Below are 123,673 nucleotides of genomic sequence, written 5' to 3' on the forward strand. Positions count from 1 at the left end.
CACGTGCACCGTGGCATGCCGAGCCACCGGTGAACACTGATGCCTCTTAGACTCTGTCCTACCTACACCTAAGTCTGGGCGCTTAACAGGCTAGGCTGCACAACTCATGCGTACCAAGGATAGGGTTTCCAATGAGTCATTCACCAGAGACATTCATACATGCATACTACACTCACTTCTCATAGTCTGGTAATGCAGTCTATACTAGCGCATGGCCAAGCGGCCATGCAAACCTTTTATAGCCGCGTCCTTCCGTGACCTTCCTGACCTTTCAGATGGTCCAATCCGAGCTGGAGAAGGACCTGAGCACGTGACCTCTGATCTTCAATGAGAGATCGTCCCACGGGCATGCTCAGTGGACCGAAAGGAGGACTTAGTCCCTGGAGTGGCTCGGTGCTGGCCAGCATGCGTTGCTATAGCTGGACCAGAGGTGGCAACAGCAACCAAACCCACAGAGCTGGTCTGAGCAGAGCGCCGGGATCGACGAGTCTGCTGAGCAGGCTCCTCTGCGGCCGAAGGGGAAGGGGAGACCGCCGAATGCAAGGCTCAGGATTCCTGCTGTGCAGCGGCAGGAACCCGACGCCTAACAAGATGTGGATGTGAAAAGTCATCAGACATTCTGGACAAGATGGAGACAAAAATAAAGCACAACTCTAATTAGATAAGAGTGCACCTAAAAGGTACCTGGATGTAAATGTTTACTTGTTGATACTAACTTTGTATCATCAGTTCTGTGGTGTCTGATGTCTGATAATGACTGATAAAAGGGACACACTAGGAGTTGTAGGTTCATGTGATACAAATGTATATGGGCTGACTTGACATTGCAATTGATTGCTGTACTAAACTAAGTGATGTAGTCATGTACTGATGGTGGTTCTGGTGATGTATTTGTGTACTGATGTAGTTATTTACTGATGGTAGTACTCCTGATGTATTTATGTACTGATTATGTTCTGGTGATGCTTAAATGTACTGATGATGGTTCTGGTGATGTATTCTTGTACTGATGGTGATTCTAGTGACTTTTTAATTTACTGATGTTGTTCTGGTGCTGTATTTATGTACTATTTATGGCTCTGGTGTTGTATTTATGTACTGATGATGATTTTGGTTTTGTATTCATGTACTGATGATCGTTCTGGTGATGAATACATCATCATAACACTAATCACTACATGAATACATCACCAGAGCTATCAGTAGTACATGAATACAGCACCAGAACCACCTTCAGTACAGGAATACAACACTAGAATTAACATCAGTATATGAATAGCCACAAAAACCACTATCCGTTCAAGAATGTAGCCACAAGAACCATTATCCATGTTGTTGCAAACAGTATTTGTTGCATGACGGATGCAAAAACCGTCATATGTATCCCTTTATCTATAATGGGGTCTATTTAGTTTCTATTAGGGCATCCACCACATGCTGGGCACCTTAACTGAAACCAAACAGACCCTATTATAGTTAAGCTATGTTAGTTTCCATGACTATCCTTGTGTCTGACATTTAAAATATTGGACGTCAGGGATAAATATCGCTATTTGTCCCTGGTATTGTGTAAATGGTAAACAAACAATTAATGAATCTGTATCTAACTTTGGACTAACACTCCTTGTTGAGCCTCACCCCTAAAGTACACCACTTATTTACTTTTGCTGGTATTATTTTCACAAAAAAAGGTAACACTTCTAATGGAAGTGGTCATCAGAGCTTGTTAGCTGACCCAATGGAGAGATGTGGGGGTGCATTAGGGCTCCTATTACCTTAGTTACTGACCCATTCCTTTTCTTGGGGGAAGAGGGTTCATCGGTAGGGAGGGAAGTGTCATTGGGTTCAGCTGCTTAGGGCACCATATACTGTACCTTATCCCGGCGTTGATAGTACCAATAAAAACGTCTGCTTGGCAGTAAAAAAAACAAGCAAGGAGTTTCAGAAAGAAGAAATCATCAGGAGAATGGCTCTAAACTCACTTCTATAAACCCGCCAGGAACAGGACTTCTTCAGGGGCAGCACTGACGTTACTTACCACAATTTCTTTCATTGCCGCCCTTCCATGATGTCTGAAATCAATAAAGTTGATAGAAGCTGTGGGTGAGGTGACTGCACCGTCGATATGCTACTTCTGTCACTACCAGCCTACAGCTGGACGGGATCGGTGGATCGGTGAGAAAAGCAGGGTGAGTGACAGCAGTACCACCCCCTCATGATGCTCACCAAAGCCACATTAACATGTTCAGTATTTTACATCAATATTTGTAAGACAAGATCAGAAGTGGAACAATCAGAGGAGAAGTATAATAGAAACACATTCAGTTTCCACCACTTCTGGTTTTGACCAGGGGCTGCCACTGGTGTGTTCATCTGCGGGACCATAGTGCACTGCTCGCTAGCTCCACATACAGAGTACATCCAGACACTGGCCGTAATCCTTCACTGCATGCGCCGCAGTACAAGAAGAAATAAAAGGGCCGGAAGAACAAGCTGCTGGCTCAAGTACTGTTGTACCCAGTAATGTGCATGGGGCGGAGAAAAGGTCGTCATAAAACCCTGCTTTATGTGGTTATAACTGGAATACTCTTTACAATCCCAGTTATTCTGAGATTGTTTTTTCATGACACATTGTACTTCTTGCTAGTGGTAAATTTAGGTTGTTGCATTTATTTATGAAAATTAGCAATTTTCAAAGTCTGAAGTATCATGCACTTATAAGTCATAAGACACCAAAAAGTTAATAAATTACATTTCCCATCATATTTCTATCATAAATCAGCATCATTTTTTGAAACACCCCTATATTTTGTTTGGGCATTATAAGAGTTAAAAGTTTAGTAGCAATATTATTTTTTTTCAAAAAATTTTATAAAATCTATTTTTTATGGACCTACTAAGTTTTTAAGTGACTTTGAGGGGCCTATATCAAAAAACTCCCCAAAACTGCATCTCTAGAAAAATTCAAAAAAGTAAAGTTTGGTAACTCTTTGGGGCTTCACAAGAGATAATTCAAAGTGGAGTGAAAAATGTAAAATTACATTCTTTCAACTAAAATGTTGCTTCAGCTTCAAAATTTTCATTCTCACAATTGGTAATGAGAGAGACTACATCAAACAACAATGTAAGCAATTGTTACTGAATGTACTGATACCCTATATGTGGTCGAAATCAACTGTTTTAGGGGGTATGGCACAGAAGGTAAGGAGAGCTATTTGACTTTTAGAGCTCAAATTTGGCTGCAATTAATTCTGGACACCATGTCACACTTGCAAAGGTGCCAAAATAGCATAAACAACCCACAAGGGACACCATTTTAGAAACTGCACTCCTCAAGGAATTCTGTCACTACTCTGTATTTAAGTATCCCAGAGCCAGGGGTTCCTTTCCTGTCCCTAATGCTAGGGGCGCCCTCGGTATCACTGTTCCCCGGATTACTTCTACTGGTGAAGACGCCGGGGCCACGTACCTTGCTGAGCTCCTGAATCCGCCCTCAGTCTGTTCCCTTCGCCCAACCAGGGAAGAGGGGAGTAGTAGTATATGGCTATACCCCAAACAGACAAACAAGGTAATACGAACAGGGATAAAGAAAAATATCAATCATACAAAAATGCACTCACAAAAAAACAGAGGAAGACACCGAGGAGTGAAGGATGGGGGAAAAAAACAAAGTAGGAGAAGGAGAGGATTTGGACACAACCTAAACCTAACAGTCTTAGATAAATCCTCCAAATGCCTTCTCAAACACCACACCACCTACTTTTGAACCATGCAGCAATGAATCTAACTCTGGTAGTGCCAGAGTCCAGTTTATATAGGAGAGGGGAGTGGCCAACAATGAACAGCTGAAAGCCTTAAAGCAGGTAAGCTTCCAGGAGCTGTCAACTGAGTAGATTAACCCCTGCACTGCTAGAAGAAACCTGCACCATTTAAAATTAAAGTTAAATGCTTCTAGTCAGGGCAGGAGTAGGAGAAATCAGACGGCGCAGTCTTCTGGGCGGTCTTCTGGCTCCTGTCTATGAAGGGAACCCCGTGACAAATTCATTTAGGGGTGTACTGACATTTTTGGACTCACAGGTGCTTTACAAAAGTTTGTAAAATTGGGACATGAAAATTACCTTTTTTTTCACACAAAAGTTTGCTTAACTAACTTTTCTTACTTTTCACAGGGGTAACAGTAGAAAATGAACCCACATACAGTATGTAGTTGGCAACTACTGATTGGGCCCATGGTATAACACAGAAGAGAAGGAATGTTACTGAACTTTTGGAGTATAATTTTGGCTGGAATGGATTGTGGACACCAAGTCACACTTTCAGTACCCCCAATGTGCCAAAACAGCATAAAATCCCCACAAGTGTCCCTATTTTGGAAACTATACCCCTCAGGGTATACCGTATAATGACATTTTTAGACCAATGTGTTCTTCTCAAAAGTTTAACATTGGGACACAAAATTGAAAAATTATATTTCTCCAGTAAAATGTTGCTTTAGCACCAATTTTTCAGTTTTCACAAGGAGTAATAGGAGAAAATTGAACCCACAATATGTAAAGAAAATTCTCCCTAACATGACAATAGCACATTTGTATTTGTACACCCGGCAGGGTTCAGAAGACAAGGAAAGCTATTTGACTTTTGCAGTGCAAATAAATCTGGGATAGTTTGCAAGTGTCACTCTCAGAGTCTTCAAGGAGTCAGAATAGCAGAAAACCCCCCAAGCTCACTCAATTTCAGAAACTACACTGCTCAAGAAATTCATGTGGTGGTCTCCCAACCTTTCTTAACTTGAAAGCAATACTGTATTGAGCGTTGAGAGAAGCCTGAGAGTAGTGACATTTAAATCCTTTCCCCAGTAGTTACTCTCCCATAGATTCACACTGAGACTCAGTATACCTACATCCAGGGGTTCCCACCTTACGCCATTTTGGTATTCTCGCATCAGACACTGCCTTCACACTATTGCATTCAGCTTCAAACTGTAACGGTCCCTGCCGCGACTTCTCACCAGTGTGGCCCCGCCTCCCGGCGCGCTCCTGCTTCTCGGCGCGTCCCCGCGCCTGACCTCCGGGTTCCCCGGCGCCGTCCCTGCGCGCCTGCGCACTACCCTGCTGCTGACACGCTGGCCCCCTAGGAACTATGATGCGGTGGCTCCGCCCCCAACATGGCGGCGCCCACCGACTATTTCTGCTCAGCAACAGGCCAGGTAAGACGCCTGACTATCATTGGCGGAGACGCTGCTCTACCTGTCAGCCCCCGCTTTGACTCAGGCCCTGTCCGTTTGCGCTTCCTCGCTGTACCTTCTGCTGTGCTCTATAGTCCGTCCTCGCTCCTGTGTCTCCCTCTGTCCTACCTCTCCTTCCTACCGTTCTGTGCCTCCTATTCCCTGTGCACACCTGTAGCCCTCCTCAGTCTTCCATTGTTGCCTTACCTGTACCCTGCTCTCTCTCTTGCAGCCTCCAGTCTCCGCCAGCCTCTGTGCCCCGGTTCTGTGTCCTGCCCTCGCTCCGTGGTCCCCGTGTTTCGTCTGTGCCCTAGCAGCTCTGATTCCGCTGTGCCTCATTTCCAGTGTCTTGCCCCAGTCGTCCCTTTGGCTCCGGCTGTCGCGGTTCCATCCTCGGTGGGCCTGCCCTTAACGCTCCCTGTATAGAGGGTGGCTACTCCAGGCCCGCTCACCCTCGGGGGCTCTGGGGCCGTGACCCAGAGGGTCCACTCCGGGTTGTCGTCACTTTTCCTCCCCGTGACAGCATACCGTAACATCATAGTCAGGCCATGGATCCCGCTGGAGCCGTGGCTGCGCAAAAAGAGTTAGTTTTTCTCCGGGAGAATCAAACGCGCACAATGTCCTTTATGAAAACTATGGACTCGCGTCTCTCCACTCTCCAATCCTCTGACCCGGGTAACGCCGCCCAGCTGGCTGGCTTGCAACAGGAGTTGGCTTAGCAGCGTGACACTCAGACGCATATCCTCAGTTACATGGCTTTCCTTGCAGTCGGCTTCTTCTGCTCCTCCCCAGCCACGGTTTCTCACCCTCCTCCGCGGTTGGCCAAACCACCCCGGTATAACAGGGACGCCAAATTATGCCGGGGTTTTTTAAGCCAATGCCGCCTCCATTTTGAACTTCGGCCTCAGCAGTACCCCACGGACCGAGCTAAGGTGGCCTTCATCATTTCCCATCTGGAAGGGGACGCCTTGGCTTGGGTGAATCCCCTCTGGGAGCGTGATGACCCTGTGGTCACCCAGTTATCCGTTTTTATAGACACCTTTCGTCAGGTGTTTGACGAACCGGGTCGTCTAGCCTCTACCACTGAGGCTCTGTTTAATCTTTGCCAAGTTTCTCAAACCGTGGGCCAGTACGCCATCCAGTTCTGGACCTTGTCCTCTGATTTGGGCTGGAACAACGAAGCATTGGTGGGCGCTTTTTGGCAGGGTCTTTCGGGCTGTATAAAAGATGAGCTTGCTGGTCGGCACACTCCCACAGCCCTAGAAGATCTCATTTCTCTAGCCACCCGGATTGATCTCCGGTTTCAGGAACGGGCTCGTGAGAGAAGGCTTTCTCAACCGTTGCCTTCAGCTCGCAGACCACCCAGTCCCCGACCCAGGAACTTCGCTCCCGCCTCTGCGCCTGAACCAATGCAGGTGGACCGCCTTAAGCTCTCCGACCAGCGTCGTAGGAAGAGGAGCCTCCAGGGTCTTTGCTTTTATTGTGGCAGCAGTTCCCATTTGCTTCAAACTTGACCCGAGCGTTCGGAAAACTTCTCCGCCTAGGCCAGGTAAGAGAGGCCTTCCTAGGTGCATGTGATACCTCTCAACCCCTCACTTTGTATGTCCTCTTGCATGTTGGCGGGAGGCGGGCTTCTCTGGTTGCCTATGTAGACTCGGGCGCCGCTGGAAATTTTATTAGGCTTTAGGAGGTCAACAAATTTTCTGTCCCTGTGAAGACCCTGGAAAATCCCCAGTTTCTCACATCTGTAGATGGTCAACCCCTGCAAGAGACCGTTACGCTTGTTACCCAGGAAGTAGAACTGCAAGTTGGGGCCCTGCACAAAGAGAAAATTACGTTTTATGTCTTAGCAGGTATCTCTCACCCTATCCCACTCGGTCTTCCTTGGCTGCGGCTCCACGAGCCCACCTTAGATTGGCATAACGGTAACGTCTTGCGCTGGGGGGAGTCCTGTCGGGCTTGGTGTTTGCTGTCGGTGCGTCCTGTAGGTATAACCCGTCCTCCCTCTGTTCCCTCTGGACTTCCTTTTGCATACAGTGCTTTTTCGGATGTTTTTGACAAGAAAGAAGCTGAGACTCTTCTTCCGCACCGTCCCTACGACTGCCCCATTGAGCTCGTTCCGGGTACCACTCCTCCTTGTGGAAGGATTTATCCTCTCTCCTGTCACGATCCAGGTTGGATATGACAGAGAAAATGCACAAGTAACCTTTTTTTTCTGTGAGCTGTTTACTCAGGGTTGGTTTTGCCCCCGGTGGCCATTAAGGGTTATTACACAGTGGTGTCTTTTTCTTAGTTTTACCCCCGGTGGCCATTAGTGTCATTGCACTTTTGTAGTTTCAGTTTAGTTTGCCCCCCGGTGGTGGTTAGTGTCATTGCACATGATAATTAAGCAGGTGTGGTTCCTCTGGCTTACTATAAAGGTGTGTCATGTGCTCTCACTGATTGTGGGTGATAGTCCTCAGTTACAAGCAAGCTTGGGTGAAGGATGGAGCTGAAGGAGAGTCCCGGGCAGCTCAGTGAGAGTCCTGGAGTGGCAGCTATGGTGTCTGCGAGGAGGGCTGGCATGGCTTGGTGGAGTTGCAGCTATGGTGTCAGCAAGGAGTTCTTGCATGGCTTGGTGGAGTTGCAGCTATGGTGTAGAGCTGCACTCATGATGCTGGACTCGGTTGCTGGAAAGCTGGACTCAAAATGCTGGACTCTTTTGCTGGAAAGCTGGACTCATATGTTGGACTCTGTTTCTGGACAGCTGCACGCATGTGGTGGACTCTGTTTGCTCCAAGGCTGCACTATATGATGTTGGATCCAGTCGGAGGAAAAGATGCACGCAGGTGGTGGGCTCTGTTGCTGGGAGCGTAAGCAACAGAGCAAAGCTAAGTGGTGCTTCCCTGTTTTGTCTCTTTTCCTTATGTGTGTTTTAGTGCAGTGGTGGGATTAGTTTCCGCACCGGCCATTACACTAGAAAGGGGTAGGTGGAGGGCGAGCTAGGGTTTAAAGGTATCCTGAGTGGCGCCCAGTTCGGAACCGGCCTAGGGAACGTTAGGAGTGTAGAGACACTGACTCAGGGGAGTGCAGAAGGTCTCCACTTCCCCGTTTCCTATCGCAGGGCCACCATTGTTATTGTTACCCAGGTTTTCCCTTCTATTGTTTAAATTCGCTTTACTGGAGGCAGGGTTTCCAGACATACGTGTATTTCCGAAATTCGCCTGTTGGAGGCGGCGTATCCAGCTGCACATTTTATTATTTAAATTCGCCCAACTGGAGGCGGTGTATCCAGGGTCACGCGTGTCATCTAAATCCGCCCTGCAGGAGGCGCTGTGTCCAGCCACGCGTGACCGTGGCATCTCCCCGGCAGAGACCCAAGCCATGTCAGAGTACATTCAGGACAATCTGGCCAGAGGCTTCATTCGGAAATCTTCATCCCCTGCAGGAGCAGGCTTCTTTTTTGTGAAGAAGGATGGGTCTCTTCGCCCATGCATCGACTATCGTGGCCTTAATCGCATCACGGTGAAGAACAAACACCCACTGCCACTCATCTCTGAGCTCTTTGATCGCCTGAGTGGAGCACGAGTATTTACTAAGCTCGACCTACGAGGAGCCTACAATCTTGTTCGCATACGTTCCGGGGATGAGTGGAAGACTGCGTTCAACACACCAGACGGCCACTACGAGTATTTATTTATGCCTTTTGGTCTCTGCAACGCACCTGCAGTCTTCCAGGAGCTCGTTAATGACATCTTTCGAGATCTCCTCTACTCGTGTGTAGTGGTCTACTTAGACAACATCTTAGTCTTCTCCCCCAACCTGTCCACGCATCGTCGAGATGTCTGACAAGTCCTCCAACGCCTCAGAGAGAACCAGCTTTTTTCCAAGTTGGAGAAGTGCATCTTTGAGCAAGCTTTGTTGCCTTTTCTTGGGTATATTGTCTCGAGCTTGGGGTTGGAGATGGATCCTGAGAAAGTCTCGGCTGTCCTCAATTGGCCACACCCCCTTGGAGTAAAAGCAATCCAGTGTTTCTAGGGATTTTCCAATTATTATAGGCAATTTATTCCCCACTTTTCTTCTCTGACTAAGCCTATTTCTGCCCTCGTCCGGAAAGGAGCCAACCCCAATCTTTGGCTTCCCGATGTGGAGGTCGCCTTTGAGGCTCTGAAACAGGAATTTGTGAAGTCTCCTGTGCTCCATCGCCCGGATACCAATAGACCATTCATTCTCGAGGTGGACGCATCTTCAGTTGGAGCAGGAGTGGTGCTTCTGCAAAAATCCTCTTCTGGCCTTTTACTCACCTGCGTTTTTTTTCCTAAGGCCTTCTCCGCTCCTGAACGAAATTATTCCATTGGAGACAGAGAGCTGCTGGCCATAAAAATGGCTCTCGAAGAGTGGCGCCATCTTCTCGAGGGAGCCGTCCATCCGTTCACCATATTCACGGATCATAAGAATTTGACCTACATTCGATCCGCTCAAAGACACAACCCACGGTAAGCCAGGTGGTCCTTGTTTTTCAGGTGTTTTGATTTTGAACTTCACTTTCGACCCGGGGATAAGAACGTCAAGGCTGACGCCCTATCACGGTCATTTTTGTCAGTGGATAAGGAAGATGGACCGGCATATCTCATCGACCCTGCCAAAATCCTTACCGTGGCCCCACTGAGCGTGGTCTCCCCACTGGCCGGTAAAACCCTGGTTCGAAGTAGAGATAGACGGAAGGTCCTATGCTGGAGCCATTCATCTAAGTTTTCTGGACATGCAGGAGTTAAAAAAACTCTCTCTCTCGTCTCCCACCATTATTGGTGGCTTTCGCTTCGCAAAGACGTCCAGGATGTCATCACCTCCTGTCCCTCTTGTGCCAGAAACAAAGTCCCTTGTCACCCCCCCTTCGGGACTCCTACATCCGTTACCTGTGCCTGCGAATCCATGGACCCATATTGCTATGGACTTCATCACCAATCTGCCTCCTTCCTGCAGGTGTACTGTTATATTGGTGGTCATTGATCGGTTTTCCAAAATGGCCCATTTCATTCCTTTGCCTAGCCTGCCTACTGCTCCCGAGTTGGTGAAGATTTTTCTGCTCCACGTCTTCTGACTCCATGGCTTCCCTCAGCATATTGTCTCAGATCGAGGAGTCCAGTTTACCTCCTGTTTTTGGCGAGCTTTCTGTGGATTGTTGAAGATATCTCTGGATTTTTCCTCAGCCTATCATCCCCAGTCAAATGGTCAAGTAGAGCGAGTCAACCAGGCTTTAACATCTTACCTCCGGCAGTTCTCCAATGCTCACCAAGATGACTGGGCCTCTCTTCTTCCTGAGGCAGAATTCGCCTACAACAATCATTCAAGTGAAGCTTCCTCTAAATCTCCCTTTTTTTGTTGGTTTTGGACAACATCCCGGCATCCCCCTTCCTGTTTCTCCCGCCTCGGGTGTACCGGCAGCGGACTCCGTGTCTGTGGATTTCTCTCAGATTTGGGGGAGATCAAAGAAGCCTTTGAAAAAGCCAGTCTCAAGATGAAGAGGTATGCCGACAAAAAACGGTTGGATGCCCCCCCATATCTCCCAGGAGATAAGGTTTGGCTATCCTCACAGTATATCAGGTTAAAGATTCCCTCCTATAAGTTGGGCCCACGTTACATTGGTCCCTTTGAGATCTTGAGTCGTGTCAACGACGTGGACTAGAAGTTGAAACTGTCAACTTCGCTGAGAATCCCCAATACCTTTAACGTATCACTCCTCAAACCTGCGGTATTTAACCACTTTCACTCAGTTTCTTCTCAAATTCCCCAACCAAGTAGTTCTGATAATATCTTTGAGGTGCAGGATATACTAGCTAAGAAGACAGTTAGAGGGAGAACTTTGTTTTTGGTCGATTGGAAAGGTTTAGGTCCTGAGGAGAGATCTTGGGAACCCTGAGAAAATATTAATGCTCCTCTTTTTATGAGACGATTTTTCACCAGCATTAGGAAGAGGGGAAGTAAAGGGGGGTACTGTCACAGTCCCTGCCGCGACTTGTCACCAGTGTGGCCCTGCCTCCCGGCGCGCTCCTGATTCTCGGCGCGTCCCCGCGCCTGACCTCCGGGTTCCCCGGCGCCGTCCCTGCGCGCCTGCGCACTACCCTGCTGCTGACACGCCGGCCCCTAGGAAATATGACGCGGTGGCTCCGCCCCCAACATGGCGGCACCTGCCAGCTATTTCTGCTCAGCGTCAGGCCAGGTAAGGCGCCTGACTATCATTTGCGGTGACGGTGCTCTACCTGTTAGCCCCCGCTTTGACTCAGGCCCTGTCCCTGTTTGCGCTTCCTCGCTGTACCTTCTGCTGTGCTCTATAGTCCGTCCTGGCTCCTGTGTCTCCCTCTGTCCTATCTCTCCTTCCTACCGTTCTGTGCCTACTATTCCCTGTGCACACCTGTAGCCCTCCTCAGTCTTCCATTGTTGCCTTACCTGTACCCTACTCTCTCTCTTGCACCTTCCAGTCTCCGCCAGCCTCTGTGCCCCGGTTCTGTGTCCTGCCCTTGCTCCGTGGTCCCCGTGTTTCGTCTGTGCCCTAGCAGCTCTGATTCCGCTGTGCCTCGTTTCCAGTGTCTTGCCCCAGTCGTCCCTTTGTCTCCGGCTGTCGCGGTTCCATCCTCCGTGGGCCTGCCCCTAACGCTCCCTGTATAGGGGGTGGCTACACCAGGCCCGCTCGCCCTCAGGGGCTCTGGGGCCGTGAACCAGAGGGTCAACTCCAGGTTGTCATCACTTTTCCTCCCCGTGATAGCATACCGTAACACAAGCAACTGTCATGCTTCGAGATTTGATCCGGTTTGTCTGTGGGCCGTTCTATCAGCGGAGCAGGTTCTGTCACTGTCCCGCTGCTACTGACTTTTGCCTTTGTCCATTCTTTTCAGAAAGCAGGTATTTTTCATTTTTTTATCTATCCTGTCCTATCACCCTGCAGGTGCTACTATTTAAACTTACCCCCTACTGGTCATCTCTGTTGGTGATAGTCTTTAGTGGATTCTGCTGGGAGTTCTCTAGTTCTGCTTCTGAGTATCTAGGCCAGTCAGATAAGTGTACTACTGGAGTTTCTTTCTTACCCTGTACTCTCCCTCGATTCTTTAGGAGGTATATGATACACTCGATGGCCTTTTAGGGAGCCAGGTCCGTTTTCTTCTCTAGTTTTACATTCAAAGTTTATCCAGGTCGTACTGAAGCCACTAGCGCTTGCATTACTGGATACTATAGTCTGTAAAGGAACTGAGTGAGGTTTGTGCAGTTTTTTCTTAGTTAGATTCTTTATCACCATGTTTACTACCACCAGGGCTGCAACCAGGAATTTCTGGGCCTTATATTGGCAAAATTTTCGGACACCCTTGACCCTCTACCCAGGCTCCATCCCAGCTCTGCTTCCACCCCTCGAATCTTCCACAGTCCCACTGCCCACTCTTGGAAAAACTCCACTTCTGCATCAAGTCCTTACAATCACACATTAACAGTTCACATCAAACACCAGATCAAATACAATGGGTAAGGAAAGTATTCAGACCCCTTTAAATTTTTCACTCTTTGTTTCATTGCAGCCATTTGGTAAATTCAAAAAAGTTCATTTTTCTCCCATTAATGTACACTCTGCACCCCATCTTGACTGAAAAAAACAGAAATGTAGACATTTTTGCAAGTTTTGGTGAGTTTTTGATGTTGCAGATTTTTGCAGCATTTCTGCACCTATTAGCTAAATTAAATTACCTGTGATTTTATCACGTTTATGTTGCTGCGGTTTTTGCTTCTTGTTGGTATATCATGCCTTTAAATAAAGCTGCTTTGTTTTTGATACTGTCTGTTATTTGGCTTTGACAGAACTTTATTTATTGCAGATCACATCAAAACAGGAAACTCACAAAAAAGACCTATGCATTTTTTCCACATCTAATTAGTCTATGGGGAAAATCACATAGACTTGCATTAGTTTGACGAAAAAAAAAATATATATTTTTCTGTCACAAAAACAAAATTAACTGGATTTAAAATTTTTTTGTGCTTTCAGATTTTTTTCCATCAGGCAGGGATTTTTTTGTGACACACACTTCAAGTTTTATGGACATATTAAAAAATAAGATTTCTGTATTCAACATTATATGAAATACAGCTAACCTAGAATTTTTTTGATGATGATTTCCGTGAAAATTTTGCTTCCAGAATGTCTCTCTTCATGGTCTAGCAAAAGTAAGCCAGCACACTGGGGCTCCACTTGCCTTGGTACCTCCATTCCATAGTAGAAATCTGCTGATGAAAAAGCTCTCCATGCTGGTCACTGACAGCACCAAGCTTAAAGATAAAAATAAAGAGCAAAATTCATGAACTTCAGCACTATTTTGGAGAATTTGAAATAACAGGAAGATGACAAGACCCGAAAAAAAAACAGTTTTTACCAATATCAATAATATCACTACATAAGATTGAATAATAATACTGCACAAAGAGTGACAGCAGACCTTAACTTCAATCCTGGAGAACCTCTTTCACCATAACCACTGTACTAGGACTGACATCACCACCATACAGTGACCTTAAAATGGTAATATCAGTTCTGCACTAGTGTTCAACAGACCATATATATGTGTTGTAGAGATCTGTACTCACTCGGCTGCGGTTGAGGGAGGCAAAGGAAGTGGTATTGCTGAAATATCCAAGCAAGTTTATTAAAACTGCATAAACTGCTCTGCATAGAAAAACAAACAAACAGCCTTTTCCGGCACAATGTGAAAAACAAACAGGAAGAAAGCAGTCCATATAGTACTGCGGGTCGGCCCGCTCAGGTCAATGTCTTTAGCAACACACACTGGAGGTCTCCACACCTCCAGCCACAGACACGGAATGAGAGACTCTGCCTCCATTTTATTTGTCAAACTACGCCCCTGGGGTTGGGATATGTGAGCAGTCATTCCCACCCATCTGTTATGACTGCTCATAAAACCCGGCCCTGGAATGGCCAAATAACTCTCTCAGCACTATATGTGATGGAGCATGCTTCCAAGCTCACATCAAAGCAGCTAATAGCTGCGATGACACATATTTCCCCTCAAGGATTCATCCAGCGGCCATCTTACATACTCTCCTCCTCTGCCCAGAGACCGGGGGGGGGGGCTTGGCACCTTTTGCCAATAAACAAATAAACAGAGGATCCTCGATAGAGTGTCAGCATCAACATGCAGTTTCCCTGGCCTATGCTCCACATGGAGGTTAAAATCCTGAAGTGCTAGGAACCACCTGGTCATCCAGGCATTGTTCCCTTTCTTTTCCCTTATCCACTTCAGATGGGCATGGTCTGACACTAGTCTGAACCTCCTGCCTAAGAGATAGTACCTTAGAGAGTTCAACGCCCACTTAACGGCTAAACATTCCTTTTCCATAGTTTTTCTCGCAGGATGACAACTTCCGGCTAAGATACATTATGGGGTGCACTTCCTGGGTTCTCTGTCAGGTTTACCTGATAGGGCTTCCATTTCCCCGGTTAGTGGATTTTGTAGTTGACCTTACCAACTTTCTCCACTACCTCATAGAGACCCTGCTACTTAGCCAGGAATTTGGTTTCCACCATGGGCACCAGCACCAGTACGCGATCCCCTGGGTTGAACTGTCTTACCCTGGCTGACCTATTGTACACTCTGGACTGGGCTTCCCGAGCTTTGAGGAGGTGCTCCTTCACAATGGGCATCACGTTGGCGATCCTCTCTTGCATCTGGGTGACATGCTCCACCATCCTTCTATAGGGAGTGGTTTCAGCTTCCCAGGATTCCTTTGCCACATCTAGGAGTTCTCGAGGGCGTCATCCAGTTCAAATGGGGAGATGCCGGTGGAAGCTTGGGGAACTTCCCTGATGGAGAACACCAGGTACGAAAGCAGACCATCCTAGTCTCGGCCGTCCTTCTCCACTGCTATTTTTTTAGCATCGCCTTCAAGGTTTTGTTAAACCTCTCCACCAGTCCATCAGTCTGGGGTTAGTGTACCGAGGTTCTGAGCAGGGAAATTTGCTGAATCTTGCACAGCTCCCTCATGACCTTCAACATGAAGGGCGTCCCTTGGTCCGTTAGTATCTCCTTCGGCAGCCCTGTTCGGGAGAATATTTGGATCAGCTCCTTGACAGATACACTTGGCAGAGGCATTTCTTAAAAAGGCATTTGTCGGACACTACTAATACTACTGCTTTAAATGTGTCAGCAGTGTCAAAACATTTCAAAAATTTGCGTAATGGGGATACTAGTAGCTTTAAGTTCAAAGGTATAGAAAGAGTCTTTAAATCTAAAATGGGAGGTGATTATAAAAGGAGAATTCTAAATAGAAGAGAATCCTTCTGGATTTTTAAGCTAAACACAAGGGTTCCAATGGGTACGAACTCTAGACAAGATTTAATACTTCAGTATAATTAGGGATATGTACTATTTCAGTGTCTTTTATAAGTTTTTTTAATGTTTAGATATTAATGTTTTTGTATATTTTTTGTTTTTTAATTCTCTACCATATGAGATTGTGTATATCATGCAGCTTCGGTCACTATAAGGTTAATTTCCTTCAGTGTTTGTTAACCTGATTTTTTCCACCTGATGCATTCATGAACAGGATATATAACCTCATTTTTTAATTTCTATGAATACCATGATTAAGGCTTGTTGCTGAAACGCGTCGGTTTCATATTGCTGGACTTTCTGTTTTTTTGTTACCCACTTTAGTGTTTTCATGTTTTTAATGAATTGAATAAATTACTGCTTTTATTCTACTATGCAAGTGGATTTTATCATCGCTGGACCACATCTCTTTCTTCTTTGCTGTTTGATTACACCCGAGACTGGGGTGGCTCCGTGCAGAGGACTTCCACTAACAAGGTGCACACAATACCGGTGAGCTGACTTTCCTGTCCCCCTCTTTCCCTTTTTCTTGTGAATTCAGTCTTTATTTGTCGGTGCTCCCAATACGGATTTATTCCAGATTCATGAACTGCACCCATGGAGAATTCAAATAGAAACTCTAATGATATTAATTGTGATACTGCACGATTAGATAGAATAATGTGGGTAACACATATAGTCCATCTAATGCAAATTTATTTGATATTATGAAGCAGCTTGAAAATAAGAAGTCTAAGGGTGTGTGCACACGCTGCGTATTGTGCTGTGGAATTTTCCGCGCGGATTTTGCAAAATCCGCAGGTCAAAAGATCTGCGGTTTATCTGCGGATAAGCCTGCGGTTTGACACATGGACAATGGAGTAGGTGTAAAACCGCTGCGAAGTGACATGCAGCGGTTTTGAAACTGCAGCAAATCCGCGCTGAAAATTCCGCACAGTGTGCACTGCAGTTTTTGTTTTCCATTGATTATAATGGTACTGTACACCGCAACAGAAACTGCTGCGGATCCGTAGGGCCAAAACCGCTGCGGATCCACAGCAGAATCCGCAGCATGTGCACACACCCTAAAGAGATCAAATTATGGTGGGACTCTACATCACTGAAATCGTACATTCCAAAAAGCATGATTCGTAGAGGTCTGAGGATCAGTAAAATGGCTACTTTTCTCTATACAGATACATTCTTAGATGAATGGAACCAGATTTTGTCACTTTGTTCATTGAAACTAATGGAATTAATTGTCAAATGTGAAGAGAGTGAACTATCTAAGAAGGAAGATATTAACACCATACAATTGTCTCTAAAGCCTGTTATGGATACTGAAGATTTTACTAAGGCTAATCAGAGGATGTTGAAAAATTTAAAATAAAATAAAATACCAAAAAGGTTAAATTTGATAGATATTCGTGACTATGAAAAGAATGAGGTTTATACATGGAAAGTGAATAGAAAATGAACCTCTATTCTGAAAAATTGAATTTTTGAAAGAAACAAAAATAAAGAGGATTGGAAAGTGAGCTTTTCAAATATGTCAAATGCTTCCTCAAATTCCTTTGTTTCTTCGTATGACCTTTCAGAAGATTCTGCTGGTCCATCATATAGAGACTCGTTCACACAATATAGAAAATCTGGTTCCACTCAAGCAGTATCAAAAAACGACGCAGGAGGATGGGTAGAAGACACAGGAGGAAGACGCTACCCTCAGAGAAACAGGAATCACTGTTCCTTGCCCTGTTTGGAATCTTTCTAGCTACATTTTGTCTTCTACTCAGATTTCATTATTGTCGAAAGGATTAGTCTTTTCACCTGTTAAAAAATTTGATATGTTTAAAACCTTGTTAGATATTAACAAATTTTCTCGTAATTTGACCCTTAAATGTCATTTTTTAAAAGATCATGATGACAATACTGATTTACCTTCTATGTCTACCATTTGAATACTAATAATATTCCTTCATTTGTTGAGACGCAACATATTATGTCACTCAGAGATTTGGAAAGTCATTCATTACAAGCTGATATTTCCTTCAATGATAAGTTTTTTTTAGAAGTAATCCTTTTTTCTATCCCATACAATCTTGGCCCGGTTACTTGTTAGGTTTCAAGAGCTTATTGAAAAAGAGTTGGGAATATTGGACAGTAATTCCTGTAGGGATAATCTGTCAGTATCTGAAAGAGTAGCTCTCACTGAAATATTGGATAACAGTGATTTGCTGATTAAATCAGTTCATAAAGGGGGAGTTGTTGTGGTTTTAAATGCTTCACTTTATTATCAAGAGAATCTTAAAATTCTAGAGGATGTCAAATATTATACCAAGTTAAAATTTGATCCTACGGCACAAGTCCAACTCCAACTTTCTAAATTATTACAAAATGGTGTTGCCACAGGTGCTATAGATACTAACCTATCTGAATATCTTTATATTTTAGGCCAATTATTGCTGGTATTGGAGGTCTAAGTGAAAAATTGGGAGAATGGGTAGACATGAATATACAACCTTTGGTTTCTAGTATTCCAGGATTTATTGGAGATACAAAGATGCTCAATTCGAATGGGATGCATCATATTATTGGCTCAGTTGTGATGTTATCAGCTTATATTCTTCTATTCCTCATGATGTTGCTTTTTCTAGTTTCAAATATTTTTTTGACTAAATATAGTAATTATCAAAAACAGATTCAGGAATTTTTATTATTAGCTGTTGTCTTTTTATTATCTCACAATTATTTTTCATTTGCTGCTCATTCATTTTTTCCTCCAGACCAAGGGAGTCAGCATGGTAGGGAAATTCTCTCTCTCTCTCTCTGGCAAATTTGGTTGTTGCAGTCTGGGAGGAATTTTTTTCCGAAAAATTTTTTTTTCATGATAAAATACATTTTTATGGACGTTCTAGTGACGATATAATAATAATATGGAAGGGCAATGAATCAGAAGCTAATACCTTTGTATTGTACATCAATGAAAATAATTTCAACTTGAAATTTACGTATAATATTACTAAAACACATGCTAACTATCTAGATGTGACTATGAGAATGAAAAAATTTTGTTTATGCCATACAAAAAATCTACTGACAGCAACTCGATCTTAGATCGTGTCATCCTACCCATGTTATACGTAATATTCCTGTAGGAGAATTAACAAGAATGAAAAGAAATTGCTCCTCTGATGAGATTTATTTTTTGGAACAAACCAAGACTGTGAATAGATTAAAACTAAGGGGTTATACTAATTGACATTTAAATAGAGCTATATCAATCTAATATATAAAGCTCAAGTGTGTGTATGTATGTGTGTATGTCCGGGATTGGCATCCGCACCGTCGCAGCTGCAGCCACAAAATTTGGCACAGTCACACGTCTGGACCCCGAGAGCGTCCTAGGCTATGTTGTGAGGCGAAATTTTAACCCCGCGCGTTCCAATTCACCAATTTTTCCCCTATCTACATAATGGGGAAAAAGTGTGTGTATCAAGCCCCACCCCTCATTATGATGTTATAATGGTTGCCATGGCGACGTTGATGTCATCATAGGTTGCAAGCCCCGCCGCTCATTATGTCATAATGATTGACTATGGGATGGAGGATGTGTGATGGGTATATGGGCACTGGACCATGGGATGGAGGCTATGTATGACGGGTATATGGGCACGGGACTATGGGATGGAGGATGTGTGATGGTTATAAGTGCACGGGACTATGGGATGGAGGATATGTATGATGGGTATATGGGCACGGGACTATGGGATGGAGGATGTGTGATGGGTATATGGGCACGGGACTATGGGATGGAGGATATGTATGATGGGTATATGGGCTTGGGACTATGAGATGAAGGATTTGTGATGGTTATATGGGCACTCAACTATGGGATGGCGAATATGTATGATGGCTATATGGGCCTGGGACTATGGGATGGAAGATGTGTGATGGGTATATGGGCATGGAACTATGGGATGGAGGATGTGTGATGGGTATATGGGCACTCGACTATGGGAGGATATGTATGATGGGTATATAGGCACGGGCCTATCGGATCGTGGATATGTATGATGGGTATATGGGCACGGGACTATGGGATGGAGGATAATTATAATTTGCTATAACTAACCACAGTTAGTTACTATGCCCGGGCAGCGCCGGGCTCTTCATCTAGTTGTTAATAAAATTGACAGATGTGATTTACTATCAGATCGACCTAAAAATGATGTTGATAATTCCTTTGTCACGTTTTCCACGGAATATAACCCTCAATATGCTGATATTGTTCGCATTATTCAGAAATATTTACCAATGCTCAATGAAGATAAAAAGTTATCAGAGATTATGAACAAATCTAATATTCGCTTTGTGGCCAAAAAGTCTAGTATTCTAGGAAATATTGCTTCACCCAGCTTTTTTCAGGGACCACCAAATTCTTTACAACCTACACGGCTCTCATATAAGGGTTTTTTATAAATGTGGACATTTGACATGTAAAGCCTGCGAACATGCTGACTATAATAAACGCACCTTTACTTCCTCTGTTACAAATATTAGTTTTTCCATTAACAGTTTCATTAATTGTAACACGACTGGGGTAATCTATCTGGTTGAGTGCATTCAATGTAATATACAATATGTAGGCTGCACTACAGGTCCCCTTAAAAAACGCATTAGAAGACATTTGTCGGACAATACTAGTACCACTGCTTTAAATGTGTCAGCAGTTTCCCTTTTTTCTTAGGCATTTCTTAAGGGTACCACCTCTGGGTACCGGATAGCATAATCCAGGACCACCAATATACTGTATATTGAAGTCCTCTTGCGGATTTCACCAAGCGTCCCACCAAGTCTACCGCTATATGCTCGAATGGCACCTCGATGATGGGCAATGGTACCAGAGGACTGCAGAAGTGGGCTACTGGGGAGGTCAGCTGGCACATGGGGCAGAAACGAAAATAATTTATAACTTCTCTGTAACACCCCAGCCAGTAGAATTTCTTCAGAATATGCTTCTGGGTATTATCTGGCCCCAGGTGACCACTCAACACATGGGAATGAGCCATGTCTAACACACTGCGTCTATAGGTTCCTGGTACCAATAACTGCTCTATCACCTCACCTCTTGGCTTGGTTACCCTATAAAGCAGATCACCAATCACAGCAAAATGTGCTTCTGAGGCACACCATTTAATACAGTAACATTTTCAAATGCCCCTCTTAAAGATAGGTCCCTGAGTTGGGTAGATCCAAAGTTTCCCCCAGACACATCCAGCTCAGGGACATTGGAATCAGTCAATGCTGCCTCATCCTCATCGCCAACAAGCACACAAAATTGAAACCTGTCATCTGCAGCCTGCGACGAGGTTTCTTTGGAAGCAACCTGGCTGTTGTCTGGAGAACCAGAGGTCCTCCCCTTTCCCCACAAGTCCCAAAATAATACAAAGTCCCGCCCTATTATTCGTGATGCCACCTGTGGTTTCTGGTCAGTTTGACCAGCGCTGCAGGGTTGCTTCTCTGGGACAGATGGTGTGGTGCAGCAATGATGTTGAAGCTCCCCACAGGTGGAGCTGTAGTCCCAGGGAAGAGTAAATGAGGTTGGCAAGTGGGGAAATGGTATAAAGAAGTAAATGTAGCAGAGCCGGGTGTAAGGCGCAAGAATAACTGGAGGACACAAGGGCATGTAGTTCCAAGGCTTTACTCACAGTCTGGTGCACACAGATGCCCGCCTCGGTGCCGTGTCCTCCAGGTCAGGGGCTCAGCCAACTCCCAGGCAAGGTAAAGTACACCTTTCCAGCGCTCCTCCAACATGTGCCTTCTCTGAACGTCTCCACACTAGCGCCTAATCTGAAGTACTTGTAGTTGCGTATTAAACTCAAGTTTCTCCTTCTTGATGTTACTTAAAACTCTACTTGTACGGCAAACAGCTGTAGCCTGCTTCGGGAACTCCTTGCTATCATGTCCCGGCTCACCCACGTTGCTGTTGTGCCCCCAAGTCTTAGATGGGGATAAAGTGGTTTCTGCTGCAGGAACATCTGTATCCATACAACCTCGGGGACCGAACCCCGGCCATGCGCTTCAAACTTGAGGAAGGGCTCTGCTTTGAACCTACTGTAGTCCTTAGTTCTCTTCTCCTTACGTTCCGTACTAAACTATCTTCCTTCTGAAGAATCAGGCTTTCTATGGCTCTTTCCTGTGCCAGCAGCTCCAGGTCACAGGAGTCTGCTGCAGCACTTCCTTCACTCCATCCCTCTCAGGGGATCTTCTCTCACCGACTGACCTTTTCCTAATATTCACCTGCTCTCTTGTGCAGTCTAAGCTCCACCCACCTTCCTGCACTCTTCGTGTTCCAAGCAGGGAGCCACAAAGGTTGTGTCATGATCCATGCTGGATTATGACAGATAAAAGCACTAGTAACCTTTTTTTTTTCCTTAAGCTGGTGGTTTCAGTTCTAGCTTTGCCCCCGGTGGCCGTTAGGGTCATTGCACTTGATGTTTTCTTTGCTTTGCCTTTTGCCCCCGGTGGTCACTGGGATTATAGCAGCTTTTGGCCCCTGATCATTTGACCATTCCCTTTTCCTATATAGGGTCACATGGTCCATGAGCAGGTGTTGGTGATATTGCTCATTTCCAACCAAGACTGGTGAAAGAAGGAACTACAGAGAGCAGCTCAGGGGAACTCTGGTGTAAAGTCTGGTGAAGGAAGGAATTACAGAGAGGTGTTCCTTGAAGCTTTGACAAAGCTTGGAGAAGTAGCAGCTATTCTGGAGGAAAGCTGCATTCTGGTGGTGGACTCTGTTGCTGGGAGCAATAGCAAAAGAGCAAAGCTACGTGGTGTTCCGTTTGTATTTTTCCCTGGTGTGTATTAGTACAGCGGTGGGGCCAATGCCTGCACCACCCAGCTCCCTAGCAAGGGATAGGTGTAGGGTGTGCTAGGGTGACAGGTTCCGGCTCGGCGACAGGTGAGGAGCCTGTATAGGGAACGTTAGGAGTGTGAGGAACACTGACTCAGGGGAGTGTAGGAGGTCTCCATGTCCCCGTTCCCTATCGCAGGGCCAACCGTTGTAATTGTTTCCCTTCCCCGTGTCTTGTTTTAATTACCGGCCTGCGGGTCGTGTCACACAGGACAGTTACACGTGCCGTGTCTTGTTGTCTTAGTTACCGACCTGCGGGTCGTGTCACACAGGACGGGTCCACGTGACATTATCACCAACCATAATATTTTTTTCTGCTGAGCCATGGACCCAAGGCAGAACTTTGCCCAAATGCTGCAAATCTTTACTGATGAGATTAGGGGGCTGCGCGGTGAGTTGGTGCAGCAGCTGCAGCTATTGGTGGGCTTTGGGGGTCTGGTTCAAGCACAGGCTCAGCCAGAACCCAAGATATCCCTCCCTGACAGGTTTTCTGGAGGGAGAGATCAATTCTTGGTATTTCAGCAAGCCTGTAAACTACACTTCAGGCTGCGCCCTCGTTCATCAGGGAGTGAAGAGCAACGGGTGGGAATCATTATGTCCCTTCTTAAGGGGGATCCCCAATCCTGGGCCTTCTCCCTGCCAGACGATTCACCATCATTAGAGTCCGTGGACGAGTTTTTTGCGGCTTTGGCGCTAGTGTATGGGATCCTGATGGCGTCGCTCTGGTGGAATCCCGACTCCGTAGGTGTAAACAGGGAGCCCGGGTTGCTGAGGAGTACTGCTCAGAGTTTAGGAGGTGGGCCACTGACACTCAGTGGAATGACCCTGCTCTTAGGAGTCAATTTGTGCAGTGTCTGTCTCCAAAGTTGCAGGATACTCTGGTGCAGTAAGCCACCCCCAGGTCGCTGGAGGCCGCCATGTCCCTTGCCATCCGGGTGGATAGACGCCTTAGGGAGAGACATACACAAAATGTGCCCCCTGTTGTCCTCGCTAGGGAGGAGGACCCACCAGTGCGGAAGGAGGAACCCAGACAGCCCGGTGTTGTTGGTACAAAAAAGGGGGGGTCTGCGGCTCGTCGTGGTGGGGGGGTATGCTTTTCCTGTGGGAAGCCGGGCCATTTCATGGGAGCCTGCCCAGTACGTGCCAAGTCTCCAGACGAACCCATGCGAGTAGGAGGAGCTAGTTTGTGTACGGAGCTGCCTACGGTTCAGGGAGTGGTATCGGCATGTTTTTACTGTAGGCAGACTGGTCATGTCCCGAAGGCTTGCCCAATGCGCGCCAAATTATCTATGCCATCTCAGAAGCCGCATTCCCCTGGTCACTTGGAGGGAGGCGACCAGGGAGTGTATATTTCCTCCATTTTGCCCTCCCAAGGTACTATGTCAGCAGAGGTGTTGGCTGGCGGGGTACCGGAGGTGATACCGGTGCTTGTGGACAGCGGACAAGGAGTCAGTCTGGTGGATGCTCGCTTTGTCCAGACTCATGGCCTGAGGTGTAGGACGCTAGCCCAACCTATAAGTGTCCAGGCCATAAACTCTGTTCCACTGAGCCAGGGGAGCTTGACCCAACTCGTAGAAAATATCCATCTACGTATAGGACATCATGAGGAGTCCTTGTCATGCTACGTCTTGGAGGGAATGCCAGTACCTATCGTTTTAGGCCTCCCTTGGCTGAAAAAACACAACCCGGTAATAGATTGGCGGGCGAGGGAAGTGGTCAGCTGGGGGCAGTCGTGTGAGGGCGGCTGCCTAGGGACTACTGTCTCTGCCGTCTCTCTTAACCGACCCCTTTCTCTCCAGTGAGAGCAGCAGATGTGCTGCAGGAGAGTAGGGGCAAGTCTCAACCCTCGCCATTAGCCAACCCGGGGAGGCGCAGACCTCGTGCTGGAAGGGGTTGGAGGGTAATGTACCCTGTGGTGAATTGCGGGGGTGTGAGTGTGGTGACACAGGGGGTCGCCTCTGTTGTCAATCCCAGAAAGAGTTCACCGATTTGTGACAAACGAATGTGTGGCAATAAACGTTCAGGTCCGGACCTGTGTGTGAACGAGCATGTATAGGTGGCCACCAAAAAACATCCAGTGGAAGTGTGTTGCGGAGTCTTACCAGCTCGAGTTACCCCCAAACATACACATACACAACTCGTTCCCCAGGTCGGCGCTTCGGATATGTGTGGTGCCTCCAGAACATACATTACCAATACCAGCGGTGCTCGTTTGTCATCAACCTGACGTGCAGGTAGTTGCAGAGGTGAACTCTGGATCTAGGCGTCCCCTCTGTAGGTGGTTCCCTGATGAGGAGCGGTCTTGAGGGTCCAGAGGCCCCTCATTAAGGGAGGGTACTGTCATGATCCATGCTGGATTATGACAGATAAAAGCACTAGTAACCTTTTTTTTTTCCTTAAGCTGGTGGTTTCAGTTCTAGCTTTGCCCCCGGTGGCCGTTAGGGTCATTGCACTTGATGTTTTCTTTGCTTTGCCTTTTGCCCCCGGTGGTCACTGGGATTATAGCAGCTTTTGGCCCCTGATCATTTGACCATTCCCTTTTCCTATATAGGGTCACATGGTCCATGAGCAGGTGTTGGTGATATTGCTCATTTCCAACCAAGACTGGTGAAAGAAGGAACTACAGAGAGCAGCTCAGGGGAACTCTGGTGTAAAGTCTGGTGAAGGAAGGAATTACAGAGAGGTGTTCCTTGAAGCTTTGACAAAGCTTGGAGAAGTAGCAGCTATTCTGGAGGAAAGCTGCATTCTGGTGGTGGACTCTGTTGCTGGGAGCAATAGCAACAGAGCAAAGCTACGTGGTGTTCCCTGTTTGTATTTTTCCCTGGTGTGTATTAGTACAGCGGTGGGGCCAATGCCTGCACCACCCAGCTCCCTAGCAAGGGATAGGTGTAGGGTGTGCTAGGGTGACAGGTTCCGGCTCGGCGACAGGTGAGGAGCCTGTATAGGGAACGTTAGGAGTGTGAGGAACACTGACTCAGGGGAGTGTAGGAGGTCTCTATGTCCCCGTTCCCTATCGCAGGGCCAACCGTTGTAATTGTATCCCTTCCCCGTGTCTTGTTGTTTGTTACCGGCCTGCGGGTCGTGTCACACAGGACAGTTACACGTGACGTGTCTTGTTGTCTTAGTTACCGACCTGCGGGTCGTGTCACAAAGGACGGGTCCACGTGACAGGTTGCTCTGCTACACTACTGGTGCGTGTGGGATGTGAGTGTTGGAGTGTGGTCAGGTGTCTCCACCTTACCTGGATAGTGGGTTACCACACCTCAGGAGGAGGAGCAGTACCTCTGTGGCGACTGAACCCTCAGAGGCGCCACATACCCCCCGTTAAACACAGCACGTCCGCAGGCTGCAAACAGAACAAGAAAACAGGGTGTTACAGAAACATGCAAAAATTTTAAAATGCATTTGAACAGGTAAACAATTTTAAACTAAACTTCCCAATATGGGAGGCACTGATTCTTAAACGTTGCAGAACAAGTTAACAGACTACCTATAATTTAACATTTTACCTAATTTAAAGTGCTATTGGCAATAACCGTTGCTAAGAAGTTCACTACCAGTTCAGGGCGTACTATCCCCGCTGCAACATATTTTCCTTTATCATTCACATTTTCACATTCTGCTGTTTCTTCTAGACCCATAGGTGACAACTGCTGACTCTGGTTCGTCACCTGAATTCAAAATTTTTATTCAAAACTTCACATTTTTATTAAGCATTACTTCTAAACTACTTTCTGCAAAACATCCATTTCTAATACTGCAGCTAAACATTGCTACCAACATTTTCAAAAGGCACATTATAAAATACTTCACAGTAAGACAACAGTAATTCTTGCAAGGGCTGGACACCGCTCCCAGCCGGGATTTCTTGCAGTGTCTCTGTAGCTGAAATAGAACTTGGGTCTGAGGTAGTCCTTGTTGAAAACTGTTCATGTAAAACCAAGAGAGAGCACGTTAAGAGGCGCAAACTATTTACAACAAAGTTTTTGGATCACTCCAAGTTCATGATCGCTCAGTTCAATAAGAGTGGTGCCAACTGGGCGAACTGGGAAAAACACAGAAAATGAGGGTGCCCATACCCTCCTGGGTAACAGTTCAGTTAGTTGCAATCATTTTTAATGCTTTTCTCCCCCTGGGGTGGTGGAAGCGGGCTTCTTTTTCTGCTTCCAGGGAAGACTGTCTGGGTGTCCACCTCCTGGCGGATTGACGAATTGCAGGTACTCTTCCTCCCAAGGAGTTAGATTGGTGGCTGCCCGTGCAGATGGGGTGGCAGCTGGTCTTTGAGCAGGAGCTGCCTGCGAGGGTAGCACAGCAGCTTCAGGTTGTATCTCTGCTGCCCTGGTTTTTGGCCTGACAGCTGGTGGAACTGCTGCCTGTGGCACAGCCGGTACCGGTATAGCAACTTGTACCAGGGGGTGCTTTACTTCCGTGGATGTGGCCTGCTTGGCCTTGGTGGGTACAAATACCATGGTGGGAACTGCCTCTGCCGGTGGAACATAAGCCTTGTCCTTTTTGTATGCCTCTATGAACTCCTCCGGGATGCGGTGCACATTCAGAGCATACCAGCCGCATAGCCCCTCGTGACGGGTGAAGGTGACGTAATCTCCCGGGTACAGATCACGAGCGGGGTGTCCCATCCGAAGGTGGGACTCCACATCCCTCCGGCTTACAAACAAATCAGAGATTCTCTGGGGGTCTGAGATGAAACCAAACTCCCTTTCCGAATTAAAGTTCAGGACCTGACCCCACTCGGCCGAGTCCCGGGGACCATAGTGCCTGGGGCGGGACTTTTGCTTCTTATCTATATCAGGGCCCAGCACTGCCAGTCTCTGTTGCTCCCGCTGCTCTGCTGCCAGCTGGCGGATAGTCCGCTGGTAGTAAGGCTCTTCCTCCTCCACCTCTTGGGGCTGGCCTCTGCCCACAGCGGACAGGGGCACCACTGTCAGGGGTTTGGGTGTTTCCCCCCAGGGACTAGTATATCTTGCTGTGACTCGCCCCCAGAGGCCGTGGGGTACTCGGTGCCTGGCCCGTTGATTACAATGGGAGATGTCACAGTGGCAGTGATCCGGTCCGTGGCCTCAGGCGGTCAATGTAAAAGGGGGTAGAGTGATGGGGATAAAGTTGTTGAGATGATTCGTGACGCCACCTGTGGTTTCTATTCAGTTTGACCAGCGCTGCAGGGTTGCTTCTCTGGGACAGATGGTGTGGTGCAGCAATGATGTTGAAGCTCCCCACAGGTGGAGCTGTAGTCCCAGGGCAGAGTAAATGAGGTTGGCAAGTGGGGAAATGGTATAAAGAAGTAGATGTAGCAGAGCCGGGTGTAAGGCGCAAGAATAAGTGGAGGACACAAGGGCATGTAGTTCCAAGGCTTTACTCACAGTCTGGTGCACAAAGATGCCCACTTCGGTGCCGTGTCCTCCAGGTCAGGGGCTCAGCCAACTCCCGGGCAAGGTAAAGTACACCTTTCCAGCACTCCTCCAACATGTGCCTTCTCTGAACGTCTCCACACTAGCGCCTAATCTGAAGTACTTGTAGTTGCGTATTAAACTCAAGTTACTCCTTTTTGATGTTGCTTAGAACTCTACTTGTACGGCAGACAGCTTTAGCCTGCTTCGGGGACTCCTTGCTATCATGTCCCGGCTCACCTACTTTGCTGTTGTGCCCCCAAGTCTTAGATCGGAATAAAGTGGTGACGACTTCTATTCCTCCGGTTTCTGCTGCAGGAACATCAGTATCCATACAACCTTGGGGACCGGACCCCGGCCATGCGCTTCAAACTTAAGGAAGGACTCTGCTCTGACCCTAGTCCTTAGTTCTCCTGACATTCCGTACTAAACTATCTTCCTTCTGAAGAATCAGGCTTTCTATGGCTCTTTCCTGTGCCAGCAGCTCCAGGTCACAGGAGTCTGCTGCAGCACTTCCTTCACTCCATCCCTCTCAGGGGATCTTCTCTCACGGACTGACCTTTTCCTAATATTCTCCTGCTCTCTTGTGCAGTCTAAGCTCCACCCACCGCCCAGCACTCTTCGTGTTACAAGCAGGGAGCCACAAAGGTTGTTCTGCTACACTACTGGTGTGCGTGTGGGATGTGAGTGTTGGAGTGTGGTCAGGTGTCTCCACCTCACCTGGATAGTGGGGTACCACACCTCAGGAGCAGGTGCAGTACCTCTGTGGCGACTGAACCCTCAGGGGCACCACAGCTGCTCATGGGGAGGCTATGGGGGTGACATGTTGCACATGGGAGGTTATTGGGTGTCATGCAGGACATGGGGAGGCTATGTGGGTGTCATGCTGCATATTGGGATTCTATGGGGGTGTCATGCAGCACATGGGGAGGCCATGTGTGCCTTATGCAGTAAATGGGGAGGCTATGGGGGCCTCATGCAGTGTATATATAAGGTTGGTTGTGTGGGGCTCATACAGTGTATATAGAGAGGCTGTGTGGGGCTCATGCAGTGTAAATAAGAAGGCTGTGTGGAGTCTCATTCAGTGTATATAGGAAGTCTGTATGGGACTCATGCTATATAGGGAGGCTGTGTGTGGCTCATGCTGTATATAGGGAGGCTGTCTGGGACTCATGCGGGATATGGGGGAGGCTGTGGGCTCATGCCGCATATGGGGGAGGCTGCGTGGGGCTCATGCTGCATATTGTGGATGGCTTTGTATGCTATGATTAGGGTTTTGAACTGGAGTCTCTGGGTAATAGGGAGCCAGTGAAGGGATTGACAGAGAGGAGAGGCTGGAGACTAGCGGGGGGGACAGGTGGATTAGTCGGACAGCAGAGTTTAGGATAGATTGGAGGGGTGCGAGAGTGTTAGAGAGGAGGCCACAAAGTAGAAGGTTGCAGTAGTTAAGGTGGGTGATAATGAAGGCATACACTAGAGTTTTTGTAGATTTTAGGTTGAGGAATGTACGGATCTGGGAAATATTTTTGAGTTGAAGTTGGCAGGAAGTGGAAAGGGCTCGGATATGTGGTTTGAAGGAGAGATCAGAGTCAAGGATTACCCCAAGGCAGCGAGCTTGTGGGACTGGGGAGAGTGAGCAGCCATATACTTTAATGGATAGGTCTGTTGGGGGAGTCGAGCGAGATGGGGGAAAGATGATGAATTCTGTTTTGTCCATGTTAAGTTTCAGAAATCTGGTAGAGAAGGATGAAATAGCGGACAGACATTCTGGAATTTTGGTTAGTAGTGTTAGGTGTCTGGTTTCTGCATCTACTCTGCAGGAATCCAGAGACTCACATTCTACGGTCTCCTGCTGCCCATCTACTGCAGAGAAGATTACTTTGCAGCAGACCGCTCCAGAGACTAAGTTCCTCTGTGCTCCTTCTGAGCATGCTCATGAGACGATCTCCCATTGGAGTTTGGGAGTCATGTGCTCAGGTCCTGCTCCAGATCTCATTGGTCCATCTCGGAGATCTGGATGCTTCCGGAAGGTCCCGGCTACTATAAAAAGTATAGACTATACTTGCTATGTGTGAATGGTGACGGATGCATGATTCTGGTGACTGACTCATTTGAAACCCCTTCCCTTTGATAATACGCATGTGGATAGGGAATTAGTTTAGCTGTCAGCGCCAGTCAGTGGCAAGCCTTAAGCCACTGTGCTCACCGCTACGCTAGCATCCGACATCGCGCTTGCTTTCTGGCTTTGTCGTCGAGTGGCAGTGTCCTACGCTGCGCTGCAGTTGCAGCCCTCCTTGGCGTCCGCAGAAGCGACGCCGCACACACGGTAGGTCTAGAGGGATGCAGCTCCTCTGTCTTGGGTCCTGCTCCTGTGACCAGATACCGCGTGTGCATCTACCTGAAGCCTGTGTCACTAACAGGTTCAGCGTTTTGTATGTTTTTGCTGCGGCATCTCTGTGTGTGAACAGAGGCCTCTCTGCGCACTCCAGGTGAAGTTGAACCCATGTGCATCATACTGCCATATTGCTTGTCTGCCACCACTTAGCAGCAGTTTTACCACCTACTGCACGGTGGATCCCGAGCGGCGAACGCACTTTATTATTATTTTTAATGCGTTCCGCCGTTCCTAACATTATACTAGCGCCAGGGTCTGGCTAGTGATGGCAGATCAGCAGCAACTCCTTCAGTGCATTTGCCAGCTAGAGGGCCGGTTGGCTACTCTTGAGAGTGTCATCGCAGTGGCGAAGTCTTCGGAGGCTGCTGTACAGGCGATCGCAGAGGCGGTTTCCCGTATGTCCACATCCTCCCACGCGCCGACAGTTACCCGCCTCCCGTTGTCCGATAAATTTTCTGGCAATGGCGCCTCCTGTAGGGGTTTCGACAGCCAGTGCTCTATCCAGCTGGAGTTACTGGCTGCGTGATTCCCTACGGAATGGGCCAAGGTAGGGTTTATTGTTTCCCTTCTGTCAGGCAAGGCGTTGGAGTGGGCTACGCCATTATGGGAGCGTGGTGACCCAGAGGTTCGGACCGCTGCTCACTTTCTAACAGCTATTAAGCAGGTCTTCCTAGGACCGCGGATCACACACGACACCTCTCTGCAGCTAATTGCTTTGACTCAGGGATCCCTCTCGGTTAGTCAGTATGCCGTTCGTTTCCGGACACTGGCTTCCGAGCTGCGGTGGTCTGACAAAGCCCTCATCCCTGTGTTCTGGAGAGGTTTGGCGGAGCATGTTAAGGATGCTCTCTCTACCAGAGAGGTCCCTGCAAGTTTGGAAGAGCTGATTGCTATTTCCACCCGCATTGATCTCCGTTTTTCGGAGCGCGGCCTGGAGCGTGCTCAATCCAAACGGAAGGTTACCTCGGTTCCCAACTTTTTTGAGCCTCTGGAACCACCCCAGCCAGAGACTTCACTCCTAGAGCCCATGGAGGTGTCTCGTGCCGTTCTCGAGGTGCGTCCGGCACAAAACTCCATCTGCAGTTGTCATTGTCAACACTCTGTCCCCCAGGATAACGGGGTCCCGCAATGGCCAAACTCTGTGCCGCCGGGCAAGACCTTTGTCCCCCCTCACCTTCGGCCGAAGGCTCTCGCATGGGCACATGCGTCCAGTGCAGGTGGTCACTGTGGCTACATACAAACCACAAAACTCCTGGCAGGGTCGTATTGTGGCCGCACAGGACTCGGGACATTAAAAAATAAATTCGGACATGCGCCTCATGTGCTCGGGATAGCCTCCTTAGACAGAGAGTGGAAACGTCCGCCGATACACCGCGGCGTTCCACTTCAACCTATGCTCCGGGCGGTTTTGACGCTCCCGTTGTTTCCCACGTGTCCCTTCTTAAACCTGGCGATCTCGCCGCCTCTGATACCTTCCACGTGTCCCGGTTTTCCGTGTCATCTACCGAGACATCAGACTTGCCTTCGGACGAGTCTGAGACCTATGCCTCTGATGGCCACAAAGTGGTGGATTGGAAGGCTCAGAGGGGAGGGGGCCCTAGGAGGGGGGGGGGGGGTAATGTTAGGCGTCTGGTTTCTGCATCTGCTCTGCAGGAATCCAGAGCCTCACATTCTACGGTCTCCTGCTTCCCATCTACTGCAGAGAAGATTACTTTGCAGCAGACCGCTCCAGAGACTAAGTTCCTCTGTGCTCCTTCTGAGCATGCTCATGAGACGATCTCCCATTGGAGTTCGGGAGTCATGTGCTCAGGTCCTGCTCCAGATCTCATTGGTCCATCTCGGAGATCTGGAAGCTTCCGGAAGGTCCCGGCTACTATAAAAAGCGTGCATGGCCGTTCCGCCATGCGCTAGTTTAGACTATACTTGCAATGCGTGAATGATGACGGATGCATGATTCTGGTGACTGACTCATTTGAAACCCCTTCCCTTTGATAATACGCATGTGGATAGGGCATTAGTTTAGCTGTCAGCGCCAGTCAGTGGCAAGCCTTAAGCCACTGTGCTCACCGCACCGCTACGCTAGCGTCCGACATCGTGCTTGCTTTCTGGCTTTGTTGTCGAGCGGCAGTGTCCTACGCCGCGCTGCAGTTGCAGCCCTCCTTGGCGTCTGCAGAAGCGACGCCGCACACACGGTAGGTCTAGAGGGATGCAGCTCCTCTGTCTTGGGTCCTGCTCCTGTGACCAGATACCGTGTGTGCATCTACCTGAAGCCTGTGTCACTAACAGGTTCAGCGTTATGTATGTTTTTGTTGCGGCACCTCTGTGTGTGAACAGAGGCCGCTCTGCGCACTCCGGGTGAAGTTGAACTCGTGTGCATCATACCGCCATATTGCTTGTCTGCCACCACTTAGCAGCAGTTATACCACCTACTGAACGGTGGACCTCAAGCGGCGAACGCACTTTATTATTTTTATTTAGTGCGTTCCGCCGTTCCTAACAAGTAGGAGGTGATATCTGGTCCAGAGAGGTAGATCTGTGTGTCACCAGCATAGAGGTAATATTGCAAGCCGTAAAATTCTATGATATCTCCCAGGCCGAATGTGTAAATGGAGAAGAGCAGGGGCCCTAGGGCTGAACCTTGCGGGACTCCGACAGATAGGGGGCAAGGTGAGAAGGTGATGTTTGAGTGGGAGACACTGAATGTCCGGTATGTTAGGTATGACGCTATCCAAGGTAGGGCCAAGTCAGTGATGCCAAGAGATGAGAGGATCTGTAAATAATAGGGAGTGGTCCACTGTATCAAAGGCAGAGGACAGGTCCAGGAGGAGGAGGACAGAGTAGTGTTGCTTGGCTTTGGCAGTCAGTAGGTCATTGGTGACTTTTGTTAGGGCAGTTTCAGTGGAGTGACGCAGTTGGAAGCCAGATCGTAAGAGGTCAAAGAGGGAACAGGAAGAGAGGTGAGAGGACAGTTTGAAATGGACATGTTGTTCCAGGAGTTTTGAGGCATAGGGGAGAAGTGATATAGGGTGATAGCTAGATACAGAGGATGGGTCAAGAGAGTGCTTTTTAAGGATGGGTGTTATTGAGGCATGTTTGAAGCATGAGGGGAAAACACCAGTTGTTAGTGACAGGTTGAAAAGATGGGTTAGGGTAGGGATGAAGACTGTGGTGAGGTTTGGGATGAAGTGGGATGGGATCGGGTAAAGTGCACAGGTGGTGAGATGTGATCTTGAGAGTAGGGCGGAAAGTTGGTCTTCTGTAATGGTCGAGAAGCTGGTTATGTAGGAGGAGGGATGAGTAGTTATTAGAAGGGACTATGGGGGTTGTCTGATGTTATCAATCTTCTATTTGAAGAATGAGGCAAAGTCTTCAGCTGAGATAAGTGGAGAGGGAGGAGGTGCTGGGGGACAGAGGAGAGAATTGAGGGTGTTGAATAGCTGTTTAGGGTTGTGAGACAGGGAGGATATGAGAAATAGGTTTGTTTTGCTGTGGCGAGTGTGGCCTTGAAAGTAGTGAGGGACTGTTTGAATGCGATGAAGTCCTCGTTGGAGTGTGATCTTTTCCATATCCATTCATCAACACAAGAAGCCCACCTCAGTTCTTTGGTCAGGCTGGTGTGCTAGGGTTGTCTGTTGATTTTGCGAGCTTTGGTATGTGTGAGAGGGGTGACCGATTCAAAAGCTGCAGGTATTGTGGTGTTCTAAAGCCAGTTGGAGGTTGGTGGGGGTTGGTTGGGGAGTAGATGCGCACAGAGTGCATCTCAAAGGAAGGGAGGGTAACAGAGGATGGAAGTGGGATGTGGGTGAAGTAGCAGTCATCTGACAGGAGAAAACCAACTCCTCCGCCATGCTTGCTGCTGGGGGCGGGGTGTGTGGTAAAGGTGGAATCCACCATACGAAAGTGCAGCTGGAGAGGCTGTGTCAGAAGGGGTGAGCCAGGTTTCGGTGATAGCAAGAAAGGAAAGTTTGTTAGAAATGAAAAGATCATGGATGTAGGAAAGTTTCTTGCAGAAAGAGCAAACATTTCACAGCCTGGGACACCTGACATCAGAGTTAAGGCAAATTGCCACCAAAGACCTCAACATATTATGATGCTACCCCACACAGTATAATGTCAACCACAGACATTCCACACAGTATGATTGTCCAACACAGCCACCCCACACAGTATAATGATCCCCCACAGCCCCAATACAGAATGATGATCCTCCCTCCACCCATCATGATATCATGATTTCCCCACACAAAGCACTATTTTAGCATGATGGTCCCCCACAACCCCCTATATTAGTATGTTGGCCCCATCCACAGCACCGTAGGCTACATTCCCATGATCAGGAAGTAGCAGCGCTTTGGACACAGTGTATTTTTGCTGCCTCCAAATTGCTGCATTCAGATTTGCTGCATCCAATATATATCTATAGTGAAAACTTTTGTTGTAAAGACTAGCTTCTCCACAACAGAAATTGACATGCTGCGGCTCATAAACGTGCACTGCGGATAAGTTTATACAGCGTCAAATAAAAGCAAAATGAGCATGGGATTTCTACAAATCTCATCCACTATTCTTGTACTGTACAATGCAGCGTTTTGAACGCAGAGCGAGTTCACTGCTTCCCAAACACTGCTTTTCCTGATCGTAGGCATATACCCTTATATAGTATGATAGTCCACCTCACAGACCCAAGTATGATGATCCACCTAGTATGATGGTCCACCTCACATACCCCATAGAGTATGATGATCCACCTCACAACCCCATATATAGTATGATGGTACCAGCAACATCCTCCTATATAATATGTTTCACCTTCCAACCCCCTATATAGTATGGTAGCATGGTCTGCCACCTCACAGCCCTTTATATGGTATATTAGTCCACCTCACAATCTCCTATATAGTATTATGGTCAACCCCACAGAATCTTATATAGTATGATGGTTCACATTACAGACCCCTATACAGTACGGTAGTCCACCCCACAGCCCCTTATATAGTATGATGGTACCCCTAACAGCCCTTTATATAGTATGATGATACCCCCAACAGCACCCTATATAGTATGATGGTCCACCCCACGGACCACTATGTAGTATTATGGTCCACCCAACAGCCCCTATATAGAATGATGGTACCCCTAACAGCCCCCTATATAGTATGATGATACCCCCAACAGCACCCTATCTAGTATGATGGTCCACCCCACCGACCACTATGTAGTATGATGGTCTACCCTACAGCTCCCTATATAGCATGATGGTCCACACCACAGATCTCTATACAGTGGGGTCCCCAACCTGTAGCTTGGGAGCCACATGTGGCTTGCAGTCCCAGGAATTGTGGCTCGCGACTGTTTGCCAGCTTGGTGCATTAGCTCCAGGTCCAGCAAACAGGTATGAAGAGTACATATCAAAATGGTTAGTTTTTGAATAGCTCTGCACAGAAGAGTAGATCTGGATGTACATATACTGGTCTTAGTGGTTTAGAAATGTCTAGGTATGGTAAGCTGGAGGATGATAGTACCCTTTAGAGCAGGGTTCCCCAACTCCAGTCCTCAAGGCCCACCAACACGTCATGTTTTCAGGATTTCCCTTGTATTGCACAGGTGATGCAATTATCACCTTGGCAATACTAAGGAAATCCTGAAAACATGACCTGTTGGTGGGCCTTGAGGACTGGTGTTGGGGAACCCTGCGTTAGAGGATGTTCTTGAAGCTGGATGCGACAGTGTGTTGGGAGTCCTTGATGGGAGAATACTGAACTGGGGCATTGTGGGAACCCCTGGATCTCGGTATACTGCTTTGGAGTGATTTCTGTGGAAAAGTTTCCGTTATCATTATACCTATAATAGGGGCTTTGGTTGACACTACTTTGAGGGGGACAGGAGCAGAATGTTGCTTGTAACCCCTCTCAGAGTTCAATGTGGCTCGCAACCCTCTCTCAGTGCTGAATGTGGCTCTCAAGGTCAAAAGGTTGGGGGCCACTGCTATATAGTATGATGGTCCACCCCCAGCACCCTATATAGTATGATGGTCCACCCCACGGCCCCCTATATATCATGATGTTCTACCCCACAGCATCTTATACAGTGTGATGGTCCACCTTATAGCACTCTATAAAATATGATAACCCACCCCAGGGCTCTCTATATAGAATCATAGAGTTGGAAGGGACCTCCTGGGCCATCTGGTCCAAACCCCTGCTCAAAGCAGGATTAGCTAAATCATCCCAGACAGATGTCTGTCCAGCCTCTGTCTGAAGACTTCTATAGAAGGAGAACTCACCACACCTCTCGTGGCAGCCTGTTCCACTCTGTCATGTATGATGGTACCCCTAACAGCCCCCTATATACTATGATGGTATCCTCCACAGCCCCCTGTATACAGCAGTATGATGGTACCCTAAACAGTCCCCTATATAGTATGATGGTCCAATCTAGGCCCCCCTATATAGTTTGATGGTCTACCCCACAGCTCCCTGTATAGCATGATGGTCCACACAACAGATCCCTATATAGTATGATGATCACCCCCCCCAGCACCTTATATAGTATGATGTTCTACCCCACAACATCTTATATAGTATGATGGTCCACCTTATAGCACCCTGCTGGTCTACCCCACGGCCCCCTATATAGCATGATGGTCTACCCAACAACTCCCTATATAGCATGATGGTCCATACTACAGACCCCTATATAGTATGATGGTCTACCCTACAGCATCTTATATAGTATGATGGTTCACCTTACAGCCTTTTATATAGTATGAGGGTCTACCCCACAAATCCCTACAGTGTGGTCTACTCCCCCAGCACCCTATATAGTATGACGGTCCCCCACAGCCCCCAATATAGCATGATAATCCACACCACAGTTCCCTGTAAAGTATAATGGTCCCCCACAGCCCCTAATATAGCAAGATAGTCCACTCCACATACCTCTATATAGTATGTTGGTCCCTCATAGCCCCCAAAATAAAAAAAAAACAACCTTATAATAATCTAACCCCTTTCTGACCTTGGACGCAATAGTACGTCCAAGGTCAGATCCCCTGCTTTGATGAGGGCTCCAGCGGTGAGCCTGCATCAAAGCCGGGACATGTCAGCTGTTTTGAACAGCTGACATGTGCCCGCAATAGGTACAGGTGGAATTGCGATCCACTCACGCCTATTATCTAGTTAAATGCCGTTGTCAAACGTTGACAGCGGCATTTAACAAGAACTTACGGCTGGAAATACGTACATCGCCGACCCCCGTCATGTGATTGGGGGGCCAGCAATGCGTTGGTATAACAACCAGAGGTCTCCTAGAGACCTCTATGGTTGTTGATGCTGGATTGCTATGAATGCCAATCGTTGGTCGGTGCTCATAGCAATGCCGTAATCAGCTACATATAGGCGATCAGCTCCTCTCCTATATGTAGCAGAGCCGATCAGGCTATGGCAGCTTGTAGCCTCCCATGGAGGCTATTGAAGCATGCCAAAATTTAAAAAAAATGTTTTAAAAAATATGAAGTAAAAAAAAATATAAAAGTTTAAATCACCCCCCTTTCGGCCCTTTCAAAATAAAACAATAAAAAAAAAAATCACACATACACATATTAGGTATCGCCGCGTTCAGAATCGCCCGATCTATCAATAAAAAAGGATTAACCCGATCGCTAAACGGCGTAGCAGGAAAAATAATCAAAACGCCAGAATTACAGTTTTTTGGTCGCTGTGACATTGCATTAAAATGCAATAGCGGGCGATCAAAAGATCGTATCTGCACATAAATGGTATTGTTGAAACCGTCAGCTCGGCACACAAAAAATAAGCCATCACCCAACCCCACATCACGAAAAATGGAGGCGCTACGGGTATTGGAAAATGGCGCCTTTTTTTTTTTAGCAAACTTTGGAATTTTTTTTCACCACTTAAGATAAAAAAGAAGCTAGACATGTTTGGTGTCTGTGAACTCGTAATGACCTGGAGAATCATAATGGCAGGTCAGTTTTAGCATTTAGTGAACCTAGCAAAAAAGCCAAACAAAAAAACAAGTGTGGGATTGCACTTTTTTTTCGCAATTTCACCGCATTTGGAATGCTTTTTTCCTGTTTTCTAGCACGACATGGTAAAACCAATGGTGTCGTTCAAAAGTACAACTTGTCCCACAAAAAATAAGCCCTCACACGGCCATATTGATGGAAAAATTAAGAAGTTATGGCTCTGTCAAGAAGGCATACAATGTAGAGTTGGACAGGCCCTTCAGGCTCAGCTGATCTGTCATAGACAGACAAAATTATATGTTTTTCAAATGTTGGTTGGGTAACTTAGTAAATTTAGTAGGAAGAATAATTAATAAGCCAATGTAAAAAAGAAGGCTAGAAACACGGCGCCATTAGCGCTACTATGACTCTGCGCATGCCTCAAGACTTACAGTTCCCGCCTTTAGCCGGACGCATGCGCACTATGAGTTGCGACTCGCACAGCGTTGCACACTAAACCACGCCCCCTCGTGTGACGTCACATCCGCTCTGTTCGTTACTAGGAATGTCAACTTCCTGGAGACCGACACAAACCCGGAAGTTATAGAAGGTAAATAACAAGAAGAGCAGAAGAGCTCGGGAACGATGAGTTGGTGAGCACTGACACGTCTGCAGCCTATTACTGTGCTTGTGTGTACGGCGTGTATGACCGTCAGGTGGGCAGGGAGTGCTGGGACTTGTAGTCCTACATCACATTGGACTCTTTATAAAAAATGAGATCGTGTTTCCAGACTATCACTAAATATAGCCAAAGCCTTGTCAGTACTCTGAGGATACAACAGGTCACCTTTTGGGGAAATATAGCTAACAACTGCCATGATCCCCTTTATAAGTCGCCTATGAGCAAGACGCCCTTTGTTTTCCTGAACGTTCAACTTTGAAGTGGTTGTAAGTCAACTGGGAGGAGCTTAGAAAAAGAGATGAAAGGTCGTTATAGTGAGTTCACTAACCGATTCTACGTTAACTCCTTCTGCAGTCTATATATATTTGACAGTGCGACACTGAGGTTATAGGAGGGAAATGGTGCAACATTTTTAATTAAACCCAATTGCAAAAATAATTTTTAGCCCCATATAAACCCGTGGAAGCGTCGGAGCAGACGCGAAACGGCCGCCGTCCATTGATTGCCCCCACCCCCTGCATGTCCTGTATACCGCAATAAAGGACTGTGTTTAGGAAATGGTGAGTGTCACTTTCTTATTTTTTTTCTTACCTGGATAAACAGTATTAAATTTGTCCCCAAAGGTGGACAGCCCCTTAAAATACTGATGACCTCATCAATAGCAGATCGCATGAAGTCTAAGTTTTAGGCACTTCTAATGATCAGAATGAATGATCGGCATCAGATATGCCGATACTCCATGGGGGTGAAATCTACTGTTTGGGCACACGGAAGGGAAGGAGCGCCATTTCACTTTTTAAATGTAAAATTTGACGTAATAATTAGCGGACGCCATGTCATGTTTGCAGAGCCCCTGATGTGCCTACACAGTGGAAACCCCCCACAAGTGACCCCATTTTGGAAACTAGACCCCTTTGGGACCTTATCTAGATGTGTATTGAGCACCTTGAACCCCCAGGTGCTTCCCAGAAGTTTGTAACGTTAAGCCGCGAAAATTTAAAAAAAAAAAAAATAATCAAATTTTTCCCGCAAAAATCTTTTTTAGCTCCAAATTTTGTATTTTCTCAAGGGTAAAAGGAGCTAATGGACCCCAAAATTTGTTTACGATACCCCATATGTCATCGAAAACTGCTTTTGAGGCACAGTGCGAAGCTTAGAAGGGAAGAAACGCCATATTATAGTGCAGGTTTTGATGCACGTGTTTGAGGGTACCATGTTACATTGGCAGAGCCCTTGAGGTGCCAGAACAGCAGACACCCCCCCCCCCCATAAGTGACCTCACTTTACAAACTAAACCTGTCAATTAATTCATATAGGGGTGCAGTGATTATATTGACACCACAGGTGTGTCTCAGATTTTTATACCATTGGGCAGTGAAGATAAAATAATTAACATTTTTGCCACCAAGATTGTGTGTTGGCCCCGAGTTTTACATTTTTATATTAGGATATGGGTAAAAATTGCACCAAGATTTGTCCCACAATTTCTGCTGAATGTAGAAATACCCAATATGTGGCTGTACAGTACTACTTAGCCATACGGAGTGACTCGGGAGGGACGGAGCGCTATTTGCCTCCTGGAACTCAGATTTTCCTAGAATTGTTTGCGGATTTCATATAAAGAGCCTCTAAGTGGTAGAAAAGCAGAATCTCACTCAAGTGACCCCATTTTGGAAATTATACCCCTTTGGGAATTTATTTATGGTTGTGGTGACGATTTTGACTCCATGGGTGATTTCCAGTAACAAGCCGCAGTGGATGTTGCTGAAATGAAAACTGCCGTTGTAGTGACCAGTACATTTTGCCCAGCCCGTGCTTCTGGAGACACGCACCTGTAAATTAGGCGGGCTTTCATCACTACAGAAATGCCGAACGTGGGCGCTAAATGTGGTTTAGGCACACTGAGGTTCAGAAGGGGGGGCATTTTGGATTTGGGAGCGGAGAATTTGCTGAATTTATTTTGTCAGGTGAGGAGCCATTTAGCTTTTCCAGAGCGTTTGTGTTACCAGTAATGTGGAAGCCCCCTATATTTCCATTAACAGATGACAGACCTGAGTGGGGACTTGCTTTTTTTGTGGATTGAATTGAATCTTTTATTGGGAACATGTTACATAATATTTATGATCACAGTTATCCGGCATGCTACGCTGACCACTTACTTTGAGGTTTCCAACTAAGGCTATGTGCACTCGTAGTTGGAAGTGCTGCGGATTTTTCCGCGCGGCTTTTGAAAAATCCGCAGGTAAATCTGCAGGTCAAAATGCCTGCGGTTTACCTGCGGATTAGCCTGCGGTTTAGCCCTGCGGTTTCACACCTCACAATGGTGAAGGTGTGAAACCGCAGCAGAATCCGCACAAAGAATTGACATGCTGCGGATTGTAACCCGCAGCAAATCCGCACGGAAAAATCCGCAGCATGTGCACAGCGTTTTTGGTATTACCACTGAAAACAATGTTACTCTACAACGCAGCAGAAACTGCTGCGGACCCGCAGGGCCAGAAACGCTGCGGAACCGCAGCAGAATCCGCAGCGTGTGCACATAGCCTCAATCTCTGAGTGACGTGATTCAGATGAAACCCCCGATGGATCCGTTCACTATAGTGAGGCAGCAGAGTCACTCTGTACTCCGTTTGGTCTCTGTTCAGCTGATCAGCGGTGTCCTTCTTTTCAGAAGTGCACAAAACTGTGACCAAAGGCACTTTTATGCAATCCTGAAAAGGTGGACACTACCGGATCACAGGTCAGACGGGGTCCACAGTGCCTCCATCTGCCTCAATATAGGGAATCTTCCGCCAGAGGTTCTGTCTGAATCTTGTATTTCAGAGATTTACATGGAAACCTTGGTGTAAGCGCTCAGCGTAGAGTTCAGGATAAATATGCGCAGAGCCTTTCTGCGATCTTTGGGTGGCAGAATAAAAAAAATCAACAGAATGTGAAGAATTGGTTTTATTTATTTTTTACGCCATTCCTTGTGCTGTATAAGTAGTGATTAGGTGACTTTATTCTTTGGGTCGATGCGATTACAGCGATACCAGATTTATATCGGGTTTTTATGTTTGGCTGCTGTCACACACTAAAAGACGCTTTTTATTGCGAAAACTAGTTTTTGCATCACCACATTTTGAAAGGTATAATTTTTCCATATTTCGGCCAACAGAGTCATGTGAGGTCTTGTTTTTTGTGGGACGAGCTGACGTTTTTATTGGTACCATTTTCGTGCACGTGACATTTTTTAATCACTTTCTATTCAGATTTTTGGGAGACAGAATGAACAAAAAACAGCAATTCAGGAGTTGTTTTTTTTTTTTTTATACCGTTCCATGTGTGGTAAAATTGATAAGACCGCTTTATTTTTCAGGTCAGTACGATTACAGTGATACCCAATTTATAGTTTTGGGTTTTTTTAGGTTTTGGTGCTTTCACACAATAAAAACTATTTGATAGACAGTTATTATTTTACATCAGTTTATTCTGAGAGCTATAACTTTTTTATTTTCCTGCTGATGAAACTGTATGACGGCTTGTTTTTTTGCGGGACAAAATGACGTTTTCAGCGGTACCGTGTTTTTTTATACATTCGTCTTTTTGGTCTCGTTTTATTGCACTTTTTGTCCATTTTGCCTAGTTTTTTTTTTTTTGTTTTCGCTGAAAAGGTTATCTAGTGGGACAGTTTTATAGAGCGGGTCATTACAGACGCGGCGATACCAGATATGTGTACTTTTATTGTTTATTTTTTATTTACATAAATGTATTTATTGGAAAAATATTTGTTTCCTTTTTTTTTTTCTTTTATTTGGGGATCTTAGCCCCTTCGCCTTAAAACCTGTTTTCACCTTCCTGATCAGGCCAGTATTTACAATTAATAATAATAATAATAATAATAATAATAATAAATTTTATTTCTATAGCGCCGACATATTCCGCAGCAGTTTACATTTCAGAGGGGATTTGTACAGACAATAGACATTACAGCATAACAATCACATACAGTAGATTATAACAAATACCAAGAGGAATGAGGGCCCTGCGCGCAAGCTTACAGTCTATGAGGAAAGAGGTAGACACAAAAGGTGGGTGGTAACAGTTGCCCTGATTGTATGGACCAGCCATAATGTTAAGTGTGTGACAGTACAGACAGAGGACAGAGGGCTAATGGATGCATAAAGCATGTGGGAACATGATGCGGGAAATCTGGTTATGGTAAAACTTTTGGCTGTGCCACACAGGGATAGATTAGGTTAATGTGTTGAGGCGATATGCCTGTCTGAATAAATGCGTTTTCAGGGCACGCTTAAAATTGTGGGGATTGGGGACTAATCGTATTAACCTGGGAAGTGCATTCCAAAGAATTGGCGCGGCACGTGTAAAGTCTTGGAGACGGGAGTGGGAGGTTCTGACTATTGAGGATACTAACCTCAGGTCATCAGCAGAACGGAGGGCGCGGGTAGGGTGGTATACTGAAACAAGGGAGGAGATGTAGGGTGGTGCTGAGCTATGGAGGGCTTTGTGGGTGAGGGTAATAAGTTTATACTGAATTCTGGAGTGGATGGGTAGCCAGTGTAATGACTGGCACAAGGTAGAGGCATCGGTGTAACGATTGGTGAGGAATATGATCCTGGCTGCAGCATTCAAGACAGATTGGAGAGGGGAGAGTTTGGTAAGAGGGAGACCGATTAGAAGAGAGTTACAATAGTCGAGACGAGAATGAATAAGAGAAACAGTAAGAGTTTTTGCAGAGTCCAAAGTAAGAAAAGGTCGAATTCTAGAAATGTTTTTGAGGTGCAGATGACAAGAGCGAGCCAGTGATCGAATGTGGGGGGCAAAGGAAAGCTCGGAATCAAGTATGACACCAAGACAGCGGGCATGTTGCTGGGGAGTAATAGTGGAGCCACCCACAGAAATAGCAATGTTGGGTATAGTTACATTAGTAGAGGGAGGAAACACCAGGAGTTCAGTTTTTGACAGGTTCAGTTTCAGATATAGTGAGGACATGATATTAGACACAGCGTTTAGACAATCGCCGGTGTACAATTCTGACCACTGTTCCTTTATGATGGAATAACTCTGGAACACTTCCATGGATCCTGGTGATTCTGAGATTTACTTGTGACGTGTTGTACTTTATGATGGTGGTAAAATTTCTTTGATATGACTTTTGTTTATTTGTGAAAAAAAACAGAAATTTGATGAAAATTTTGAAACTTTTGCAATTTTAAAACTTATACTTTTTATGCCCTTAAATCAGAGAGTCATATCGCACAAAATAGTTAATAAATAACATTTCCCACATGTCTACTTTACATCAGCACAATTTTGGAAACATAATCTTTTTTTGTTTGGACGTTATAAGGGTTAAAAGTTGACCAGCGATTTCTCATTTTTACAACAAAATTTGCCAAACTATTTTTTCCGGGACCACCTCAGAGGTGAAATGACTTTGAGGGGTCTATATGACAGAAAATACCCAAAAATGACACCATTCTAAAAACTGCGCTTCTCAACATACTCAAAACCACATTCAAGAAGTTTATTAACCCTTCAGGTGCTTCACAGGAATTTTTGGGATGTGGAGGGAAAAAATAAACAAAAATTTTCCCTTTATTATTTTTTTCTTTTGCAAGGATATCAGGAGAAAATGGACCATACATTTTGTTGTGCAATTTCTCCTGAGTATGCCGATACCCCATATGTGGGGGAAATCTACTGTTTGGGCGCACGGCAGGGCTTGGAAGGGAAGGAACGCTATTTGACTTTTTGAATGTAAAATATGCTGAAATAATTAGCAGACGCCATGTTGCATTTGGAGAGCCTCTGATGTGCCTAAACAGTGGAAACCCCTACAAGTGACCCCATTTTGGAAACTAGGCCTCTTAAGGAATTTATCTAGATGTGTGTTGAGCACCTTGAACCCACAGGTGCTTCACAGAAGTTTATACCGTTAAGCCGTGGAAATTAAAAAAAAAAAAATCAAATTTTTCCCAAATCTTTTTTAGCTCCATATTTTGCATTTTCTTATGGGTAACAGGAGAAATTACTTCATATAATTTGTTGTGCAATTTGTCCTGAGTACGTCAATACCCCATATGTGGGGGAATTCTACAGTTTGGGCACATGGCAGGGCTTGGAAGGTAAGGAGACCACATTTTACCAATTAAACCTCTCAATTAATTCATCTAGGGGTGCAGTGATTATATTAATACCACAGGTGTTTCACAAACTTTTATACCATTGGGCAATTAAGGAAAAATAATCAACAATTTTCCCACCAAGATTGTGTGTTAGCCCCAAGTTTTACATTTTCACACTGGGAAATGGGTAAAGATGGCACCAGAATTTGTCCCACAATCTATGCTAAATGTTGAAATACCCCATATGTGGCTGTACAGTACTACTTTGCCATACGGAGAGACTCGGGAGGGATGGAGTGCAGATTTTCCAAGACTGGTTTGTGGATTCCATATAAAGAGCTCCTAAGTGCTAGAAAAGCAGAATCCCCTACTCAAGTGACCCAATTTTGGAAATTATAACCCTTTGGGAATTTATCTACAGATGTAGTGACGATTTTGACTCCATGGGTGTTTTCCAGAAACAAGCAGTTGATATTGCAGACTGCCGTTGTGGTGCCCAGTACGTTGTGGTGCCCAGCTTATGCTTCTGGAGACACGCACCTGTATATTACGCGGGTTCTCATCACTACAGAAATGCCAAACATGTGGACCCTAAATGTGGGTTAGGTACAATGGGGCTCAGAAGGGAGGTTGGCATTTGGATTGGGGAGCGGAGAATTTGCTGAATTTCTTTTGGCTGGGTGATGTACAATACAAAATAATATTGTGGTACCGTGTTACCCACAAAAATCGATGTTACTACTACTTATGTCCCCAAAAAATGAGAAATGGTGAAAGATAGAATGTTAAAAATAATTAAAAAAAAAAAAAAATAGGGATTTACTTACCCTCTGTCGGCCCTCAGCGGTGGTGTCAGCAACTTCCGTTCCCAGGGATGTCTTGCACGAATTACCTCTGATGACGTGGCGGTCACTCGACTGCGACGTCATCAGAGGTCATTCGCGCAATGCGTCCCTGGGAACGGAAGTTGCTGGCAGCACCGCTGAGGGCCGGAAGGACTCAGGGGGCCGACAGAGGGCAAGTATATCCCTATTTTTAATTTTAATTCTATTTTTTAAAGGACTATGGTACCCAGGGCATGGAGGAGAGTCTTCTCTCCTCCAGACCCTGGGTACCATCCGCACATGAAGCGCTCACTTTAAGCATGTGGCTATGGCCACCATATGTAAAGTGAGCGTTTCAATGCAATCCTATGGCGGCGGAATCGCCACAATTCCCAAAACTAATGGACATGCTGTGGATTTTACCACTCTGCGATTCTGCATCAGAGAAATCCGCAGCATGGGCACAGCAATTGCGGAATCCCATGGGATTGCATGGGAATGCGTTTTGTTAACGTTTTTTAAGCATTTCCGTTGTGGCGGAAACGCTTAAAAAACGCAATGTGGGCACACAGCCTAATAGTTTTGGCTCCTACAGACCATTAAATGCTCCTAATCAACTCGTTACCTGCATTAAAGACAGCTGTCTTACATAGTCACCTTTATAAAAGATCCTGTCCACAGACTCAATTAATCAGTCAGACTCTAACCTCTACAACATGGGCAAGATCAAAGAGCTTTCTAAGGATGTCAGGGACAAGATCATAGACCTGCACAAAGCTGGAATGGGCTACAAAATTATACGTAAGGTCCTGGGTGAGAAGGAGACAACTGTTGGTGCAATAGTAAGAAAATGAAAGAAATACAAAATGAATGTCAATCGACATCAATCTGGGGCACGATGCAAAACCTCACCTCGTGGGGTATCCTTGATCATGAGGAAGGTGAAAGACCAACCTAAACTACACAGGGGAAATGGTTAATGATCTCAAGGCAGCTGGGACCACAGTCCCCAAGAAAACCATTGGTAACAGATTGCACAGTAAAGGTTTAAAATCCTGCAGTGCCCGCAAGGTCCCCCTGCTCAAGAAGGCACATGTGCAGGCCCGTCTGAAGTCTGCCAATGAACACCTGGATGATTCTGTGAGTGATTGGGAGAAGTTGCTGTGGTCAGATGAGACAAAAATTGAGGTCTTTGGCATTACTTAACTCTCCGTGTTTGGAGGAAGAGAAATGCTACCTATGACCCAAAGAACACTGTCCCCACTGTCAAACATGGAGGTGGAAACATGTTTTGGGCATGTTTCTCTGCTAAGGGCACAGGACTTCTTCACCGTATCATTGGGAGAATGGATGGAGCCTTGTACCGTAAAATCCTGAGTGACAACCTCCTTCCCTCTGCCAAGACATTCAAAATGGGTGGTGGCTGGTTCTTCTAGCAAGACAATGACCCAAAACATACAGCCAAGGCAACAAAGGAGTGGCTCAAAAAGAAGCACATTAAGGTCATGGAGTGGCCTAGCCAGTGTTCAGACCTTAATCCCATAGAAAACTTATGGAGGGAGATGAAGCTCCGCCTTGCCAAGCGACAACCTCAAAATCTTTTAATTATAGAGATGATCTGCAAAGAGGAGTGGACCAAAATTCCTCCTGACGTGAGGAAAAAAAAGTCTGACTGCTGTGCTTGCCAACAAGGGTTTTGCCACCAAGTATTAAGTCTTGTTTGCTAGAGGGATCAAATACTTATTTCTCACTGCAAATTGCAAATAAATGTATATAATTTATACAATGTGATTTTCTGGATTTTATTTTTGATATTCTATCTCTCAATGTTAAAATTAACCTACCCTTAAAATTATAGACTGTTCATGTCTTTGTCAGCGGGCAAACTTACAAAATCAGCAAAGGGATCAAATACTTATTTCCTTCACTGTAGGTGCTGGCTGTGTAATGCACCTGCCCTGTGTGGAGTAGTCTCTGCTGCTGGACCAACTTCATACACCTGCACCATTATGTAATAGTACATCACGGAGCGGGAAGGAGTTGAATTCCTGGAAATTCACCAGAGTGTGAGTTGCTGTTGCAGATACTCAGAGGGGAAGTTACCTACATATAGACTTGGTGTATCATTATAGGATAAATAATGGGGTGAGCACATCTATGCAGATGTCATTTAGTTTTTAGAATTACCGTAATCTTTGTTTGGACTTGTAAGATGGTTAAGGGTCTTTTTGCAATGCATCTTTTATTTCTGTCCAAATTAACATTGTATAAAACACTACAACAACTATCCAGTAGATCCCTTTGAGCGACAGGGGGAAGAATAAAGTACGCCTCTCTACATCCCCCTCAAATTTTCCCAATGATCACTTTAAAACTATAGCACATAAGCTTTTTAAGGTTTGCGACCCATGGAGTAATATGAAACTAACATTTCTAGTTGGCAGGCTAGCGCTTCCCCCGGTACTCGGGCCCGTCGCTCTTGCTTCTCCGGTAGGCGCAGCCGGCCCAGGACTGAAGGTAGTTGAGATAGTATTGGACCGCTGATGTCGGCACAGCTGGAGGGGTCGGTGATTCTTACACCTACGGAGATAGTTTAGATTTTACGCTCAGCCTACTTGGCATCCTTTGGAAGTACACAGGCTTTAAAGCATTAAACGCATCAAGGGAAGGGTGCAAACTGCTTGGTATAATTGTTATTGTGTGGTTTTTACCCAGCTATGTATGTGTCCATCTGCTACATGAATTCGTTGCTAGTCAGTTCAGGCCTCGCATCTGATTCAGAATGAAACAAAGATCTCCACCGAATTGGGTCTACTAGGGTACGGCCACGTGAAGCTGCCATGATGCGGACAGGAACTTTGTAGCTAGCCGGCATTCTATGCTAATACAATTGATGCGATTATCAAACTAATTGCTTCACGGTTTTGTGGCTAAACAGCAGGAATTGCATTCATAATAACGCCAACGAGAAATGACGCCATCATGTGAACCTTCCCTAACTCTCTGAGGGAGGCTGAGGTTTTTGTGATATTTTGCTAAGGCTCCGATCACATTCTTCCAACAAAGTAATTTTTTTTAAAATTTTTCTCTCCCTCCTTCATGTACAGTATATCGCCCATGTTTTCCATCGTACAGGCACAGAGGGAGGCAAGTGTCACCGCCTGGGTCCTGTTTGGTAGAAGATAGAAAAAAGGCTCCTGGATGCTTCAGCATTAAATAGTCTTTTTGCCATTCCATACAGTTTGAAAAACAAACAATAAAAAATACCTCTGCAATGTGCACCAAAAGAACTTTTTTTTTACATACTTTCGGACAATTTGGCCCTAAGGATACTTTTGGTAAATGTTGTTTCTTCTGCCCCCTGTTCTTCTGACGCGGGCCGCGCATGTCTATCTTGCTTTCCAACCAAAAATAGGGACAAAGAGCTCCTTCTCTCACTCCATAGTGGTTGTCTCGAAAGTTAAATTTAAAAAAGGGATTGTCATAGGACATTCCCTTTAAGAACTGATACTTTAAATAAACAGGGGATTTTTTACATGCCTGGAGATGTGCGTTTTCTGGCAGCACAAGAGATACACAGCTTTGACAGCGCAGAACGCTCTGCACAGCCCATTCTTGGGTATTTTTGGCCACTCTCCAGCTCCTAGAGAAAAATATCTTATGTAGCCAAATATGTTCCGCAAACAGCATCCATACGAAGTCCCCTCCTCCCTCGCTCTTCTCCGAGCTCTGATTCACCTAGTTCTACATTCACCCATACCGGATCATCAGCATTACGGCCCCGTTTTTGGCAGCGTCACCTTGGACGGAATGAGGGCTGGTTACTTTTTCACAGGGATACGTGGCGATACAAACACTCTCGAAGAAACAAGCAAATGTTAGTGCGATCCGGCCAGGTTTCTTTTACCCTTTTTTAAAAAGTTTTTTTTTTTCTAAGGTTTTTCAAAAAGGTGGGAAAGAGCAGGGAATAGGCTAATTAAATAACAGTACTGATATTCTTATATACACATGTAACCAGCAGAGATCAGTGATTGGTTGCAGTGGTCATATCAATGATGTACGACTACTGAAGCAGCGGCACTGAGGCAGCAAAGAATTATTCTTCTTGGGTTTTTTTTTTATTAACCTGTTTTTGACCAGTTTTTCATAAATCAGTGGAAATACCTCTATAAGGGACTTGTCGGTTCATTTGACTGCCGTTGTATTGCCACCATGCCATAATTGTTGACTTGACACTCTTTTGAACGTGGGTCATCTGTTTTTTTCCAATGCGGCAAAAGAGAAAATTTAAAAAAAAAACAAAACACTACCCCTAGGTGAGCACATGTCAAAGATGTATGCCAAAGATTTCTGTGAGCCTGTTGGTGATTGCCAGGGCTGGGAGGGGTGTCAAGGTTTTGGACTGACCTACAGTTAGAAAATGAAATCTACGCCTCCTATGAGCAAGTGCTGATCTGGTCCCAAACTTATGACATTTTCTGGCATAAAGCTTAAATATGTCTAAAGTTTGTTGTCCATGCCCCGTCCTGGTACAACACATCTATAAATAAATAATAATAATTTTTTTTTTTTTTTTACTATATTCTTTTGCTGAGCATGGGGCCAAAATTGGTACTGTACATTTTCCCAATGTGCTACTTTTTCTGAACATTTTGCACAATTTGCGACCTTTTGGCGCCCATAAACTGGAGTACACTGCCTAATAAAGTTTAGCTAATGTGTATAATGAAAAAAAGTTGGGGGCTCGAATGGATACCAGTGTTTCCCAAACTCCAGTCCTCATGGACCCCACTGGTCATGTTTTCAGGATTTCCTTACTTCCACCATCTGTGCAATAATATCATCAAGGCATCAGGAATTCTCTCACCTGTGCAACTCTATGGAAATCCTGAAAAGATGACCCGTGGGGTCCGTGAGAACTGGAGTTTGGGAAACACTGGACTTGACTGTCAGGTCAATTGTGACAGTCTTTAGTGAGAAACTGGGTCTGAGCTGAAAAAGTAAATTACAGTATATACCCGAGCATTATCCTGTTGAAAAATAAATGATGGTCCAACTAAATGCAAACCGGATGAAATAGCATGCCGCTGCAAGATGCTGTGGTAGCCATGCTGGTTCAGTATGCCTTCAATTTTGAATAAATCCCCAATAGTGTCACCAGTAAAGCACCCCCACACCATCACACCTCCTCCTCCATGCTTCACGGTGGGAACCAGGCATGTAGAGTCCATCCGTTCACCTTTTCTGCGTCGCACAAAGACACGGTGGTTGGAACCAAAGATCTCAAATTTGGACTCATCAGACCAAAGCACAGATTTCCACTGGTCTAATGTCCATTCCTTGTGTTCTTTAGCCCAAACAAGTCTCTTCTGCTTGTTGCCTGTCCTTAGCAGTGGTTTCCTAGCAGCTATTTTACCATGAAGGCCTGCTGCACAAAGTCTCCTATTAACAGTTGTTGCAGAGATGTGTCTGCTGCTAGAACTCTGTGTGGCATTGACCTGGTCTCTAATCTGAGCTGCTGCTGTTAACCTGCGATTTCTGAGGCTGGTGACTCGGATGAACTTATCCTCTACAGCAGAGGTGACTCTTGGTCTTCCTTTCCTGGGGCGGTCCTCATGTGAGACAGTTTCTTTGTAGCGCTTGATGGTTTTTGCCACTGCACTTGGGGACACTTTCAAAGTTTTCCCAGTTTTTTGGACTGACTGACCTTCACTTCTTAAAGTAATGATGGCCACTCGTTTTTCTTTACTTAGTTGATTTTTCTTGCCATAATGCAAATTCTAACAGTCTATTCAGAGACTGAATATGAGTCAACAGTGTGATGCAGCAGCAAAAAAGGCAAATGCAATTCTAGGATGTATTAACAGAAGCATACAGTCTAGATCACGTGAAGTCATTATTGCCCTTTACTCCTCTTTGGTCAGACCTCATCTGGAATACTGTGTCCAGGAGGTCCCTTCCAACTCTACCATTCTATGATTCTATTCAGTAGGACTATCAGTTGTGTATCCACCAGACTTCTGCACAACACAACTGTGAAGTTGAAAACCATTTCCAGTGACTACCTCTTGAAGCTCATCAAGAGAATGGCAAGAGTGTGCAAAGCAGTAATCAAAGCAAAAGGTGGCTACTTTGAAGAACCTAGAATATAAGACATACAGTATTTTCAGTTGTTCCACACTTTTTTGTTAATTATATAATTCCACATGTGTTAATTCATAGTTTTGATGCCTTCAGAGTGAATCTACAATTTTCATAGTCAGGAAAATAAACAAAACTCTTTGAATGAGAAGGTGTGTCCAAACTTTTGGTCTGTACTGTTCGTTATCTGGGCATATGGATATCTTGGAAGTGGTTCCCTCACTTTCAGGAGTTGCCACCCTCTAAGTAGCCAAAATTGCTCTGTGCTAGCCATCAGATGATTGCCAAAACAGGTCTGTAAAGAAGGCCTGGTGCAGACTACTGTATTATGAATCTCTATGACACTGATCCATAACACAGAGCCCAGAGCATTCTGGGGGTCATACAGTACCTCTGTATATGATGGTGCTTTGCTTCCTTCATCAGATTTTACAAAGTGGATACACCCAGATTGGTGCATATTGGTTTACATCCAATTTGCGCAGTCCTTCTGTTCATGACATATTCATGGGAGGAGTGAGATTCTGTGTAAAGGCACAGTCAGATGGCTGTATAAATCGGACTGAGATCGGATCAGCACAGACTGGCCGGTGGCTTTTGTGACACGAATGTGACCGCTTTATTTCCATTCAGCTGTCCCTCTCGGGAGTTGTCCGATTTATACCTCCGTCTGAGTGCACTGTAAAGGTGCTCATACACTGTAGATAGATGCCATATGGCCGGGCATGAAATTATTCCGAATGAGGAGCAGAAAAAGGGCTGCCAGACATCTCTGGTGGTGGTTTAGTTCCCCTGAGATCTAAGGAATCGGGCATGTTGGAAGCCAAGTTGCCTGATTACTTCTTTACGCCTTGTTCAGTATTTGGTCAGTATTTTCCCTCAGTATCTGTAAGCCAAATCCAGGAGTGGAGCAATCGGAGGAAAAGTATAATAGAAACACTTCAGCACTTTTGCATTTTTCACCCACTCCGGATTTTGGCTTATAAATACTGATGTAAAATACTGACCATGTGAACGTGGCCTAAATCTGACATCTTCATCAGTGGTAAAATCGTTGAAATGTCGTCATGATCCATACATTATAAAGTTACCACAAGCTGCTATATCCTACTCTGCTCAGAGAACAGATTGCAGCCCTCCACCATGCCAAGAATTTCTGTGGAAGAAGCCTCACCCGTCCATTTCTGTTACAACTCTGAGCGCCTGGATTTCGGGAGATGTGTTTTTTTTTTTTTTTAGTGGACTTGTAGAGGTGGTAATTTTTCATCCCTAGCCTATGGCTGATCTGAGGAGCCTGGGGCTGATATCAGTGCCACTTGTGTCACGGATACCCCTACACGGGATTCGGTTCTCGTGAACTGGATCTGCGCAGACGTTTGACACTTTGCACCCATTTTATCATGCAGTTTTTGCACTATTACAATTCACGAGTTAGTGGGAGAGCGTAGAAAGGGGTTAACGCAGCCTTCTTTTGGAGATGTTAAAAAGCAGTAATATAGCTGTGTATTTTCCCTGCAGTGGATTGTGCTTTCCACGAGTCCATCTGGAGATCTGTACTGTAAACAAGCTGTGAGTCAGGCCTTCTAAATATACCGATGCATAGCCAGCCTCCGAAACGCCGTCCAGCCACCGCCGACATCCTATTGGCTGACGGGGAGCTCGTTGCCATGTGCATATCTACTGTGGTTTTTTCCTCTTTTTTTTTTTTTTTTCATAATTATTTTTTCTTTTTAATTATCCGCTGCTGCCAGATAATCGATGGTGCCAGAATCGGGCACATCCCGACTGTTGGGGGGGAAGAGTATGGGAAGAGAGAATGAAGACTAAACTTGTGAGAAGTGGAGGAGAGCCGTGACCTGAGCGCCTCCTGCGGCCGGGCCGCCTTGTGTCATGGTTCGCAAATAGTCCTCAGGGTTGTGCTGATCTCTGTATAATGATGATGTACACAGTGTTATACACAGTATATACTGACGGTGTATACAGATGCTGGATGTCCCTATGGTAGGCATGGTGTGTTTATGTATTGGTCCGGCCGTGTCTTCTAGGTAATCATTAGTGGTTAGACCTCAGTCTGTTCCTGACACCCGCACGTCTTCCTGTTCTCCTCGATCTCTTTCCCCTTCCTGTCTGCTATAACTATACGCTTGTTATCCACGGTGAGCTGATCTGATGTTTATAGAAAGTCTATTTCCAAGTGGCGGTGATACGTCTAGGGTTAGTGATGGGCGCAGATGCGCGGTGTAATATGTGTATACAAGATGTAGTGGACATTTATCATTACAGAGAAGTGATATAACGGACGTTACTGAGCACATTCATCCTCAGCCTCTCGTATGATGCGTTTATCCTCTGCACAGATCAATCAGACACTCAGTTTATGAGTCCCTCCGTTCCTCTCCATCAGCCCCTTTCCTGTATATGCATTCATCACAGCCTGTCAATCCTGTGAGATTGACACAGGGGCAGGACTCTCCTTAAGAATACTCTGGACTCCTAAACTCCGAGATTGGAGTATTTTTCAGGAAATCCCATTAGCCAAAACGGCACAATATACAGTGCCTACAAGTAGTATTCAACCCCCTGCAGATTTAGCAGGTTTGATAAGATGCAAATAAGTTAGAGCCTTCAAACTTCACACAAGAGCAGGATTTATTAACAGATGCATAAATCTTACAAACCAAAAAGTTATGTTGCTCAGTTAAATTTTAATAAATTTTAAACATACAAGTGTGGGTCAATTATTATTCAACCCCTAGGTTTAATATTTTGTGGAATAACCCTTGTTTGCAATTACAGCTAATAATCGTCTTTTATAAGACCTGATAAGGCCGGCACAGGTCTCTGGAGTTATCTTGGCCCACTCCTCCATGCAGATCTTCTCCAAGTTACCTAGGTTCTTTGGGTGTCTCATGTGGACTTTAATCTTGAGCTCCTTCCACAAGTTTTCAATTGGGTTAAGGTCAGGAGACTGACTAGGCCACTCCAACACCTTGATTTTTTGCCTCTTGAACCAGGCCTTGGTTTTCTTGGCTGTGTGCTTTGGGTCGTTGTCTTGTTGAAAGATGAAATGACGACCCATCTTAAGATCCTTGATGGAGGAGCGGAGGTTCTTGGCCAAAATCTCCAGGTAGGCCGTGCTATCCATCTTCCCATGGATGCGAACCAGATGGCCAGGCCCCTTGGCTGAGAAACAGCCCCACAGCATGATGCTGCCACCACCATGCTTGACTGTAGGGATGGTATTCTTGGGGTCGTATGCAGTACCATCCAGTCTCCAAACGTCACGTGTATGGTTGGCACCAAAGATCTCGATCTTGGTCTCATCAGACCAGAGAACCTTGAACCAGTCTGTCTCAGAGTCCTCCAAGTGATCATGAGCAAACTGTAGACGAGCCTTGACATGACGCTTTGAAAGTAAAGGTACCTTATGGGCTCGTCTGGAACGGAGACCATTGCGGTGGAGTACGTTACTTATGGTATTGACTGAAACCAATGTCCCCACTGCCATGAGATCTTCCCGGAGCTCCTTCCTTGTTGTCCTTTGGTTAGCCTTGACTCTTCGGACAAGCCTGTCCTCGGCACGGGAGGAAACTTTCAAAGGCTGTCCAGGCCGTGGAAGGCTAACAGTAGTTCCATAAGCCTTCCACTTCCGGATGATGCTCCCAACAGTGGAGACAGGTAGGCCCAACTCCTTGGAAAGGGTTTTGTGCCCCTTGCCAGCCTTGTGACCCTCCACGATCTTGTCTCTGATGGCCTTGGAATGCTCCTTTGTCTTTCCCATGTTGACCATGTATGAGTGCTGTTCACAAGTTTGGGGAGGGTCTTAAATAGTCAGAAAAGGCTGGAAAAAGAGATAATTAATCCAAACATGTGAAGCTCATTGTTCTTTGTGCCTGAAATACTTCTTAATACTTTAGGGGAACCAAACAGAATTCTGGTGGTTTGAGGGGTTGAATAATAAATGACCCTCTGAATAAACTTTTCACAATTTAAAAAAAAATTAAACAAAGAAATAACATTCTTTTTTGCTGCAGTGCATTTCACACTTCCAGGCTGATCTACAGTCCAAATGTCACAATGCCAAGTTAATTCCGAATGTGTAAACCTGCTAAATCTGCAGGGGGTTGAATACTACTTGTAGGCACTGTATTTTGCTTAATAGGAGAGCGGGCCTGACTGCATACCATGCTGTCCCTTACGTTACATTCTAGTCCATCATGTCCTTTAAAGGGTTATTCTCAAGCTAGTAAACTATTTCCTATTCACAGGATAAGGGGATAACTTCTTTATTGATGGAGGTCGAACTGTTCCGTTCCTTTGCGATTCCAAAAAACGGAGCTTTGATACCTGGGAACCAGGCTCTGCAAAACCCGTCTCAAATGGAGTGGAGGTGCGCATGCTGTACCTCCACTCCATGTACTGTGTGCCGGTCTCCTACTTCTCCCAAAGACCCAATGAATGTAGCTGAAGTTTCCTTTCAAGACCTGGCTATAAAGAGCTTGGTTCCCGAGTTCGAAAGCACTATTTTTGGGAACGCTGGATAGGTGGTAACTTTCGATCTTGGACTAATTGTTTGTTTTAAAGAGCTTGTCCAGTTTTTTGGGATGAAAATCTGTGGTCTCTCTGTGACAACGGCCTAATGAATCTTCACATTGTGCGCACTGCCCACTGTCAGGATTCTCCGATGCTGGCGGCGAGTGCATGTGACCGCAAGTACGCGATTTACATAACTACGCCATATTCCAACTAGACATTTTTGGCCTCCCTCAATGCAGGTGATTTGAGTGAGGCTGGGTACATCTAGTTAGCACATCACCGCCCATTATCGGCTCCGGAGAATCCTGTAAGTGTGTGGTGCACGCGCCGTGCGAATTCATTAGTCCGCAGTCACATGCAGTATGTTCACATAGCATTTATTTCACATTTACCGTATTTTTGGCCGTGCATCAGAAAATTTTCATGCAAATCTACAGTAGAAATAAGTGGGCCAGCTTTGGCTTTCACCTTGACATATAAACACCTTGACATATAAACATAGCTCTAAAGTACTGCGCCATGCATTTCTGACTAAGAATTGATTTATTTTTTAAAGGGGTTTTTCTAGAATAAAAAGTAGAAATAATAAAGTATTAATTGATCAATTCTTAAATACCTTTTAATTAGCAAATCATATTTGTTTTGTCTAAGGTTCTAAACACTGTAGTTAGTTAAAACTGCTTTTTTGTTGGAAAGACAGGCTGGACTGCAGTATGAGCAGCCTCTTCATACCTCAGCATCTCTTGTATTTCCTGTATTAGATCAGATAGACAGGGAGGACAGCAGTGTGAGCAGCCTCTTCTTACCTCAGCATCTCTGGTATCTCCAGTATTAGATCAGATAGACAGGGAGGACAGCAGTGTGAGCAGCCTCTTCTTACCTCAGCATCTCTGGTATCTCCAGTATTAGATCAGATAGACAGGGAGGACAGCAGTGTGAGTAGCCTCTTCTTACCTCAGTGCATCTGGTATCTCCAGTATTACATCAGATAGACAAGGGTGGACAGCAAGCAGTGTTAGCAGCCTTTTCTTACCTCAGCATCTCTGGTATCTCCAGTATTAGATCAGATAGACAGGGAGGACAGCAGTGTGAGCAGCCTCTTCTTACCTCAGCATCTCTGGTATCTCCAGTATTAGATCAGATAGACAGGGAGGACAGCTGTGTGAGCAACCTCTTCTTGCCTCAGTACATTTGGTATCTCCAGTATTAGATCAGATAGACAGGGTGGACACCAACGTGAGCAGCCTTTTCTTACCTCAGCATCTCTGGTATCTCCAGTATTAGATCAGATAGATAGTGAGAACAGCTGTGTGAGCAGCCTCTTACCTCAGTACATCTGGTATCTCCAGTATTAGATCAGATAGACAGGGAGGACAGCAGTGTGAGCAGCTTCTTCTTACCTCAGCATCTCTGGTATCTCCATTATTAGATCAATTAGGGTGGACAGCAGTGGAATCAGCCTCTTTTTACCTCAGCACTCCTGTGTCTGAGTCTCAGCATAGCAGGCACGGTGGGGTTACTAGATCGTGCCTGCTACTTGGACCGTTAGTCCACACACAGCACAGACCAGAGCAGCGCGCTGGTGGAATGGGACTAGGTGAGTAGTATTTGTTTGTTTTTTATTTTCATTGTTGATCACTAGATGTGGATCATAAAGTGTGTCTGGCTGTGGAGCAGTGATACTGTGCGTGAGGGGGCTATGGGGACCATCATATTGTGTGTGGGGCTGTGGGGAATCATACTGCATGGGGTGCTGGGGTAACGGGTTCTTATGCTGTAGTGTATCATACTGTATTAGGGTGTTATGGGGGCATCATATTATGGATGGGGGGTGACTTGGGGCATCTTACTTTGTGGAGAGCTGTTGTTTAAGGTGAATAATGGGACCAGTATGACTTGCTGGTCTTTATTTTATAGAAAGCCACAAATTATATGGTTTTGATTACCTGATTCTAGTAATAATAAGCCCTATCGTAACATGTATCAGCCGTAGCAGCGAGTCGCCAGACTTAATCCTGCTCAATATTAATCAGTAAAATTTATATTAATATAAAATACGGTAATAATGATCTTATGTTTTAATATTAAAATTGAGCAGAATTAATTTCAGCCATTGCTTCAGCCTTCTACAATAGTCACCATCTCTCAGATGGCCCCTCGGGAATATTAATTACCCACCCCTATACTATCGTGAGTAGACCAAGCAGGCGTCATTTGTCATTTAAATGTATTTAGGAATTGATTCCTACTGACATTTGTTTTATATTTTTTCTATTTCCGGAGAACCCGTTTTTTAAGCCTTCAGACAATTGAGTTGTAAATTCTGATGTATTGTGTATCACCGCGGCTCAGGAACCGTGTGCAGCGAGGGGCGTCCAGATCGGACCCCTGTGGTCAAACTGGCTTAAGTGTGCTGCAACGTGTTCGATTCTTTTAGGTTTCTTGCCATGGAGGAGTTAGTGGCATCGATGGTTTTCCTGACACTTTGGCAGTGAAGGAGTGCGAGGATCTGGGGACAGTCCTCCTGGCACAGCAGTGGGATCTTATTTAGCGTTCCCCAGGAGTGACTGGTCTGTGTCCTCCTGTGCTGTAACAATAAACAGGAAGAAGTCCAGGCCGCAGCCAGCGATTACCTGCCCATAATTGTATGACTTGTGGGCACAGACGGAAGGAGGGGGAGACCGAGCCAGGAATAAGTGATCGGAAGTCTTTGGCCTGCCTGGAGCTCAATCTACTACATGGCAAACTAAGAGGAGAGGTTAAAGTCTATCCATGCAGCACAGACATATTGCCTGTCCTTTCCTTTACTCCGCTCCACAACGTAACTGTTCGGCTTCATCTGTCATCATGAGCTGGCAGGCCTGGCACTACCCATCACAAGGTTTCCCTTACCCCTTTTAGTCCATTAAAGGGTTGCCCCACTACATTGATTCTCAAGATGGATTTCCACGGATCAGATATTGATGATCTAACGCTGCCACCAATACTCTGCAGATTCACTACTATTCATTCTAATAGGGTCAGCTCCACAGTACGCAGCAGATGCCACTACAAAGTTGATGGACCAGTGCCGACTCTGAGAACAGCTGATCAGTGAGGGTGGCGGACCCCCACCGATCTGATATTGAAAGTAATGGAGCAATTCTTAAGCCCTAAAGGGGGCTTTACACATAGCGATATCGCTAGCAATATCGCTAAAGCGTCACCGATTTTGTGGCGCAGCAGCGATATTGCTAGCGATATCGCTATGTGTTATACTTACCTCCGACCGGCTCCCCCGCTGTCTGTCGCAGATCGCACGAGATCGTGCAGCTCCAGTTCTCGTCAGGCGCTTCCTGCTGGCGCCGACGAGCGACGCGTGGACACGGGTGGGAGGACGTCAGGATCGCCGCGTCTGAAAGGTAAGTAATGACCGCTGCTGCGTCACTGTGAGATCTGCCTGTGTGACAGCTCACTAGCGACCATGTAGCGATGCACCAGCGATCCTGACCGGGTCATATCGTGGTCGGAATTGCTGGTGCATCGCTAAATGTAAAGGGGCCTTTAGGCCAGTTCCACACATTCGTGTTTCTCAGTATGTAGTCTGACCACGTTGCATGGACTGACTGCAGGTCTCCACCTGAACTTGGCAGATCTCCTTCTGACCTACGGCTGATCAGGAGATCTACAGCCAAGTCCGTGCATTGCAGATGTGTGAAACCAGCCTAATACATAAGTGTCCTTTCGTACGAGGCCTCCCTATGTCACCAGTAAACGCAGCTGCAGAATACTGCGCATTTTGTATTGTCTGACATTAGATCTGCGTTGGCTGATTCTAGCAGCAAACGGAAGATTTTTGACTGTATCTCCCAGATCTCTACAAGATTAGGTTTTTGTGACTTTGCTTAATATATACAAGATTTCGCTAAAGTTCTTAAACTGACATTTCGATCCTTGCGACTTTCAACAGACCTGCATGGATTTTTACTAGAATAACGCAAACTTTTGGTAGAGATTCTGTAACAACGGCTGTCTCATTTCTCCTTGTACATCTCTTCCCAGTTTACCTTATTCTACCCAGACCCGTGTATGTGGAGTCGGGAAGGAATTTTTTTCCCCAATGTGAAGCTTACTGTTGCCACATGGGTTTTTTTTGCCTTCCTCTGGATCAACATGTTAGGGTAGGATATGGGTTGAACTAGATGGACTTAAAGTCTCCCTTCAACCTTAATTACTATGTTACTATGTTACTATGTCTGATGGTCTAATGGACAGAAACGTCACGTTTTACAATGTGTATTGGATAAAACAAATATTATCTCCGTCTAGTGTGTATGGTGGCCTCTTGATTGTCCTCTGACAGATGATGTCGGTGGACATAAGGATTATGCAGTTGGAATTTAAAGGGAATTTGTCAGTAAGTTCTGCTGTGCAATCTTTACGCTGGGGCTGAGACCCTGATTCCAGCGATGTGTCACTTGCTGGGATGCTTTCTGCTATCATTTTGACACAATCCCTGTTTTCTCTGCTGCCGATCTAGCGGAGCTCAGAATGCTGAGCTGTGTATCTCCGCCCACACCTGTGATTAGCTGTCAATATGCAGTGTACGTAGCTTCCAATCAGTGGTGGTGGCGGGGTTACATAGAGCAGTTGACTAGGATGCATGAGACACCTAGTCCTGTAATGATAATCTCCTGCTGATAATATGTTGACACAACAACACGCAGCCTAGTAATTGACACATCACTGGAATCGGGCTCTCTGCCCCTAGATCATGCTTCTCTCAGATTACTTAGCAAAAAAAAAAAACGGTGACAGATTCTTTTTAATCGCCTGATCCTTTTATTCTTTTGAGAAGAGCGGGTGCAACATTATTCTGGGAATGGTTCTCTTATAGAAGCGGAAACGCTTGGCCGTGCCGAGTGTCCCCATGTATGGGGAAATCGGGAGAGATTGCTGTCAGCCGAACTACTGTTCAGCCGACAGGTATCTAATGTGTGTGGCCAGCTTAAGACATTTTGTATTTTGCAGCAGATTTGTCATTGGTGTATAATTTTGTGAATTCACCCTAAAAACACCTCTAAATTCACACTTGGGTAACGTTTGTGTATTTCCAAACTACACCAAGCTGTATTTGCAGTCGGCCTGACTGATCCATCGTATGTGACACGGGTCGCGTATTTCACTCTCTTATCAGATAAAGCGTCGTCACTGGAGATGCCCCTGTACACGGGCGTAGACGGCTCTGTTCATCTTCTCATTCACCGTCGTTCATTGTGAAGCCTCATCTTCCCGTGGGTGTATAACCATCACTAGATCAGCTTCTCTGCCCTGTTTATTAAAAAGCTTAGCAATGTATGACCTACTCATCTTTATAGTGAGTAATAAAATATTTCTGTAAAATCTGAGGGTGGCATCGCCTCACTTCATGCTTAGTTTGATTTTTTTTTTTTTATTATTTTTTTTATTTTAATCTGAAACAATGGCATATGTGCCCAAACACCGCAGCAGAGGACCTTGCTTGTGTCCTTGATGTCATGTTAAAATGACGATTATCATGGTGTCTGGCAGGAGGACCTGAACAGATGTCTAGTTTTGCGGAAAAGTTATCAGTTATCCAATGCGACTCAGAAATGCCGTGTCTGAATGGAGCGCTTTCGTAGAGTGTCGAAGAGAGGCGATTACAGCACTCGGCGTTTTCTGGCAGTCCCATAGTAAATGAATGGAGCCGTGGTGCACTTGTGCACGATGATGACCTTTAGTGTTGGGGTAAATAACATTATGAATTGTGATGCACAGTGACGCTGCATCTAATGATGCAAACTTTTTTTTTTTTAATTGTTAGGAAGTTATAAGGGTTAAAAGTTGACCAGCAATTTATCATTTTTACAGCTACATTTGCAAAACCATTTTCCAGGACGTCCACCTGACAGCACCATGGAGGACGTCCTCCTCCTCCTTACAGGGACAGGAAGCACACGAGAGGTTAAAGGTCACGTCCCACCCCCTCTCCCTCAGTGTTTTTCCTGTCCCTGCACGGAGGGACACACGAGAAGCTTACCGGAGGGGCTCAGGGGATCGTACGGCTAGTCCAAGCCTTCCCCTGTCGAGGTCCCAGGGCCGAAACTCTCCAGTGGGGAGTCCCTCTGCCCCAAAGGCCAGGAGCAGGACGACGCTCCTGGAGGGAGCCGTTCCTCCCTATGGGAGGCTCTTGGCTCCAAAAACTCACCACCACGGCAGGTGATGGTCGGCTCCCCGCAGGCGGCTGGCCGGGCGGGCAACGACGGACGACTGGTGCAGCGGCGCTGGGAGGCAGGAATGAGGCCTCCGCAGTCCGCCATAGCAGGCGAAGAGGCCGGAGTGGCAGTCCGCCGCAGATGGACGGGGGTTGGCTCCCCACGGCGGCAGGCCAGAAGAGGCCGCCATAGTCGCGCGCAGAGCAGGAAGTGGAGGAGGCGGCCTAGCGCGAGGCCGCGCGTCACTTCCGGTGACGTCAGACGCCGGCCTTTGAATCCCAGCGCGCGCTTCTGAAGCCAGACAGCGCTCGCTACTGAGGCCGGACAGCGCTCCCCACTGAAGCCACACAGCGCTCCCCACTGAAGCCACACAGCGCTCCCCACTGAAGCCACACAGCGCTCGCCTCTGGGGTCCACAGCGCGCGCTCCTAAGGCACAGAGCGCGCTTCTGGAAGATCCAGGGAGCACGCTTCGGAGGTCCATAGCGCCCTGCGGACCGCGCCAGGATGGATGGGGTCGCTCCAGCAGGCGGAGGGGTAAGTGCGCATAGTGCAGACCACCCATTTCCCCAACCCAGATCTGAGTAGGTGCCCCTTCTGTATTATTAGGAGAAGGGAGCCCCGACAGAATCCCCCTCGGGGGCGAAGGACCCGGCAAAGGCCACCTCCAAATCGGTCAAATGCCTAGTATGCAGGGTAAAGCTGCCAGACGCATACAACAAGACCCTATGCGGACCCTGTACCTCAAGAGTCGTAGGCGAGGAACAGCCATCCCTCCTAGCCGAAATGAGATCGCTGATAAGGGAGGAAGTTCGGGCCTCTACATCCAGCCTCGCACGGCGTCAGCCCCCAGCCCAGGGCCGAGTCGCAAACGTCCAAGGTGGGAAGCGGACCCAGAGTCGGAAGAAAGCCCTAGTGAGGAGTCCGAATTCCGGGATTCGGATCAGGTAGAAGAAGGCGAGATCCGGGGGGATAGACAAGATCAGAGCAGGAAATACCTATTCAGACTGAAGGACACGGACGAGTTGGTCCAAGCAGTCAGAAATACTATGCAGATAGAGGAGGTCCCTAAACCACAGTCCAGGCAGGACTTAGGCCGGTTTCACATTAGCGCATTTTCAGCGCGCGCACGACCGGGGGTAGCTCTGCCCCCGAGCCGGCTCTCTGCCCGGTGTGCCCGCCCCTTCCTTGTAGCGCCGCCTCCTAGCGGACAGCGGCGCCTGCGATCGGCACACCCTATCTTTAGCATAGGGTGCGCCGATCGTGCGCAGGCCATGCGCTAGTTGCGCTTTGACCTGCGCTGCGCACTTTTGACGGTGCGCCGTGCGCGCCAAAATCAAACTTTTCGGATTTTGGCGCGCACGGCGCACCGTCAAAAGTGCGCAGCGCAGGTCATAGCGCAACTAGCGCACGGCCTGCGCACGATCGGCGCACCCTATGCTAAAGATAGGGTGCGCCGATCGCAGGCGCCGCTGTCCGCTAGGAGGCGGCGCTACAAGGAAGGGGCGGGCACGCCGGGCAGAGAGCCGGCTCGGGGGGCGGAGCTACCCCCGGCCGTGCGCGCGCTGAAAATGCGCTAATGTGAAACCAGCCTTAATGTTCGGAGGACTGGTGGCCCGGAGACAGGTAGTGTTCCCTGTAAGTGAACACATCAAAACGATGGTCCAGGAGGAGTGGAAGGAGGCAGAGCGTCGACTGTCACTCTCCCGAGACTTTAGAAGCAGACTGCCTTTTGATCCTGAGGAAACCCGAGCATGGGAGGAAATTCCTAAAATAGATGTCCCAGTCTCTAAAGTTACCAAAAAGACGGCTATCCCATTCGAGGACTCATCAGGTCTTCGAGACCCGATGGATAGGACGGCAGACGTCTTATTAAAAAGAGCGTGGGAGACGTCGGCGGCTCTTATTAAGGCCAACATAGCAGCCACCTCGGTGGCCAGGTCTATGTTTTTGTGGATGGGGCAGTTGGAAGAGCACCTAACCAACAAGACCCCTAGATCAGACATCCTAGCATCCCTTCCCTCATAAAATCGGCTACGGCGTTCCTATCAGATACGTCGGCCGAATCGGTAAGATTTGCAGCCAGAAACAGCTCCCTCTCCAACGCGGCCCGAAGAGCAGTCTGGCTCAAATCCTGGTCGGGGAACAACGCTTCAAAAACTAAGCTATGCGCCATCCCCTTCTTGGGCCTGAGGGTATTCGGGCCAGCCCTAGATAACATTCTAGAGCTGGTGTCCGATAAGGCCTGTTTCACACTTCCGTTTTTTCAAATCCGTCAAAATCTGTTGGTTTCCGTAAAAAAACGGATCCGCCATTTTTTTGCAGGATCCGTTTTTTTTCCATAGCGGTTACCGCGGATCCGTCAAAAAACGGATCCGTTTTTTTTTAAAACGGATCCGTTTGCATCCGTTTCCGTCAAAAAAACGGAAACGGATCCGTTTGGCGGACACAAAAACGGAAGTGTGAAACAGGCCTAAAAAGAAGGGATTCCCGGAGAAAAAACCCAGACGGCCCCAGTCCTTTCGGAGAGGCTCCTTTTCTAGGAGGCAGACCGAGTTCAGGGGTCGGGCAAGGTCCAGTAGAGGCTCCTATAAGGGCTCCTTCAGCCAGACCGGAAGGGACAGAGGTCCTCCATTCACATCAACCTCTAGATCGAGGAGGCAATGACGCCATAGGTATTGGGGGGAGACTTCGCCACTTCGCAACAAACTGGTCCCGAGTCACCCACAATCAGTGGGTCCTCAGAACCATCGCGGAGGGCTACAATATAGAGCTTTATTCTCCTCCCCCCGAAAGATATATTACCCCCACTGTCGTCCTGGAGGACTCCGCAATGTGGACGGATCTACAGGACATGGTAAAATCAAAGGTCATAGTACCAGTTCCCCCGTCAGAAAGAGGGAAAGGGCACTATTCGTCCCTGTTCTCGATCACAAAACCGTCTGGCGAGGCCCGTACCATCATAAACCTGAAACCACTAAATGCCTGGGTCAGGTACAAGAGATTCCGGATGGAATCGGTCCGATCCGCAACCCTCCTGATAGATCGGGATGCCGTCATGTGCACCCTAGACCTAAAGAAGGCCTACTACCAGATCCCTATCCATCCCTCTTCCCAGAGACTGCTAAGGTTTGCAGTCAGCTTACCAGCCCGGACCTGCCACTTCCAGTTCCAGTGTCTTCCATTCGGGTTAGCCTCAGCTCCCTTTACAAAGCTGGTGGGAGAAGTAGTGGCCTACCTGAGAGATCAGGGTATCGTGATCATACCCTATCTAGACGACTTCCTACTGGTGGCAAGATCCAGGGAAGCGCTTGTTCGCGACAGAAACCGAGCAACTGCGGTAATGGAGTTCCTCGGATGGGTGATCAATTGGGAGAAGTCGAACATCAGGCCAGAAACCAGGAAAATATTTCTCGGGGTCCTCCTAGACTCAACCGACAGAATATCCTGGCTACCCGAACAGAAGCAGAGGACTATTCAGACCAGAACCAGAGACCTGTTGAGACGTCAGTGCTCCATAAGAGAGGCAATGGAGGTCCTGGGCCTCATGACGGCCTGCATCCAGTGCGTCCGATGGGCCCAATTCCACTCAAGATCACTGCAGAAAGAGATCCTTGCGAGGTGGGACAGAAGTCAGGTGTCGCTAGACAGACCCCTAAGGCTGCCAGAACGAGTAAGAGAGTCCCTTCGGTGGTGGACACGGTTCAGAAACCTTCAGGTGGGCGTATTTTGGACAGCCTCTCCATACGTGGTAGTCACCACGGACGCCAGTGTGTGGGGTTGGGGAGCCCACATAGAAGGGAAAATCTTCCAGGGGAGATGGCCAGTAGACATCAAGACCAGATCCTCCAATTTCAGAGAATTCTACGCGGTCTGGGAAGCGCTACGGCGGAACCAGTCGATACTAGAGAATCGTCATGTCCGTATACTATCCGACAATATGACGACAGTGGCATTCCTGAAGCACCAGGGAGGGACCAGACATCAACCACTACAGGACCTAGCGGGAAAAATATTCACTTGGGCAGAAAGAACAGTCCGATCAGTGACCGCAGTACACCTAGAGGGTTCCCAGAACGAAGTAGCAGATTACTTGAGCAGACAACGGATCCGCCCGACAGAATGGGAACTGAACGAAGAGATCTTCAACCATCTCTGTCAGCGTTGGGGGACCCCCAGTATAGATCTCTTTGCAAGCCGAAAGAATTCGAAAGTCCCCAGATTCTATTCCCTGAATCCGACGGACCACCCAGAAGGTGTGGATGCCCTGAGTCAGACCTGGGGAGAATCCCTCTCCTACGCATTCCCGCCACTGGCCCTCATACCGGCAGTGCTCAGGAAGATACGCGAGGACCACGCACGAGTGATGTTGATCGCTCCATATTGGCCGAAGAGAAGCTGGTTTCCCCTTCTAGGAGCCATGGCAGTCGGAAATCCAGTCGAGCTACCCCTGTGGAAGGACATCATCCACCAGGGCCCGATCTACCATCCAAACCCAGCAAGACTTCATCTATCGGCTTGGATCCTGAGAGGGACATCCTGAAGACAAAGGGATTGTCGGACCAGGTCATATCCACCCTACTGGCCAGTAGAAAACCGGTGACATCCGCAATCTATAGGAAGATATGGAAAAGATTCTGTCTGGAGGGTGGCAGGTCCGATCTCGTGGCAGGCACCCCTGACCTCCCTAGCATACTAAGTTTTTTGCAGGCAGGTTTTAATAAGGGCCTTAAGCCTAGCACACTAAAGGTCCAGATTTCAGTCTTAAGCGCCTTCTTCGATTACCAGCTAGCTGCTCATCCCTGGGTAATAAGATTTATAAAGGCCACGCAGCGCCTGCGCCCCACGATTAGGCAGTTCACCCCGCCGTGGGATCTGGGTCTGGTACTCAGGTCCCTCTGTACAGACCACTACGCACTAGGGGTGAAAATAACCATCTCTGCCCTCACCCGTAAAACGGCCTTCCTAGTAGCCATTACCACGGCCAAAAGGATAGGGGAGATCCAGGCCCTGTCCACTAAGGACCCATATCTACAGATAAGAGAGGATAGTATAATCCTAAGGTTAGACCCGGCATTTACCCCGAAGGTAGTCTCCTCAAAGAATCTGAACCAAGAGGTAGTGTTACCATCGTTCTGCGACAATCCCCGTAATAAAAAAGAACAGCGTCTTCACTCGCTGGATGTGAGGCGCGCGGTGCTAGACTATCTAGAGGCCACCAATAGCTGGCGCATTGACCCAAACTTGTTCATCCTTTTTGGGGGTAAAAATAAGGGGAAGAAAGCCTCTAAGGCGTCTATCGCGCGCTGGATTACCTCAGTAATCTCTGACGCCTACCAAGCCGAAGGCGTTTTCCCGCCAGGGTCCATAAAAGCCCACTCTACGAGGGCGGTATCAGCCTCATGGGCTGAACGGGCGGGGGCCTCGGTTGACCAAATCTGTAGAGCAGCAACCTGGGCCAGTCTGAATACATTTTGCAAGCACTACAAGCTTGACGTGTTGGCTGGTCAGCAGACCGCATTCGGGAGAAAAGTTCTCCAGGCGGTGATCCCACCCTGAGGAGGTGCTTTGGTACTCTCCATGGTGCTGTCAGGTGGACGTCCTGGAAAATAGGTATTAGACCTACCGGTAATGATGTTTCCAGGAGTCCATCCTGACAGCACGGGTACTTCCCTCCCTGTTATGTTATACTATGTTGTATTTTGATATGTCATATGCTGTAATATGATTGTTTCATTAAACTGTTACTAGCATCATCCACCTTGCGGTACTTGTTAAATCACTGAGGGAGAGGGGGTGGGACGTGACCTTTAACCTCTCGTGTGCTTCCTGTCCCTGTAAGGAGGAGGAGGACGTCCTCCATGGTGCTGTCAGGATGGACTCCTGGAAACATCATTACCGGTAGGTCTAATACCTATTTTTTTGGGGACCACCTCAAATTTGAAGTGACTTTGAGGGGTCTATATGACAGAAAATACCCAAAAGTGACACCATTGTAAAAACTGCACCCTTCAAGGTGCTCAAAACCACATTTAAGAAGTTTATTATCCCTTCAGGTGCTTCACAGGAATTTTTGGAATGTGGAAGGAAAAAATAAAAATTTACCATATATTTTGGACTATAAGATGCATCGGACTATAAGACGCACCCAGGTTTTAGAGGTGGGAAAAAAATTTGAAGCAAAAAATGTGGTAAAATGTTTAATAACATACTATTATTTGTGGTGGTATTATTTGTAATAGTATGTTGTTATGTTGGAAGCTGCGGGACCAGTGTGGTGTCTGTAAACTACTATATGAAGACGATGGTGGATGAGTATAAGAATGGGGGCACAGGGCTTTTATTTAAAGCACCACTCCAGCACTGAAAAATAACATTGGATTGCTGCTTTAAGATCCCATGGGAGAACTATAACTCCAAGCATGTACTGCAGAGCCTATGGCATGCTGGGAGTTATAGTTCACCACAACAGTGGCAGAGTGCTTTTTTATATGTTGTAATTACTAAACTTTTAATTAATTCTTACTTGTACAGGCGGTGCTCACAACAGTGCAGGTCCTGCAGCTAGCCATGCTAGAAAGCCAAAAGTATCTCTCTACAGCCTACAGGACCTGTGGTGAGGTAATGAAGGGCTGGAGCATCACATGACGGCACAGAGCCCTCCCTCTTATTACCTCACCACAGGTCCTGTAAGAGGAAGCTGCATTGTTTCTAGTATGGTGTCTGCAGGACCTGTGGTGACATAATGAAGATGGAGTGCTCTGTGCCTTCATGTGATGCTCCAGCCCGACCTCTTCATTACCTCATCACAGGTCCTATAATGACGGGAGCACTTGGAATCAGCACAGACCGTGCTGTGCTGTGAGGTATGTGACTGCAGCGATCTCCCCCCGTGGCACCCTGCTCCTGCCGCCTCCTTCTCCATTGGACTCACAATCTCCTCTGCTGCTGCAGCAATCTGGGGCTAGGGAAACCATGTGGGTCTGCTGTTGAAGTGAAGGAATATTCATTTGCTGCTCCCCGCCCACTGCTCAGTGCTGACAGGTGGGCGGGGAAGCGGCTAATGAATATTCCTTCACTTTAAGCATCGGGACCACGTGTTTTCCCCAGCAACGGATTCCTGCTGCGGCGACATTTTCCTGCCTCCTTAGAGTGCTATCCCACTCCGCCGCTGCCCCCTCCCCACATGTTACATTCGGACCATAAGTCGCAACCCACACTTTGCTCCCAAATTTGGAGGAAAAAAAGTGCGTCTTATGATCCGAAAAATACGGTACTTTTCCTTCACAAAAATTTTACTTTAGACCAATTTTTTTTTTTTTTTTTTAACTTTTGCAAGGGTAACAGGAGAAAATGGACCATGCAATTTGTTGTGCATTTTCTCCTGAGTACGCCAATACCCCATATGTGGGGGAAAACTACTGTTTGGGCGCACAGCAGGGCTTGGAAGGGAAGGAGCGACATTTGACTTTTTGAATGTGAACTTTGCTGGAATAATTAGCGGCCACCATATCATGTTTGGAGAGCCCCTGGTGTGCATAAATAGTGGAAACCCCCATCAAGTGACACCATTTTGGAAACTAGACCCCTTAGGGAACTTATCTAGATGTGTATTGAGCACCTTGAATCCACAGATGCTTCACAGAAGTTTATAACGTAGAGCCGTAAAAATAAAAAAAATCACTTTTTTCCCACAAAAATATTTTTAAGCTCCAAATTTTGTATTTTAACAAGGGTAACAGGAGAAAATAGATGCCAAAATTTCTTTTGCAATGTCTCCTGAATTCATCGATACCCCATATGTGATTGAAAACTACTTTTGAGGCCCAGTGCAAAGCTCAAAACGAAATAGCGCCGTATAACAGTGTGAATTTTGCTGCACTGGTTTGAGGGTGCCATGTCACATTGGCAGAGCCCCTGAGGTGCTAGAACAGCAAAACCACCATAAGTGACCCCATTTTACAAACTAAACCTCTCAATAAATTCATCAAGGGGTGCAGTGATTATTTTGACACCACAAGTGTGTCACAGAATTTTATACCATTGGGCAGTGAAGAAAAAATAATTTGTTTTTACCACCAAAATTGTGTGTTAACCCTAAATTTTACATTTTCATACTGGGAAACCGGTAAAAATGTCACCAAAATTAGTCCCACAATTTCTGATGAATGCAGAAATACCCCATATGTGGCTGTACAGTACTGCTTAGCCAGAGAAACTAGGAAGGGATGGAGCGCCATTTGCCTTCTGGAGCGCAGATTGTCCTAGAATTGTTTGCGGACTACATATACAGAGCCCCTAAGTGCTAGAAAAGTAGAATCCCCACATCAGTTGACCCCATTTTGGAAATTATACCCCTTTGGGAATTTATTTACAGTTGTGGTGACGATTTTTACTCCATGGGTGTTTTCCAGAAACAAGCCGCAGTGGATGTTGCTGAGTGAAAATCGCAAACTGACATTGTAGTGACCAGTACGTTGTGCCTGGCCTGTGTTTCTGGAGACAGGCACCCATAAATTAGGGGGGCTCTCATCGCTGCAGAAATGCCAACACGTGGACAATATATGTGGTTTGGGTGCACTGTGGGGCTCAGATGGGAGGGGGGTATTTGGATTTAAGAGCGTAGAATTTGCTGAATTTCTTCTGGAGGGTGAGGAGCCATTTCACTTTTCCAGATCCTTTTTACTACCAGTAACGTGGAAGCCCCCTATATTTCTGTAAACACATGACAGACCTGAGTGGGGACTTGATTTTTGTGGTTTGAGTTGAAGCTTTTATTGGGAACATTTTACATAACATTTGGGTTCACATTTTTCCAGCGCTCTATGCTGAGTACTTACTTTGTGGTGTCCATCTAAATCTCGGAGTGATGTGATTCAGATGAAACCCCCGAGGGATCCATTCACTATAATGAGGCAGCAGAGTTACTGGACTCCGTCTGGCCTCTGTTCAGCGTTGTTCTTCTTTTCAGAAGTGCACAAAACTGTGGCTGACTGCACTTTTATACAATCCTCAAAAGATGTACACTGCCAGATCACAGGTCTTATGGCGTCCAGTGTTAGGGAATTTTCCATTGTGGGATTCGTCTGAATCACGTGTTTCAGAGATTTCCATGGAATCCCCGGTGTAAGCTCTCAGCGCAGAGCGCAGGATAAATGTGCGCCTTACTGCAATCTTGTTTTTTGTTTTTTTTTTACATAAATGTATTTATTGGAAAAATATTTTTCTTTTTTTTTTTTTTATTTGTGGATTTTTTAAAAATATTTTTACTTTTTAATATATATATATATTTTTTATATTGTCCCATCCTGGGATATCACTGTGTAGCATCAGATCGCTGCTTTGATATTCTGCAATGCTGCTGCACTGCAGAGCATTAGAACAGCATCTGACAGGCAGGGAAGGAGGCATGTCAGCGCCTGCTCTCTGCAGATGCTCACAAGTCACCATCTCTGTAGGATCCTGAAAGGACCATGCGGCCATCTTGTGGCTGGGGGTCTCCATGGTGACCATTAGAACAAAGCGATCACATTGCGTTGTTGTGATGGGAGCATTCAGGGGAGCCCCTTCCTGGTGTACGATCCCCTCGATGTCGCTGTCACTATTGACAGCGGCATTCGAGGAGTTTAACGCCCGCGATCGGTGCTTGCACCAATCGTGGGTGTTTCTGTGGGGTGTCAGCTCTCACACAGAGCTGACACTTGAACCCGATCACTGCGGCGCTCAGTATGAGGCCACGCGATCGGTGCGCTGTACATACAGTTGTGCTCAAAAGTTTACATACCCTGGCAGAATTTTTGCTTTCTTTGCCTTTTTTCAAAGAATATGAACGACAGCACCAAAACTTTTTCTCCACTCATGGTTATTGTCAAACTACTGTGTTTTTTTTTCTTCTTAAATCCTAATGACAAATCCAAATGACCCTGATCAAAAGTTTACATACCCATTTCTTATAATACCTTGTATTGCCCCACTAACATCAATGACAGCTTGAAGTCTTTTGTGGTAGTTGTGGATGAAGTTCTTTATTTTCTTAGATGGTAAAGCTGCCCACTCTTCTCCGCAAAAAAACTCCAGTTCCTGTTACTATTGGGCTGTCTAGCATGAACTGTGCGCTTGAGATCTCCCCAGAGTGGCTCAATGATATTGATGTCAGGAGACTGAGATGGCCACTCCAGAACCTTCACTTTGTTCTGCTGTAGCCAATGACAGGTCGACCTTATGTTTTCGATTGTCATCATGTTGGAACGTCCAAGTACGTCTCATGCGCAGCAGTATTTGCTGATAACGTGCTTCATTCATCTTTCCTTCAACTTTGATCAAGTTTCCTGTGCCTTTGTAGCTCACACATCCCCAAAACTTCAGCGAACTACCTCCGTGGTTTACAGTAGGAATGGTGTTCCTTTCATCATAGACCTTGTTTACCTCTCTCCAAATGTAACGTTTTTGGTTGTAGCCAAGAAGTTCAATTTTAGTCTCGTCACTCCAAATTACCTTGTTCCAGAAGTTTTGAGGCTTGTCTCTTTGCTGTTTTGCGTATTGTAGGCGAGATACTTTGTGGCATTTGAGCAGTAATGGCTTTCTTTTGGCGACTCGACCATGCAGCCCATTTTTCTTCAAGTGCCTCCTTATTGTGCATCTTGGAACAGCCACACCTCTAGTTTTCAGAGAGTCCACTATTTCAGCTGATGTTATTTGTAGGTTTTTCTTTGCATCCCGAACAATTTTCCTGGCAGTTATGGTCGAAATTTTTGTTGGTCTGCCTAAGCGTGGTTTTGTTTTTACAGAGCCCCTGATTTTCCATTTGTTAATCACAGTTTGAACGCTGCTGACTGGCGTTATCAATTCCTTGGATATCTTTTTGTATCCCTTTCCTGTTTTATATACTGTAGTTCAACTACCTTTTACTGTAGATCCGTTGACAATTCTTTTGCTTTCCCCATGACTCACAATCCAGAAACGTCAGCGGCTGTATGAAAGAAGGAAGAGTCTGTCTGGATCCTAGAAACTCACTCAGCTTTCATGCACACACACTGATTCCAAGCAAACAGGTCACAAGTGAGGATGTTACCTTTAGTAGCCATTCAGACCCATTTGTGTCAACTTCTGTGAATGTTATCAGGCCAAAATTACCAGGGTATGTGAACTTTTGATCAGGGTCATTTGGATGTTTTGGGTTGTCGTTAAGATTTAAAAAGAGAAAACACAGTAGTTTGACAATAAATGGCTTCACCCAACCACTAACCATGACAGAAAAAGTTTTGGTGCTATTATTCTTATTCTCTGAAAAAAGGACAAGAGAGCAAAAATTCTGCCGGGTTATGTAAACTTTTGAGCACAACTGTATACTCTGGTTTGTGGGAATGCAGTTCCCGTAGAGCAGTACTAGTGTGTCGCATGTCAGGAAGGGGTTAAAGAGTAACCATCGTTTTAATTTTGTCATAAATCAGTAGTACATGTGAAAATATTCAACTTTGTAATATATCTTATTGGAGAAATCTGCCTCTGTCTCCTCCTGGACTGATCATTCATTCTCAAAATTCTCAACTCACAGGTAAAATTTTGGTGCTCATAAAGTTTTATGGAGAACTGTATCTGTCAATTTAGGAGAACTTGCAGCAGAATGTCTGTTGGCCTCTAGCTCCTCCCTCTCCATAGAATTTTAAAAGCACCAACTGTCATTTCCCTTCTTGGTAATGGAAAAATCTGTCTTCCCTAAACACCGATTTTTACTGCTGAATTGAGAAATAAAGATCTACACAGGAGGCGAAAGAAACAGATTTCTATGATAAAATATATTACAAAGTTGCTTATTTTCTTATATACTCTTGATTTATTAAGTTAGAAACCAAAAGTTACTCTTTAAGCAAGACGGGGAAGGAAGCTGATGTTACTTGGGAATAGGTAGGGCAGCTGTGACTACCAGGGCTGTGGAGTCGGTAAGCCAAACCTGCGACTCTGACTCCTCAATTTCCCTTCCACCGACTCCGACTCCAACATATATTGCTTATATTTAAGTGAAAAATTTATTGTAGTACAATGTGAACATCAGACATTTAATCATTTTTATGATACAATAATCTAGATATTTAGATAGAACATAATATATATTTATTGGAATACAACTTTAGAGCACAAAAAACCGTACTAAATTGTAAATATGTAATACACTATGTAATATCGATATAATATATATATATATATATATCACTATGTAATAAACTATGTAAGTGGCAAAAAAACAGTTTTCAACAAAAACATACTAAATAACATTTGTGCAGTCTATGAATTTGTTCTAAGAAATAGAATTGCCTCCATCAGATCCTCCTTCATAGATGACCTAAAATCTGACCTAATAATTTTAAGGCCATAGAACAACCTCTCTACAGTAACTTGGGTTGGAGGCAAAGCCGTAACCACATGGGAACATCTCTAACAATTTCCAAGTATAAAGGAATTGCCTCATGCACAGTCAGTTTTGATGAACTGCTGAATTTTTCTTTTTCTTTGCGAACAAGTGAAACATTTTGCTGAAATATGGTTAATCTGCTTGCTATAGGAGACGGAGTGAAATCTTTTTCCTTGCAGCAACGCTTTGTCTGCTCCATATCATCCAAATACTTGTCAAAGTCAAACTCCTCATGTGATGAGGATGATGATATGGCAGCAGTAGCACTGTCAGGACCCAAGTCCTCTTGCACCTGGCAGTCCTCCTGTAGGCCACTCTTCCTAACTGCTACCTCAGTCAGAGCTTCTTTTCCTTTAGTAAGCTGTTGATCATCAAGCAATATACGATGACTTTTTAGTCCACATAAGCAGCTGCCAGAAAAATTTTATTTTCCAATAGCTGTGTCTCTCTCCGTTTCATTGAAGCAGGAATGCCATCTGCGATTAAATCTCCTCTTTGGGACAGGCAAAATAGCAAGTTCTTCCACTCCCTTATGAAAATGCCAGGAGTTAAATCCTCAGCTTGTAATTTTTTAGTCACAGTAAATAGGTGATTAAGCAATTCCTTCAATTCAGCCACCTGTGTCCATTGACCTTCATTTAGGGTTACCTGAGGGTTCGCCATATCTATAAGAAACGGTTTTAGCCAGGATCAAAACTAGGGGGGGGCAGAACCTCATACTGTTCCGCAGTATCTCATACTGCACACCTCAGCTGCTGCAGAACCTTATACTGCACACCCCTACACTTGAAAATAAAGCCTGCACCTTAAGATGTGGTGAATGCAGTCTATTTATTCCAACTATCAATTGATGTTGATGTGTTACTGAAGACGAGCAATGCCTGTCCTGGGCGTCCTTTTGGGCAGCTATGAGGTGTACCTGACTGGTGCTAAAAGAAAAGCATTGTTAGTCTGTGTGCTACCTGGCTTTCATTCTTTTAGGTACAGATAAGATATGGATAGAGCAGATTTCTAATCTGCTTTTGCTATTGAAAACATTATCTATGAGCTCAAAAACCTTTCAGGTGATGCGGTTTTTTAAAAAGCTGATCTGCATTTGTAGCTGAAAAACGTATCCTCAAAAAACACAGCAAAAACGCTGTGTGTGAATGTAGCCTTAGATCAGGAATAGAACAGCCATTTATTGGACATTTCATTACTTTCCCAAATTCCTATGAAAAAATATTCAGCACATTCTGCATTGAACTACTGTACCCAATTTATTATATATTTTAGGAGTCGGACCATTTTATACCGACTCCGACTCCACAGCCCTGGTGACTACTGAAACAAGCCAAGAAGTCTGACAGGAGAGAATGTTGTCTGTCCAGTTGATTTTGCTACTTGTGCACAAGATTTAGAGAAAAGATGGCGGAAAATTGAGTGCAAGTCACACGCTCGTCCTGGAAGTCATTTTGTTTGATGACTTCTGCATTGTTTGAATTCCATCACCCGTCATGTCTAGATTATTTAAAGGGAACCTGTCACCAGGTTTGGCCGTTACGGTCCGGTCCCATGGGTGTCACTGATCCTGGTCCGGCGCCTCCCATCTTCTTGCGATGTCGCCCACCTGCTTGCTTCATGTGGATGACGTGTCTCTGCGTCATCCACATAAGCTCCCCAGCATCGCGCTCCTGCGCAGGCGTACTTATGAGGTATCTGTCATGTTTCTAATGTTATTGGAACGTTCGTTGTGATATACCTTGATGTCATTCTAATTTTTTTGACCTGATCTGGATTCTCAATATGAGCATGTTCGTTATGTTTTACAGAAGATCAGGGAACATTCTTTCTTTACAAAATTGGAAAAAAAAATTTCTTTTCCTATTCAAGAAATATCGTTCCTGGGATTCATTGTATATGCTGAAAAATTTAAGATGGATCCTGGGAAGGTGCAGGCTATAATTGATAATCGGGAGGCAACGAAGCCATGGGTGGAAACGCGCGTCGAGGCTTGTTACATCCCACACGCGCGATCTGCATTAGATTCAGCTGCACCATGACTCAAGGTAATGAATTTTAAACTATCCCTATTCCTTAGTTACAATCATTCACTGACTGGTGACCTTATGGCCACTCTATCCTGCTGTGGCATATTACTTAGGCTAACATTGGCTTCATAGGATTAGATGGAGTAATGTGTTTTTTACTCTGTTTTTGAACAGCTGAACTTGTGCAACCGTGTGCCGTGTGGGACATCTGTTTCCCTGTCAGGTGTCTATGTCTGCAATTGTCTATCATTCTAGGGGGAATGAACATACCCTTTATGTACTGTAGATCTACATTCAGCCGTACTATACCTATAAAAATAATAATTTTTTAGGTGCTAACTGAATGGACTTATATACTTTGTGAAGGATGCTGTATTTCCTCTTATGACATATTATGACACTTTGTACTAATTTTAACTGCCGCCCTTTGCTTTTTTGATCTAGTGTTATGCATGTTATCACAATTTAGGTGTAATATTCTCAATAACATTTCTATATAGCACTTTTGATACTCTTTATTGAGCCTCTATATTGTATCAAGGATTATTTTTTAGAACTTGCCCATACTATGGATAATATTATGGTGAATGATATGGACCTTTGGGCATTTAACCCATGAGGCACTATACTATTGTATTCACCTGATGAACTTTTCATCCTTGATCTTTTGAGCTTTTTTTTTCGGTTTTCAAGATCAGTCAGACTGATGGCAATCAACTGATCAAGGTGCAGTTTCCATAGTAAAGAACTAATCAGTGATGAAAGCCCCATGGAAGGCATTTTCTTGGGGTGTAAAAATAAACTTGCTGTATTTTATTTCCTCCTTCCTATACTCCTTTGTTCGGTCTGACTGATGGTCCTCTGTTCACTTCTGTGCATACCGACTTATTTCTCCTGAAGAAATGTCGCATGACCCTATGCGGCAGCCAATCGTATTTACTTGTTGGGGTCCCTTAAGGCTATTCTCTACACGGATTTTTTTTTATTCGTTCCGTTCTTGATTAGCAGTATAGTAATATTTCCGGACCATCTGTCTCCCGATTGCAGCACTTTTACATTATATCATTGTTACCCATGTGTTCAGGATATGTCGCTTGGCATAGACTTTAGTGAATCTCTCCTGTGCCACATTTCCGTACTTCTAAACTAGCAAATCTTATTTCTGCAAAGAAATACAGATTTTTGTATTGTTTTTTTTCGAATTATATTTCCACATTTTGTTAAATTGCATTTACTTGTGTTTTAGCACAGATAATATGACCCTTAAAGAGGTTTGAGTCCAATTCATTACGGTGGTGATGTTGGTGTGGAGTTTGTTTTACGAATCTCCTTTTATATTTAGCTAATTTTAGCCTATTGTAAATGTTAGATTGCCTTAGTGAAAAGACGACATGGGGCTCCCAAAAAAATGAATACATGTTTTCATTGGATAGCTGATTTTTCCCAAAAAAAAAAAAAAAAAGTTGAATGGGGTTGACCGGCCCTTCAAAAAGCATCATGACGACGTCCACATTGTTTGGCAGTAGCGCACATTAAATTGTGAACTATGTCTTTAGTAACTTTTATACCATGCCCTCTCTCACCCCTATTTGATGCCAGGTCTCCGTTTGGTGGCATCAGAAAATCAGGTCCTCCAAAAAGTTTTCTATTCATATAGGTTTCAGAGGAACACCTTTAGAGATTTGCCAACTCTTCTGAGATTCTCCCCCTTTTTAAGGAGTCTCCCAGACATTGGCATATATTGTTAGAGATGGCCATGTGAAACATGAAGCCAAGTCCTCTAGCAGAAGAACTGCTCTTTGCAGCAGCTCTACACTTCGACCCAAAGCAGGTCAGCCCACCCTACGATAACTGTACTTTTTTTTCCACAATTGTGAGTAAAGGCTTGAAGGGAGAAGGCTAAATTTGAGCGTATTATGAAGCAGAACACTGGAATCGACCAACACAGATGTTAACAAAGTACAAAACAATCTTTGGGACCACCAAAGATGATCTTTTAGGAGGACACATGGTCGTCCTTCTGGTAGAGACCATTCTGCATGAGCGAGACCAAACTTTGCATCCATGCTTTAGGCTAGGTTCACATTGTGTTTTAGGCTACTGTGTGATGCTACATCGAGGCTTACGTCTGAAGTTTTGTAAAACAGGATTCGGGTGTTTTTGCAGATGGAGCCATTCACTTTAAAGATGCAGTCGGAGTCGCATTGTTCTCGTTTGGACATAATTTTCGCCAGCATCCACCTATTTGAGCCAGATGCCAAGACGTGGTCGCCTGCCTCAAATAGCTGGATTATGCCGAAAATGATGTCTGACAATCAGTGTCTGCATCGTTAAAGTTTTAGTACAATTGAATTGTGTTTTTACAATTTTTGCCTTTTTTGACAAGGGCTGTTGCTTTCAGGAAAGGGTATGTGAAAGGGTATGTGACATTGGTTGACAGAAGTGGCGCAACATCAGTCACCCAAGAGGTGTCATAAAGGGGTATCTTCTGTCATGGGTCATTGTGATGAATTTGGTAAATTTTCAGACTGCTTAATCTAATTTTACATACAGCTGACAGGGTAACCACATCCTAGTTAGTAAAGGTATTATTTTTTTTTTTTGCGTCATAAGTAAGCAGACGTTACCTTAGAAAAACCCAGCCGGGTTTGTTCCACTGTGCAAGTGCAGACAGGAAAAGAGCAGCTAGGGTTAACGTTGTGTTATCGGTGCGGTGATACTCGCACCCCTCTTCCTCTTTTCTCCACTCTTGCTTTGCTTTTCCATTTTGAGCGTCTTACAACATCGGTGTAATGGAAAAGAAAGTATTGTTAGTTACTAGCGTAGATATTTATAGAGGATTTCTAGGTGAGATGTGTTAATAGAATGTAATCTATTAATAAATGCAGCATCACGACTGGAAATCCCCCTATAAAATAATATAAAAAATACTGAATTCTTGCAACTACCGGCCATGGGGTTGGGGGGGTGAATAATTTGGAGCTTTACCTAATTCAAAGTGTAGGATGTGGAGTGATATTACCTATAAGACATAAAGTGATGGCGCTTTTAGTTTAGACAAACAGATCTCAGCCCAAAAAAAGTGGCAGGGTACGGGGTCCGTGCAGGGTACGGGGGCCGTGCAGGGTACGGGGGCCGTGCAGGGTACGGGGGCCGTGCAGGGTACGGGGGCCGTGCAGGGTACCGGGTGCATTTACCGGTTCCTGGCTCTTGCTACACTCATGTCCTTGACAAAGACCGCTCACGGTTGAAACATTGGACCATATCTGTTTTGTCTCCTTTCTGGATCAGAAAAAAATACTTTCAGCAAGACTTATCCTTTTTATGGTGCTGATCTTCTGATTAGTCGCCTCCCCGTGTCCTCATGCGTGTGTTATACTGCAATGATGACACCACGCCAGACCTACTAATCAAAAGAAGAGGTGGTGATGCCGGCAAATAGGAGGTCACTGGTCAGGCGGCCGTAGACTACCGATGTGGCCGCTGACCCAGGTTTCTGTGAATCTTTTCGATAACCTCTGACAGTCACCTCTTCGTTCCCGACAGCACGCATCGGAGCCCTAATCTTAAAATAAATGTGAATCCTACAGCTGGGGACACGTCAGACATTTCCGGCATATTCTCTGGCTATGCAAGGTTTGCTTCAGGTGCGACAGCCCCTTTTAAATAGGTTCTATTTAGGGAATCTAGTATGATCTGCACCAATCTGAATGTGATTAACTATTTTCTTGTAGATTGTAAGCTCTCACCAGCAGGGTCGTCTTATTTTGCTTTAATTATTGTATTGTTAACGTTGTTACTTATGACTTGTGTTTGGAACTGTTAAACTTTAAAGCGCTGCGGAATATGTTGGCGCTATATAAAGATGATGATGATGATGATGATGATGATGATGATGATGATCAGAAAAGGTCCTCAATATCGTACCCCTTTATTTCTAATATGTGGCTTTGCAATTGCACAGCAGGTCCATAGTCCAGTGGGCAGTCGGGCCATCCTGCCACATCCGACGCTGGCTTACAGTCTTTCCATGTGTGCCCCACAGTACAAGCGTCGGGACCTAATGAAGCTGGGGAGGCTTTGTTTATTTTGTGCCAAAGAGAAAAGGGAATGTCTCTCTTGTGTGCTTGTGTGCCGTTTTTTTTTTTTTTTTTTGCTGTTTGGTCTTCAGCCTGATGCCGGGATAAATGTTTAGGAAAGGGTTGGTAGTGGTGAATCGGTAGTGTCCTCACACTGTAGATCATGGGATAAAATCTTTTTAAAAAAAAAAAAAAGTCCAAAATGCTGTGCAGATTAATAACCTACAGTAAAATAAGATGCTAGCCACCTGCAGCCGCCACTGAGGGGAGCTCACTTTATCAGTATGCTTTCTTTGTTTTCATACTTGTTATCTTTTTTTCTCTTCTAGGAACCCTTTTAAGGTTGGGCCGAAAAGGCAGATTGTTCCTAAAGCAGTAAGTAAACAAGGGATAATAGATCTAATAATACTGCAAAAAAAAAAAAATAATAAAGCATTGTGATTTATAACATCCGTCATCCTACTGAAGTGTTCAGTCTTCTAGTAGCCAAGAGATGCTGAATTTATCTAATGGGCACATGTCTCATGTCAAAGCTTTCCCAGTGTGTACAGAAGGGATTCTGAGTGTACCTTTCAGCTTGTTGCCCGGTACTGTGTAAGGTCCACACATTCTGGTTCTGGGAGTTTTATCATGGTAATGTTTACCAATTGGTAGACTAATCCTTGAATCAGTGTCCCCAGAATCACAACTTATCACCTGACCTCAAGATAGATTAGTGTTTGATTGCTGGAGGGTTCAATCGGTGGGGTCCCCACTTAGCCACAAAACAGAAATGGATTGACCTATTCTTCTGAAAGTCTATGGACCCAACAGAGAGAGCCACCTATGTAGATCATCACTCTTCCTCTGCTCCTTGCCTGACACGACAGTACACATTTGTGCACTCTCCTGAGTTTGCTCTGCAGTGGATTGCAGCCTATATTTGCAGCTTCTTTATGACATGGAGGGAGCTATGACTGTAATAAAGAAGCTGTGAAACTAGCAGGCATAGATCTCAAATGGAGAGGGCAGGAGGATGGCAGGCAGAGCTCGGCCATGCCCCCTGGTCTCGGACTACCTGGAAGGAGGTATCAGAGGGCCATGCCGCTGATCCCAGACTGCATGGATGGAGATGCTATTAGGGAACGTCCTGTCACCAGGGGCATCCCCGATTTGTGATGTTACATTCCTGACTGAGGAGCATATTCTCTGTGATCCTTGCAGTACCTGCAATTCAAAACCACACTATGGATGTTAGCTTTATAGTTTATGAAGGCGTGACCACTAGAATTATTTTTCTATTTTCCTGGAGTATCCCTATTAAGCACCACTCCAGCGTTTTGACTTTTAATTTTTCAGTACTGGAGTGGTGCGCCTAATGTAAAGTCCCTGCCACTGATCTTGTTTTCGTCCTTCAGCACCTTCTCCTTTTTTCGGCGCCACTCTGTTTTCGAGGCTCCATGTGGTGACCACAACTTTTGACTGCCCAGTAGTTACATCACAAGCTCTCAATGCAAGTCTGTGAGAGCCAGAACAATGGTATCATAGACTTGCATTGAAGAGTGACCTCCAGCTCTCCCAACAAACACTGGAGCCATTTGGCAAGTCACAACCTCCCGGAGACCGATGGGCGCAGAGGAAATTGTTGGTGAAGATCGCGGATGGTACGTGTCAGGAACCTTAGATTAGAAGCACTATTCCAGTGGTAAAATGAAAAGCTAAAAACAAAACGCTGGAGTGGTTATCAGTTCTGATAAGCCCCCAGAACCTTTCCATATATTGACAGCGTGACCATTATGCCCATGTTCTGATGGGCGCTTGCCCTTCTACCATGCAGAGTGGGTAGATAATGCCATCTGTATGTTTTGGGATTTCTACTCCCATCTTCCACAAAGCCTCCCTTTGTGTGTAACTGTGTACCTTCTCACCCACATCATCTGCAAACATCCCAACTTTTCTGTCACCGGAGAGTGGGCAGGCGCAGCTCTGACATCATGGACACGGAGATTACCAGGCACTTCCCATTACTGCCTTTCACTACAGAGTTCTGCTTTCCACTACTGTAAACAGGAGGAAGGTCAAAGTCATGGAACATAGATATTTGCTAATCGGTCAGATACGACACAATGGGGATTGTGAAATAATCCCTAATATTGTTCCACTGGCAAATTTCCTAAATATGTCTAAGACCGGATATAGACAATAGAGAATGAAGACCGGTCATAGTAAACAGGAGCTGTCATCTATTTTAGTAAGGAATCGAATTCCCCATTATATAAGCATATCTTTTCTTCATAACTCTGCATTGTTATCCCTCCCAGAAATTTGGGGAATAAATTGACAACTTAATGTTTACTGTTTTTGAGCCAAGCTCTGATACTGTCCAGTCAGTGGTAACCGGCTAGAGGCCAGTCATAACTATATATTTATATCTAAATATATATGTGATATGAACCTCCAAAAATGCTCCAGTATGCTATGTGCTGAGAGGGGTTAATCGGCCATATTAAGGGCTGGGTCTTTATGAACAGCTGAAGAATGGGTGGGAGGCTGTTCACCATATCTCCAACCCAGGTTGTGGTCCAAAAGGTAAAAGTGGAGCCTTTGGATTCATTCAGTGTTCACTGTGTCTGGAGAAGATATCTCCAGAGCTGTGCTTGTATTAAAGAGAACTGATTATTGTCCCCCCCCATTAATCACACAGACCGTACTGTATCTTGTTTTTCTCGTTATTCCAGAAGGGGCTGTGTTTGTTTAGCTAATTTTTCACTGGTTTATGCAGTACGTTTTTGATATACCAGCTGAAAACTTAAATGTAAAGTGTGCCGGTGACTACCTCTTTGAGCAGCTGAGTGAGCCGATCTGCCACACTATAAATATAATATACACATATACAGAGGGCAAAATAAATATATTGAACACGTCACCAATTTTTTAAGTAACTGTATTTCTAAAAGTGCTGTTGTCATGGAATTCTCACCAGATGTTGTTAATAACCCACCCAATCAACACACAGGCAAAGAAATCAAACTATCGATGATCATAAATTAAGGTATGTGTAATAAAGAGAAATGACGCAGGGAAAAAGTATTGAACACCCTTACTGAAATGTATTTAATACTTTGCACAAAATCCTCTGTTGGTAATGAAAGCTACAAGACTCCTCCTACATGGAGGAACTAGTCGCCTACATTGCTCATGTGTGATTTTTGGCTCATTCTTCCACACAAACATTCTTTAAATACTGAAGTTCCCGTGTCATCCTTCAGTGAACTCTCAGCTTTAGTTCCTTCCATAAATATTGTATTGGTTTCAGGTCCGGTTATTGGTTGGGCCATTTTAGCAGCTTAATTTTCTTTTTCTGAAACCAATGTAGAGTTTCCTTGGCTGTGTGTTTGGGATCATTATCTTACTGAAATGTCAACCCTCGTTTCTTCTTCGCAATCCTGGCAGATAGCTGTTTGACAGTATAGCTCTCCACAGGTGGTCCTTGGCTTATTAATATTAATAATAATCTTTATATAGCGCCAACATATTCCGCAGCGCTTTACAGTTTAACAGTTTCAAAACACAAGTCATAAGTAACAACGTTAACAATACAATAATTAAAGCAAAATAAGACGACCCTGCTCGTGAGAGCTTACTATCTACAATGAGGTGGGGGGAGATACAAATTACAGGTGTGTATTTACAATGATGGTCCAGCCATCTTGAGGGAGTGAGGGATGGATGGAGATAGTGAATGGGCTACACACGCACACTTACACATAGAATGACTTTGAATAGTGAACGTGATAGGCCGCTCTGAACAAATGTGTTTTGAGGGAGCACCTGAAACTATGCAAATTGTGGATAGTCCTAATTTCTTGGGGTAGAGCATTCCAGAGGGTTGGCGCAGCGTGGGAGATGTCTTGGAGTCGAGAGTGGGAGGTACGGATTAGTGCAGAGGTTAGTCGAAAGTCGTTTGCAGAGCGCAGCGGTCGGTTAGGCCAATAGACAGAAATGAGGGAGGAGATGTAAGGGGGTGCTGCACTGTGGAGAGCTTTGTGGGTGAGAACAAGTACTTTGAATTGGATCCTATAATGAATGGGCAGCCAATGCAAGGACTGGCGAAGAGCGGACGTGTCCGAGTACCGATTAGCCAGATAGATGACCCTGGCTGCTGCATTAAGTATGGAGTGGAGAGGGGAAAGTCGAGTAATGGGGAGGCCAATTAATAGAGCGTTGCAGTAATCCAGGCGGGAGAGGATCAATGCTACAGTGAGGGTTTTTGTTGTTTCCAAGGTGAGAAAAGGGTGGATTTTAGAGATCATCTTTAGGTGTAAGTGGCAAGAGCAGGCAAGAGATTGTATATGGGATGTGAAGGAGAGATTGGTGTCAAACATAACACTCTTCTGATAATTATTTTCACTCCACTGTCTGGCATCTTGTGGTGAGCAGCTGATCGTGGCGGACTTGATGGTGTAATGATATTTTTTTCCACTTCTGTATTATGGCCCCAACAGTGCTCCAATGGTACCTTCTATAGTTTATAAATTCTTCTGTAACCAATGCCATCAGTATCTTTTGCAACAATAAGGTTGTGAAGGTCTTGAGATAGCTCACTGATTTTACCCATCATGAGATGTTTCTTGTGTGGCACCTTGGTAATGAGACACCTTTTTATCCGTCATCAGGTTAACCAGCTGATATTATTTTAGGATTGCTTTCTAATTACTGATTTCAGCTGGTGTCATGACTTTCCTTGGCTTTTTGCATCTCTCTCCATATGGTCAATACTTTTCCCTGTGTCATTTCTCATTATTACACAAAACTAAATTTAATGACATCTATGGATGATTTCTTTGCTTGTGTGGATGGGATGGGATGTTACCGACATCTGGTGAGATTGTTAATTTCACTATATACTAAAGTATTACAATATATAATGCAAATGATCGCAGGTTGAAGTCTTTGGGACGAATAAAAAATGTGTGAAAATAGTTGAAGGGGGAAAAAAATTAAATCATCCCCTTTTTTTGAAAATAAATGAGAAAAATAAGCATCTTTGGGTTTTGCCACATCAGATTTATCAAACCTATAAAATTATTTTATCCATACTGTAAATGCCATAAAGAAAGAAAAAATCAGAACTGTAGAATTTTTTTTTTTTGGAAATCACCACTTCTCCCACAAAAAAAGCAAATAAAAATTGATGAGATTCGTACTAATAAATGGCATGTCATTTTGCATCCATGGAAAAATAGAGATCTCAGAGAATGGTGTCACAAAACACACTACTATTTAAACCATAAAATGTTACAACACTATAAATATTACCTGGCCCCATGATTACTCATGCCAGTACCAAACGTGTATAGTCCATTGAACGTAGTAAAATAATAATAAATAAAAAAAAAAGATATAAAACAATGGCGGAATTGGCATTTTTTTCACCACTTTGGAATTTTTTTTACCCATTTTTCATTTCATTGTATCATAAAGGGAATGGTGTCATTAAAAATTACTTATAAGCTGCCATCTTCTGCTCTTCCTTGCACCACTTTGTTCCCACGCCAAGTGGCCGCAAACAAAGTTATACACACACAGTAATAATCCTGCACTCATCCAACAGAACATGCCTGGTGTGTGTTCCGCTTGTATAGTTAGTCAGCTTCCCTGATGAAGCTATAAGTGAAACGCACAACAGTTTAAACCACATCAGGTGTATAAAATCTGCCGCCTCTTCCCCGCACCTATGGCAATCTGCAGTGGTGAATCTACCCATTTTATATAACCTGTTAGATGTCAGATAGCATTGATGGACTTTATACATTTGGGTCAGCTTGTTATTAATTGCCGTTGAAACATTGTAGGGAGGTAAAGGCCTCGCTCCAATCCTCGGCTCTTATAGGGAGGGTATTGGTGTCCTCCATATGGCCTCAACCAACAATGGTGATGAGGAGCATCTCCTGCTTAGTAGCTGGGTGTATAAAAAGTAGATATACCCCCTAGCTCTTTAGAATTCAAATCAGAGGGTATGAGGATATGAGAATGTTTCCAATATCTGGGAACTGGGTATTTAATACATGCCTTAGTTACAGGTACCAAAAGAAAGCGTGTCTGGGGACTTCATAGAACTCTTGACATTGATTGAAGGAAACAAGAACACCCTGATAATATACCTATGCCAGTGTCTTGACTCTTGAGTTCGATCAAAACTGATCATCTTGGGAATGTAGCAATTCGGGAAGAGCAGAGTGGTGCTTTACATGGCTATGTGGATGGAAATCTTAGGTAGAGGCGTGCTGCAGACCACCACCACAACATTCACAGAGTATCCAGTTAATATTTTAGACTTAGGAAAGATAAATGCCTGCAAAATACCAGATCACTGCATTTTTAGTTGAATAATTCTATGCATATTTTTATTTTCTTTAAACAAACTTATGAGTCTTCTCCTTTCTCCTTCAGGTAGAGAGGGACTTTGAGCGAGAATGTGGCAAGCTCCAGCAGTGAGTAACATACTCTCCAGCTCATTCACTGCTACACTTTTTGGTCTCGCCCAGTGATTGCATGTCTCCATCTTTTCTCATTTCTCCACAGGTTGGAAGACCAAACCAAAAAGCTCCAAAAAGACATGAAGAAAAGTATAGAGGCAGACCTAGGTAGGTGTACAGTCTTTTCCTTTCCAAGTTAGATTGCTTAGTAATACAAATATGCGTTTCTGCATCTTTCCTTAGCCATGTCGAAGTCTGCTGTCAGGATCACCTCCGACCTTCTTGGCAATCCCCTGTGTGAGCCGGACGAGGATTTCTTGGTAATGGTGACCGCCCTTGACACGGCAATGAAACGTATGGATGCTTTTAACCAAGAAAAGGTAATTCGCTAATCTGTAGGAGCAGCCTTCAAAGTGGATCCGTCACCAGATTTCACAATATAAACTGTATAAATTATTAAACACATCTTAGACTTGATGAGACGGTGGAATTTACTTTGAAAATCCATATCTAAATGGTTGTATAAAATGCTCTTTTATTTTCTTAAGCCTGAACTTTTTTTGCAAAGGATCGTGCATTAATTTCCACTTGGATTTTTCAAAATAAATACACCAGCCTCATAGGTCTCATGATCTGTTGTCTCTTTCTTTTAGTTTAAATTTAACATCTTTTCTATTTTGGGGAAGAATTGGGGCAGTAGGTGAAGTTCGATAATAACAGAATAAGCATTGCTTACCTTTTCATTCAGCGCCAAATGATCCCGGACAGTCTTTTAAGGGTTACCGCAATGACTTCCCGTTAACACATGATTGCTGCAGCCACATACACACACACAAATTTTGGAAGAAAAAGGTGTGTCTTATATGGGGTCGGGGGGCTCATGTATGACAGGATGGTGGATGGGGGCAATGTATACCAGGATGGGGATAGTGGCCATATATAGCAGTATGGAGATGGTGGCCATGTGTGCCAGGATGGAGATGAAGGGGCCATGTATACCAGGATGGGGATGAAGGGGCCATGTATACCAGGATGGGGATGAAGGGGCCATGTGTACCAGGATGGGGATGAAGGGGCCATGTGTACCAGGATGGGGATGAAGGGGCCATGTGTACCAGGATGGGGATGAAGGGGCCATGTGTACCAGGATGGGGATGAAGGGGCCATGTGTACCAGGATGGGGATGAAGGGGCCATGTGTACCAGGATGGGGATGAAGGGGCCATGTGTACCAGGATGGGGATGAAGGGGCCATGTGTACCAGGATGGGGATGAAGGGGCCATGTGTACCAGGATGGGGATGAAGGGGCCATGTGTACCAGGATGGGGATGAAGGGGCCATGTGTACCAGGATGGGGATGAAGGGGCCGTGTGTACCAGGATGGGGATGAAGGGGCCGTGTGTACCAGGATGGGGATGAAGGGGCCGTGTGTACCAGGATGGGGATGAAGGGGCCGTGTGTACCAGGATGGGGATGAAGGGGCCGTGTGTGCCAGGATGGGGATGAAGGGGCCGTGTGTGCCAGGATGGGGATGAAGGGGCCGTGTGTGCCAGGATGGGGATGAAGGGGCCGTGTGTGCCAGGATGGGGATGAAGGGGCCGTGTGTGCCAGGATGGGGATGAAGGGGCCGTGTGTGCCAGGATGGGGATGAAGGGGCCGTGTGTGCCAGGATGGGGGCGCATGTATAGCAGGTGAATGTGGGCAGATATATATACCAGGATGGGGATATTACTCCTCTCGCAGTGTCAGCAGCGCACCCCCCCTCCCCATATAACAGTGCGTCATGATGACATTTTTTGCTTCAATTTGTTTTTTTCTATTTTCATCCTCTAAAACGTAGGTGCGTCTTATGATCCGGTGCATTTTATAGTCCAAAAAATACTGTATATAATGCTCGTTTCATCATTTTAACAGAAGCAGAGATAAAAGAGAGCACAAGACTCCCGAGTAAAAATTATATATAATTTATTCAAATTACATGTAAAATAGACAAAAAATATATATAAAAAAATGGTAATTAATTTAAAGTTGAAACGTGAATAGCACAGGTATGTCACACAAGGTCCACCTTTATTTCAAAGGATGGGAGAGCAAACTATGACTGTAGATTTAGAAGTAGAGAAAGTGCTAGTGCAATAAGTAAATCACAAATCCCATGTGAAGACTGAGTAAGACTGCTTTGAAAAAACGTATTCAATCGTCACCGCTATATAATCATCCCAACAGTGTGATTTCTACCAAGAAAGAGCAATAAAAAGCAGTCAAGCCAGCAAGAGGCAATCAATACATATGAAATAAGGTGTAAAGGTGTATGGTTTTGTATGTGAGCGTTTCCTGTGCTATTGTATCATGGATTAAGAAAATGTATTCTGGTCTGAAGTTTGTTTGTCTCGTTTCATCATTTTACAGCATCTGTATCCAAAAACCATAAAAAAAAGAAAAAAAACACCTTCAGGTGGTCTTTCAACTTTAAGTGATTAGATGTTTCCCCGTGTAGGTACTAGATTTAGGGTGCTGAATTCATTTCTTGAGATCTCCTAACAGCTAGGGGTTTCACTTGTGCTCTTTTCTTGTTTTTCAGGTAAACCAAATTCAGAAAACTGTGATGGATCCATTGAAGAGGTAAACGAATAGTCTGCTTCATGTTGTACGTGTTCGTTTGGTTGTAAGGGGTGAACATGCCCTTTAAGCAATGTCACAAATATAAAGCCATTTTGCTTGTAAGAAAGTCTTCCTTGTCTGCAGGTCAAATGCAAAGTTATGTGCCTCCATAGTTACAAACTGCAAATTAACACTATGTAGTCTGACCTTGTAGTCCTACCCCATTTTATATCTCACCTTCTCGTATACATGTATTCAGGTGGATAGCAAGAAGTAGTAAACAGGGGGTCTAAAGAGACAGTTTGTTTGTAGTTTGTTACCTTGGAGCACAAAGGAGACCTGAAAGCTGTGGATACAAAATGGTCAGAGATTTTTAAAGGGAATATGGCAGCAGTTTTTTGCTATCTATTCTGAGAGCTGCATTAGGTAGAGACAGAGACCCTGATTCCAAGAATGTATCACTTAATTTACTGGCTGCAGCAGTTGTGATAGAATCAGTTTTCTCTGTATAACCCCGCCCACACCATTGATTGGCTGCTTTCTGTTAATGTAAACAAAGAGCACCCAATCAGTGGTGGGGGGGGTTGGACCAGGAGACATGACACCTAGTCCTGTAGTGCTAATTTCGTGCTGTGTAACCCTTCCCGACATGCGCCGTATACAGTATATACAGCGCTGCATTGCGTTGTGACCAAGTTAAGGTGTCTGCTGTCTGACAGCAGGCCATCGATGCACATTGCCCTGGGGCTGTACTGCATCCCTCCCCGCCTTGCGCCCAAACAGTAGTTTTCCACCACATATGGGGTATCTGCGTACTCAGGAAATTGCACAAAAGTTTTTGTAGTCCAATTGTCTCCTGTTACCTTTGTGAAAGTAAAAAAATTTAGGTCTAAAAGATAATTTTTGTGAATTTTTTAGTGCCATTTCTTAGCGATGTGCATACATCAACACCACAGCAGCAGTATCCTCCCTTTCACCGATGGTAATCAGTTCTGATGAAGGTCCAAGTATAGGACTGAAACGTTAATTATAAAGATTACCGAATAAACATACCTTTTTGTTCACTTCTGAAGTAATTTTCTACATTATTTACGGGTTGGATCCCACTACACAGAATAGGAGTGCCATATATTTACTGATTTTATTGGGATGGCTAAAACTTGGCTCAGTAAGTGACGCATCACTTGAATCAGGGTCTCTTCTCCTACATCATGCTTCTCTCAGATTACATAGCAAAAACCTGCTGACAGATTCCCTTTAAGCCAGGGGTCTTTTTCACATTTTTCAGAATTACAATGTACAGGGGCAGTCTGTGTGATAACCTCCATGTATTGGTATAGTATAGAATTTTTTGGATCCGTTCCATGCAGGTACAGCAGCGTGTTCCCCTCTCTGAACATGGCAGTGAAGCGCAGGGAGCAGGCACTGCAGGAATACAAGAGACTTCAGTTAAAAGTTGAGAAACATGAAGAAAAGGAAAGGACGGGGCAAGTGATTGCCAAATTACACCAGGTGAGGGGTTTGATGGTGGCGTCATGCCTGCTGTGTATCGCCCAGTCTCACTGTAGTAATGGGTGACGTAGCGGCACTAGACAGAATTGTCATCTCTAACATGTAGTTACGGTTTCTCTTTCTGCCACTTCCTTTTCGAGTCTATTTCAGGCAGCCATTCCCCTCAGTCACTCTCTAGGGAATATTTATAGTCAGTATCGGCAGCATGTGACAGGTACTGATCGTGGGCTTAGTGTCTGCCGCCGGTCACGGAGGGGGGTTCATTCTATGGCCTCTTTCTTCCTGTTTCAGCGCTGGCCTTTGGCACAAAATGCTTTCTCCTTTCTCTCATTTCTTTACATTCTGGAACAGATATCACCCCGACCGTTCACCGTATGCTGAATATCTGTTTAATCGCTGTTTGCTAGATAGTAAAGGGATTTTCCCCCATAAAGAAAAGGTAAATGTAATAAGAACTCAAGTCGGATTCTTAAAGGGGTGGTCCACTACTAGGTCAACCCCTTCTTGAACTAAATGTTCGGCCCTGATAAAATAATAAAGCTTATACTCTCTTCCCGTGCTGGCGCCATTCCAGCGGTGTCGGCACTCACGGTCCCGGGGCTGTGATGCAGTGGAATGATACGTGATGCCCAGCACTCAATCAGCGCTGGCGTCTCGGTCCCCGCCTTCGTACAAAGTGAACATGAAGCGGAAGTTCGGCGGCCGCTGATCTCTGGCTTCCTCTTGATGTTCATTTCAACAGTAGGTCGGGGAACGTGGCGATGACAGGAGGCAGGACCGTGAGTGCTGACATCGCTGGAACGGCGCCGACACGGGAGGCGAGGATAGGCTTTATTATTTTATTGGGGCCGAATGTTTTGGTCAAGAAGGGGGTTGTCCTAGTAGTGGAAATCCCTTTAAAAAAAAAAAGACCAACAACCTATGGCTTTCATGGCTGCTAATTCTGAATACACTTATATCCCCAGCTATAAGAGGGTGTTCACACTTGACAACCGCATTATTTTAGTTTGGTTATTTATGTTCCCTCTCAAAATGGATTTGTACATATACATGGTGGAAAAAGTTCTGCAATGATTCTTTATATGTTTTTGTTTTCACTACAAAAACTTGGCAATTTATCCCGGGGTGTGTAGACTTTTTTTTGCATATAGTATATACTGATTTTGAATGGGCTGATAGAAACAGCTATGGATGATGAGGTGTATAGGGTAATGGTGGTCATTTAGACAGATATCCAAGAAATATCATTTCTCCTTGCGGAGAATGACATGCTAAGCATGTCGAGGTGAGGAGACTTAAAGCCGCAATGCTCCTCTGGGAAATATGCTAATTATGCAAATTGTCTCTTCAGAGAGGAAGAGGACTAGAACTCTAGTGCCACCTATTGTAGGTAGCAATCCTAAAAGTCAATGTTGACCCTTTAACGAGCCTAGTTACATGACTTAGGATAAAAGCCAAACCAGAATCTCCATTTGCAGACACTGTGTTTCGGGGTACTGCCCCTCATCAGTGCAAAGTGGGAGATCTGGTTTGACTTTTAGGATTGCTACCTCCAATAGGTGGCACTAGAGTTCTAGTCCTCTTCCTCTCTGAAGAGACAATTTGCATAATTAGCATATTTCCCAGAGAAGCATTGCGGCTTTAAGTCTCCTCACCTCGACATGCTTAGCATGTCATTCTCCGCAAGGAGAAATTATATTTCTTGGATATCGGTCAGACGCCTCTCTCACAGCCAAACCATATCTCCCACTTTGCACTGATGAGGGGCAGTACCCCGAAACAGTGTCTGCAAATGGAGATTCTGGTTTGGCTTTTATCCTAAGTCATGTAACTAGGCTCGTTAAAGGGTCAACATTGACTTTTAGGATTGCTACCTCCAATAGGTGGCACTAGAGTTCTAGTCCTCTTCCTCTCTGAAGAGACAATTTGCATCATTTAGACAGGAAACACTAAAGTCTATGCCATTACTGTGTGACTTTGACACCTCGCCATCTGAAAGTTTAGTTTTGTAGGATGCCAAACACTGCCATCTAGTGTTATGCCGCTGAAGTCACAAGATTCCCATGGTGTTGTGTTTGTAACCCACAGGCGCGGGAAGAGCTGCGCCCTATCCGGGAGGATTTTGAGGTGAAGAACCGCCAGTTGTTGGATGAGATGCCGAAGTTTTATAACAGTCGTATCGATTTCTTCAAGCCCAGCTTCCAGTCATTGATCAGAGCACAAGTATGAATGAAATCTGTTCTTCTTTATAATTTCTACATTTTTGTCTTTTTTAATACATTTTTTGTAATCATTTTTGTAACATGTGCACACTTTTAAGTATTGCTACTAAAGGTGGCCACACGCATTAGATAACGGTCACCCCAACCTGTCGAGTTTTGGCCGACCCTGTCGATTTTGGTTGTCCATCGATTGTTTAGAAGGTTGTAACAACTCTTGACTGAAAGTCGGGGGCGGGTGGGGAAGGTAAAGAGTGATCAAGCATCCTCAATGACAAGTTAGCACAGTAGATAGGGGAGAGAAACACATATGAGTGATCACCTAATCTAGGTAACCATATTTACAACTAAAGGGGAACCTCAGCAGAAGACTATGCTCTTACTGAAAAAGAGCAACGCTACAAAGACCATGACCGATATTACCACTATTACAGTGCCCATATAGTGGTAGCTACCAGTCCTGAAGAACATATAAGAGATCAGTACAGTTTTAGATGGTGACTTACTGCTGATGTTCTTTCTGGTGGAGTCGTTCACTTTTCCCGTTTTTCCATCTGGCCCAGACCGACATGACAGCTTCTCGAGCCAGGACTCTGCTGCAGAGAATACAAGAAGGACACATCTGACTTCTCATTTCCAGCACCGTCCCCATCTATCCCCAACCTGCACAAACCTCTCATCCTGCTGATACCCCAATGTTGAGCCGCTGCTGCTGTATGTGTCCCTATTACTGCACCTGCTGTGTGGTACAATAGCAGCGTTCCTCTTACTGCCCCACATAATAATGCCACAACTGTGCCCCTTACATGTTGGAACTCCCTTTTGGGCCTTCCAAGATGGTAAAATTGCTCCTTAGAAAATATAATTCTGTGTAGTTAATTCTGTGTGAGTGCCCTGAAAAGTAATAATGCCACATTATGCCCCCCAGAAAGTAATAATGCTTACTTTAATAGTCACATTATAGGGGTACAAAGGGTACTTTATCTTAAGTGCCCACTTTACATTTAATGTTGCCCTCTGATTGCCCCTAAAACTAATATCCTTGGTGCTCCCTTAGCGATTAACAATGGTTTGAGTGCTTCAGCAAAAGTAATAATGGCCCCTCAGTCCCCCTTATACAGTGTGGGCGTGTTGGTTCCTCTTTTATTTTGCGGAGGAGCTTGATGGCTGTCGCTTATTTCCCGCTCCCTTTGGAGCAAACGTGGATGTGCAGATTGTGTATTCGAAGGTCTGGAGGAATCCATTCAGCCGGCCGCCATGGATAGGTGTATGGCCAGCTTTCTTCTAATCCAGCTCATGTCATCTCTCCCCCAGGTGGTGTACTACACAGAGATGTCTCGGGTGTTTGGAGAGCTGGCTCTGCAAGTGGATGAAGTGCCGCTGTCAGACGCTGAGCGAGAGAAGGAAAATGAGGCAAAGCTAGCCGAGCTGCGCGCCTTATCCATCGTGGCCGATGACTGATGGCAAATGACACCGAAGGGCCGGGGCTAGGGTTATACAGAACATCAGGTGATGTCTACACCGCTGCGTCCAGAATATACCTATGTCTGTGATAGGACACACTGGAGACGCACTACCGATACTGGAAAGTAATATCCTGTCCTCAAGTTCCCCCAGTGGCTTCCCGCATGGACCCTCTAGTGGCTTGATAAAAGCTAGCGGGGCATCCAGGACAGAATGGTCTATATGGTGCCTTTGTAAAAAATAATCTTCAGACATTCTCACATTTTAGCCTTCTGTCGGCCGAGTTCTTTTCTTTTTTTTTTTTTTTTTTCTCCCGGCTGCACATAATATGGTCCGTTCTTCCTGCCGTAAAACTAGTCGCTCCCAGAAAGTTATAACTGGTGCGCTAACGTCACGTGTGCGTCATCCATTACTGTCTGCTGCTCACACTTGCATGGATGAACGGAAGCATCACGTTATTTCTCAGACGCCACTTTGGTTGCTTCATTACATCAGGACTCGGCAGGAAATATTTATCAGTCCGTATCTTTCCTGGATGACTAGGAGGCAGGCATTTTAGATAAGGGGCCTTGAGAGATGGTAAACTCACCTCTACTACACATTTTGTCATGTTCTATCTATTCTTTATAGCATCTTATTATAGGGGCATATATACCGTAACTACCTGCAGGGAAGAAAAAAATGCATGTACAAGTGGCATGTAAAAGTTTGGACACCCCTGGTCAAAATTACTCTCTTTGTGAACAGTTAAGCAAGTTGAAGATGAATTGATCTCTAGAAGTCCTAAAGTTATAAATTAAACATTTTCTTCGTATTTTAGGCAAAAAAAAAAAAAAAATCTATATTTTCATCTTTTATATTTTAAAGATTACAAAATGTAAAATAAACAGATGCAAAACTTTAGGCACTCTGCATGGCTAGGCTACTTTCACATTAGCGTTTTTTAGCGCTGTGCTTCGTGTACAGTAGAAACGCATGCAAAAAACGCATCATGAGTTTTGCATGTGTTTGCTTTTTTTTTTTTTGCGCATGCGTTTTACCCAGTTTGTAGCCTTGTTAACTCTTGAAACGCATGCAATTTTAAACGCAGACGTGCGCTCGTCCATGCGCACACCTACGTTCCCATAGACTGTAATGTGATTTTTTTTTTTTTTTGCGCATTTGTGCGCATGCGTTATTTTGACACAGGTTGGAGGCACAAAAAATGCAACAGGGTGCATCCGGCGCGCCTAGGCGCACACTACAAAAAACCGCATGCGCAACAAACGCGTGCAAACGCTAGACCATGCGCCCCCATGTTAAACATAGGGGCACAGGACGCATGCGCATGGTGCGCACGATGCGCTGCGCTAAAAAACGCTAGTGGGAAACCAGCCTTAGTACCTGGTAGCCCCCACTTTTGAAAGTATCACAGCTTGTAAATACTTTATGTAGCCAGACAAGAATATTGCTATGCTTATTTGAGGTATTTTCATTCATTCTTCCTTGGAACATTCTTCCAGTTCTGTAAGATTCCTGGGTCGTGTTGCATCCTCTGCTATTTTGAGGTCTAACTGCAGATTTTCAATGATGGTAAGATCAGGGAAACTTGAGGGCCACTGTAACCCTTCAGCTTGCGCCTTTTGAGGTTGTCTATTGTGGATTTTGATGTGTGTTTAGGATCACTATCCATTTGTAGAATCCATCCTCTTTTCATCTTCAGCTTTTTTACAGATGTTGTTATGTTTGCATCAATAATTTGTTAAAATTTCATTGAGACCATTTCTTCCCTCTACCCATGAAATGTTCCTCGTGCCATTAGCTGTGCCACATCCCTAAAGCATGATTGTTCCAGCATCATGCTTAATGGTTGGCGAGACGTTCTTTTTCTGAAATTCTTTACTTTTTTTTTTTTTTTCTCCCCATATATCTTTGATCATTGTGGCCAAAGAGTTCTATTTTAACCTCATCGGTCCACAGGACTTGTTTACAAAATGCATCAGGCTTGCTTAGATGTTCCTTTGCATACTTCTGAAGTTTATGGTGAGAACGCAGGAGAGGTTTTCTTCTAATGACTCTTCCATGAAGGCCATATTTGTTTGTGCAGGTGTCTCTGAACAGTAGAACAATGTACCACAACTCCAGAGTCTGCTAAATCTTTCTGAAGGTCTTTTGCAGTCAAAAGGGGATTCTGATTTGCCTCTCTAGCACTCCTACGAGCAGCTCTCACTGAAACTTTACTTCGTCTTCCAGATGTTATGTTGACCTCCGCTGTTCCTGTAAACTGCCATTTCTTAATTACATTCCGAATTGAGGAAAGGGCAACTTGAAACCGCTTTGCCATCTTCTTATAGCTTTCTCCTGCTTTGTGGGCCTCTACCACTTTCATTTTCATAGAGCTAGGCAGCTGCTTAGAAGAACCCATGGCGGCCGTTTTTTTGGCATGAGGTTAGAGGAAGCTGAGTTTTATAAAGCTGGCCTTTCCTAGTGATGAAAGTGAACAAGCCATAACCCTAACAGGCTAATTAAGGTCTGAAACTTTGGTCAAAGTTATCTGAGCACACAAATCTCCAAGGGTGCCCAATCTTTTGCATCGGCCCATTTTCCTTTTTGTAATTCTAAAAATGACAAAAATGTCAATATATATATTTATATATGCCGTATATTTTTTTTGCCTAAAATACAAAGGAAATGTGTCATCTAACTTCATGCCTTTTAGAGATCATTTAATCTTCAACTGGCTTAACTATTCACCACAACAGTAATTGTGACTAGGGGTGTCCAAACTTTTACATGCTACTGTACGTAGTCACTCCAACCAGCATGATAGGTGGTCACTGTACTATCTTTTTCTTAGGGTGATGACATGTGTCCGCTGCAGACAATCACCTGCTTTAGCGGTGATACTTGTATGTGTGAGTTGAGGTCACTGATTGGCTGCAGTGGTCACATTTCTTTAGATGTGGGAATATGCCAACCTGTTACATTGCAAACCCCAACATGACAGCAGAGAAGTGCTGGAAAGATGCATCCATTTATCCACCAGATAGTTGTAGATTCTGTCTCATCTTGTTAAATGGGTAAAATTGCAAAATCGAGTGACTGCAGCTTGCCCTCTTAGTAGAAGTCCTCTCTGTTCTCAAGATCCGAGAGGTTTTTATTTCTAGTTCCCTGCTCTTTGCCGACGACCCTGCAGTCTAGAAGCAGACGCCTGTCTCCTAGGCAAAGAGCGCATCTCTTTAAAAGCTGTTTTCTGTAAGTGGAGCTGGCCAGATCGCTGGATCCGTCCAGCCTCGGTGTCTCTGATCCTGCAGAATTAGAGAGCGCACAGTTTGGAGCAGTGGCCGCTGGTCTGAGCTGTCAATCTTCAGGAGCACGCCGCTAGCAGGACAGTAGGGGAGCAGTGCGCTCCTGAAGAAGGAAAGGTGAGAAAATCAATTTTTTAAGTGGACGACCAAGCAGAAGTTCACACAGACAAGAGGAAATTAAAAAGTTGAAGCTTCTAGTTCAGATGTTTCATGTTCCAGATCATTGGGTTTGTAAGATTCCGCTATTCTCTGTGAGTGTACCGTGTAACCCATATACTCGTATATGCTACCTCGCCTTCTGGTATATGTATACAGTCATTCATCACTCTCCTCCGTCCATTATCACCACCCAGTATCTATGCTAACACTGCACTGGGTTATTTTCCTCTGTCGCCCTCCTGTGGACATTGCAGAAACTTTTCATAAATACGATAGTTTTAACTTTTTGAGATAAGAAGGAAAAAAGTCCAACTACAATAATAAAGCACACACATAGCAGAGCTCGTAATTTTATACAGCTGATCATCCGCAGGTACAGCTATTTATTTATCGCGGTGCACCACTTGCCAGCTCTGCTACATCGGCACAGTCATCCTGTCATGTGAAAAATTCCGTGTTACCGGAAACTAGGAACAAAATCTGGTTCCTCCAAAATGCTCCATTAAAGGGGTTTTTTGAGATTAGTAAAAAGGGTCTTCAGAACAGCGCCACCTCTGTTCATGGGCTGTGGCTGGTATTACATTGGAGTCCCATGCAACTGAATGTGATAAAACTTCAATATGAGACACAGCCCGTGGACAAGGATGGTGCTTTTTTTGGGGGTGGGGGGGATGAGCCTTTTTAATTTTCTCAAATGACCCCTTCTATGTTGAAAGCGGCCCTGTGCACAGCTATTATGTTGGTCAGTCGTTATAAAGGGGACAGAGCTCAGACGCTGCTGACAGGCTGGGTCTTCTGGTGCACACACTTCTTGGTTACACTATAAGGGAACATTACTGATTACGCCCTGAGCGGTCTGTATTATGGACTGGGCTCAGAACTCATGATATGTGCCACATAGACTGTTACTCTGCTCCATCACATACAAGTCTGCAGGAGGCTGACACCAGAGATCGTAGCAGAAGCTGATTGTGTGGAGTGGGCGATCCTTGTGATTCGGGCCTCAGGGCTTATTCTCCACTAATGCATGTATAGTTATTTTATTCTATGTCTTAATCAGTATACTGAAAGACTGTCTTTTAATATTGTGCGCCTGAGCGTTATAAGTCTCTATTTTAATAAAAATACTAAAATATGTTTTACTTTTGACTCTTTATGACCCAAGTTCTGTATCAGGGAATCTGCCACCAGGTTTTTGCTAAGTTATCTGACAGCATCACGATGTAGGGGTAGAGACCCTGATGCCAGCGATGTATCACGTACTGGGATTCTTGCTACAGTTTGTGATTATAATCCCTGCTTTCTCGGGGTTACACAGGGCAGGAGGAAGACTTCCTGGCACGAGACACCCAGTCCTGCAGTGATAATCTCCTGCTGATAAAACACTGATTTTTATTGAAACTGCAACATGTAGCCCAGTAAGTGGCACATCCCTGGAATCAGGGCCTCCTCCTCTACATCATGCTGCTTTTCAGATTACATAGCAAAAACCTACTTACTGATTTCCCCTTTAAGACATTTGGTTGCCAACATTGGTCTTGGCCATGGAAATGGGGATCGCTGAATACCCTGCATATCCAAGTTGAGGGCTTACTGGGGTTGCAGTGGGCTCCGTCTTGACAAAACTGGTCATCTAAAGATTAGCAAATGCTGTCTGAGAAGTCTTCTTGTCAGATGAAAGAATCGGGATATGATGTCAGTTCTTTTGTTTGTGGAAGGTCCACATTCAGTATTTGTAGAGAAAAAATACTTCCCCCCCTTATGTATATTCCTTTATAAGACCTATAGAAAACCCAAAAGAAATCATTCCGAAAAAAACACCAAACACTGTGTACCAAGCTTACTTCATCTTTTATATAAAACCATCAGGACTAATGCAACACACACACTCGCGCTGCGCCAGTCTTAATAGAGTCCAAGTTGCTTTCATGAAAAATGTACTTCATTTGGTTTCTACAGCCTCTATGTATCACAGTACATTGCTGGCTAGAGAATACATTACCAGTGAATTTTAGTCCAACCAAAACTCCAGGTGATGATTTCATAAAATAAATAGGATCTTTATTCTATATACATTACATTAAAAACATGCACTAAGATAGACAAAAAACTGCAGAGAGCGGTCTTGGGCAACGCGTTTCTGACCCTTATGGTCCTTACTCATAGTCCATGTTTTAGAGAAGGGAACAGATATACACACACCTCTTGGAAGGGCAAGATCTTACCCTCCTAGGGGTGTGTTCATTTTGTAAAACGTAGGCTATGAGTAAGGACCATAATGGTCTGAAACGCGTCAGCCCAATGTGGTTGTTTCCAGCCTTTTGTTTATTTTTGCACGTTCTTAATGTATTTTGATTAAAACCCCCATTTATTTTATGGCATTGTGGTTGGTCTTATAAGTGGATGCAAGAGAGTAGAAGCCGCGCACGATCTGGGTGAGCTGTGGTCTCAACAACTTTGTCCCTGACTAGTTTGGAGATCTCCTTGGTCTTCATGGTGTTTGGTTAGTGGAGCCTCTTGCTTAATGGTGCTACATCTTTTGTGACATAAAGAAAACCTTTCACACTTTTTAATAATTCCTGCTCCTTGTCCCTGAGACATGGCCTCATCATCCTTATAAGTAAAAATAGTCTTGTTAGTCAACTAGGTTTGGTCCTCAAGAGAAGAGTTGAAGACCATAAGGACTAGCTTTTACATATAAGATGTGGGCGACCATATCTCAAGACTGGCGAGGCGCGGAACAGTGACATTTACCCCAGGTACAATAATTACATATTTATGGCAAGTGACAGATCCTCTTTAAAGAAAGCCCATTGTAATAGTGACACTGTAATGCTTTGCTTCTCCTGTGGGGGGTGCTACAATGTAAAGGATTGATCCTGTAGCGCAGAACACTCTTTAGAGTTGGTTTATATGCATTAACTGGTCCAACTAATTAGATGTCCATATACTTTGTTCATTTACCCACCACTTTACATACTAGTATTATTACATCTGACAACTACACACAACTAGTGCAATAAAGCAGTGGCATTGTACAGGCGGGACCTTTTGCACAATAGATAGCACCCTGTGTATATTTGACATTCTTAACGATCCTTTAGTAGATATTTCTGATGGACAGGGCTACAATGGCCTCATCTGGGACGGTTCTATACAAAGGTTAGCCCTGGGCCGCACACTTACATATCATCATATACTGTGCTCACATTCGCTATACAAAGACCACTGTACAAGACCCAGATTATACTACCAGACCATGACTATTCTACTATTAAAGGGACTGTGTCATCAGTCATCAAAAAAGGAGGCCTCTTCGAATGTCTCTTTGGTTTCTTTTTTCTGGAGGAAAGCCTAGAGTCTCAGGCGATTGCCAGAGTGAATCCTAAAGATTAAGTGGTACATGACGGTTGTCTCACCTGAGGATCCTGCTGGAAATCTGGCACCAAGTGCGAGGTGGCTCTGAGCCACGCCTGGATAGTTGCCTGGAGAAAAAGGGATGGACACATCGGATACTCCATTCCTGGCTGCCTCTTACTGGAACCACAAGACTAGATGTTGCATTTGGAGATGTAAGCACATAATGCGCAGGGTCATGTGATGACCTTTGGTCGGAGACGCATTTGTTCTTCGGTTGTCCGAAATTTTTTGGCAAACCGACCTCAGCACTTTAGCGATAGTGGACCTTCCACACTGAAGAGTGACCCTACGAAAAAGACCATCCCTGCTCCCGGGATGGTAGTTTCTATTTCCTAAGGAGAGGTAAGATATATGTTTTCTCATGAAATGTAAATAGTGTTTTCTTTTCTGTGAAGAATGTGTCCTTGAAGATCTAAACTAGAGATGGGCGAACCCAAACCCTAAAGTTCACCTGGTTTCTGTCGCTTTCATTGAGATAATAATCCAGAATAACATCCCTCAGAAACCCTTCAAATATTTTACCAACAATAGAGGTTATACTTACTGGCCTATAATTTCCAGGTTCACTTTTAGAGCCCTTTTTGAAGATTATTACCACATTTGCTATTCGCCAGTCCTGTGGAACAGACCCCGTCGCTATAGAGTGCCTAAATACACTGCTCAAAAAAATAAAGGGAACACTAAAATACCACATCCTAGATATCTCTGAATGAAATATTCCAGTTGCAAATTTGTATTCATTGCATAGTGGAATGTGTTCAGAACAATAAAACATACAGTAACTATCAATATAAATGAAAATTAATATCCCATGGAGGTCTAGATTTGGAATGATACTCAAAATCAAAGTGGAAAATCAAATTATAGGCTGATCCAACTTCAGTGGAAATGCCTCATGACAAGGAAAAGATGCTCAGTATTGTGTGGCCTCCACGTGCCTGTATGACCTCCCTACATCGCCTGGGCATGCTCCTGATGAGGCGGCGGATGGTCTCCTGAGGGATCTCCCAGACCTGGACTAAAGCATCCGCCAACTCCTGGACAGTCTGTGGGCGCAACGTGACGGTGGATGTAGCGAGACATGATGTCCCAGATGTGCTCAATCGGATTCAGGTCTGGGGAACGGGCGAGCCAGTCCATAGCTTCAATGCCTTCATCTTGCAGGAACTGCTGACACACTCCAGCCACATGAGGTCTGGCATTGTCCTGCCTTAGGAGGAACCCAGAGTCAACCGCACCAGCATATGGTCTCGAGGGGTCTGAGGATCTCATCTCGGTACCTAATGGCAGTCAGGCTACCTCTGGCGAGCACATGGAGGGCTGTGCGGCCCTCCAAAGAAATGCCACCCCACACCATTACTGACCCACTGCCAAGCCGATCATGCTGAAGGATGTTGCAGGCAGCAGATCGCTCTCCACGGCATCTACAGACTCTGTCACGTCTGTCATATGTGCTCAGTGTGAATCTGCTTTCATCTGTAAAGAGCACAGGGCGCCAGTAGCGAATTTGACAATTCTGGTGTTTTGTGGCAAATGCCATGTGTCATGCAGTGTTGGGCTGTGAGCACAACCCCCATCTGTGGACGTCGGGCACTCAGACCATCCTCATGGAGTCGGTTTCTAACCATTTGTGCAGACACATGCACATTTGGCCTGCTGTAGGTCATTTTACAGGGCTCTGGCAGTGTTCCTCCATGCACAAAGGCGGAGGTAGCGGTCCTGCTGCTGGGTTGTTGCCCTCCTATGGCCCCATCCACGTCTCCTGGTGTACTGGCCTGTCTCCTGGTAGCGCCTCTAGCCGCTACGCTGACAGACACAGCAAACCTTGCCACAGCTCGCATTGATGTGCCATCCTGGATGAGCTGCACTACCTGAGCCACTTGTGTGGGTTGTAGAGTCCGTCTCATGCTACCACGAGTGTGAAAGCACAACCAACATTCTAAAGAGACCAAAACATCAGCCAGAAAGCATTGGTACTGAGATGTGGTCTGTGGTCCCCACCTGCAGAACCACTCCTTTATTGAGGGGGATCTTCATAATTGCCAATAATTTCCATCTGTTGTCTATTCCATTTGCACAACAGCATGTGACATTGATTGTCAATCAGTGTTGCTTCCTAAGTGGACAGTTTGATTTCACAGAAGTTTGATTTACTTGGAGTTATATTCTGTTAAGTGCTCCCTTTATTTTTTTGAGCATTGTATAAGAAATAATGGTTTGTCTATTACGTTATTTAGTTCTCTTAGTACTTGTGGGTGTATGCCATCCGGACATGGAGATTTATCTTTTTTAATCTTATTTAGCCGGTTTCGCACCTCTTCTTGGGTTAGATTAGTGACCCTTAATGTAGGGTTTTCTTTGTCTCTTGGCATTTCACCTAGGATTTCATTTTCCACTGTGAATACGAAGGTGTTTAACCCCTTTCCGACATATGACGTACTATCCCGTCCGTGTGCTCTGGACCTTAATGCCCATGGACGTATATCCCGATTTTTTTTTTTTTTTTTATTTTAATTCTATTTTTTTACAGGAATATGGTACCCAGGGCATGAAGGAGAGTCTCCTCTCCTCCAGACCCTAGGTACCATCCACACATGAAGCGCTCACTTCACGCATGGTGGGTATAGTCACATGCATAAAGTGAGTGTTTCAATGCAATCCTATGGCGGCGGAATTGCTGCGATTCCACAGCTTTACAGGACATCCTGCGGATTTTACCATGATATGATTCCGCAGTGGTAAAATCCTCAGCATGGGCACAGCAATTGCGGAATCCCATATGATTGCATGTGGGAATGCGTTGTTTTAAGAGTTTGCTGTGGCAAAAACGCCTAAAAAAAAGCAACGTGGTCACACAGCCTGAAGCTTACCTCCGGTCACTGGTGTCAGCTGATGGGACTACTGATCCCATTATACGACACCTGCTGCTGCTAAATACAGTGAGCAGGAGCGGCTGATGGGAGTACTCATTACAGCTACTGCGCTGTAAATAAATAAATTAAAAAAAAAAAAAAACCGGCATGGGTTCCCCTGTATTTTTGCTAACCAGCCAGGCAAAACTCACAGCTGGAGGCTGCAACTCTCAGCTTCAGCAAGGCTGGTTATCAAGAATACCGAGGTCCCCACGCTGTTTTTTTAATTATTTAAATAAATTAAAACAAAAAAAGGCATGGGGTCCCCCCATTTTTGACAATCAACCTTGCTAAAGCAGACAGCTGGGGGCTAGAATTCTCAGGCTGGTAAGGGGCCATTAATATGGGCCCCCAGGCTAACAATAGCAGCCTGCAGCTGCCCAGAAAAGGCACATCTATAAGATGCACCAATTCTGGCGCTTTACCTGGCTTTTCCCACTTACCCTGTAGCGGTGGCAAGTGGGGTTCATATTTGTGGGGTTGATGCCAGTGGAAAATACATGGAGGAACACAGACACATAGTACTTGTGCACAAAAAAGCCTCCCGCTTCTTATCCATGGGGAAAAACAACAACAGAAAGAACATATATTTTTAATGGGCTTAAATGTAAATGCTCCTTTTGAAGAAGAACTTTGTGAAATCTGGGAAAACCAGGCAATAATTAAATACTGCAGACTTCCAAAATATATAAGATATCAGCACTGCCCCTTGATGACTTCATATCTGTCTACAAATATCTGAAGGGCTGTCACAGTGTAGAGGGATCATCATTATTCTCATTTACACATGCAAAAACAAGAAGTAATGGAATGAAACTCGAAGGGAGAAGATACAGATTAGATGTTAGAAAAAACATTTTGACAGGGAAGATGATCAATGAGTGGAACAGGCTGCCACGAGAGGTGGGGAGTTCTCCTTCAATGGAAGTCTTCAACCAGAGCCTGGACACACATCTGTTTGAGATGGTTTAGTGAATCCTGCATTGAGCAGGGGGTTGGACACGATGACCCTGGAGGTCCCTTCCAACTCTAACATTCTATGATACTCACCTGGGTGCATCTAAAGATTTCCTATATCGGAAGGCCGAGACTTTTTTTTTTTTTTTCCCCAAGAGATCGTGGTAATCTGTGGCCTCTGTTTTTAAACCTAACAATGCAGCTATGTGTAAGGCCAGGCCTCTTATTGTCTGATTTAGTCAACTGGAGGGCCAGATCCAAAATAAATGCCTAAGAGAAAAGTTATTGCTGCTTTACCGACTATTGAGATAGAAGCACATTATTTAGCCAATGCCTCCATTGTTATAGATTATCTGTCTGGGCGTTCGTGCCTTATCTAATTCTATGCAAGACTGCTTCTGGCTAAAAAACTAATAGGGAGACTTCTAGTTTTTTAAGACTTTGTCTTAGACCCACTAATTCTCCATCATGTCGGCGCGGGTGGAGGGATTCAGGTCCGAGGTGGTGTTTAGTTCTGTGGCTAGGGATTGTCTAGTCTGTACAGAGACCAGTAGGGTGTGGGAGTAGCATTTCTCTGTAATAGGTCTTCTTAGTCCTGTTATTCGTGTGTTTGTGTCACATTCATAACAGTAGGTGTGGGTATAACATCAAGATTGGCATATAGGACAATTTTGTCTTCTCTTTCTTCAAATCTCATTCCGTGATATACCGTATCTTGTCTAATGTATGGAGCCAATGGCTCCACAGCTAGTGCAAATAATAGGGGCGATAGCCTCACGGTTTAAAATCAATCGGGAGAGTGCTGATCATTAACAAGTATGTTAGCTTTTGGGGCTTTTTTAGATTAGGGTAATCCACTTATATGAGGTCTTGCGGAGTTTCAGTCTCCATTCTACAGAGTCAAAGACTTCAGCTGCAACAGGTGAAGCCAAGGCTTAATTTTCGTTTCCGATTACTCCCATCTGAGTAATTATCTGCATTCGGCATGTACTGTCAGGTCTTTTATACGACGTGAAACCTGACTGATCTGAGTGTATAACATCATGGATAATTTTATTAAATTGATTCACCAATATTTTGGTCAATATCTTATAGTCTGCAATTGGTGATATGGGTCTGTATGAGCCACCGACTAATGGTTTTTATCTGCCTTCACAAGCACTACTATAGTGGTATCATACATTGAGTCTGCGAGAGACCCTGTATCAAAGGCATTTCGGAATGTGTCCCGAAGAGATTCATACAGACCTTTTGCATATTTAGAATAGACCTCTATTGGGGTGCCATCTGGATGAGTGCTTTGTCTTTAGCCAAACCTGAAATCGCCTGCTCTACTTCTGGAAGGATAATATCGGAGTCTAGCCATTGTCTGTCCTCTGCTATGTTATATATGATTCATCATAGAAGATGGTTATGGCACAGTTACAGTATGTTTGTTTTTTAATGAAAGGCGTAGCATGGGTATAGTCTCAAGTCCAGTTTTGCCAAATCATATTCAAAATCAAAGGTAATTCAGAGACGAATGTTTTATTCGAGGTTTTATGTCCCACCCTTCATCTATCTTAGCTGATTAGATTCAACAGGGGCATGCTACCAAATAGGTGGTTGTAACATAGCCCCAAGTCTGTGTGGGAATAATCACGCTATTAAATGAGAATAGAAGGAGGGCAACGGAAGGATGTAACACATCATGTCTAATAAGAATGGCAGGTAACCACTGGCACAAATGTGGCCTGTTTCCTGTACAGTTCAGCCAAGAAATCCAGAAATAGGAAGATTGAAGCATTTTCACAGTGGATTTCCCCTTTTGGCAACTTGTAGGGTGGGAGGCCCGATCCTTCCAGTTGAGCATTCTAGCCAGTATTGGTCTGGAGCCGCTGATGGAGGAGGCGTTCTGGTTGGGACACGATGTTCTGTTTCCACCACCAAGTTTGCATCGGGGAACATTCATATGAATCACCTCTCAATGAAATCTGCCGGGTTTGGGCCCTATGATCTTTCTGCTAATCCACTTACTCTGATATTGTTACGACGGAGCCTGTTCTCAAAATCGTCACATTTCTGATGCCATAGGTCTACTTTTTGTTTGTTTTTTTTATTTTCCAGTCACTGTTGTATTGGGTTAACATGTCTTCTAAGGTGAAGATGCGCATTTCCGCTTGTTTTACCCGTTTTCTCATATATTTTTTTTTTAGATAGTAGACTCCAATCCACTTTAATGTCATCTATTTTCCCCATGACACAAGATACGCAAGCATCCTATGGCAGAGAGCAGTTGCTCTGAGACCTAGCTTAAAGTGGATTCTGGCTTCAGTGAGACGTCCAACATCAGGATCCTTTGCGGGGGGGATATAATGGGGCTTTTCTTTTTTTGGATCACCGTCTGTCAGACTCCTTTTTAGTATAGTGGTGGCTGATGTCTGTGAGTTACGGCTCATGGGGTCTTTTTTTGGCAGTGTTCTTGAAAGGTAGGGATTTTTGGCGGTGTATTGTCAGGATTTAGACTCACTGATGGATGAATTTAAGGTTCAGAGCGTAGAATTAGGTTTGATCAATCGGAATAATCGGTATTCCGTTCCCTTATACACAGTAAATACTGGTGGCTTCAGAGAAGATGATGAAATTAATCTGAGCAGCATGGATAGTTCACAGCAGATGGCAGCAGAACATTATTTTGTATTTTTGAGACCTAAAAAAAAGTTAAAAGCAATAAAGCTTTAGTGATATTCAGCTATCAGTAGGGCTGAGGCCTAGCATCTTTTATAGCATTATTGAGGTCCTAGGGCCAAGCATTCAGACCTTATGTTGTCCAGGCTGTGATGAGTTACCCTGCTGATCTGAGACCACTGATCCTTCAGGGTTCCTATCACAGGACTCTTTACAAGTGGATGGTGTCTAGGTCCATCTGTTTGGGTTGCAGCCTTAAGTGGATAGGATAGGAAGCACCATGTACCCGTGGCCACCAAGTGTAAGCGTTCTTTTACACTTACCGTGTTTTTGATGGCCGTTTTTGCAGCCCCAATAGATTTCTATGGTGCCGCAAAATCGGCCCACAAAAATTCCACGGTGTGCCATTATGACCCTGAGGGCCGTATTTGTGGCCCAGAAAAAAGATCGATCTTTTTCACAGCGTACGGACACGGCCCCCATTGAAAATCAATGGGGCCGCAAAAACAACGGAAGTTTGTTTTTGCGATGTACCGTCACTTCCGGTTCTGCGGAACGCCTTTTTTTTTTTCCAATACTTTTTCAATAAGTATTGGAAACCTGAAAAACGGCAATCCGCAAATTTTTTGAGGTCCGTTATTGTGGCAGACAGTGAAAATTGCGGCGACACGGCCCGCAATAACGGGCCGCAAAAAAAATGGTAAGTGTAAAAGAACCCTTACCGATTTGGGAGACCTGAGCTCTGGGTGTTTTGGAGAACTTACCATGGTAGGTGACTCCACTTCTTTCCAGGCTCCCAGGCTGAATGTAAGTGGTAATCCCGCCGAACAGTTTCTGGTACGTCTGGGATGCTCTATAACGTGAGAAGGCCACAGTCGCTTTAAGTCAATCCGACCCAAAAACCCCTTACAAGTTTCCCAATGTGTACCCACTAGTTCTCTAGGTGGCTATTGGGGAATTTCAGACCTCTTTGTTCTTTCCCTAGATAATGTACAGCAAAGATGTTTTCTTCCAATAAAGAAAAAAAGTGAATGTCTTAAAGAAGTTGTCCAATCTAGTTTCCTGTCTAAGAGTTTCTCTCCAAAAAACATTGGCTCCCCTCTGAAACATGACCGCATCAATGCCGGCAGTCTGATGAACCCAGATCTACACCAGTTTCCTCCAATGGGAGATCCTCTTATTTTCTGGGACATGTATCCAGAGTATCTAAACTGGAAAATCCAGATCTCTGAAACTCTACTCTGTCCTAGTGGAAAGGTATGGGTAATCTTAGCAGGTTATCCCTTAAAGTAAGCAGTCCATCATTTAACATTGATGCAAGTCCGGTTGAGTGAGGAGCTCATTAGGAAGTTCAGTTTTGACAAGGGAGATGGGATCTGGTGCTGCTCCTTCAATCTGAGAGTGCTGACAGTTGTCATGATGGCTCTGTGGGAAGGTCTCCTTTGTATTGTAGGAAACTATGTGGTCATTTTGTCTGACAATAGCACGATGGTGTTGTACTGCAATCAGCCGGGGAGTGCAAAAGAGTTTTCATTTACGAAGGAGGCAGAAAAAAATGTCGATATTGCAGAAGCAGATCTTACTTTCAGCTTATCAAGGTAGCGATGCAAAGAGTCCTGAGCCAATTTTTCTACGCCTACACCGTTTGAGTCAGGTGGAATGAACTCTGTCGATCAGTATTCAGGCAGATCTTTGCCTTTAGGGGTATGTCAATGCTAGATCTCTTTGCTACCAGAAAGAACCGTAGGGATCCAGCATTTTTCTTCCTAAATCTAAAGGAATCACTCTGTAGCGTAGATGCTCTGCTCCAGAGGTGGGACTTTGAGCCAAGCACACGCCTTGCCCACTTCTCTTTGATACCTGTGGTACTGAAAAAGAATCGAGAGGACACTGGTTACAGGCCAGTTCTGGCCCAAAGGAGCCTAATCCACCTTTCTCATAGTCCTTTCAGTGTTGGATCGATAGGTCCTTCCTGACGTTCCATCTCTATTATCTCAGGCTTCAGTTTTACATCCACATCCTGTCAACCTGGAATTTGAAACGCAGCTTTGAGACCTTGAATTTTTTTTTTCTGAGCTCAGCTACATTTGCACTGAAAGATTATAGTTATCGTTAACGAGCATTCTTAAGAAGAAATCATTTTTTTTTTTTTTCAGTGATTGAGTCGAAAGGTTGCGCAACTAAACATTAAGTTAACAGTACCATATTTTTATTTGTCAGTTTCAAGTTATTTCCGTGACTGTTGGGGTTTTTTATTACTTTGCCGGAAGAGTATCAAAAATTTTGTCCATGCATATGTATGCGCAGAGTACATACTTGTATACACAGAGCACATACATATACACATGTATATACATATACACACACGCTATAGAGGACTTACCAGTCTGTCTCCTGCTGTTCAGTTCCTATAGACTCCCGCAGGGTACAAGACCTTTGGTCACATAAGTGATGGCAAAAAAGGTCATGCTGCACTTTTAACATTAGATTATTAGTATTTGAAGATACTTACACGTAGAGCACAGAGAGACGGCCATATTTCTCGAGTGAGGATCCAGTCGCAGTGCATGGAATGGCCCGGGCGTGACATTGGTATATTTCTATGAAGCTGTCGGGCTCAGGTTAGAGGTGCCAGGCCAGTCGGAGAATCACAATACAATTTTCGCACAAGAAAAAAGGCCGTCTATCTGCCCTCTTACACTATACTGCATAGTAATGTCCCATTATAAACAACAATGGATTAAGTGACAAACATTAAAACTTTATAACCTCAGAGGTACTGACGCGTTTCCCTTTTCCATACATCAGAGGCCCTATACTTAACCAAAAAGATAGTTAGGCACTTGCAACCCAATTGTGTAAGAATATATGGTCAAGTTGATGACAGATGTTGCATGAGTTGTTGGTGGTCACTAAGATGCAGATGATGTGAAGAGATAAATGGAAAATTTTTTATATTTAATCACTCTTATCCCATGTACAAGTAAGCCACGTGGCTCCAGGATGAAGGTAACCATGAGTAGTAATCCATTAGTAGTCCAGAAGGAGGTAAGTAAAATGTGCTCCAGACCCGAATACATCACAGTGATGATTAGAAAGATAGAGCCCCATTATAACCTCACCATATTTCCCTCTAAAGAGTATGTTTGTCCCGAAAATGTGATCATTTACAAAAATGTCAAAACAGATACTAAAAACACCCGATTAAACCTCCAAAAAATAAAATGTAAGTATAGGATGGGAATCAATTAAAAAATTGGCATAAAGCCAAACTTTCAATAACCCATTGGTCCAATCCCTATACTCAAGTGCCACGATGGGAAATATGGCGAGGGAATGATTCCTAAAAGATACTCTTGGTTTACATAGTAACATAGTTTTGAAGGCTGAAGGAAGACCTTATGTCCATCTAGTTCAGCCTATTTTTAGTGCAGCTGTTCTGCATTATTAATCCTGGGGAAGGCAAAAAACCCACAGAGTAGAAGCCAATTTTCTCCATAGGGAAAAAAATTCCTTCCCCTAAGCTGGGTCAACCATCTACCTATAATATTCTGTTATTCGTAACCTTCTATACTGTTACTCACAAGAAAAGCATCCATTCCTTTCTTAAATTCATTCAGTGAGTTGGCCATCACCACTTCCTCAGGAAGAGAATTCCAGAGCCTCACTGCTCTTACCGTGAAGAACCCTCTTCTATGCTGGTGCAGAAATTGTCTTTCCTCCAAACGAAGAGAATGCCCCCTTGTTCTTGTCACAGTCCTTGGTACAAACAGTTCATTGGAGAGATCTCTGTATTGCCCTCTGATATACTTGTACATATATATATTAGGTCTCCCCTAAGTCTTCTCTTTTCTAGAGTAAATAAACGTAATTTTGATAACCTTTCTGGGTATTGTAGTGAACCAACTCCATTTATCATTTTAGTAGCCCGCCTTTGAGCCCTTTCAAGTTCAGTAATGTCTTTCTTGAGCACCGGCGTCCAAAATTGCACACAATACTCCAAGTGTGGTCTGACGAGTGATTTGTGCAGAGGGAGAATTATGTTTTCATCTCGTGTCCCCAGACCTCTTCTAATGCATCCCATGACCCTATTTGCTTTGGTGGCAGCTGCCTGACACTGGGCACTCCAATTTAGCTTCTTATTGACTAAGATGCCTAAGTCTTTTCCATGTCTGATTTTCCCAGCAGTTTCCCGTTTAGTAAGTAATTGTAGCATCTGTTTCTCCTTCCCATGTGCATAACCTTACACTTATCTGTGTTAAACCTCATTTGCCATTTTTCAGCCCAATTCTCCAATTTACTCAAATCTGTCTGTAGTTGCAAACTGTCCTCCTTTGTGTTAACTACCTTACATAGTTTTGTATCATCTGCAAATACTGATATTTTACTGTGTAAGCCATCCACTAGATCATTAATACATATATTAAATAGTAGGAGGCCCAATACAGAACCCTGTGGTCCCCCACTAGTAACCCTGGCCCAATCTGAGTATGCCCCATTAATAACAACTCTTTGTTTTCTATCACTAAGCCAGCTACCTACCCATCTACACACATTTTCCCCTAGCCCAAGCTTTCTCATCTTACTTACCAATCTTTTATGTGGGACAGTGTCAAATGCTTTAGAGAAGTCAAGATAAATGACATCCAATGATTCTCCTTGGTCCATTTGAGAGCTTACATCCTCATAGAAGCTGATCAGGTTAGTCTGACAGGAGCGATCCTTCATAAATCCATGTTGATATGGAGTTAAACATTTATTAACATTGAGATATTCCATAATGGTATCCCTTAGAAACCCTTCAAAAATTTTACCCACAACAGATGTTAAGCTTACCGGCCTATAGTTTCCAGGTTCCCTTTTACACCCCTTTTTGAATATTGGCACCACATTTGCTTGCCGCCAATCAAAAGGAGCAGACCCTGTTTCTATAGAGTCTTTAAATATAAGGAATAGAGGCCTGTCTATCACATTACTTAACTCCCTTAATACCCGAGGGTGAATGCCATCAGGGCCTGGTGATTTGTCAATTTTAATCTTACTAAGGCGGTTCTGCACTTCTTCCTGGGTTAGGCAGGTAATACTTAATGGGGTGTTTACATTATCACTCTGCATTTCCCCTGGCAAATCCTTTTCCTGTGTGAACACTGTTGAGAAAAAAGTATTTAAAACATTTGCTTTTGCCACATCGCTCTCTATGATTTCACCCTCATTGCTCTTTAAAAGGCCGACACCATCAATTTTAATCATTTTACTGTTTATATAATTAAAGAATAGTTTGGGGTTTGTTTTATTTTCCTTAGCAATGAGTCTCTCAGTTTCCACTTTTGCTAAATATATTTGTTTTTTACACATTTTATTTTTTCTCTATAACTTTTTAATGCTTCTTCATTGCCTTCTTGTTTTAGCTTCTTAAATGCCTTGTTCTTGTTATTTATTGCCCTTTTTACATCCTTATTTAGCCACATTGGTGTTCTCCTGTTCCTAGCCCTTTAATTTCTGTACGGTATGGCTAGCTCGCAGTGGGTGTGTAAAACGGATTTAAATATTTCCCATTTATTTTCTGTGCTCCTATTTTTGGGGACATTGTCCCAATCAATTCGGCGAAGGTCCTCTCTAAGCTGATCAAACTTTTGCTTTCCTGAAATTCAGCGTTTTCGTAACTCCCTTCCAGGGCACCTTACTGAAGGACATGGAATTGTATTATATTGTGGTCACTGTTCCCTAGGTGCCCATCGACTCGTACTTCTGTTATTCTATCTGGCCTGTTGCTTAAAATTAAGTCCAGAAGGGCTGTCCCTCTAGTTGGGCCCTGCACAAGTTGTGACAGATAATTATCCTTGGTCACTGACAGAAATTGGTTTCCTTTCTGAGATACGCAGGTTTCAGTTTCCCAGTATAGATTTAAAATACCAATAAAAACACAAAAAAATATACACAACGCGTTTCGACTGATCACAGCCTTCTTCAGGTGCCCAGTAAAAATCTATGGTCTGTCTCTTATATCCCCTCCCTACCCCCCCAAAAAATATATTTTTAGTATTGTATGGCATATTTTGTACAGTTTTCAGAAATTTCTTCCACTGCGCAGACTTCTTAGACGTCTTTCTTGTTTTTTTGTTTAGTTTTTTTTTTTGCTTCTTCCCAAAAACACAAGTGTTCTTTCTTCCCCTATAGAAATGCACAGTAGATGTGGATGGGGCGGATTTCCTGTATACCTACGCTCCTCCTATTTATGACATGTCCTCATATTACATAATAAAGAAGGTGAGATCCACTTTTTTCTTTAGACAATGTGTTGTGGAATGGGCCCTGTATCTGATCAATGGGGCAGAGTGGAGAAGCGATACTCAGTTTTGTGCATAACTATGGACGTCCTGTAACTATCTGATGGCAGAGTTCTCGCTGGACAGGTTATTCTGAGCTTTGATGTCTACTATAAAGACGGCACTGATGGAGGATGGAGCCGAGTGACTGATATCTTACTTACAGTACTTAATTTTGGGTGTAATGATTCTAAAATTGTCTGGGTTCAAAGGAAGGATTGGGCAAAAATCCTTAAGGGGCTCTGTTGGGGACCATGGGGGAGACGCTAAGTGACTGGGCTCGGTGAAGGGACAAGGGGTTCAGCAGGTGGAGGTGACCATCCTCGTGACCACACTGATGATCACATTACCAGTCCTACTTGCCTAATGGTGGCCCTGAGTGGAAATATCTTTAAGGCCTCTTTCACACATCAGTATTTTTGATCAGTATTTCATCAGTATTTTTATGCCAAAACCAGGAGTGTCTCCAAAACAAAGAACAGACATCAGTCTTTCAATTATATTTTTTTCTTGGTAAGTTCCATTCCTGGCTTTGGCATACAAACACTGATGCAAAATACTGACCAAATACTGACGTGTGAATGAGCCTTAATATGGAGTCGCCAATAATCCCATAATTGAAAAACAATGTGAACTAAAAATTGTCACAAAATAGAATCATAGAATCATAGAATCGTAGAGTTGGAAGGGACCTCCTGGGCCATCTGGTCCAACCCCCTGCTCAAAGCAGGATTCGCTAAATCATCCCAGTCAGATGTCTGTCCAGCCTCTGTTTGAAGACTTCCATTGAAGGAGAACTCACCACTTCTCGTGGCAGCCTGTTCCACTCATTGATCATTCTAACTGTCAAAAAGTTTTTCTAATATCTAACCTGTGTCTCCTCCCATTCAGTTTCATCCCATTGCTTCTAGTCTTTCCTTGTGCAAAACTCACAATAAACTCACGTGCTCCTGTTTGTTTGCAAAATTGACACAAACCTCCACCGTTCTCACACTTTTAAGACTTTTTGAGCAAAATGTTCCAAAATTCTAAACGAATCAGAATGTATACTGTATGTTCACAGATTTTATTTTTTATTTTTTTATGAGGATTTTTAAAGATCCGAAATCCACATCAAAAAGCTCTCAAAATACACTTTGATTACTCTTCGTATTGATTTAAATGGACAATACAGATATGACGATGAAGTGGATGCCATGTCTGATTTGTCTGCCTCGAAAAAGAAACTGTGAACATACCCTCCGGAAAAATGGAAGAGTGAAATTACATCATGGTGTCACATATATCATACCTGGGTCATTTTGTAACGCAGGAAGCTTTAGAATTTGTACAGCAGCCTAGCGATTTGCACCAGATATGCCATCTACAACATTTTGTTACATCTGGCCTAGTTTCAGGTATCCCGCTATCGAGAAATCTCACAGTTCCAAATATGTGATAATGTGATCAGACATTAGACCTCGACATTATTTTCTATTGTAGCGCAACACTTTAATCAATTCTAATGAAATGTCCAGTTATGCTACATGCAGTGGGTGACCTGGCTAAACCAAACTTACCGGTGCTTGCTGTCCCTATTTATATAGGACAGGGAGAGCAGGTTAACTTTCCAATGGGCCACATGAGAGAATGTGACTATTCTGGAGGGCTGAATTTAATTTGTCTCATTATTGTTATTATTATTACTTTATATTGTATTCATTTGTGTACTCCATTCTGCTCAATATTAATTGATACAAAATGCCATTAAAACATATTACGGTAGGTCTTATTGCGACGTGTCCTTACCTGCAGCGGCTTATCAAAACTATATTATTTCCAGCTTTTATATAGTATATAAAAAGCAGTAAATCATTCTGCTCCTGTTATGCAGCCTTTTTACCTTTACCGACAGCTGCCAAAACGATATGATGCTCCACAACTTCCTCACACACAAGATGATGGACCCCACAATCGCTCTCACATAATAAGATGCTCCCACAGCTCGACCACACACACACACACACACCATAATTGACCCCACAGCCTCCTACACACAGTATAGTGGACTGACCCCAACACAGAATAATGGACCCCAGAGACCCACCAAAAACAACATAATGGACCCCCACAGCCCCTCACACAGCATAATGGACCCCACAGCTCCCCATGCATGCCTACACACACACACACATTATAATGGACCGCAGAGCTCCTCACACAGTCCCCCACAGTCACTATAATAGACACCACAGCCAGCATAATGGACCTTACCGCCTTTCACACCTCGAATAATGGACCCAGCAGTCCCCCACACACAGCATAATGGACCACACAACCCCCTGCACAGCATAATGAGCCCCACAGCTCCCCATACAAGCCCACACACACATCATAATGGACCCCACAGCCCTCTCACAGCATAATGAACCGCACAGGTTTTCACACAGTCCCCCACAGTCACTATAAGGGACACTGCAGCCAACATAATGGACCCTACAGCCTTTCACACACAGAATAATGGACCCATTAGCCCCCCCCCACAGTATAATAGACTCCACAGACAGCATAATGGACCCCACAGATCCCCATGCAAGCCCACACACACACACACATTATAATGGACCGCACATCTCCTCACACAGTCCCCCACAGTTGACATAATGGACCTTACAGCCTTCTACACACAGCACAATGGACCAATAGACCCCACACACAGCATGAAGGACCCCACAGCCCCACAACACAGAATGGATACCAGAGCCCCACCACAAACCACATGATGGTCCCCACCGTTCCCCACAGACCGCATAATGGACCCCACAGGCCCCTCCCACATGCATAATAGACACCATCACACCCACACAGGTAGCATAATGGACCCCCCACAGTATAATAGACTCCACAGACAGCATAATGGACCCCACAGATCCCCATGCAAGCCCACACACACACACACATTATAATGGACCGCACATCTCCTCACACAGTCCCCCACAGTTGACATAATGGACCTTACAGCCTTCTACACACAGCACAATGGACCAATAGACCCCACACACAGCATGAAGGACCCCACAGCCCCACAACACAGAATGGATACCAGAGCCCCACCACAAACCACATGATGGTCCCCACCGTTCCCCACAGACCGCATAATGGACCCCACAGGCCCCTCCCACATGCATAATAGACACCATCACACCCACACAGGTAGCATAATGGACCCCTCTGCCTCGCACACACAGCATAATGGACCCCACAACACAAAATCCCACACACGCATAATGGACCCCACAGCCCCATACACATAGTACACATAGCATAATGGATCCCAAAACCGCCCTTACACAGCATAATGGACCCTATATCTCCCCACACAGTCCCCCACAGCCAGCATAATGGACACCACAGTCCCCTTCAGCCATCATACTAAAACTTGCAGCCCTGCCACAGACGGCAGGGGCGCCTCCGTGTTGCGGCCCTTGGGCCCCTGTTTTCAGAGCTTTGGCTGCCAGCAGGCCAGGTGGGAACAACCAAAGGACTGGAGGTGGATGGCCGCGGTTTGCCCACCACTGATATAGGACATACTGAACTGACAACATTTGAATCACAATCTGTTCATATGACACCCTTTAATATACCCCCCCAAAATAATCACCCTCATATACCTTCAGGTACACACACATTGCCAGTTATGAACCTTTGCTCTTAGATCCATGAAGGAGACCACCAGTAACTACTAGAAGGGTGATAGACTGCTCTGCTGCGCTCTACCCCTGAAGACGGCAATCGCGCCATGGGTACAGTGTAATGCGGTTTTACATGTAATGTGAATAGTGATATGTGTCTCTTATCTTGTGTTATGGGAATGTGCAGCATGCTGCAAGTAATAAAAGTGCAGAGTAAGCACAGGATTAGACATAGACTTAGAGCAGGACATAATATTGATAAGATGCTTAGGCTATGTGCACATGTTCGGAAATGCTGCGGAAATTTCCACAATATTTCCGCAACTCCCGCCGCCGGTAAAATGCATGCGGAATTCGCATGCGTTTTCCTGCTAAACACAAGCGTTTTGCAAGCATATTTAGCTTGCAGAACACTTGCGCTTTCCAAGCGATTTGAAGCATTGCTTGGAAAGGTGATTGACAGGTTGGTCACACACAAGCATAGTGCTTGACAAGTGTGACCAACTTTTTACTATTGATTTACTACATTTTTGTGCTTATGTTCATTCTTTTTGGCATTCCTTTTAAAGCTTTTTCAGGTGCTCTCCAGGCGAAATCCACCTGAAAAAGACGACGTTTACGCCTACCCAAAAGGAATCCGCCTGAAAAAGTGCTAAATAGGACGCTAAAAAATGAACATATGCGTGTACGCCCTGTAATGCGGGTACACCGGCGTCTAAAAGACATTGTGTTCACATACCCCAAAGCTGGAATTACACACGCAGTTTTTGATTCGAACATAACTGTGTATAGAAAAGGGAAGCAAGTATTATTATTTTTGGCTCTGCTCTTGTGTTTGGCTCCCAGAACTACACGTGTGATTCCATCCATATGGAGATCCGGGTAAGGAGGGGCGCACGTGCAATTTACCTCCCTAATACAAGGACACATTATTTAACTCTAACATAACAGCAGAATCTGGCAAGGACTGTATATTGTATGACGCAATTCACATGTGATAGTTTTTATATTTTCCTTGTATTGTTTTTCCTTTTTTCCGCCCATGTGAAATAGTAGAAAGTCACATGTTATTGTGAAACGGACACATTATTTTTCTAATAGGTGCAGCTTTTAAAAACAACCTGAGGTAAGCGGAGTTAGCAAACGGAGGGTTACTTTAGTGAGTAGATTGCAAGCTTTTCTCATCGTTAATAGTAATCGTAAACTGCAAACATAATCTGAACACAGAGAATATATTGCAGCACTAAACACTAAAAATCTGATTACTATGGTTATCTAATTACTATGTGCTTGATTTGTACAGTCAATTTGTGCTGACAGAATCCCTTGGAGTACTCTAAGGCGCCCGTTACACATAGCGATATCGCTAGCAATATCGCTGTAACGTCACCGATTTTGTGACGTAGCAGCGATATTGCTAGCGATATCGCTATGTGTGATACTTACCTCCGACCGGCTCCCCCGCTGGTTATCGCTGATCGCGCGAGAACGGCCTGGACCATTTCTAGTCGGGCGCTTCCTGTGGGGCCGATGAGCGAAGCGTGTACGCGGGCGGGAGGACGTCAGGATCGCCGCGTCTGACAGGTAAGTAGCGACCCCCGACCCCTGCTATGTCGCTGGTGAGATCTGCCTGTGTGGCAGCTCACTAGCGACCACTTAGCAATGCACCAGCGATTCATATCGTTGTCGGGATCGCTGCTGCATCGCTAAGTGTAACGGTACCCTAAGGCTATGTGCACACAGTGCAGATTTATCTGCGGATTTTTTCTGCCCAAAAACCGCAGCTCTTGGCAGAAACCGCTGGTCTCTCCTTTCTGCAGTTTTGCTGCGGTTTTGCTGCGGTTTTTACTGCAGTTTTGACAGCGTTTTTTGAAGGAATGGAGACCTATAAAGTTTTTACAAACTAGACAGGAGAGAAAAAAAAATGATGTCACTTCCTTGTCCAGCCCCTTCTTCTTCCAATCTCCATCTTGACTTAATGACATAACATTGCAAATGCTGGGTTCACATTGCGTCATGTGTTTAACGCATCAGTTACATTGCGACATATACGTTAACGCACACATAGACTGCCGTAGACAAGCACATTGCTAACGCATGTCAGAATTGGCATGCGTTAGCGATGTGCTGTCATTCTGCCACGGATCCTTTGACGTGGGCTGCAGCGTTCAATGGACCGTCACTGCTAGCGCGATCGCATAATGCAATCAGAAAAGAAGTTGCGGGCGCAGTCAGTTTAACGCATGCGTTGAAAGGGCTGCCATAATGCAATGTGAACCGAGCCAAATTATGTCATGCGTTAGCAATGCGTTTGGCTATGGCAGGATATTGGTGCGTAAACGCATCCGTAACAGTAGTAATGCCGCTCTGTAATGGATGCGTTAAATGCACACCAATGCAATGTGAACACTCCTTTGGTTTATCACTGTGTTGTGTACTAAACGTTATATTTTTTTTAGGCGCAGCAGCAGAGAAGAATACGAGCACGAGAAATTGAATTGAATCTCACTTTGTCTTTTGATGTAATAAAAAATTTTTAATTTTAATTTCAGGTGTGTTACGTTTTGAATTTACTGGGTTGGTTCCATTTTTTAACTTTACACAGTGCAGGGGCACGACTAGGTCCAAGGCATGGTACGTGCCAGGTGGCACACAAGTGTTTCAACAAGGGCTATATGGCATTGGTTTCCGGACATTTGGCAACTATCTTCAGTATCTGGACATCAGATTGAGGCCAACAGCTCCGGACATCAGGCCGCAGTCATCAGGCTCGGGAGGACTGGCAGCGATCAGCAGGCTCTGGGCATCCCTGGCTTGCCTTCCGGTTGAGGCAAGGAGGCACGACATATTTCAACACAGGGTGCGTGTTACAATACATGCCAAGGTACAAGGCAATTTTCCAGGCAGGGTGTGTGGTAGGGTTTACACCATGGTCCAAGTAAAGAAGCGTGATAAGGGATACGCCAGTGTTCTGGATAGGGCAAGGGCCTGCGCATGCTAGGCGGCACGCCAAGGTACAGGCGAGGGCCTATGCCTAACAAGAGGGCACGCAATGCACAGTGCTGAGACAGCGTGGGTTCAACGAAGCACAGAGCACGGATGGGGCACTGGCTAGATTGTCAGGCTGAGGCTCAGAAAGGAGGGAAACACTTTAGGCTAGCACGGCTGAGGCACAACAGGCGGACACAGCAAAGTCAATGCCATGACCCATATCCTCCATCACATAGTCACTTGCACATATACAATCACACATATCCAACATAATATAGTCATGCACTCATATAGCCCTGACAAGAAAGTAGAACATATCAAAAAATTTTTGTTAACAAGCTATAAAGCATGAAAACCATAGTCATATGTTCAAAATGGATACATAAATTAGGGGATAAAAATTTTTTAGATTTGTGAATATCACAAATTTGTTGAGTACAATCATACAATAGATTAATATTTTGATACAGGGCATTTAAGAGAGTTGGGAGACCTCTTCGGCATTGTCATTGTAATCACCAAGTATTTTCTCTCATTGGAGCATTCAACGTTATCAGCGCTCCTGCCAAAGTGCTGAGCGTGCATTCAGAATATGGCTATTTTTCAAAGAACAGAGGTAGAAACGTTAACATTTAAACTAGAACCAACAGGGTATATACAAAACATAAAGATTATAAGTACTGATAAGTCTGGGCAGTATCTGTACGCATATGATGATGGATCTGAATTTAATGGGGCTGGTGTTGATGCTCCATTCCTTTGGGTTGGTCCAAAGTTTGAGGGCTGCTGGGGTGCTTGTGTGGGCCGGAAGAGTCCGAAAAGACCCATGAGGATGTTATTGTATGGTGCGATTGGGGCAGGGTCCTCCAAAGCTGTCAGACTCATCTGTGCCAGGCTCATAAAAATAGACTGCCTATCCGGCGTCAGTGAGCGAGCCTTATTAGCTATCGTTAAGGCAAAAAAGTCAAAGACATCCTCTGAAGTTGTTTTTTTGAGCAACTCCAGTGTCTCTGTTGCGGCTTTGACCGTTTTATCCTCAATTTGTTTTTTTTGTTTTTTCTTGCTTGGCTCACCTCTCACCAGATAAGCAGTCCTTTCAGTAGCAACCGCTTCTGCGGAGACAGATGCTCCAGAAGCTGCAGATGGGCCAGCAGCTGATGAAGAATTGGCCCCAGCAGAAGCGGTTGCTACCGATGGCAAAGATCTGTCAACAGCTCCAGAGGAACCTGCCCCATCGTCGGACTCTTCCTCTGCAGGACAAATGTTCCCGTCAGTCCTGTTGAAAAAAAAACAAAAAACAAAATGCTTCAACGCTGTGTATGACCAACAGTTTATAAGCCTAGAAAAAGAAATGGTTACCTCCGCAATGTACGGCTGGTGACAAGGAACTGCAGCTCCTCAAAGAAAGGGAAATTGTGCCTCCTAGGTGGTGAAGATCCACTTTTATGCAAGGTTGCCATGTATTTATGAAATCGATCCCTAACGGACCGCCACCTCTGCTTCAAATCTTTCTCTGCAAAAAGACAAAAAGAAAACATAAATTTAGTCACTATCCCTCGGGTCGCCCTCCCAGGGCTATGGGGTACTCGGTACCGGGCCGGTGTCAGCGGGATGTGTCACAGCGACGGTGACCCAGTCCGTGGCCCTGGGCGCCCAAGTAATGGGGGAATTGAAATGGTGAAATGTAATAGTTTGAATAGTTCGTGACACCACCTGTGGTGTTCGGCAAGTGAG

General features: G+C 44.9%; 1 protein-coding gene across 3 annotated transcripts; it reads left to right on the top strand.

Annotated features, from left to right (window-relative positions):
- The first annotated feature begins 38,784 nt into the window (after positions 1-38,784).
- Positions 38,785-100,137, top strand: BIN3 (bridging integrator 3). Of its 3 annotated transcripts, none has more exons than XM_073588905.1 (9): positions 38,785-38,905; positions 81,625-81,670; positions 87,728-87,768; positions 87,860-87,921; positions 87,997-88,133; positions 90,335-90,375; positions 91,725-91,866; positions 93,955-94,089; positions 95,400-100,137. In XM_073588905.1, exons 1-9 carry the CDS (start codon positions 38,898-38,900, stop codon positions 95,544-95,546), a joined length of 759 nt encoding a protein of 252 aa, XP_073445006.1. In that variant the 5' UTR covers positions 38,785-38,897; the 3' UTR covers positions 95,547-100,137. The 3 variants fall into 3 exon arrangements, with proteins under 3 accessions (XP_073445006.1, XP_073445007.1, XP_073445008.1); XM_073588906.1 differs by having other exon boundaries at positions 38,839-38,862; XM_073588907.1 differs by lacking the exon at positions 38,785-38,905 and adding an exon at positions 77,067-77,234.
- Positions 100,138-123,673: the final 23,536 nt, after the last annotated feature.

This window comes from Dendrobates tinctorius, unplaced genomic scaffold (genome assembly GCF_039654945.1).
Source record: "Dendrobates tinctorius isolate UK_male_01 unplaced genomic scaffold, ASM3965494v1 ptg000104l, whole genome shotgun sequence".
Lineage (NCBI taxonomy): Eukaryota > Metazoa > Chordata > Amphibia > Anura > Dendrobatidae > Dendrobates > Dendrobates tinctorius.

Bases quoted from the DNA above. Each gene is read 5' to 3' on its own strand.
- BIN3 (XM_073588905.1), top strand. The intron at 81,671-87,727 runs GTAAGTAAACAA...TTTCTCCTTCAG, and splicing joins GGCAGATTGTTCCTAAAGCA to GTAGAGAGGGACTTTGAGCG. The intron at 94,090-95,399 runs GTATGAATGAAA...TCTCTCCCCCAG, and splicing joins AGTCATTGATCAGAGCACAA to GTGGTGTACTACACAGAGAT.